Here is a 120,746-nt window from a genome sequence, read left to right as displayed (position 1 = left end):
GTGCTCTAATCTAAAAATCGCAAACCAATAATAATATTTAGGGTGATTTAGAAAGAAAAAAACCAGTTGTACTAATTATTACTATTTTTTTTAGGAAGTACTCGTATTTGTTTATTACTTCTGATTATTAAAGTTTTTTGGTTCTAGCAAATTTTGTCTCATATTTCACAGCGAAGCATTAATATTTTTATAATGATCTTGATTTTTTATTAATATCTTAATTTTAATTTTGTAATTAGGGAAAATACTTTGACCTCTTGAGTTATATTGAAATTAAACTCGCACAACCAAACGCATACTTAATCGTTGTTACTTCTATCTATTTAACAATTTAGATGAATATACTGCCAACTATATAAAAAATCTTCCCTTGACAAGAATGATTATTACCCACAAGGCTGTAGAGTATTTAAGGTATGACGAAATAGTTATTGTATTATGCAACTGTGACCTCACCCCTCCTGCAACAACAGTGACCTCAACAAGCGTCTCCAACCTGACCTATTACATAGATTCACTAACCTCACCTCCCTCAACCTCACTTGTAACGACGGTGACCTCAACAAGCTTCTCCTCCAAACCTCTCGTTTCCCATTAAACTTCAACATCACTCATTCTTTCCCTCCGACACAACACCTTTCCCAGAAATAGGTTGCAAACCTTCCACCGAAAGAAGATTTCAGCCTTAACCTCTCTTATTTGTTCCAACAAGGATAATAGTGACCTGGTCCTCATTGCCTATCCCTTCCCCTATATGCAGCAACTTGATTTGAACGACTGTCGTTACATATTTGAAGAATGTATTTCTCATGTTTTAAGGACATTTTCTAACATTAGACATTTTAACTTAACCAACTGTTCAAGAATGAAGCTGCCTGAAATAAATTTCATAGTTTCTAAATGGAGGTGTTGAATTTGTCAAGTACATTAGTTGGTGATAAAACACTCATTGTGATCTCAAAGAGTTGTTGTGGGCTTTTGTAACTGGTATTGAGCTATTGTTATAATGTCACAACTACAAGTCACAACGAAGGGAGTGAAACATGTTGTAGAAAATTGTACACAACTAAGAGAGATCAACATGAGTTGTCGCTATAAAGTAGCTACTAGTAGCATTATCTCATCAAGACCATCATTGAGAGAGATAACTGGTACATGTCGTTATCATTTTAGTGACAGGGAGAGCTCTTGTCGCGTCACAAATGCCTTGTTCGCTAGTATTTTGAAACTTCTATATTGAAGTTTGAATTTTGAAATCAAGGATGTTTTTTGTTAAGATTTTCTCTGAGATACTACTTTTTTGAATGCCAGTTTACAAATGTGTATTTTCTCATTAGTGCATGTCAGACAATCACCTAAGTATTTGTGCAAGATATTTTATATAATGCATAAAATCCAGCTCGTGGAAAAATCATCCAATTTTTCCTCTCCTAGGTTCTCTGTCTTCCTCTCCATCTACACCATTGTTTTCCAACACTCCATCAACAAGTAATGTAATTGTTCACTTTACCTAGTCCATACCCATGTGAGAGTCTGTTTTTCAATTGTTTGATCTATCAAGCTAATTGCTTTCTGTTTTGGTTTGATTAAAGTCTGTTTTGCTATATAATGTCAGATATAGCAAAAGAAGTAGTTCCACATCAACACAATCCTTTACCATATTTAGATGGTGATATCTTTCAGGGTGTGTACGGCCTTTCACCAACGTGATCTGATCATGAGATTATTGTTCTCTCAGAAGGCTAAGATGAGCATGGAGATTGTGGTGTATGGGGGAGTAGGTAGCTCGTCTTTCCTTACTATATCAATGTTTCTCAGATCGAATGGTCAGGTTTCCCTCCTCAATCTTGGTGAGTTTCCTATGACAATATGCATTAATCAATCCAACTATATATGACCACAGAAAACAAGTCATGTGGTATGCCATTTCCTTTCTAAGGATCTCAACACTGAATAAGGTATTCTCATTTATTATTAATACCACAATCCATGCTTAATCAACTAAGCAAGTCCTTGATTTGTGGCAATATTGCATCATTATAAGAGGTAGATAGCAAGGAAGTATAGGGGTCTGAAGGGTTAGAAGGCACATCAAAACTCACTTAAATCTGCAAGGTGTAAGAAAAACTCACTTGATCAAAACTTCAAGAATGTAGGCTAAATAAGTTCTTGTTAACAAAAATCTAAATTAATTGGTTTGAATAATTCAAAATTCGTCAAATTAGAAAATGAAAGAGATACATAAAAAGATAGATAGATTTGAAATCTATTTCATTTTCCAAACATTAACACCCAAGATGTCAATTTTCTAGTAACAAATGACAAAACCAAGGTGTAGGGTTGGGGGAAACAAATTGAAGCCAGTTACATGGGTTTAATTTTGTACCAAGTAACCAACCAACATCTAATATCTTATTAATCATAATATCTTTGTATATATCCTGCATAGTTTTTTTTTTTTACGTATCATCTTAAAGTATTTGACTTGTGGCAAATTTAAATAAAAGTTGTCCTATTTCAAGAACATTTGTTCAACCACACAAATATGTTCTACATAAGTTTTTCTCAAAAATCAATGGCCAACACTTTCAATATGGATTTAAGAGAAAATCTATCATACGCCTCATAAGATACATTTTATCAAACATGCAAAAATGCAAATGAGCTACACATGTAATGTAATCAACATTCTATCAAATTCTGAAGTTCACAATATGCATTGATATCCAACAAGAATATAAAGCCAAAACAATTTAAAAGACATGATTAGATACAAAATTGCAATATGGATTGGATAATTGTATGACGTAACATACCATTACCAATGCATAGAGACATATATAGCAGAAACTTAATTAGCAAAACCCTGGGTCTCAGACAGCTCCACAGTTATCTTGTATTCAGATTCCTCATATGAGAGAAACTTCAAACCTGTTCCATCAAGGGAATAGTGTTTAATTGATTAATAATTATAGCCAAAACTACAAATAGATGTACTAGTAGGACAATTAAGTGTGCCTCAATGTTAATAAATTTCAAGTCTATTTTCTCTTAACAAATGAAAAGCACTCTATATAAGTTCACACTTTGCACTGATTTCCAACAAGAACATAAAGCCAAAAAAACATATAAGACATGATAAGATATATGATATAACGAACCAAAGCATAGAGACAAAAAGAGAGATACTAGTACGTGAAAACAAATTCTACTTTCTACTAAAACCAATTTTTAATTTTTTTTGGTGGTGGTGGCCGGGGTTTGAACCTCGGACCTTGCATATTATATGCATTGTCCGTACCAATTGAGCTAAGCGCACGAGGACCTACTAAAACCAATTTAGTATAACATTAACATATTCTATTTAAAAAAAAAAAAAGAAACATATTCATAAAAGGAGCATACCTAATAAGCTCTTCCAGAAAAACTCTTCTTTGAATTTTGCTCTCCACCCAACAACTTTTGCTCGCACCCTGCAGCCATGCCGAAAATGCACATGCGCTAGTTAACTTGCGCAAGTGTAAGTTACTGCGCAAGTTAAGTCACGTGGCGCAAGTTAAGTGGCGCAAGGATACTTTTTCAAAATTATTTTGTTTATATTAACTTTATTCAAATTATGTTATTTTCTTAACTTTATTAACTTTATTCAAAATTATTTTATTAACTTTATTTTGAAATTATTTTGTTTACATTAATCTAAATTATTTTCTTAATTTTATTCTAAATTATTGATTCGATATTATTCTTTAAATTAATACAAATATAAATAAAGGTAAATACAATACAAATATAAATAAAGGTAAATACAACAAATATAAAACAAAGGAACAAAATTGAGGCATAAATAATCTCTCATTTTATTAATAATTCATAAATTACATTACAATAATTCATATGATAAGTTTGAACTTATTCACTAAATCTACTTATTTTCTCCTTGGGGTAAAAAGTAATCAATCTTCGTGGGGTAAAATAGTGAGCAGCTTTCTTGGGGAAAATACATCATCAACCCTTGGGCTAAATTTAAATCTGTTTTTTTTTACCACAAGAAGTTCTTTTTACCCACGGTAAAAAGTTTCTGCGGTTAAAAAAAAAGGTTAAAAATTATCCCAAGGGTCGATCATTTCCCCAAGTCGGCTACTCACTACTTTACCCCAACGAAAATTGATCACCTTTTACCCCAAAGAGAATATTGAAAAGAAAAAAAAGAAAGAAGAGAAATAGAGGGAGAGAGTGATGAGGGGGAGAAAGTAGTATGGTGTGAGGAATTAGGGAAGTATGGAGGGGTATTTATAGGTGGGAATGGTAGTATAGGTGGTAAATACCATTAATGTGGTCAAAAAACGTGTAAAATTTGGTAGAAAACATGTGGATTGAATGTTGAAACATTGACCACAGACCAAAAAAACGTTTGTTCTTCAGTTCTGACCACCGGCCAACGTGCGTGAGTTAACTCGCGCATAGGCCAGTGGTGCATGACTTAAGTCACGCATGGCTTACAACTTGCGTGACTTAAGTCGCGCATGGCTTACAACGTGCGTTAGTTAAGTCACGCTACGTGACTTAACTAACGCAAAGGTATATTTGGAAGCAGTGCAGGGCGCGAGTAAAAGTTGCTGGGTGGAGAGCAAATTTCCTCTTCTTTTTGTCTCACTGTTACTTCTGCCTTTAAAAATTCATTCAGGGCACCTCTATATTTATAGGTATGAAAGAGAAAGAGAAAAAAAAGAGAATCAAATAAGATTTATATTTATTTAAAAAATAAACTAAGGTAGATTTGAAAATATTATATACTTTAGTTATAAAATATGTTCTCAAACCAAATCTAGCACACGTTTAATGGTTTTAAATAATTTTACCCAAAAAAAAAGGAAAAAATATTTCGTGAGTGAATATAATTATTATCACCCTTAATATTTTCTTTTTGGTACCGATGTAATTATTTTATATATGTTTACCGCAATGTTGTGTGAAGTCTTTTACTAGTGTTAAAAGAAACACACAAAATACCTAGGAAATAAGGCAACTACAATCATGACTCTGATATCTATGTTGGGTTTTTTAGAGATAGACTTTCTTAAAACTGTTTTAAAAATCATTTTCAAGAATGGAATAAATCCATTGTCATGGAACTCGTAAGCATAAGATTTCACATAAGGGGTTCATGTGTTTACCTCTTGAATCGTCGAGGTGAATGGAAATCATCAACACCATGATCTTCTTTAAAAAAAAAAAAAAAAAAACACCATGATCTAGTAATGTCTATACTCAGTCCATGCAAATTGTTGTCGCTAAAAAGCTTAGTATGTTTATGCATGAAGAACATGAATCATTATGTTACTCAAACAACATGCCAATATTTAGAACCAAGAACAACATGAATTCTTACTGGATCTACTTTAACTTGTTCCATTTATTTATGCTTCATGTTGCCACATACTAACAAATCAGTGGAACAGAAGATTGCAAACATTATACTACTTTCTGAATCATGTGAGCATTCACTTACAGCTATGAATGAAAAATCTACAAAATGCAGTCAAATAATAAGAAAATTCAGACTGAATATTAGCTAAGTAAATCCAATCTTGTGGCAATCAATGACAACCATTTGGATTCGCTTAAACAACTTTACAAGAAGAATTAAGACAATAACATGCCCCGCCCCCACTTATGTCTTCAATTCACAAAGTTAGTTGGTTTTCATCCACTTAGGCTTCTCCTGAAAAGAATACAAAAAATATAATATTCAGTTTCTTTTTTCAGTATTGAAATACATGTGAGTGATAATTCAATTAAGAGTTTGCACAAAATCATCCAGGAAGTGAAAATGTTTGGCAAATAATATATCGGCAAGTGACTAGGTAGGTATAGGAGCTAGTTTATGTTGCAAGGAATGTGGGGAAATGAGGGAATTCAAGTGGCCAAAAGAGCATTTTTCTTTCATTAGCTCCAGAGACTCGGTTGTTAAAATTTTAATTACTGTATAAAATGTTCTTCAGAAATTCCATTAAGATTCCAGTTAAAAAAAAAAAATTAACCACCAACAATTTTCTAATAAAAATAATATAACATATATAGCTAGCAAGAGTCGTATTGACCAATGAGAGTATGGTTTTACTCAGTGTGTTGATAATCAGATGAACATCATAAATCTCATAGATATCACTTTGGAAGTTGACTAGTAATGACTCAAGTCTTTCACAAAACCCAAATTTAAGTGATTTCAGCGAGGAAGGAAGACAGTTTTCTGGAAATGACTCAAGCTGTTGACACTTACGAAAGTGGAGATTTTCGAGAGAGGAGAGGTGTTGAAGCCCATTTCCTTCAAAGGACTTCATTTCATGCAGATAACTGATAGTCAGAGACACAAGGGAGATGGGTAGCAACGGCTCCATTAACAAGGTCTTAACAATATCATCACAGCCTCCAATACTCAAGCTTGAAAGAGCAGTAAGGCCTTGGAAACCCCATTCCATTACAGGCGGCATTGTTCTTTGGAACTGAATCTTAAATGATTGTAATTTGGGAGGTAGGCAAACACCTTTACAAAATGACAGCTTCAGACTTTGAAGTGACAACTCTTCAAGAGCAGTAAGTGTATCCATCCGAAGATTGACTTTAAGTGATTCAATAGAGTCATGGGATGTGATTATAAGTGATCGGAGGCTTGACGGCCAAGGTGAAGGACTTTCCAAAATGAAAATTGAATCCAGACTCCTACAACTACTAATGTTAAGTCTTTGGAGCACAGGGAAACCATCAAGCGGGAACGATTCAAGTGCATTACAGCTACTTCGCAGCCACAAACTCTCAAGCGATGTGTAATTGCTCCCTATTTCAGGAGGCATGAATGCCAACCTCTTACACCTAAGTTGAGGTTTGAATCATGCCTTACAAAATGCCATTGTGGTGCTACTGTGAAGAAGATTGCTCATAAAATAATAAGTTGTTATATGCTACAATCAGAGATTCTTCTGAATTTCGAGGTGCTAATGATGGCTTTCCAGGTTTATGGAATGCAAGGATCAAAACAACAGTAGTGCTATAATGTTACCATATTCGTTCCTGCCCTCAATGGCCGCAAAAAAGCAAAGAGATGCTGCAGAAAAGGTTCACTTCATTCATAACCTCTTTAAGTTCTTAACATTCACATGTTGAGTCAATACAATTTGATATTGGATTTTAAATCTATTTCTTCAAGCATATAATTGTTATAATGTTAATATTTTGGATATCGATAGAGATGATGATGTACATTGCTTCCCTAAGGTGATTGTTGGCCTTAAAAAATATCATAAAGTTCCTGAACATCGACCCTCAAAAGTATTCCGATTCTATCGAAGACTTCAGAGATTTTTTGAGAAGTCCTTATTCACTAAACAGAGTTAATGCAAACAAAATCAGAGATATTGGTAATCAAAGAAGCCTAGGTTGTTGGTTGTGTCAAGACAAAAAAATCAAGATCCTTCATTAATACAAGTCAAATAGCAAAACTGGCTAAGAGTTTGGGTTTCAAAGTAACTGTACCTCACACATGATCATTCTTCAAAATCATCCGCACACACTCTGTTGCTAAAGTGATAGCACTCGCAATCGGATTGAAACCAGCATTCTCGGCCAAAGTGTAAGGAATCACTTCAAGTGCCTCAGCAAATACTCTAATACAGTCACCCTCCATCCCATGCAACCCCTTTGCCCAAGCACCCAGTTGCCTCGACAACTCAATCCCGCGCGCTCCACCACCAGCAATCAAAAACCTCTTACTAACCAAACACCTAACAACACACAAAGCATCATGCAAACTCCTCTCCGCTTCATCAAGCACAAGCAAGTTGGATCCACGAACAAGAACAGTTGTGGTCTTACCCATATCCTTAATACCTGAAATCTTCACAATCTTGCCATCCCCAATAGAAACTTCCTCCACAAGATCAGCATAACCCAACTTCTCTTTACGAAAATGCTCAATATTAGCAATAGGCAAACAATTAAGAGTCTTGGTAATAAACTCAATCTCATCGCATTCAACATCCTTAATCACCAAAATCTTAGCTTTAGCAAGATAATGCAAAGACAAATCTGTAACAGTATCACTCAAAGTCAAAATACTCTTCTGAATCAGCAACACATTACATCCAGTTGCTTTAATCTTCTCAATCATACCCTGAATTAACAATAGATTAGATCCAGATGCTTTAATCTTCTCAAATATAAACATTTGAGAATAATCACTCACCGCATTACTCTGTTGAATATCAGTGTTTTTTGGAGGTGAAATCTGAAACTGAATCACAGCAATCTTAGCATTCTCCATTCTTGTAGGTCCACCAGCAGCATGACTAACCTTCATATCAAAAACCAAACCCTTATTCACAAGCTCAGTATCATCAACAGTTCCACCGAGCTTCTTAACAATCTTCACGTCACGGAGATCCACCATTTCTGGCCTAGAGGGATCGATGACAGAGAGAACTGAATCAACAGCAATAGGAGCGATAAGCGAAGAGTATTGACTAACCATTGAAGTGCTAACGGATTTCATGAGAGAGTCACGGTCGGAGAGTTCAACCGGAACTGCCATGGCGGTGAGGATGTCGAGGGCTTTAACAGAGGCTTTGTGAAGTGAATCGGAGATGACGGTAGGGTGAATACCGTCGGAGAGAAGAAGGAGACATTTCTGGAGAAGAGCGCTGGAGATGACGACGGTGGTGGTAACGTCACCAGCTACAGAGGGTTGAGCTTTGGAGGGTTCGACGAGAATTTTAGCGGTGGCGCCGTCGTTGGAGATCTCGCCGCCGCCGCCGCGCTTTCTTTTCACTTTCTTGGCAACTTCAACCACACTCGAGGACGACGACGGAACTTCATCGGTGGAGGGTTTTGGGAGAAGAAGTCGCTTAGACCTCCTCGGTGCATCGATCGGATATACAATACTTGGTTTTCGGTTTGGCATCGTTTTTGGTTTGTGTTTTTGTTTTTCAGGTTATGAGAACAGTACCGCTTTTCGTTTCCGTGAAGAACAAGAAATGAGAGAGCAAACTTAGAGAATTTAATTTGTCTTAAATTGGCTTTGTAGGAGCGAACTTAGGCTCCGTTTGGCAAGACAAATCTAACTTATAGCGGAAAATAATTAATTTAATAATACTACCTCCTTCTCTAATTATAAGACCATTTTGATAAAAAAATTAATTTGTCCCCTAAGTGGAATATGGAAACCTATACAGGTATCTAAGGGTGGCCCAAAATTATCTCATATTCTTTTTGTTGATGATGTTATGTTGTTTTGTGAAGCTAGTACTGAACAGGTCAAAGTGGTTGTGGATACCTTGGATGAGTTTTGTTCAGCTTCAGGATTAAGGATTAATACCATAAAGTCCAAAGCTATGTGTTCTAGGATGGTTCAAGGGGAAAGAAAGCGTGAGATACAAGATATTTCAACTATTAAATTTGTGGCGGATTTAGGACACTACCTTGGTTTTCCTCTTGTCAAGGGTCGAGTTTCTCGAGATGTATATAATGGCGTAGTTGACAAAGTTTCAAAAAGACTAGCTACTTGGAAAGGAAATATCTTGAATAAAGCAGGACGAGCCTGCCTAGTGAAGTCTGTCACAACAGCAATTCCCGTTTATACCATGCAACTTCACAATCTTCCTACTTATGTTTTCAACAGGTTAGATAAGATGGCAAGAAGTTTTCTTTGGGGGGGTGATGGGAACTCTCGAACTTGGAATCATGTTAATTGGAATATGGTTACAACCCCTAAACGCTTTGGTGGCCTAGGTATTCGTGAAGCTAGACTTACCAATTTAGCTATGCTCGGTAAGTTAGTGTGGAACATGCTTCATAATAAAGATAAATTGTGGGTGAAAGTTCTTTCCCATAAATACATGGGCAACACGTCTTTATGGATGAACAAGAAACATAATAAACCTTCAATCACTTGGCGTGGTATTCAACATGCCATTACAAATTTTGCTGCAGGGTATGGTTTTCGTGTAGGCTCCGGAGACTCATCGATTTGGAATACTGACTGGACACAACTCGGTCCCCTATGTCAATTGGTTCCATTCATTAACATCAGTGATTCATTTATGTGTTTGAAGGATGTGTGGGAGGATGGTAGGTGGAACTTACAAGGTCTTGCTACTATGATACCAACCGATATTGTTCGTTATATTCATCAGCTTCCAGCTCCTAACAACTTGGATGTACGACTTCAAGATGCGTGGACTTGGAGGCATGCAAAGAAAGGTGAATATACTTGCTCAAGTGGATATTATTTGCTGCTTCAACAAAATAGAGATTGGAATGTAAATTGTAACATGAATTGGCTTTGGCGCCTTAAAGTACCAGCAAAACTCCAACACTTTCTATGGCTTTGTTTTCATAATGCTCTCCCTATTAATGCCCGTCGGCATCATTGCAACATGGTAGCTTCTCCAAGCTGCAACCGTTGCTCTTCACCCATAGAGGATATTCTTCACTGTTTACGAGATTATCCGCACTCTAAAGAGCTTTGGCTCTGCTTGAATATGGGGCGTTATAATAATTTTTTCTCTGAATTGGATGTCAAGGCTTGGCTTCATGAGATGACAAAGGGTACTTCCTCTATTCTTTTTGTTACAGGAGTATGGTATGCTTGGTGTTTGAGAAACAATACTATTTTTTAGGATCAACATTGGCGCATTCAAGATGTGGTGCGAAAGACCTTTTTGTTACATGATGAATGCATTTCTTACTATCCCAATCTTGGTTTGGACCCACACTCATCGCGTCTCTTAGCTCATTGGATCCCCCCCCTCCGGAAGGTACACTAAAACTCAATATTGATGGTAGCTTTCTAGAAGATTTTGGTTGTTTAGGCGTTGGTGGTGTTGTTCGCAACCACGATGGAGATTGGATAGCTCGTTTTTCTCACTATGAAGCTGGAGGTGATGCGTTATTAGCTGAGTTACGTGCTATCCAGATAGGTCTTGATTTTTGTAGTAATAAAGGGTATGTCAACATTATTTGTGAGAGTGATTGTTTGGAAGCAATGGACCTGATTATTGTTGATCGTGATCATACCTTGCACACTTATGCTACTGACATCCTTCATATTAGAGATGCTTTACATGGAAATGGGAATACAACATTGGTGCATGTTCTTAGGGAACAAAATATGTGTGCAGACTTTATGGCTAAGGAAGGATCACATGCAAGGTGTTCTGCTCACTGGAACTGCCCTCCGCCTGGCATGGAATCTCTCATCCTGAGAGATAAGCTTGGAACTTAATTTCGACTCTCCCTTTTTTTCTTTTTCTTTTTTCCTCGTTACTTTGTAACACTACCAAAAAAAAAAAGATCCCTTTGTTATTTCCAACTATATTAATTATTTCTTTACATATTTGCCCCTATTTATTATACATATTTTTCTTCAATCAGCAATAAATTTTATATGGAAAATATAAACTAACTCTCTCTCTTAGGGATAAAATTGTAAAAACGATAGTGATTACAAACAACTTTAATACAAATGTCCACTTTCATAATTCTCGTGATTTTAGTAATGTATAAAATATATAAGTATAATAAAGTATTTTAAATATCAACTGTTGTGGATTTTATTATGAACTAAGAATGTTCTTTTATGTCATTTTAGTTGAACCGTTAATTTTACCAATTATCAGCTATCAATCATCAGCCATTAGATATAAGCTATCAGCTAAAAGCTATTATTCATCAGTTATAAGTTATAAACTAGCTTATAACTATCCGTTATTTTTACTAAACAAGCCTTAGAGTCTTTAAAAAAAACGAGAATTTGTCTTAAATGATAAATTTGTCTTTAATAAGATATATACCAAGTCAACTTTTTTTTCCTGAGATGTTTTATTTTGAGAATTTTGCTGTCTGCGATAGTATTTTAGAAAATAAAAGTCGTCTTGCCAAAAGAACTAAGGTGATGGAACTCTAAAAAGTCAAGAACAAATTTGAAAATTTACCAAGTTGAAATGAGGTGGACTTGGATCTATGTTAACCATATTTTTTCTAAAATGAGGTTCGATGCAATCATAGGTTTTCTACAATCAAGTAGTTGGAACATCGGTAACCGTCCAATCTCGATTTGATGGTTATAACAAAGATAGACTTAGTTTTTATTTTAAATTTAAAAATATCGAGATTAAATCTTGACCGTTCAATCTTAATTGAATGACTAAGTGACTACATCAAATATTGATTGTAGTGAATCAAGTTCCTTTTGTTAAACAGCACATTGCCAATTTATCATCAAACCTTTTAGCTTTGTTGAGCCTTTTTTCAAAGTCTAATATCTAGAGATCCCTTGCCATAGCTATCTCTTTTGCTCCTGAAAGTAGCAGCTCGTGTGATTTTTGCAGCTTTGTACTAGTAGTTCTCTGAGTCTTTCTCTTGTTCATAGTATAGGAGCTGCACATGTTGGAACAAATAAAAGTCGTCTTGTACCAAGTAGCCAACCAACATCTAATATCTTATTAATCATAGTATCTTTGTATATATCCTACATAGTTTTTACGTATCATCTTGAAGTATTTGACTTCGGTAAATTTAAACAAGAGTTGTCATATTTCAAGAACATGTGTACATTCACACAAATATGTTCTACACAAGTTTTTCTCAAAAATCAATGGCTAACACTTTCAGTATTGATTTAAGAGAAAATCTATCATACATGCAAAAAATGCAAATGAGCTACACATGTAATGTAATCAACATTCTATCAACTTCTGAAGTTCACAATATGCATTGATTTCCAACAAGAATATAAAGCCAAAACAATATAAAAGACATTATTAGATACAAAATTGCAATATGGATTTGATAATTATATGATTTAAAGAACCAAAAGCATAGAGACAAATTGAAGAATTTCTAAATCAACTTACGAGAGACTTTATCTACAAAATCCAGGCTTCACAACTATCTTGTGATCAGCAACAGATGCGTAAAGCTTAGAGACATCATTTCCATCAAAGTAAGCAAGCAATCCATAAATCGTCAAAATCAATAGAAATTCGAGAACCTCCAAAGAATTTTCAGTATTTTCTTTTATGTTAAATTTCAACTCATGTGCTAGCTTCAAAGCTTCATCTCTTACACAAGGTTTAATGTTTGGTACGATCATCATCAGTTGTTCTAGAAGATAGATGCGGCTTTCATCAATAATCACAGCTTTGTCTCCCTTCTTAGGCAGTGGAAATATGGGGTCGTCTAGTATTATATCCAAGACAATTTTCTATATATCTGATGATTATCGCAAATAAACTAGAGTGTCAGATTTCCCACTTGTTCCATCAATTTCTCGCAATAAATGAAGATGGCAGTAGGAGTTGAAAAATGTATATACTATGAAAGCATTATACTAACAGTTACAAAGTCAATATAAAACTTTTAACTAAATCACTGGAGTTAGTAGTGTTTAATTGATTAATAATTATAGCCAAAACTACAAATAATAATAATATATAGTTGCACTAATAGAACTATTAAGTGCACCACAATGTTTATGAGTATACTACACCTACACTATTGGCAATATACTTGAAAAATTGATCAGTACATTAATATACTAATCTATCATTACCAATACCATATTTTTAGGATTAAACCTTGGTAATGGATAAAAAATGCAAGAGTTTTTAGCATTTAAGAGATTCTTAAAATGTTCAAGAGTTCAATGGTGAAAAATATAATCCAAATTATTACTAGTGTCGATGAATATTTACATCATTTTACACGAGTCACAATAATTTAATCTTATATATTCGTTAGTCCAGAGCAAGAAAATAAATGGGTCCAATACATTTGATACTCTAAAGACCAAATTCATATGTAATTCATCACTTCTCAATATCTAGTGTGTAAATTTCACCATCAAATTCTAGAAATAAAAATGATACTGGAACTGTGATAAAAGTCGGTGGTGGCATGATGGGCGGGCACATGATAGTCTTCTTGATCATCCATGTGCTTCAACAGTCACAATATTTAGTTTTTCTTTTTTTGTCAACACAAGATTGAGAGAAGAAAAATAAACAATCAAGGAGGGTCCGGCAGCATTTATAGGTTTAGAGTTAGACACATATTCAACCTCAATACTATAGTAGTCAAATATTATAATTTAGTAGAACAATGTTTGCATGTCGTTTACGAAATTAGTACAATTATGTATGTCCTTATCAATCCAACATTACCACACCATTAAGATTTGGTTTTCTTGCTCATTTTGTTGTGGGGACACTAAAATCTTTGTCATCCCATTCCAGTCAGTGAGGTTTTGTGCGCTTCCAACATTCCAGCTGCAGCATTGAAAACTCGGTATTAATTTTTTCTTAAGACAGAATTGAAAGCTTAGCGTAATTTTTATGGATGTTTTAAAAAATAAATTATTCTATTGATTAAAATATAGAGAATTATTTGGCATGAACAATCTACCCTCTCGTAGTGTAACTAAGAGTATTAAAAAGAGTCTAAAATATTAATGGTACAAAATTGTACTAGGAACTTATACATAGGTGATAGTTTTTAAAAACAAATCATGAAAATAATTAGAACCAAAATATACTTCAAAAGACCGTAAAAAAAATCTATTATAATACGTTTATTTAAAAACAAAATCCCATCACTTGTTGTCGGAGACTAGGGATGTTGGTGCAATGTCCATTAGTTTAGTTTAGCTAAGCAAACATAGGCATGGGCAAAAAATAGAAATGCTATTTTTATTTTTTTTGCTCAAAGAAATGGCATGCCATAAATAGGCTACTAAATAGAGAAAAACATAAATTATCACATGAAAAACCATTGACCATGGGATGGCAGCATTAGAGTGCATGTACGTATGCACAAGTTTTAGTGAGATGAATTCCAAACGATGGTGATGAAATTAAATGAAAAGAGTGTGTCAATAGCAATACTATAGTACTATTCGTATCAAAGTCTTAGGCTGTACAAGCTCAGCTAGTTAATTTTCTCATAGCAACTGTACGTCAAACTCCTCGGTTTATACTTGAAACCCAATATGGGGTATAATGGAGTTGAGCATCCCTTAATTGTTCAAGATACCCTGTCTCATTATCCTAAAATGATAACTTGGAAGCAAAAAAATCAAAGGAAAAGAAATAAAGGAAACAGTAGAGTAGTATTTGTGATAACTTCTAATAGGATGTTTGGTAGCTCGTTGTGAGTAGGAAAATCATGGTGGTTCGCAAGAAGCAGTCTGTCCTAGCTTCAAATTGCCGCACGGTGATGCTGTGAAAATTGAAGTGCATTTTCCGAACATATGCTAAGAAACGAAAACAAAGACAGGCCTCTGAGGAGTGGTTTTTCTCGGGCGCTTTCTGAAATTCACAACTTCAACCCGCCCACATGGCTCAGCTTCAGAAATAGATGATTCCGGTTCCGAATTAAGGTTATCAGTCATAGTAAAGTCAATAGCTTCGGTTTTCGGAGTGATGATGCATCTACCACTTTGGTTGAAAGAGTCAACTAAACTCCTTTTTGAGTGATGATTTGGACCTTGGCTTTGAGGCTCCCCTATCTAACAACAGCACATGATTTGAGTTACAAGTGATGTAATAGAAAACAGCAAATTTTTACCATTAAATAAGAGCATGTTTGTTACCTTGCATATAATTGAGCACCAGCGACTATGCTCATCTTGTAAGTGTTTCCCACATTCTTCACATGTACTGCCTCCTGACTTAAATCTAGCTGATAAGTTGCTTTCTTTCGATTTTGATTCAGGGCATTGATCACCAACTTTAGACTTATAGATCGGAGGCCGAGGTTTGAGATGCACAATCCTATCTTTATTCGATATGTAAGTCTGCCAAATCATGGAACAATTGTACGATGAAAATTATGCAAAATTGAGTGTGAGAGTTTATGATCAATAACAATTGGTATATACTTTAACAATGTTCAATAACAAACAATGACAGTACAAAGGAAAAATAAACACAATTTATTTCATGGATAACAACATTAGAAAATTTATAATTCAACCCACATGGAAAATTTATTCAATGTAATTTCAATAGGTTCAACCATTAATGGTAATGTCCATCAGATCATTAAAGTCTATCACCAACCAGATTAAAACAAATCAAAACAAGCACAATATACAAACAATGAAACAAATTCATCTCAATAAATCGAATTGATATAAATCATATAGAAAATGAATCAATCACTTGTAATAATGCATTCAAATTAACCTGAATATTTGAGCAGTCAAAGTGCTTCTGCAGCTCAGAATGGCGGAAAACATCCTGATAGGAATATCTGTAAATCTGAAACCTTCTATGAATAGAATGAGCTTCTTTACAGTGCCTACAGAATCTAACAGCACAATCTACACAGAAAGTATTCTTCTCATTAGATCGAAGATCACGATGATCATCACAATAGCCAGAGCTACTATTCATAAGAGCTCTAATCCAATCTATATTCCTTTCCTTTGGTGATTGATCCTTCCCCACCTGCAAAATCCATCATTATTCAGTACCCACAAAATCAATTCAAGAACCCAACCAAAAACTTAATTCAGAATCAGAAATAATCTAAAAGAAAAAACACATTTCAACAGTCAATGATGAAAAAATATAAACTTTAACAACAAAAACCTAAACCTAATCTCAGATATTCAAAATACAAATGAAAAATCAACCAAATCTTCACATGCAAATTTCAAATTTGATAAATATACTCATCTAATCTTAACTGAAAACAACCAACATTTAAAACAAAAATAAAATATGAATCAAATGGTCACAATGAGTTCAAATCAAACTAAACAGAATCATCAAGAATCAAACGAATCTAAAATGCAAAAGCTGTTATGAATGAACATTGAATTGAAAGCAAAATGAACGAAATCAGAATCAGAATAGGTTAAAAATCAAAACTTTATAAGAATCCATGGAAAAAACAGGAAATTGATGAATTGTTCTTACCATGTTTTTGGTTTGAGATTGGGTACACAAGCAAGTAGAAAATGCGGCGAAGTGAAGAAGAAACACAGTAAGAGAGAGAATGTGAAAAGGGATTGAAATAGAAAAAGTGTATTTATGAGTTGTTATTTATTTGACCAAAAGAAAGTTGTTTATTGAATTTAATTCGTACTACTATAAACATTAGTAGTAAAACTTTTTTTTTTTTTGACTGTACGATTATGAGGGGAAAGAAGTCATGTAATCTAGATTTCAATTTAAAAGATAAGCAAAGTCTGTAAAATTTTGATGACATTAGAGATCTTAGACCATCCATAATGGTGATGGTGAGTGATATTTATTTGTTCTTATAGAAAAGGGTGTCTATGTCCTGTGAGCATAACTTAGTTGGTACGACAATGCATTATTATATGCAGGGGTTCGGGGTTCGAACTCCGGACATCTCACTTATTCACCCTATAAGGTGAATTCTAGCCATTAGGCTACCTGACCAAAAAAAAGAAAATGGTGTCTACATAAGAACCTTCTCTCTCTTCATTTTTATGTGAATTTCATTTAATATTTTTTAATGAAATAAATGAGTGTTTTAGAAATGTAATAATATAGAGTTATTAGTGGGGCCTATTAATAAATTTTGTTGCGTTGCTGAGTTGAAGTAATTTAGTGTTTATTAGGTATTGACATTAAAAAATTATAAAATGAATTATGTGTATATATGTGACCCATTTAAACATCCAAATATGGGAGTTCCATTGTGGATGGTCTTTTATTCTTCCAAATAATTTATCTTTGATGAAATTTAATAATCATTAAAACCAATTGTTTGGTTCAGTATAAAAAAAATTTGTATTGAAAAATTACGACAAACTTATAAAGATATTTTATAAACTAACTTATAAAATAATATTATAATGTAATTTTATTGAACATTTCTATATAAAAAAATAGTTTTACAACATGAGTGAACAGAAATTAATTTCATTTTTATTGTTTGGAATAACAATAAAATAACAACATTGAAAACATAGTTTAAGTGCCCGTTTGGTTCAGCTTTGAATATAATTGATTCTGAGAGAATTGATTCTGATAGAATTGATTCTGACAGAATTGATTCTGAGAGAATTGATTTATGTTTGGATACAATTATGTAGAATTGATTAAACAAAATGATTTATGTTTGGATGCAATTATGTAGAATTGCTTTTGAATGTATAATTACTAAAATATACATAGCTAAAGGAGAATTGATAAAGAATGAGAATTGATAAAGGGCAATAAAGTAAAATAACGTGTTGTAATAATAAAATATACAAACCTATACACGTTGTTCAAGGAGAATTGATTCTAGAAAAGCTAGAAGCTAGGATTTATAGCTTCATGGAGAATTGCTTTTGGAGGACAAAAGCAATTCTGAAAAGCTGAACCAAACACGTTGTTTTTGGCTAGAATTGCTTTTGGCACTGTAGAGAATTGATTTTGGGCTAGAATTGCTTCTCAGAAGTGGAACCAAACAGATATTAAGTTAGGATATTAAATCTCAATCATGTCTATCCAAATTCGACAGAAGAACATGCTAAAAAGAGTTTTAAAAAGTATCCGAACTTAACCGTAAAATTTGTGAATATATGTCATGATTTACCTATCAAAGAGATATTTTAATGTAATTTGATTTGATTGAATGTATCTATAAAAAAAGTAATAAAGAAAATAAATAGGATGTGTGTGTGATGTCAATCCTGACCGTTGATGTGTGTTGATGGGTGTGGGGATGTGTGTGTGATGTGTGTGTGTGGTGGAGATGGCACCAATGGCACCAATGGCACACAACTATGAAAATTGATGTTGACACATTCCATATGGCTGGGACACACATGTAAAATACGCTTTTGCCCCCTCAGCAGTTAACTGCCGAGGAATTTAAAACCGGCTGCAGTTAACTGCCGAGGAATTTCTCGGTAGTTAACTGCCGAGGAAATGTATTCATAAGCACTGTTCATCTTCTCTTCCTCTCTCTCACGGTGTTCATGCAGGTAGGGGAAATCACGGTAGGCCTGAAAAGTTAAACTCCAACGAAGGAAGTGAAAGTGAATTACAAGCTCCAAGTCCATCAAATGGAGGAGAGGAAACTACACATGGAGAGGAGGAGAAAAGTAAAATTGACATTGATGGAATGAAAGGTGGGGAAGTAGACAATAGCGATCCAACAAATTCCATTTCAGACCATGCAAGTGAACCAAACATAATTCCAACAACAAAAAATGTTGAAGTCCTTGATTTTCCAATATCTAGTACTGATGTTACTGACATAAATGATTCTTGGGGAATTAGTCACTTTAGTCCCTGAATGGGGAACGATTCGTCAATTTAGTCCCTGAATGCAGATAAATTGCAAAACAGTCCCTGAATGTAGACTTTGTTAGTCAATTTAGTCCCTGAATGCAGACTCCGTTAGTCAATTTAGTCCCTGAATGTAGACTTCGTTAGTCACTTTAGTCCCTGAAATTGACCATGCAGGGACTGTTTTGCATACTATCTGCATTCAGGGACTAAATTGACGAATCGTTCCCCATTCAGGGACTAAAGTGACTAATTCCCCAATGATTCTTTGTATGATTCTCTTTCAACTCCTGAAGATAAGAATAAGGAAAACACGTTTACAAATGGGCTAATTCGTCATGCACCATCAGTTTCCTTAGCTTCTGATTTACTAGTTGAGTTTTCTGAAATTGGTTCACCAACGTTGACAACTGATGAGAGTCATGAAGAGGAAGAGAAGATGAAAAGAAGATGAACAGTGCTTATGAGTAAATTTTCTGATTCCTCGGCAGTTAACTACCGAGGAATTCCTCTGCAGTTAACTGCAGCCGGATTTTAAATTCCTCGGCAGTTAACTGCCGAGGGGGCAAAAACGTATTTTACATGTGTGTCACAGCCTTCTCAAATGTGTGAACAGCAATTTTCCACAACTATGGCACCAAAGTGGAACCCAAGGTTAAGGGAAGGGTTAAAGTACCGTACAATCGGCGGGAAGGTAAATGATCTGATGCGGTTGGATCGGAATATGATCGAACGGTGTTTGTTGGTTGACAGTGATGTCCGGTGGGACCCGGTAAGAGAAAGTATTGAAAATCCCAAAAAATTCGCTAGCTGCCACCCACCAATTTCCCGCCAATTTAACCGAAATTCTCGGAATCTTTAATTCCTCATTTATACGGTGGTATTTATTTTTTTATTTTTCATATACTCATTATAAATAAATGAAATAAAAAAAAAAAATCAATCATGTGGTGGCCCAAAAGATACAAATAACTCAGAAAAATCTTACTCAGAAACCCCAAATTAGAAGTTATACTATCACACTGGTAGCTCAAAGTTATAAAAGCGATCACGGGACGGGTGTTTTTTACATTTAAAGTCAAAATTGAATAAAAGCAAGCCACTTTAATTAATTTGGTTAGATAGTATAGTGTGCCATGGCCTCACTGGATTTAATAATCGAATTTCTTGACTTGGTGTCTGATAAATTTAAAAATAATGTTGAAACAAATTTATATACAGTAACTTTCTTCTGTTGATAACTACTAACTTCTCCTTTTGTAAAAAAAACAAACTAGTACCTTCTCCCTTTAAAAAAAAACTACTAGTACCTTCCCCTCAAAAAACAAGGGAAATGTTAACTTGTACCCTTGAGGCACAAGTTTAGAAACTAAACATAGAAATTTTTTCTTGGAAATTGTGCATTCAATATACTCCCTCCGTTTCAAAATGAGTGTCGCTTTAGCCAATTGCACACAGATTAAGGAATGGAATAAAGTAGTCAAATGTCATAGCAATTTTACCAAATTATCCTAATCAACTATTGGTTTGTTTTTTATTAAAGAAAGAATAATAATTTGGAAGTAGTGTAACATAATATTAATTGAAGGGTACAATTGAAAAGAAAAAGTTATTATTGCATTGTAAACTTAAAGTGACATTCATTTTGAAACAAAATGTTTTGCCTAAAGCGACACTCATTTTGAAACGGAGGGAGTATTAAAAGTTTGAAATTTTGTCTTTTCAATGCAAAAGTTATTTTTTAATTCCATTTTTAGTTTCTTAATTTATGTCCTTAGGGCACAAGTTAACATGACCCACAAAACAACTAGTGCACAATTTTTAAAATAAAATGCCGCACATCATTGCAAATTGATTAACCCAATTAGCACTGCTCCTTTTATTTAAAGATAAAGATGGTGCTTTGTTTGGTTCCAATGCTAACCACGTTCGAAAAAGTGTGATGTGGGTTTGTATTCCCGATATCTTATAATGGAGCTTTGCAACAAAAACTTTCTATGACGAATGAGTGTTGCTCTTGGTACCATGCTCAAGGTTGATACTCTTACGTCGATCCATTCTCGTGGATGTTTTGCTCGAATATCTTGAGTTACAATTAAAGAAGATAATCATTCACGATAATTTATGGAATCTTGATGAGCCCATAAAATATTTTCAACCGATCATTTTACTAGATGTTGCACTTATGATCTTAAACCCCTCATAGATTGTTTATATTGTAACGTGCATTATAAATATGCTTGATATCGGTTGCATTTCGAGCATTTCTATTTTGCAAAGTGGTCGTGATATTTATTGCAATGCCCTTTGAGGTTGTCAACTCACACATAAGCCTATCTCTTACGGTCTCTGGTGTTTATCATATCTATGACCGTAAAAGACTTGAGTCGTTTCTTGATTATATATGTTCTTTGTCCCAAAATCTAAGGTTTCATAAAACAACAATCAACAAATAATCTCTCATTATGTATGGACAATCGCATTTCACTAGTACTATATTTTACACTTTATAAACTTCTTGTACTCGGTATAAGAATCTTCTCTTTCACGTCTCAACATAACAAGCCGTTTTATGTCATTTCCCCCCATTATTTGATTTTGAAATAACAAAAGCGAATTCCAGTTTTTTTGCTTCATCTCAAACTCATGCCAACAACTCGTCTTGTGACGTAAACTTTCTACCGGTACTTAAATTATATTTGATAATCGATAGGAGGATTCTCAGCTTGAGGTGCACCGTCAAATTTGACATTGTCGGAAGGACTCTCAATTGAAAGCGCAACCCCGACTATTGAGAGGATTCTCAACCGAAGGTGTAGCCGCAACTTTGTCATTGTTGGAAAGATTCTCAACCAGAGGTGGAACCTTAACTTTGACATTTTCGAGATCATCTGCAGCTTGAGGTGTAATGTCTAGCTTAACATCAGCACGAGAAGCCATAATTGGAGCTGTAATGTGAGGCGTCACATAAGAGGGAAGATCAATAAGAGTGTCCATATTTGAACAACTTAAACAATTTTTTCAATAAATTAGTTAGGTTTTTTTAAATATAGGGTTCAAATTATATAATACGAACTTGATTTTTCAAACGAATAAGATTTTAAATTCACATTATCTCTGCATTAAGACAAAAATAGTGTGTATGAAGTCTAACGATGCTTGCAATGTAAGATGAAATTGCATTTTCGTCAAACGAGGGTGTTTTTTTGAGGGGTTTAAGGTGGAAGGTGGTGATGTGATGTCTGATTCTGAGAAACGTACATATAAGCATAAATTGGATTACATAATTTGTATGAAAAAAACATGCTTTGAATTATATATATAATCTAAACTCTGTTTTTTTTAAATGGTGAATTGCCAAACAAGGGATCGAAAGAGAGAGATTTATATCTCGAAGTTTATAATAATCTAAAAAAGTCAAATACACTTCCAATTATAAAATAAGTGTATTGAAGAGAAAAGAAATTGTCAAAATGAAAAATGAATTTCTACCAAAAACAAATATGAAGTGAAAGAAGGACCGTTGAGTTAGTTTGGATGCACTAACGCAAATCTGAAGCGCGAACTCTGCGTTATTCTACTCACGAGAAGAATCACATTCCCTTTTTCAAATTACCAGAATACCCTTCCCTGTTTTTGTATTCATTCCTTAACAATACATTTTTCTTCATCCTCTTTCATTCATCAACCAACTATCCCATTCTCTCTCCATTGCTTGTTGCTACTATTTCCTATCTGACAAAACTTCATGTCGGTATGTTTTTTTGTTTTTTCAATTAACGTTCTTACTTGTTCATGTTTGTTTGTTCATTGTTGTGTGTGATTTTTATGTGTTCCTATATATGGATCTAGTTATTATTATTGTATTCTATATATGTCATGATTTTCTTGCTGAGAAATTGTTCTTCAAATACATACATACATGCAATATGTTTTTACATGTCATTCATTTTGTGACATATATATTTCTCATATTTTATCCTCCGTACGTGTAGACCATTCAATCTATGATTTGTAATAAAGTAATATAAATATGGTGATCCCTAATAAGGTTGATGGGAGGGTAATATTCGTGCATGAAAATACATCAATGGTTCCATCAAATCACAAATTGATGAATATCAGGGCCACTGTGTTTGTAATTGTAGTGCATCAGAGTGCACATTACATTACTACCTTGATTAAAATATGAACTTCTATTCATCATCTCTTAAAAAATGACAAAAAAGAAATAACTTATTTTAGCATTTTATTATTATATGCAGGTTCCAGTGGACCATAAAGATCAAGGGGTTGGAGCTGTTCCCCAATCTACAATTACACCAAATTGGACAATTAATGTCTCAGATGTAAGAAATAAATTCTTACATAATAGTATTGATTATTTTTTATTGTAAAATATAATATATGAATTGGGAACCAATATCATGTTTTCACTCTAGATGCCTGGACACTGCAATATAAATATGCATGCCTGCTACAACATAATCAGAAAACTAGTAATTAAACAAGTATACGTTTAATAATATTTTATTATAGATTATAATAAATCCATAAATGCATAGTGGATTCAAATTGGGTCAAAGCTAACTAATTTGAGTTTCATTTGACAAACTGTGTTTGCTGATTTTAACTGCTTTTGGTTAATCCTTCAAAACAAATCTTATATCTGCCTTATTGTCATGTGTTGGTATTTGTCTGATAACAAATTATTCAGAAGTTTATCTAATTTCAGTTATCTCTTGATGAAGAAAACCTAAGTTGATTCATTTTTACCTCTGGCAGATAAAAACGGTTAAGGTAAGCAATGTATCAATGACTGCGACCGAGAAGAATATCAAAGAGTTTTTCTCATTCTCTGGTGACATTCAATACGTTGAGATGCAAAAGTTAGATTCCTCGCAATGCAATCCTTTTTTTCCTTCCATTTTAATGAGTGTCATTGCTTAAAGTATTTGTGAAATTTTCACAATTCACTTACATGGAATTTTTTGCAGGGAAACTGAGAGCACTAAGACTGCATATGTTACCTTTAAGAATACACAGGGAGCAGACACAGCGGTGCTCTTGACGGTATGGTTTTGTATTTAGAATCTTACAAGACATTTTCAAACACCATTGATAAATAGAATATATAAAAGAAAGATAATTTTAGTCAGATTATTATTATTATTTTTGGATAAAATCACATACTCATGCTTCTCTTTATAGTACAGGGTTCCAACATAGCAAATTCTCCTGTCACCATCACGCCATTTGAAAATTATCAGCTTCCCCCTGAAGCTCAACCATTTAGTCCTGTAAGCACCTAAGTTAGTTTTTATCTGTTCATTGTGCCTATAATACCAGTATCGAATTATCTTAGCAGTAAAAGTGTGGTTTTTTGTGTATGACTCATTTATTTCCCAGGTTTTGAAACATTGCTTCACAATTGCCGATAAATTTATAAGATGTATAATAGATTTTTCATGTTAGAAACACACACTTGCAGCTTAATAGTCAATGCATACATCTTGCAGTGTTTCTTTCGTATCAAATATTTATATCAATATTTCTAACCTTTGATGTTGATCTCAGGACCAAAAGCAGACTCCTGCTGCTGTTAAGAAGGCTGAAGATGTTGTGAGCACCATGCTTGCCAAAGGTTTTGTTTTAGGAAAAGGTGCAATTAATAGAGCCAAATCCTTTGACGAACGCCATCACTTGATTTCAAATGCTTCTGCCACAGTTGCTTCCATCGACCGTAAAATCGGTTTGACTGATAAACTAAGTATTGGAACTGCTATAGTAAATGAAAAAGTGAGAGAGATGGATGAAAAATTTCAGGTTTCTGAAAAAACAAAGTCTGTTTATGCTGTTGCTGAGCAAAAGGCAAGTGATGCTGGATCTGCAATCATGAGCAATCCTTATGTATCAACCGGAGCTTCGTGGGTGTCGAGCGCAATTACTGTTGTTGCAAAAGCAGCTGAAGATGTAACCACAATGACCATGGAGAAGGTCGAAATGGCCGAGGTTGATAAGAAAGAGATCATTTACAGTGAAAGGAAAGATGCAGTTGAAGAATTGTCACTTATACACTCTGAGAAACCTTCAGTTGGAAGTACTTCTCCAAAAGATCCTGTTAAATCAGGTGATGATAGTAGATTTGGGATTATATGAGATTTGAGCTCATTCTCAAATCTTAAACCTAGACATGTTATGAGTACAGTTGCATTGATTTAGTTTTGCTTAGTAATATAGTCAGTTTTCATTCAAATCTCAATTTTTTGTGTGAGGACGATTCATGTTTATTGTTATAGTGATGTAAAAGTTGTCTAACAGTTATGAAACATGGATGAACATTTATGAAAATGTATTATTACTTATCTGTTAATATATATACTATATTTTTGTTTGCTCTTAACCTACTTATTTAACCCAAGTGTTTGGACTTTAGTAATGTGAGCAGAGGCAGGCTATTCCAGCAATTTGGGCGTTTCTTTTGGCTTCTTGAAGGTTGAAGCTGTTTTAGACGAGTAATCCCCATTTAAACACATAATGCAGATAATGAATTTTAAACAAAGCCAAATAAGCAATTGAAGCCACAATTTTCATAGATATCTGTATGCATCATAAAGCGTGGTCTGAAACTAAAAGATTGTGATAAAACCAACATTTTGCAACACAAGTGTTAATATTTGAACATGTGACTTTAGACATGTCGTTTTACCACCATACCAAACCTTTGGAGTTGAAAAAGCTTTTTCTAACACTTTTTTTTTTGTCAATTGGTCAATGGAAAAGTGGGGAATACGTGATTGTAATCCCGACCCCCCGGATAACGAGTTGTACTTACGGGACTCTTACACTTCTTTATTCTACGAGTTTGATAATCACGCACTTACATTATAAAATAAATGTGTAAATACAAGTGAAATATTTAAAAGTTAAAATGATAAATATTTCATAAAATAATCATAAAAATGAAAATCATTCTAAAATACAAGCAATAGTATAAGTTATTGAAAAATTCATAAATCATCTGATCAAATAAAAATAATATTATACTATGATAACAGTGTAAAATATAAATATTATTATCAAATAGGAAGGTGATTAAATAAAAAAAAAATCATGATATAAATAATTAGATTCTAAGTAATAATTACATTATTTATGTGTTTTGTCTCCATCATTATAACTTCGTGGTTTGCTTATGAGAAAATTTCATGCGAGATTTTGAATTTGTCCTTGACCACCACATTACCCCCTCCTTGTATGTCTGTTTTTTGGTCTATATAAACTTTGAACAACCCTACTTTTACAAATTTTGATAAACACTGCTTAAACCGACATATAATTGCAAATGTGGGGTTTGAGCTTAAGTGACGAAGTTAAGTCTAACAATATCTACTTTGTCAATTGAGCTAAATCTTTATCAATATACTCCCTCCATTCATTTTCTTTTGACGTTTTAGAACTTCAACTATATTCTAAAAATTTTGATGTTTTAGTGAATTTATTATTGTTTTCTCAAGTTTACCCTTGTTGGAAAACACAATAAACTATTAAAGTAGTTATGACTTTTGGTTTATCACATGTGAATTTAATGATAAATAAGGACATTTAAGTAAAAAACACACAAATATTTATATACTTTAATTACTCCTTAAAACTTGTGTCAAGAGCTAAAACATCAAAAGAAAAGGAATGGAGGGAGTATTAGACTATGTACCTGTGTGGTTCCGCGTTTGACACCCTCAAACGCGCGTTCACTTTTCAAAACGTGGTTTCACCAAAAAGTTTGGTGTTTGGATATCGGCAAAAGCGATACAACCAATCGTGATAATAGTCTCAAACGCAGGTTCAAACGAAGCCACAAATTGAAGCTTCTGCGGATTTGAGAATCAATTTTTCTTTGACTCCTCTGTTTTCCTAATTTACCCATGTTTTCTTTTTTTCATTTTTTTGTAAATGATTACTTCCATTTCAACATGAATACGGTGTGATGATTTTTCTATAATTAATTTTTCCTTCCGCCGCTGCACTGCAACCTTGAATGCTCTTTCTCACCCTTTCTCGTTGGAGAAGATGATAAGAGGTGTTTTTTTTTTTTTTTAGAGGAAGTGGCTAAGAGGTTGGGACTGGGCTCTAGAAACCCAGTAATATTTTGACAGATTCATATAAAAAATAACAACTTTTGATATATTTTGTTAATTAATATGAGTAATTTTTTTTTAACATAATTGTTAGTTTAAAAGTTGTTTGATTGAAAGTGTTAATTTTAAAGTTTTCTTTTATTAATCCATAAATAATTAAATTAATAATGCAACATTAATTTGACTAATTGTATAAAGTAGAAATGATTCTAATTTTGAATAGATTTTTTTTAAACAGATTGACCGGAATAAAAACAAATATAATGGCCTAATGCAAAACTGTTCAACGATGAAAATTATAACCCTTAGAAAAAGAGTTAAAATTTATTTATTAGTTTTTTTAGGGAATTTATTATTTATAATAATAATGACAACCTATTTTAGTAATATTTTAAAATTAATTATAAATCGTTACCTAAAATGATAAAAATATATTAATTATAACTCTTATTAATTAATATTATTTTAAAATGTATCTCTGAAGCACTAAAAATCCATTTATGACAAGTTGAAATAATTATCTAAAATGAAGATGAGATATTTAATTTTAAATATAATTAAAAAGATGTTTTAAAAACATACAATTAAAAGGGTAATTGGTCATTACCCATTTAAAATCAATTTTGATTCAAATTACCCAAACAACATCAACTCCTAAGAATCACTTTTAAATGAGTGTATCCAAACATAATCAATTCACATCAAACTCACTTTTAACCAAAATCAATCCTTTCAAACTCAATTATATCAAAATCAATTCTCACCACCGCCATACCAAACACACACTATGTGTCCACCAATAAAAAAAGGCATGAATACGATTTTTTTTTTTAAATATGTATTTTTTTTCATTTTTTTACAAATACGATTATTTCCGTCAGTTTTTTTTTTTTTTTTTTACAAATACAGTTATTTCCGTCAGCAAATAGTATAATAAAGTGGTTAAACTTAAAATTATACTACAAATACTAAACTGTTATAATAAATTATATAGACATAATTATTATATTTGAAATATAGACATAATTATTATAGTTGAAATATCTATCCAAATTGTCAACTTACAATAGTAAGTGATAATTACCTATTACCTAGGTAAATGTCAAATTAGAATAGTGAAACAAATAATTTCACACATGTAATAGTGGTAAATTTAGTAGTATAAATACCACACTTTGGTTCATGTAAAAATACACCATTTTTGAGAAATCAAAATATATCATCCTACTTCTTTCTCTCTTGATTTACTTAGTTTATAAAGTAGTAACTTATATTATCTTATTAGTTCACTAATATCATAAAATAAGTATTTAAATATCTAAATCTTTAACACGTTATCAGCACGATCGTTTCTACCGGAAGTTTGCACTACTGCTAGGTATGTTATCTATTCTGATCACATTAAAATCATTACTTAATATTGCTATGTATATCATTTATCTTTATCATATTAATATTATTATTATCTGCCCCGGTTATAGAAAACGGGCAATCTGTCAAGTGATTTATAACTAGAGTGACTATTATTATTATTATTATGGAGGTCTAAAAACCCCATCTAATCTAATTTTTACTTTCATGCTTAATGGATGTCTAAAAACCCCATATAATCTAATTTTTACTTTCATGCTTAATGGAGGTCTAAAAACCCCATCTAATCTAATTTTTACTTTCATGCTTAATGGAGGTCTAAAAACCCCATATAATCTAATTTTTACTTTCATGCTTAATGGAGGTCTAAAACCCCATCTAATCTAATTTTTACTTTCATGCTTAATGGAGGTCTAAAAACCCCATCTAATCTAATTTTTACTTTCATGCTTAATGGATATCTAAAAACCCCATCTAATATAATTTTTACTTTCATGCTTAATGGAGGTCTAAAACCCCATCTAACTTTTATATTTAATGGAGGTCTAAAACCCCATTTATAATATTGATTCATGAGACATTATTAAATATAAATAAATAAATTTAATATGATTATCATATATATTCATTTACCATATATGTTGTCTTGTGATTTTCTATACTACTCATGTGTCCTAACTTAGATGATATTTAAACACTTAAAATATTTTTCTCATTATCCAACGTTAATGAATAGTAAAATCAATTGTCATGAACAGTGATTTCAACGGTCATGAACAGTGAAATCAACGGTCATGAACAGTGATTTCAACGGCTATGAACAGTGTATTTAACGGTAACAGTAACAGTCATTTTTACAAAACTCATTCTATAAATACATCACATTCATTCATAATTTTTACATCTCAAAATATTTACCCATACTTACAAAATGGCTAAAATCCTTTTACTATGCATCACTCTACTTGTGGTTATTGTGTTCTTCTTCTTTTTCACCCATATTGAAGAATTAGGAAAAGATTTTGTAGGATTAGCTATAATTAGCGTTTTACCATTATTAGTCTTAGCTTGTGTGATTACTTTTTGTTTTTGTGGAGGCTTAGATTAAAATATTATCATGTTCTTGTAATCGTTGCCATTAAATAAAATGATATTTCTATTTTCGTCATAATATATATATATATTAAATGTTGATTATGTTCTTCTGTATTTTAGATATAATCATGTCAAATGTTAAGCACCAATTCAAAATTTTAAACATAACTGGAGACAACTACATAACTTGGAACAACAACTTAATTGAGTATCTTGCATGTGAGGGACTCGACAAGATTCTTGAGGGAGACGATTTGGGAGATGTCCCAGAGGAATTGGCAAAGAAAAAATCAAAAGTAAATCGTATAATCAAGCACCACATTGATGATGGATTACAAACAGAGTATTCAAATGCAAAAATCCCAAGATTTTATGGGACAAAATTAAGGCAAGATTTGGGCATCAGAAGAAAGTTTTATTGCCCTCATTAATGGATCAATGGAACAAATTAAGGTTCCAAGATTATAAAACTGTTGTTGCATATAACTCTGCTATGCATCAAATTATTGCACAATTAGAATTTTGTGGCAAAACTATAACTGAAAAGGAAAAGTTGGAGAAAACATTCTCAACTTTCCATGCATCTCAAGTGATATTGCAACAACAATATAGAATGAGGGAATTTACTGAATACTCTGATTTGGTTACAGCTCTTCTAGTGGCTGAACAAAATAATGAGCTGCTCATTAAAAACCACCAGTTGCGTCCTACAGGAACAATGGCATATCCTGAAATAAACGCCACAACTTTTAATCAAGGGCGTGGTGGTTATAATCGCCAAAGAGGACGTGGTGGCTATGCTCGTTTTGGTGGTCGTGGTCGAGGCAGAAGTCATGGTCAAAACCATTTTCGTGGTGGAGGCCGTGGAAGAGGTTATATGAATTATAGGCCTCACAAATATGACCAAACCAACAAGAATCATCAAGGTAAAGGTAAAAACATCCAGGAAGGTCCCTCTAGAAATCATGATGATCGTTGTTATAGATGCGGAAAGAAAGGTCATTGGTCTAAAGCATGTAGGACACCAGAGTACCTGTGTAAAAGATACAAAGAATCTGTTGATGGAAAGGAAAAGGAGGTTAATTTTAATGAAATTGAACCCAAGAATGATACTACCTGTCTTGAGGCTGCTGATTTCATAGGAGAAGATATTAATATGGATTAACTAATGAATTAATATATATATATATATATATATATATATATATATATATATATATATATATATATATGTAATGTGTGTTGTGTATATTTTTAAGAATTTGCATGTTGTGTGACTATGTAATATTTTCATGATCTAAATAAAATAATATTGTTGAATATGTTGTATTATCTTACCCTCTCTTTTATTTAATCTTATTTTTATTTTAAGAAGGATAGAAATGGATCATGACAAAGATATTTGCATTCCAGACAGTGGAACTACCCATACGATCCTCAAAAGTAAGAAATATTTCACCAAAATATTTCCTACTAAAGGTGTAATAAACACAATCTCAGGTCCAGCAGATTTAATTGAAGGAACAGGTAATGTTATGTTCATATTACCAAATGGGACGAAGTTTGTCATTAATAATGCTCTATACTCTCCGAAATCAAGGAGAAATTTGTTGAGTTTTAATGACATATATAGTCAAGGATATGATACTGAAACTACAACCGAAGGTAATATGAAATACATTAATATTACTACTAATATTTTGGGAAAGAAGAAAATTTTAGAAAAACTACCAAAATTACCTTATGGATTACATTATACATATATACATGAAATTGAATGTAGTTTAATGGTAAAAGAAGATCCCAAAACTATGACTTTATGACATGACCGCTTAGGTCACCCTGGTTCAACAATGATGCGTAAAATAGTTGAAAGTACTCATGGTCATTCATTGAAAGGTTTAAAGCTTACAAAAGGAGATAGACCATGTGAAGCTTGTTCTCTTGGAAAATTAATAACAAAACATTCACCAGGCAAGATTCAGACAGAATCACCCGCATTTCTTGAAAGAATCCAAGGAGATATATGTGGACCCATCCATCCACCGTCGGGACCATTCAGGTACTTTATGGTATTAATTGATGCATCTAGTAGATGGTCACATGTCTGTTTACTCTCAAGTCGTGATATGGCATTTGCAAAATTTCTTGCACAAATAATTAAATTAAGGGCACAATTTCCTGATTATACTATAAAGAAAATTAGACTTGACAATACCGGTGAATTTTCATCTGAATCATTTAATAATTATTGCATGTCGATTGGAATTACTGTTGAGCATCATGTTCCTCATGTACATACACAAAATGGTTTAGCTGAGTCATTAATCAAACGTCTTCAATATATTGCTAGACCTTTAATAATGAAAACTAAGCTACCAGTTACAGTTTGGGGTCATGCAATTTTACATGCTGCAGCACTCATACGTCTAAGGCCAAGTGCTGATCATAAACATACCCCTTATCAACTTGCAATTGGTAAAGAACCAAATATCTCTCATTTAAGAATTTTTGGTTGTGCAGTATATGTACCAATAGATCCACCACAAAGAACAAAAATGGGACCTCAAAGAAGGTTAGGAATATATGTGGGGTATGAATCACCATCGATTATTAGATATCTTGAACCTTTAACAGCTGATGTTTTTCGGGCAAGATTTGCTGATTGTCATTTTGACGAAACAAATTTTCCAACACTAGGAGGAGAAAATAAACCATTGGAAAATGAAATAACATGGCATGTACCACATTTATTACATCTGGACCCATATAATAAATCATGGGAAGAAAATGTAAAGAAAATAGTACAATTACAAGATTTAGCAAATCAACTACCAGATTCATTTACTGATTTAAAAAGGGTGACAAAGTCACATGTACCAGCTGTAAATGTCCCATCTCGGATTGATATATCAAAACTAAATGATGTAGCAAGTACATCTAAGGCACGCTTAAAGCGTGGTCGACCTGTTGGTTCCAAAGACAAAAATCCCCGAAAAAGAAAAGGAACAGAAAAGGTGAATATGATCGAAAGTGATCTTGAAAAGACACTAGATAGTGATAAATCTGACAATGAAAAGTGTGCTCTCGAAAAAGCACAAGATGATGATAATGAGATCATTGATAATGAGACTGAAAATAAGAATGATCTCGAGATTTCAATTAATTATGTTAATACGGGAAATTTGTGGAGCCGAAAAGACATAAATATTGATGAAATATTTTCATTTTCCATTGCATGTGAAATTACAAATGAAAATGATGATCCCGAACCCAGATCTGTCAATGAATGTCAAAATAGACATGATTGGAAAAACTGGAAAGATGCAATAGATACTGAATTAAAGTCTCTTAAAAATCGAAAAGTATTTGGACCTATTGTGGCTATACCTGAAGGTATGAAACCTGTTGGGTATAAGTGGGTTTTTGTAAGAAAACGAAATGAGAAAAATGAAATTGTAAGATACAAGGCCCGTCTTGTTGCACAAGGTTTTTCCCAACGACCAGGTATTGATTATGAGGTAACATATTCTCCTGTTATGGATACCATTACTTTTCGTTATTTAATTGGTTTATCAGTATTTAATAATCTTGATATGTATCTTATGGATGTTGTTACTGCTTATTTATATGGCTCACTTGATAATGATATATACATGAAAATACCGGAAGGACTTAAGATGCATGATACATCAAAACCAAGAGAAATGTATGCAATTAAGTTTCAAAGATCATTATATGGATTAAAACAATCCGGGCGTATGTGGTACAATAGGCTAAGTGAATATTTGCTTAAAGAAGGATACGAGAATAATCCAATTTGCCCTTGTGTTTTTATAAGAAAAACAATATCCGGTTTTGTAATAATTGCTGTTTATGTTGATGATTTAAATATCATTGGAACTACTAAAGAAATTAAAGAAGCAAGAGAGTACTTAAAGAAAGAATTTGAAATGAAAGATATGGGGAAAACTAGGTTCTGCCTTGGTTTACAAATTGAGTATACTAAAAATGGTATATTGGTACATCAATCAAATTATACAGAAAGAGTGTTAAAAAGGTTTAACATGGACAAGTCGAACCCTTTGAGTACTCCAATGATGGGAAGAACACTTAACATAGAAAAGGATCCTTTTAGACCTAAGGAAGATAATGAAAAGGATCTTGGCTCTGAAGTGCCATATCTAAGTGCCATTGGGGCACTCATGTACCTTGCTAACTGTACAAGACCTGATATAGCTTTTGCAGTAAATTTACTGGCGAGATTCAGTTCATGTCCTACAAATAGACATTGGAAAGGAATAAAACATATATTTCGATATATACGAGGTACATCTGATCTTGGTTTGTTTTATTCTAACAATACAAAACCAGTTTTGCTTGGCTATGCAGATGCATGATATTTGTCAGATCCACATAATGCTAAATCACAAACAGGATATGTGTTCACATATGGTGGCACTGCAATATCATGGAGATCTCAAAAGCAAACGCTTGTAGCAACTTCTTCAAATCATGCTGAAGTAATAGCCCTTCATGAAGCAAGCAAAGAGTGTAGATGGTTACGTTCGGTTTTGCAACATATCCAAGGAGCGTCTGGTTTAACAGTTGATAAAAATCCAACAATCTTGTATGAAGACAATGCTGCATGTGTTACTCAAATGAAAGAAGGTTACATCAAAAGTGATAGAACCAAACATATCCCTCCTAAGTTCTTCTCATTCACACAAGAACTTGAAAGAAACAAAGAAGTGGATATTCAATATATTCGTTCGAGTGATAATGTGGCAGACCTCTTCACAAAAGGCGCTCCCTGCATCAGTTTTCAAGAAGCACATACGAAATATTGGAATGCATCATCTTCGAGTTCTTTAAAAGGGAACAACATGTGTTTAGTTGAGGGGGAACATACTGTTGTACTCTTTTTCCCTTATTAAGGTTTTTATCCCAATGGGTTTTTCCTAATAAGGTTTTTAACGAGGCAACATATGTTTCAATCAAATTATCCTCAACAAGACTTCAATGGAGCACCATGATAGATATTTCAAAGGGGGAGTGTTATAATAAATTATATAGACATAATTATTATAGTTGAAATATAGACATAATTATTATAGTTGAAATATCTATCCAAATTGTCAACTTACAATAGTAAGTGATAATTACCTATTACCTAGGTAAATGTCAAATTAGAACAGTGAAACAAATAATTTCACACATGTAATAGTGGTAAATTTAGTAGTATAAATACCACACTTTGGTTCATGTAAAAATACACCATTTCTGAGAAATGGTGTATAAAGTAGTAACTTATATTATCTTATTAGTTCACTAATATCATAAAATAAGTATTTAAATATCTAAATCTATTAACATAAACGTGGAAATTAGAAAAGGGAGAAAACGATTTATTTTTGTTTGAGGAAAACATGACTGTGAGTTGGGTGAAGAAGGGAAGTTGAAAATATCATCAAATTACAGTGACAAGTGTAGAAGGAAGAAGGGAGGAATTAGGGTTTGTTGAAATCAATTGTAATCGAAAATGGGTTTATCTTCAAATTCAAATTCATCAAACGAATCGATGCAATTATGCATATTCGATTTACGAAGAGGCCAACACGAAGGTCAAGAACTCGACAAGATCTTGTTCTTCTTCCCTTCCGGTTTACCTTTCTCCAAACAACTTTCTGTTATCGGTCTCAGTGAAGGACTCATCACTTTCACTAGGTAACTAACTTGATCACCTTCTTTTCTTTTCTATATACAATTCACTCATTCATTCTTCTTTTCAATTGCAGAATTTTCTCTCCTCAAGCTGCTTGTGACTCCATTGAAGCTGAACGACATTCTCATGTTTTTCATGAACCCGAACCCGATATTTGGATGGTCTTGGTCAGTTACTTAATCATGTTTCATAAATTTATCACATTTTATTTCCTCACACAAATACATTACTACCGAAAATGGGTCATGCACTGTCGGTGTAAACCATTTATTTTACATTAATTTCCACTCAAAATCTATCATTTTGCGGTTATAAAGTGGGCTTACATGGTAATAACATGATTTCTCATAAAATGCCGGTGTAAAATTATTTTATATCGACGGTGCATCTCCATTAAACTCGTCAGTTTATAATCTGGTTGAATTCATATTTTTTTTAGACTTGAATGATTGAGTTTAGATTTTGTCCAGATATTGCTTCACTTTTTAATGGTTCGATTATGAAGTTGTTGACTGCCTTGTAGGTGGTGGAGAAAAGCAATGATTCAGAACCTATATGGAGAGATGATGCGTTGAGAAAAGTTCTCAAGGAAATTCACTCCCTTTTTGTAATGTTTCATGGACCTGTAAGAGCTATGCTTGAGAAAGAACCTGGTGGAGGACTAGTGAGACGCCATTTGTATTCCTTTATCATGGATTATTTAAGGGGTAAGTAACATGCCTTTGAAAATTGATGTATCATAATTATTTTTTACTCGAGTTATGATTCAATATATTTCATTGTAAGTCATAATTGTCAGCGTGTGTAAAGCGGTCTCCGTGGGATGATTGTTGCTGTGGTAATGGTTAAGTTGCTGTATCAAATGGTTTCCTTTGGATATGTGCTACCTGTCTTATGCTGAAGGAGCTGTCTCATACCTTTCTCATGAGTTTTCTCTTTGGGTCAGATTTTCTTGTTGGGAAGAAGTTCCTTCTACCTTCGTTCCGTGACTGCTTAAAGGAACGTGGAACTGTGCAGATGCTGACAATAACTCGTGAGGCTGCAATTGAAGTCCAGGTTAGATATAATTTTAGTTGTGATAAGAAAAACTATAAAAATCATATACATTAGGACAATAGCGCTTAAAATATTTTTGCTGCTATTTAATTTTTAATATTATTTCATGCTCTATTCTTTTGTGTGTGCTGGTGTGGATGGTAACATTATCTGTTGTATCTTTAGGAGTCCTGTTTACATTTCTTTGCTGGAAGAGAGAGAAGATAGTTACTGATTCTTAGGGATTTTTGGTTATCAAATAGGCATAAGAGGTGTGAGGTGGGGTATCTATTGGAGAATCATTAGTTAGTTATTGCCTTATCGGTAGAGCGCAATAGCTCTCTGTAGGAGCCATACTCTGGCAGAAGGAAATACATTCCTATGTAAATCCTCATTTTCATCATAAATAATATATTCAGTAATTTTCTCTTTGGTTATCAATTTACTGTGTGATTGTTCATCTTAAGTCTAGTTCTTCACAGAGATCCAATCATATGATGTATAAATATTGACATTCTTAAACCATTTTTAATTTATCTATTTATACGGGTGTAACTGGTTCGGACAAAACCAACGAAACCGAAAGTCCAAACCGAACCAAACCGAAAAAATATCCGATCTTGTTTGGTTCGGTTTGAAACCGATCCGAACCAATCGAAACCGATCTAGTTTGGTTTGGTTCATGGTTTTTCATTTCGAGATCCGTGAAACCGATGAACCAATCCGATGATAACCACACTCCTTATTTTACTAACATTATCCTACCTCACACAAACTTATGGTTAGGCCCAAAATTAAACATAAAATACTTTTTAATCCATTCACTTTCTCTCATATTCATCTCATCTCATCAGTCAGAGTCTTTCATTTCTACTAAAAAAGAAACCCTAGCCGTCAACCACACCAAACCCATTGTTCATCGCCAGCTGTCACCGCTGAGATCGTTCATCTCTTGGTTAGTTTTATCATGTTTATGCCATTGACTATGTTTTAATTTTAGGATGTTCTTTTCGAAATTTTTGTGTTTGTTGATGAATGATGCGTATGGATCATGAATGATTGAAATATTTGAGTTTGATGAAGTTGTTTTTTAAGAATGATGGATGAATGAATCTTGGATCATATGTATGAAATATTGAGTAAGGTTAGTTATAAAAAGTTGTTTGAAAAATAGAGAACATGAAAAAACAAAATATGAAATACAATTATACAAAGTTCCATGAAATATTTTGAGAATATGAATTTTTTTAATTATATTTTTAAATAAACCGATCAACCGAACCAATCCGAACCGAACCAAACCGATTGGTTTGGTTCGATTTCATTTTTGAAAAACAGTGAAAACCGAACCGATCCAAACCGATGAAGGTTTCATCGGTTCGGACATTTTTTTGACTGAAAACCAATCCAAACCGAACCGTTTCACCCCTATTTATTAGTAAACTATGAATTTCATCAATCCAATGGTTAATTGAAACTTTCAAGTCTACAATTTTTATACAATTTAGAAAACTAGTTGATGTTTCCTTTCACCGCTTTTTTTCTAAAATCTGGTATGCACGATCATCTACCTAATATCCATATAATTCAATGGCTGAAGGATTTGGATTCATATTCAATTTATTAAATGCAGCAAGTGCCTGCCGTGGATATACACTTGAACCTGGTGTATGTGGATCCCCCTCATTATAAAATACCAACTAAAGTAGATAACATTGATGAAGCAAAGCTTCCTCATCCCTTTGTACATCCTTGTAGGAAATATCCTCACAGAGACTAACAACTTGTTTTATTGAGGGTTCTTTTGAGGTGACTGCCCTTCTGTTCCGATAGAACTCCATAGTGTCTTTCACGTTTGAGTAGTTTGTTTGTGCTAGAGATTTTGGTCTTATTCATATAAAAATATTGATGAGGACTACATACAGTAATAGACTCAAACAATCAAACAGGTGAATAATATTGAATTGTATTTATGAAACAGTCACTATATCACTGGATTACAAAAGTAAAATATCTGATAGTGTAGTCTATCAGCCCAAGCCCATTGCTCCCTTCACAAAGAATGGTTTTCTGTTATCCTTTCCTCTCCCCTTAACTGAATTCTCGATACCACCTCACCACTCTCACTATTCCTTATATAACTAACTCATGCACTCATGGTCAACGTCACTGCTCTCCCTCCTTTGTATTGCCAGCTCAGCTCCCTGCTGTCCTTCAAAATGTTGCTTATAAAAGAAATTCTAAATCTTGGGCCTATTTCCAGTATGGGTCACTAATGGGTCCACTATTTTCTCTTGGTCCCTAACTTATTTCAGATATTCATAAATTCACTTTATTGTGCAAATTTATCAATTTAAATTTATCTAGGCGAAGTTGTCCAGTGAGTCACTTCACTACACAAGTTTGGATATTTAGTTGACATGGGTAAAGCTGTAATTACTCATCAATGATTAATTGATTATGATGAAATGTGCTTAATACTTATAGTTTACATTTGTTACACCTATTATTTTAGTGTATATTATTTTATTGTCTGGCGAGTCACTTTTCAATTGTTCCTATCTAAAGATGTATATTATTTCTCATCCCACACTATTTTGGCTTGTTAATGAAATTTCATTTTATCGATTTCTTGTTTTGGCAGTCGCTTGTCAGGGTGCTCGAATCTTCTGCTGTAAACACTCCCTGCTACTCTTTGATTTTATTTCAAGACCTGTTGGTGTCTACAACACTATCTTCAGTATGGTTTAACTTTCAAATACAATTTTGGTTTTTTTCTTCTTTTTTTTTCTTGATAAAGTTGTATGCCCATTCATTAAGTCACATTAACTTTGACTTTTGATTCTTTTGTCAGGATGACACCATAAACTTATTCACATATGCTGTGCTAAGGTTGACTCCGCGTGCTCTATCTTCTGGAACAAGTTCCTGGTCCTACTTACGTAAAGGAAACATTGCTTCTAATGTTGTCACCGAGACTAATGTGGCCCCTCCAAGCTCTATGCCTGAAATTTTTTATGGATCATCTGATATTTCCCCCGGGGAGGATAACAACTATCATGTTGTGAGGCCCTTGCAGAGTGACAAATGGTCCAAGGGAAAAGATGGCTATCTTGTCACTGATTTATGGGGTGCAGAGGTTGGTACGTGGGTGTTTGCTACTCCAACAGTATTGCTTCAACAGACAGGGGAGAGAATGTATCTTTGTGCTTATCAGCACAGGAGCCTTACTTTGATGCTTCTTATCCCCATATCCTCAATACCTAATGGGGAGCAAGGTGTGTCGGCAGTGAAGCAACAAGTTCTTGAAAATGTTAGTTTCTATTATACTGAATATTTTTCTTCCTAATGAATTCTTATTAGTTTGTACACACTTAATATGACAACAACCAAGCCTTTTCCCACTAAGTGGGGTCGGCTTAATGGATCAAATTACGCCATAGTGTTCTATCATGCACCATATTTTGGTCTAACTCATTAATTTCCAAATCTTTTGCCACTAAGTTTGTACACATAGTATGAACCGAGACAGATTGAAACAAAACATCGGGTGTTCTCCATCGAGTTAAATTTTGTTTGGATCCTCTCCTTAGGCTATGCCGTAGTCAACCTCAGAAGGTAGCTCATGAGGTGAGAATTTCTCAAGCCTTCTGAGGACTACTTTAACTATATCTCTAGTCAATATGGGATCTCAGCACATCCCTTATGCTCAGAACTGCACATCTAAAGCATGGCCAAATGTAGGTGGGCCAATTAAAACACTCACACATAGAATTAGACATTTTGAGCATGGACATTACCGGTGTTCCGACAGTTCATCTAAGATAGACTCTAGTACCATCTTAGAATTTATGCCATGCTAAACTTAATCTCGAAAGCTAGCTTAGATGGTGGGGATTGCCCAAGGCTTATACATTATAAGGACTAATTTGGCCATATCCATAGCGGATTTGGGGGATTTGGGATCTCAACTAACTGCTTGCATGATATGAAGAACTGATAGGATCCCTATTTTGTATGCTGTTATGCTTAAACATATTCTTGGGGACTAGTCGTTACCCCTTCTGTTTTGTTCCTTTTCATGGAAAAGAATTCACAAATACAGGAGAGCGAACACCTTTACTTTCTCGTTTCCGTTTCCTTTGTGACATCCATTGAAACGGACCATTGCCTCAAATTTTTCTGTTTGTGTATTGTGGGTTATTATATTGAATTCTGTTTTAGTTTCATAAAGATTTGTTTGAATTCGAATAGTGACAGCAACTCAAGTTTTTTTTTTGCAGTTTTAAAGTGCATATTATTATTTTTTTTTTCTTCCCCGTTTTGCTTGGGTATTGCTTTTTGTGCATGATTATGATATCTGAGTATACAAGGAAACGTGTATTTGGAAACCTTGTTAATAAAATTGATGGAACTTCGTGCCTTTTTGCATTATTGTTCTCTCCTGGAAACAGGATAACTGGTTGTATAACCATTTGTTGATATTAATGTTAACTATACAGGTAATATTGTACTTTAAAAGAGAAATAAACTACATGCTATGATTTGTTTATATTATCATAAATTGAACTCCACATATTTGGTGATCTGCTTGAGTAATGCAAACACATCCACCATCATGTCATGTCTGTTCATTAGGCAGTGTACTAACATGCAGAATACTCCTCAATGTGTACAATTTTTAATTTTAATGTACTTGTTTATCTTTATGTAGCTAAATGTTATTTAGTTACAAGGATGCTAATTTTTTCTGTTTGTTGATCTGGTAATCTTGTTGAATAACTGCACAATGGTTCTCGTGTTGAGAAGGATATGATATTGAAATCTGAGATATTTAACGATTGTATCGTTTTCTCTAAACATCTACTTTTGTTTGCTGAATGAATACATCAGGCATCGCTTAAGATATTGAAAATTGAAGAGAAACTATCCAAAGGATGGGGTGGTGAGAACGCATATCATGTCGGCGGGTACCGCTATTTATTAGTGGATGGTGATAGAAATGTATCCAGAGCTTCTCCAGCAACAAAAGTTACAACTTTAACTAAGGTAGAGTGTTGGCATTGCACTGTATTCTGATTTCCATCTTCCTTTAATTTTTTTAAATTAACACGTGATATGCATGTTATAAATTGAAATAATTGCTATTAAAATTTCAACCTTACTACCAATAGAGATCAAAGCTTCTAATGAAACTGCTCGGTGGTTGGCACTGTAAACCAGGTAGCTTACTTGATAGCTGAAAACAGTTTAAACTTTGATTTTTATACCCGGTGCAGGAATCCTTACTTGCTATGAATAAGCTTAGGCAGGAGGTTGAGTTGGAGAAGAGTCGAGCAAAACTAGACGAGAATAGTTGCGAGAAAGATCTAGAGGTTTGCATAAGAGCAAAGAATAATGCCTGGGTTATTTCTCGAGTTACACGAGGGAAGGAACTTTACATGGTTCTAGAGAAAGCCAATGAAACCCTTCTATATGCCTCAGATGCTGTTGAGAAGTTTAGTAACAGGTATTATATCGGTTTTCGATCATTAATGCATTCGATAATGTAGTTCCTATGCATAAATTGTTGTCCTACTTAAAATGAGACCAACACGATTAAAAGGAAACGCCAGTTTAATTTTTATTTGTTTGAATATTGCAGGTATTGTGATGGAACTTTTTCACTGGAATAAGGAAACCGCAATATGCGCAACAGAGGAATAGGAAGCTTAGGGGTTGTTTACTTTCAACAAAAATGGAAAATAAGTCACAGAATATGTTTGTTTTAAATTTAGAAAATGTTTTCTCTAGAAATATTTCATAAAAAACGGAAATATAATACCTGTTACTAAAAGAACGTGAGTCCCTCCCTCACTTTATTTGTGATTATTTTTTCTCTTTTTTCTTTCTAAAAAAACTCTTCTGCTTCCTCACACCCAAGACCTTCACTTTTTAGGCTAGTAAGAGCACCAAAATCGCTCACCTTTACGGTTTTATCCAAGTAAACTTATGAAAGGAGTTGGCTTGAAAAATGAATAATTTTTAGATTATCTTTTTTGTCCACTGTTCCTGCGTATCATCTTTTTTTCTTATTCTCTTTTGTTTGTAGATTAACGGCGAGTTTGGGTATGTAAAAATTGTTCGGATCTAAAAAATTTGATGGAAAAATAGCATCAACTGACTATTTAATTTATCTGTGTTGTGAAGTAAAGTGAAAAAATGGGAAAAAAAAGAAAAGAAGAGAGAGCAAAGAAAAAAATTTGGAAGACGGAAGAAGAAAATGATGGAAGAAAGAAGAACTTGCACTTAAATGGTCTTTAAGAATGAGAGAGAATCAAATAAATAAGAGAAAGTTAGAAAGAGTAGTAAAATTGTACCAAAAAAAAAAGAGTAGTAAAATTTGCTAAAGAAAAAAAGAAAAGAAATAATGGTACAATTTTAACTTTGAAATAAAGTTCAATAGATGGAAGAAGTGGAGGGAAGATAACAATGAAAATGACCTGTCTATCCTCAAGATTATAGATACAGGAGGTTTGATAAGGACATTTTAGAGAGTTCCGTCATAGTTTCTACTCTTAAATTAAATTAAATTGATAATTGATTTCAAGGAGAAAAATACAAGATAGGATTCTCCAATTATTTCCTCGTGTTTTCTCACCTACCAAATCAAAACCATGGATTGAACATGATCCTCATGTGACATGAGAGAGTGATTTTTCGAAGAAAAAAAATACAAAATATAAGATTGAATTGATGGTATTAGATTTGAGCAGAGTCTATGATGTCACGTCTTTAGATTTCATCGCCGCAATTGTAAAAGAAGACATTTTCTATTATTTTTATTCTATTGGTTCTTATTGTGTTACTTATTGAGTATTTTTTTTAATTAGGAATAATTGTCGCTACTTGTTTTTTTGTTTTAAATGTAATTTTGAAAATATGGTTACAGTTAAATTAGGAATCTGATAGGAGTGAGTATATTATTTGTGGGGGTATGAACGAAAATGGGGCTGAGTTGGATAAAAGTGGTTTTGGGCTGCGAATGGGCTCGTTGTTGACCCGTAAACTAGGGTTTTGATCCATCGTTGTCATACAAAACAAAGAATAACGCGATAGAACTTTGAACATAACTGAACTAGGGTTTAACATCAGTATAAAGAGTAGATCCGAATCGGTTCTCGAATTCCATTCATCTCAGATCTGCTTCTGCTTCTGCTTGGAGGTACGTTGCTTCCATTTTCTTCAACTTCATGCCTTTTAATTTCGAAACTTATTTCATTTTTGTTGAAATTAGGAATTGCTACTTCCACTTGTGTTATCTTTGATTTTCAATTTTCTGAAAAAAAAAAAAGTCTTTGAGGATGATGAAAACAACATAACTTTCGTTCTTCTGAGTAATCCATGCGGAAATTATATGGAGACCTGAACTGAATAGCCTTTGCTTATGTTTTCCATTTTTTGCGTTTTTTATTGTGATTGTTGTTTGGTTTCTTGTTCCAATTTTCTTTTAATTGTATTGGCTGTTTTAGTTGTTTATGTTAAGAATTTTCCCTTATAGGATAAGCTAATTCTTTTGTTTACTCCATAGGTCATGATATTCTGATGTTTTAATTTAGTGTTTTTGCTCCAAGGTTTTTAGCTGGTCTAGGCCTTCAAACCCCATTCAATAAGTTCAATAAGCCTCTGATGATGATTAAACTAATAACTTTCGTTCTTCCGAGTATTCCATGCGGAAAATATATGGAGACCTGAACTGAAGAGGCTTTCTTATGTTTTCCATCCCTGTTCTTGTGTTTTTTTTTTAGAATTGTTCAGGAGTCCCACATTAGTTGAGAGATGGCCTGTATATGTGTTGAATATGTGTTTATATAAGCGGGGGCTATCCTCCATGCCTCACAAGCTATGAAGCACGGACACTCTTTGTATTAGGTGTGTCCCGGTGTCGGACACGTGTCGTGTCTGACACCGACACCAACACTTGTAATTACACTTAATTATGCGATTTTTTAAAATTATTAGCCAGTGTCCGGTGTCCGTGTCCGTATCCGTGCTTCATAGCTCACAAGCCAGTTTTGTGGGGTTGTGTTAGGCCCAACCACAAATTCTAAGAAGAATATTTTTATTTTTTGTGATTTATTGTAGAAATTGAGCACACAGTTGCCTTGATTTTTGTTCCTATTTCCTCTTTTGGTGATTCTTGCCTTGGAGCACCACTTAAATGTAAAGCCTCTGAGGATGATCAAACAAATAACTTTCGTTCTTCTGAGTTGTCCATGCAGAAATTTTATGGAGACCTGAACTGAAGAGGCTTGTTAATGTATTTCTTCTCCTTTCCTTTCTGCCATGGCTTTCACATCCCATGTTTTACTATGATCTTTTTGTTGTTTTGCAATTTTACGGAGACCTGAACTGAATAGGCTTGCTAATGAATCAATTATGTTTTTGTTTAATTTGTTATTCACGATTTTCAGGATTTTTAATTTAGATTGATTTTATGGTATGATAGTTTCTTGTTTGCTCAAAGCTTTAATGCGAGTAGGTCTTGTTTAAGGTTATGTCGTGTTAAGTCTGTGCTATCCTGAAACCACCATTCAAAAATCCTCTGATGATGATCAAACAAATAACTTTCGTTCTTCCGAGTTGTCCATGCGGAAATTATATGGAGACCTGAACTGAAGAGGCTTTCTATTTTTTTCCTTCCCATTACCCTAGTGTCATATCCTCCTTCTCTTGTGTTTTTATTATGATTTTATAGTTGGACTTCATAATATATATCAAATTTTAGCAGTTGCTGTTTGGTTTCTTGTTTCAATTGGCTTTTTTTGGCACTTCTAGATTTACTATCTGTTATATATGTTCTGTCTTTTGAAATCTATCATGCCTTGAAAACCCCGCTTGAGTATAGCCTCTGAGGATGATCAAATTATAACTTTCGTTCTTCTGAGTTTAACATGCGGAAATTTCATGGAGACCTGAACTGAAGAGGCATACTTGTTTATTATTTCCCCTTCCTTTGTGCCATGGCTTCCAAATCTCTGTTTCAGTATGATATTGTTGTCCTTTGTAATTTTTTTTTGAAGAAGTTGTTGTCCTTTGTAATTTAATTTAGATTTTAGCCTTCAGCTCATTGCTTTCTTGTTACCTTTTATCATTTAATAACTGATTGATTTATGTTATTACTTTTTGCAGTTTCAACTTCATTAGAGGAATTTGGTAACTGCTTGCCACAGACTCTTCCAAAATGAGGTATGTATTCTCTTGCTGGTTATTTTGTGAAATTGAGATATATTATTATCATTATTTTTAAATTTTCAGTTGTCTAACATTTTTTGTTTTCTTGATTTTTCTTCTTGAAGCCGGCCAATGGAAGAAGATGTAAGCTACTTATTCTTTAATGATATTTTTTATCACAAGTTTTGCATTATGATCCTGATATGGATTGCATATCTGTTATGTTCTATTTAGTGCACATTTGGATTGACCTTGAGTTTGGCGGAATCTTGGTGTCACCTTGATTTTAACAGAAGCTACACTTGGAGTTTCAACAATATTGCAGTGCCAGCATGATTTAGTCAAACTCACAGTCAAGCTAAACATTTAAGTACTCAATATGCTCTATTTGTTTTGGCCTGATTCAGAATTGTGATTTCATCATATCTATGTTTTATCATTACATAACTTGGTAAAGGATTTTTAGTTTATGATGATTTCAAAATTTAGTTTATGTTGCTAAAAAAAATGTTCTGTTAATTTTGAAAGTCAGCTTTGTGTTGTGGCTATGTTTCTTAAAAATGAAATACTAATTTGTTTCTACATTTAGTAACACTACTTTTCTTTATTGAATTTAAGTTTTGCCATTTTTTTTTTTTTTTAAAAACAGAGGCCTGAAGTCCAGTCTTCTTTTTTCTTTCTTCATGCGTCACAATGGTTCTTACTGCACTTTGACTTTAATGTTAAATGGCTGTTTAAAGTTTAATATGCTTTATAATCTTGTCAAGCTGACATACTCAATTGTTACAGGCTGTCGGGAAGAATGAGGAAGAGGAATTCAACACTGGTCCACTATCTGTACTCATGATGAGTGTGAAAAACAACACACAGGTATTTTTTTTATACGACACACTCATAGTACTGTGTGTTCTTCTTGATCGGTGCTCAGAATGTTTTTGATGCTGATTTTACAAACACTTATGCAGGTTCTGATCAATTGTCGTAACAACAAAAAGCTTCTAGGCCGTGTCAGGGCTTTTGATAGACACTGCAATATGGTTCTTGAAAATGTCCGGGAAATGTGGACTGAGGTATGCGACATTTTGTTTATGCAAATTACTTCTCTACTTGGTACATTTGAATTTACTTTTCTGCTGGTGGCATATGCTAAATGTTCTGCTTGTATGTATCAGGTGCCTAAGACTGGTAAAGGAAAGAAGAAGGCTCAGCCAGTCAACAAGGATCGTTTCATCAGCAAAATGTTCCTTCGTGGAGATTCTGTCATCATTGTTCTTAGGAACCCCAAATAAGCTAGTATCTCCATCCCTCTGTTGAAGTAGTGGGCTCTTATTTTTGGCTTTGTTTTCTTGCATTATTGGTATGAAATATGGTTTAGACTGAAAGCCAAATTTTATTGAAACGTGGAGAAATTGGTGGAGGATCTTGATTTAGGTGTCGATGCTTCAGAACAAGATCAAACAAATTTGCGGATCTATTTTTCAATTATGTACATGTAGTGATGATGTATGAAATGGTTCGACTCTGGAATAGTTTAACTTTTACATGCGACTAATATGTTGTTACTCTCCTTCCTTATTATTTAAGCTCAATCTTCTCCCCGCTCCAAAAGTATAAGTAGTTTAGTATTGTTTGCTGGTTATGATAATGGTGAATATTTGATAAGGGTGTTTAAAAATTTTATTCTCTCTTTCAGAATCAGGTTTCCCTGCTGTGGAAAAAGGCCACAGTTACAGAGTTTCCAATCTCAGCTGTTCATCTCAGATCAAACGGTTGAGATTGAAAGCTGTGTGTTTCTAGTTAAAACAATCATGACCGTTCAATCATGATCGTACTGCTGTAATTGATTACAGCACTCTGCTGTTACAGCAGGGAATCCTGTTCCGAGCATCAAGTGTTTTATGTGATACGGAAATACCACTTAGTTGAAGGGAAAATTTCTTTCAACTAAGACCTGCGATGTTGTACGGAATGGAGTGTTGGACGATTAATAACCAACAAAATAATAAAATATGCACGACATAGATAAGGATGTTGCATTGGAGGTGTGGTAAGACTAGATGAGATAGAAATGACAACATTATAAAGATGATGGAAAATAGGCTTAGGTGGTTTGGAAATCTAGACAAAAGACCTATAGTTTTTGTAGTAACGAGAGTAGATCAGATATATAAGACAAACTATTAGGAAAAATGGTTTACAATAGAACATTATCTAGTAATTTGTTGCTGATCCAACTTAGTGGGGAATAAGACTTTTGTTGTTGTGGTTTCCATTCTGAGCGAAATTATGTGACAGGGAACTTGCCTTACTAGAAGAGAAAAAAAACAAGTTTAATGATTTATAATTGCTAGCCTTGGTCCTATAATTACCACCCGTATGAACTTGATGATGCTGTTAGAACCAAAGACTCTTGGAAATAGTAAACTTGGCGGGTTCAGCGAGAGAGAAATAAGGTGCCAAAACACATTTATCACCAATCTTCTCAAAATCTTGCAAGCAGCACAATGACTCTCTGAGCTGAGTTTGTCAACTCAGCACATGGTTTCATATGCTCAACATTGATCTCACATATTGGTTAATTATGTAAGGCTTAAATAGTTGGCGTGTTTTTGCTTTTAGTTCCTGTATCTATTTTTGTTGCGAAACATCCTTTGTATTTTGTTAACTTTTTGGAATTGGTCCCCTAACGTCAATTTTCGTTAAAAAAAAATTGTGCTGGCTAACAGGGGCACACATGTCACTTGCTGAATTGACAAAACACGCTTATGTCGCATGAGAGATGATAAGTGACTAGATTTGAGGTACCAAAACCAAAAACGCAAAATTGCAGAGGGATGAAATTGAAAAAACGTAAACATCAAAATTTAAAATTTAAAAACTAGACCTTCGTCATCCCTCTATTTTTTCTTCTTCATCTCCAACCCCAATTTATTCATATGCAATTTCAGCCTCACCAAAACAAACCATGTCTTTTTCCTTCAAATTCATATGTTACCATTTATTTATCATCATATTACATGTCTTTGCTGCAACACAAATTTTGTCATTGTCAAAGCATAATTCCTCATTCAACAATTTTCTAGACAATGCCAAGAGTCCTAAGGTTTATGATTGGATGATCAATATCAGAAGGAAGATTCATGAGAATCCAGAATTGGGTTATCCATAATTGAAAAGATGCATGCGTGTGGTGATGATGCTCATGTTACCATGCTACTTGGTGCTGCAAAGATTCTCAAACAACATTAGAAAGATCATACAAGTGAGATCTTTAATTTGTCTTCGCTTCTTTATTTTTGTTTCCTTTATGTTCGATTCTGCTTAATTAAGTAGTTGGGGCTTGAGTGGTTAACGAGAGGCAATTAAAGTCTAAAGATAGCATAAACCCTTATGGACATGTCATAAACTTTCTCATCAAACAATGTATGCATCAATTACTTTCTCATCTGTTAATGAAAAAAGAGAACTAACAATATATAGAATAGTAGCATAAATTCATTGGTGTCTAGCTGGGGACACTGCATAAACCTCGCAACTGAGAAGTAGCTGAAGATTCAGACTTCCCTTCCCCAATGTCCTAATGTTGGCTGACATTATATTGTAAAGATGTCATTTTGTAACAACCAATACGATTATCAAGTAAAATATTCAGGTATGAGTTGGAAGCATCATGCATGAGGAACATTAACAAATAATGGTGAGGTAGCTAAGATCCAAATCAAGATGATATAATTGCGTACAGACAGGTGACATTCGAGGAACATAAATATTCTTCTTGTCTCCCATAATTGGTTACTTCTTTTGCTATATATGAAATGAAAAATCCAAACACTAAGCTTCTTTTCTCTAAGAAAACAATGGCAGTCATAGAAACAAATATAAAGAGCTCTCTGCATATTCGCAGCAACAGCTTACCCCTCCACCTCACCCTCTTATATCACAATTTGAGAACAAATTGCAAAGATTGAAGAGTTCTGTAGGTGACTTTTCAGCTTCATCATCTTTGGTATGCAACAAACTTAATGGCATGCAGGATTTGCTTGACTGCATCGATAAGTTCCTTCAATTTCCAATTGAACAACAAGCCTTAGCACAAAAGTGCAATGAAAAATGTGTTGATGACATACTAGAAAGGTCTCTTAGAATATCGGATATCTGCAGCACAACCAAAGGTTGCCTTTCACTATCAAAGGAAAACATTCAAGAACTACAGTTGGTCATCAGAAGAAAGAGAGGAGTTGAAACTGGATTCACAGTTGAGGGTGGAGAAGACATTGTTTGAAGGAAGTGGGTTTTTACTTTTAGGGCGCAATGTATGAAGGATTGGGCAGGGAAGGTATGAAGAAGAAAGAAAGAACAGAGAGAGGAAGAAGGTGGAAAGATTGGTTTTTAAATTTCAAAATTCGATGATTACGTTTTTTAATTTCATCCCTATGTAAATATTTGTTTTTGGTTTTAGTCCCTCTAATAACCACCACTTATCATCTCTCATGCCACATAAGCATGTTTTGCCAACTCAGCAAGTGACACGTATGCCTTCGTTAGCCAGCACAACATTTTTTAACCGAAGATGACGTTAGGGACCAATTCCAAAAAGTTAACAAGATACAAGGGCTGTTTTGCAACAAAAAAAGATACAGGGACTAAAAGCAAAAACAGGCCAACTTACTAGGACCTTTTACATATTTAAGCCATTATATAACTATTTAATATTTCTAATAATTACCTCAACAATATATTTTGGCCGGATTGATGTTTCATCAGGGATAGAAGAAATTAATATTTTTCAAATGTTGGGACAAGTTACCCTGTCGGGGAAACATCTTTTTAGTACCATGATAAGTTAAGTTTACCTGATTAAACTGATCCCTTGTGAGAGGTATATGTCTAACTCAAAAATTAGCATATTGTATAATCAAGTTTTTTGTTTGGTACAAAATGACCTTCTGCATTATTGGCTATTCATTCTTTCAGTAAAAATTTGTTGCTATGACTAAGTAAAAGATGTTGGTTTAATACAATTGGTTTTGTAGCTTTTGCGATAGAACTGACAGCATTTGTCAATGCCCGAATGTGGCGGGACAAGAATAGTGTTACCCTTAAATGGAAGAGTTACATTGAGAATACCATAATTTTGAAAAATCTAAATCAACATTGCTTGGAACATTTCTGCTAAGGATCTAGAAGTGGAGTTTTTTTTGGAGTAGCTTTTAATTAAGAAAAAAGAAAGTGATGATACTATTCAAAATAAGAAAGCAACAACAGTAACAAAGTAAAAATGAACAAAAGCCATAAACCATATATAACTTGGTTATTTACTAACATAGTATGAGCAATTTAATAAACCAATGCACAGGATCCCTTTCATTCAAATTATGATACAACGAAAAAGAATACACAACTCAGCTTTGTTTTTTCATTGCCAAGTGTTGAAGAAAGTGATAGAAGATTCATTGAAAAAAATCACACATATGAGGAGTGAGAAACAAGAATCACTTGGTAATTACCAAGTAAAACTCTTTATAATGTATTAAACAAGAGCAATTAAAGGAATTGAAAAGAAAAAAATATCAAGTCTTCTAGGAAAGAGAACACTTTTGGCAACTGTCATATTGTCAGGACATAAATAGTAGTAAAAGATTAAACAAAGTCTAGGAATTGAAACAAAATATTAATAATGTATCAACAAGAATAGTACTAGGAATTGAAACAAAATACCAAGATAAGATAATCTTTTTATGAATGCTGCAGCATTTTAACGATCCAGTCCGGAGGTGGCCAGAACAAGTTGGAGTAATCAGGATAATCGGACAAAGGAGAAAGTCTGCGTTGATCCAAGTGAAAAACACACATCCCACAAAGCATATTGTCAAAATAGTTGAAGGCTTCACAAGTGAAGATTACACAATTCCCTTTGGCAACAGACAAATCCGAAGCAGTAGTAGAAAATGAATATTCATTCCCCAAGAACAAAATTCTATTCCCTAAACTCGTCAACTTTACCCATTTCTTATGCTTCTCATTGAGCGTGAACACATCAAGCCTTAGACCATCCTCACCCGGGAACCCAAATCCATGAAAGTCATAGATGTCCACTAGCAACAACTCACCTTCACTCTCTACCAGGAATTTCATGTCCCCTCCATCCACATGTTTAGCCACCTGTTGCACACTAAAGTCCGCTGCTCCATAAGCAAATGTCCGACCAATTTTATTGACTATATAAATCCGCTCTTTAAAAACACATATGTCTACAAAGTGTGTTGACATGCGGGGCATCAGTTCCCAATGTTTCTTGCGGCTATGAAATAGGGTCGGATGTCCATTACTGTTCAATTCACAGAGAGCAAGAGGTTTATTTCCATGGCATGTGACAGCAGCAACCTTTCTTCGCACCTTTTTTCTCAGCTTCTCCCTTATTCTAAACAGCTCCTTTTGTTGATGTAACAACATGAGATGGCGGGTATCAGACCCTTGTGAAATGGTCGGTATGGTCCGTTCTTTGTTGCTACTGTCAATGATAAAGTTGGTTCCTAAATGCACGACGTCAGACAATTTGTTGAAGTCAAGCACGTAAGGGAAGTCATAAGGAGAAGGCGAGAATTGTGGACGGAGTGGGTGGAAGAGTTGTGTTTCTCCGCGTGAGTTTTTGGTAATTCTAATCAACCAAGGATGGAGGGGGATTTTTTGTTCTTCTTGTTGTTGTGCTGGTGGTGGTTTGATGAGGAAGATGACGTGTTTAGAGAGGGATCTCGTGGAAAAACTTGGTAATTTGAAGGGTAAAATCTGATGGTGGTGATTTGAGATGGAAGATCGGCGCCACATGGAACAAACCGATCGAAAGCGAATGAGATCGAGATCTTTATCGAATAGTTGCGATATCAGATTGACAAGATCAGTTGGAAGTTCAGACCAATCTACCTCTGCCATGGAAGCTGCTATTCTTTTCTTTTCCATAGTCAAAATTCAAAAAAACCCTAGCAGAGAAACTGCTCCACTGTTGAAATTCGGTGTCATTCACACCAAATATTTAAACGCTTTTAAGTGGGCCTTTTTTTTCTTTCGCAAATGTTTCGTAGACACCTCTGCAATCCCTCCCCCCTTTTGACACATGCCTATGTAGCAAAATATTATGACTCAGCTTAAGGGTCTGTTTGGTTCGAGAATTAGGAGGGGAGATTTTAAAATTATTTTGCTGTTTTACCCTTAAAATTAATTAAATAAGGATAATAAAGTAACGAAATAAAGGATAATAAAGTAACGAAATAATAACTATGCAATTGATAACAATATGATGTAGACGATGAAATAATGAATTAGTAATAGGGTTGTTACAAGGATTAATAAAAGTTGTTTCAAGGAAAAATTGTTAATAATATGAAATAAAAGTTGTTACAAGAAAAAATTGTTAATAATATGAAATAAAAGTTGTTACAAGATAATATCACCTATAACCTAATAATAGTAATAGTTGTTTCAAGGATAATATAACATAATAATAATAATAAATGTTGTTACAATGATAATTTTGACCGTGCAATAAAATTTGCTCCTCTCCCCTCCCCTTCTAAAAATTGAACCAAAACTTCAAATTAAACATCTCCCCTCCCCTCCAAAACTCTCGAACCAAACGGACCCTAAATAAAAATAAATGAATAAAACAAAACATGAGAACGAAAAAACTGGGAAAGGTTTGTTTCGTGGGCTTAACTCAGTGGTAAGGACAGTGTAGGTCAGGGTTCAAACTCGGCCACCACACAAAAAAAAAAAAAAAACAGGAAAAGGTTTGAGAAAAGGAAAGAGAGATCGTTGTCGCCTAACCCTCACAGAGCACATCATGGTTGCCATAACATTCATCCATCTACAAAAGCTTCATTTTTATTTTCTTTCTGACTCTGCTTCCTTCCCTTGCAGTTTGTTTCAAAAGTGACTTTCAAAATCTTCTTATTTCCATTAGGACTTTAAACTTGTTTTTTTAGCAATCTACATCATATATAGTAATTTCTTATGCTGTTATTCTACTTTGTTATTATTTAAAGTCAATCTTCTCCCCGCTCCAAAAGTATAATTAATATTAGGCACACACATAGTTTAGGATTGCTTGCTCAAACCTACCTAAATTTCAAATATTATAATAACTATTTAATATTATAATCTTCTCCCCGCTCCAAAAGTATAATTAATATTATGTAAATATTGGTTAATTATATAACTATTTAATATTCCTAATAATTACCTCAACAATATATTTTGGCCGGATTGATGTTTCATCAGGGATAGAAGAAATTAATATTTTTCAAATGTTGGGACAAATTACGCTGTCGGGGAAACATCTTTTTACTACCATGATAAGTTATGTTTACCTGATTAAACTGAGCCCTTTTGAGAGGTATGTGTCTAACTCAAAAATTAGCATACTTGTATAATCAAGTTTTTTGTTTGGTACAAAATGATTTTCTGCATTATTGGCTCCTCATTCTTTCAGTAAAATTTTGCTATGACTAAGTAAAAGATGTTGGTTTAACACAATTGGTTTTGTAGCTTTTGCAATATAACCAACAGCTTTTGTCAATACCCTAATGTGGTGGGACAAGAATAGTGCTACCCTTAACTGGAAGAGTTACATTGAGAATACCATAATTTTGAAAAATCTTAATCAACGATGCTTGGAACATTTCTGCTAAGGCATCTAGAGATGGAGTTTTTTCTAGAGTAGCTTTTAACTAAGATAAAAGAAAGCAATGCTACTATTAAAGATAAGAAAGCCATAACAGTAATAAAGTAACAAAGAACAAAAGCCATAAACCATATATACTTAGTTATTTACTAACATAGTATGAGCAATTTAATAAACCAATGCACACGATCCTTTCATTCAAATTATGATACAACGAAAAAGAATAGACAACTCAGCTTTGTATTTTCATTGCCTAGTAGAGAAGAAAGTGTTAGAAGATTCATTGAAAAAAATCACACATAGGAAAAGTGAGAATCAATTATCACCAAGTAAAACTATTTATAATGTAGCAAACAAGAGCAATACAAGTCTTCTGGGAATTGAAAAGAAATAAAAAATACCAAGTCTTCTAGGAAAGAGAACACTTTTGGCAATCACTGTCATATTGTCGGGATATATATAGTAGTAAAAGATTAAACAAGTCTAGGAATTAAAACAAAATATTAATAATGTATAAAACATGAACAGTACTAGGAATTGAAACAAAATACCAAGATAAGATAATCTTTTTAAGAATGCTGCAGCATTTTAATGATCCAGTCCGGAGGTGGCCAGAACAAGTTGGAGTAATCAGGATAATCAGACAAAGGGAAAAGTTTGTGTTGATCCAAGTGAAAAATACACATCCCACAACGCATATCATCAAAATAGTTGAAGGCGTCATCAATGAAGATGACACAATTCCCTTTGGCAACAGACAAATCCGAAGCAGTAGTAGAAAATGAATATTCATTCCCCAAGAACAAAATTCTATCTCCTAAACTCATCAACTTGACCCATTTCTTCTCCTTCTCATCAAGCGTGAACACATCAAGCCTTAGACCATCTTCACCCGGGAACCCAAAACGATGAGTGTCATAGATGTTCACTAGCAACAACTCACCTTCACTCTACCAGGAATTTCATTTCTCCTCCATCCACATATTCAGCCACTAGTTTGACACTACAGTCAGCTCCAAAAGCAACTGTCCGACCAATTTTATTGACGGCATAAAACCGGTCTTTAAACACGCAGATGTCTACAAAGTATTTTGGCATGCAGGGGATTACCTTCCAACACTTTTTGTTTTTGTGGCAATGGCACAGTACCAGATTGCCTTCATAGCTCAACCTGCCGAGAGCAAGAGGTTTATTTCCATGGCATGAGACAGCAACAACCTTTCTTCGCCCCATATTTATTCTCACTCCCTTTTTTCTCAGCTTCTCCCTTTTTCTCAGCAGCTCCCTTTGATAATGTACCATCCTGCGATGGCGGATATCAGACCCTTGTGAAATGGTCAGTTCTTCTTCGTTACTGTCAATGATGAAGTTGGTTCCCAAATGCACGACGTCAGCAAATTTGTTGAAGTCAAGCACGTAAGGGAAGTCATAAGGAGAAGGTGAGAATTGTGGGCGAAGTGGGTGGAAGAGTTGTGTTTCACCGCGTGAGTTTTTGGTAATCCTAATCAACCAAGGACGGAGGGGGATTTCTCGTTCTTGTTGTGGTGGTGGTGGTTTGATGAGGAAGAGGATGTGTTTAGAGAGGGATTTCATGGTAAAACGTGGTAATTTGAAGGGTAAAATCTGATGGTGGTGATTTGAGATGGAAGATCGGCGCCACATGGAACAAACCGATCGAAAGCTAATGAGATCGAGATCTTTATCGAATAGTTGCGATATCAGATTGACAAGATCATTTGGAAGTTCAGACCAATCTACCTCCGCCATGGAAGCTGCTATTCTCTTCTTTTCCATCTTAAAAAAACCCTAGCAGAGAAATTGCTCTACTGTTGAAATTTGGTGTCATTCACACCATAAATTGCTTTTTTGACATACAAAACTTCCTAAAAACACAGAAATGACATTTTTGCCCCCAACGGTAGTTAACTGCCGCTGATACCAACCCTACTTAAAAAAAAGTATAGAAAAAATCAGCGGCGACCGCTACAATATAATAGAAACCAAACAACTGATCTAGCTAACAGAGAACACAGAATCTTTGACCACTTTATACTAAACTCATATTCATTCATTCTCTCTATATATAACTTTTGAAATTTTCCTTCTTCACCATCAACTTTATTTAAAATTAACTGCTATACTAATCTTGAAATTGAATTGCAAAATGGCTTCACTGATACTTTTATTTTCAGAACTTGTTAGGAACCATGAGTGGAATGCTACAGCTTTATTAGCCGCATATTCTCCATCTTCTTTTCCTTCTTCTTTTTCTTCTTCATGTGCTTCTGCTGCTGAGAGAAAATAGTTCAAAGATGAGGAAGCTCTGTCATAATAATCAAAAAACAAATTTGATGCTCCACGGTAGTTAACTACCGCTGAAGTTTTTTTTTTTTTTTTTAAGTTGTGTTGGTATGCAGCGGTAGTTAACTACCGCCGGATTTCGGTACCGTTAGGGGCAAAAGTGTCATTTTCACGTGTTTTTAGGAAGTTTTTGTAAAGGTTAGCAGCAAGTACCACGAGGGTACTATGTTTAAATGAATCATTTGGATTGTGCATCGTGTACTGCAATTATGTATGGTCGTTGTTTTTTTTCCTCTGCACCTTCCAGACCAACAAGAGGCAATTATTCTGAGTGAGTTTGCGCCAAAATGTGTTCTTCAGTTTATTGTTCTTAGAAAATGGAAAGGTGAAAGAAAGATTGGAGGGTGTGGAATGTCAAGTTACAATTGAAGCTTTACCACCGTGACTCCTGAATATTGATTCCAAACTCGTAATTTGTTTTGAAGTACATACAATATCTATCTTTGATTTATTGATTAATTGTTGATATTACTCTCCAAAAAGAATTACTCACTTTAGAAGGGCTGAATTCATATATTCTCACTCCTGAGATCAAGGAGAATGTATTGGGTGATATTTTCATGCCATAACCAATGCTTGTTATTCATTCCACAGGAGCGGATTACAGAAAGTGTGCAAATAATCAAGGCCATGACAAAAATGTGTTCAAGCTAGTGAGTGTATTATCACATCCTTGAAAAATTCCTCTGACTAGCTAAACCTTACAAAACCAAAGAACTACCACTTCCAACTAGGAGATACAAAACTGATTCAAAAGTAACTTGGAGGTACCAACTCAGCGAAACCTTGACATATTAGAACTCATAGCAACAACTCGGCGATCTGGATTGCGTTAAGTGCAGCTCCCTTGCGAATTTGGTCCCCACATATAAAAATGTCCAACCTGCGTGTATACATATTCATGTAAAATGATTATGAATAAGTGTAAAACTAATTGAAAACTGATAATATATTGCCACAGAATAAATTACCCTTGATTCCCATCCTGAGATAGGTCACGGCGAATCCTGCCAACAGCAACATCGTCCTTATTTGACACTTCCAATGGAGTAGGAAAATTATTGGATTCACGGTCATCAATAACCACTACACCCGGAGCATTCTTCAAAATATCTCTTGCAGTGTCCTGAGGATATTAAAACCAAAGAAATTCAGATGTGAGATCTTAACTTTAGCATGATTGTTTCCACTAAAAATGTATTTCCTTGTCCTACATGACCATATGAATGTGGGCATGACATGAAAAAACAGGACCCTGCTTAAAATTGTATAGGCCTATAGGGGCCACCATTCCATATTCAAACATGAAATACACAGAAATGTTACAACTATAAACACACACCAGCAGTATACGCCAAAACTTAAAATTGTATAGGACTATAGGAGCCACCATTCCATACTCAATCAACATAAACACACACCAGCAGTATACGCTAAAACTATAAATATATAAATAAAGAAATATTATATGCACTGCGTTTTTCAAATTTGTTGACATGCCTGAATTTGTTACTTAATCAAAAAAGACTTGTGAGGAGAATTGTTTATACATATATGATAAAGCCTGAATATAATGCAGATAAAGCCTTAGAAATCCTGCATAACTTATGCATGATGACAAGTGAAACATCACTTAGCCCTAAAACTAATTTTAGCAACACACAATATGTCACAACTAATTTGTTGATTTCCCTTATAATCACCCTATATCAAAAGCCCTTTATCTTGAGATTCTGAAACCAACCCTCCTTAGTCAACCATACAAGAAACACGAAGTTAATACAAAGGAACTAAATATAAATGACCACTTAGCCCTAAAACTAATTCTAGCAACACGCAATATGTCACAACTAATTTGTTGATTTCCCTTATAATCACCCTATATCAAAAGCCCTTTATCTTGAGATTCTGAAACCAACCCTCCTTAGTCAACCATACAAGAAACACGAAGTTAATACAAAGGAACTAAATATAACTGACCTCATCAACAAACTTCAATAATGGAATTCAAACAGTTAACCCTCAACTTAACTAAATGAGTATTCAATAAATTTTATGAGCACGTATTGTACCAATTTGAATCCCAATCCAAACCATCAGATACCAAAGAACACACATTTTCTTTGCCTCATTTTTGGAGGGGGAAATATTACCGAGTCCGATATAAATTAAATATTTTTAAAAATGGAATAAATCAGTTGTGAGCCAGATGTACTGGATTTGGAATACAATAGCATCCTTTGTTTTTCAAATGAAAAGGCATGCAATTTTTCAGCTACAACAACATAAAGACAAATTAAATTAGTAATAGTTACCTCATCAAGGGGTCTCTCGAATTGAAGATTCACACTCTCTGCATGAGCCCGCATGACGGGTACTCGTATACATGTAGCAGTTACTTTGACATCCTTGTCATTCTGAAAGGAAAAAAAGTACAGTGAAATAAGTTACAAAGAATGTCATAATGTGATAAAAATAAAAATAAAAACAATAAACAAGACGACTTACCCAAATTTTCCTTGTCTCCTTGACCAGTTTCATTTCTTCTTCATTATATCCGTTCGAAAGAACAGATGCATTGTGTGAGAACAAATTAAAAGCATACTGCAAAACAGAAAATTCATCAGAAAGCAGTTCCTGAACTTCAAAATCATTAGAGATGCACAAAGAGCATAACATACCTGTCGGTTAAATATTTTACATGTTGGTGGTTTTCCTTCCAATACCTTAAAAGTCAAAAAACAAAACCTTCAATTTGAGATCAAAGACTAGCAAACCAGTTTTTCCTCACATAAGTTCCCAATACTAGAATATGAGATAGATCAAACCTCTCGAGTCTGCAGCTCAAGCTCTTCCATTGCAGCAGCACCAGCTCCACTAGCCGCCTGATAGGTACTAACAACCATACGCAACACCTGTAGCATTTATCAAATCAAACAAAGAGAGTAAATAAACCATACAAAGCACACAAACTAATAAATCACACTAAAAAATGGCACCTAAACCCTACCCCCATCAAACACTATACACCATAAGTGTAAGTTTAATTTCACTTATATATGAGGCAAAACTGATTTCAGGTGTGCAAAATTGATTTTGAAATGTTTGGATGTCCCTGAATAGAATATATTTACTCTTTAGAATTGATTCTGAGTTGAAGCTAGAACAGAAAATACCACGTGAATATTCTACCGTAGTAACCAAGTTTTTGCCTCTAGAATTGATTTCTAGCCTCAGATTTACATGCATATCCAAACATAAATAGTAAATCATCAAACTCACTTTCAGCCAGAATCAATTTTACAAAGTGAAATAATTCAAAATCATTTTATGTCAGCTAACCAAACACGCTCTACATAAATTGACAAATTGTAAACATGAAAAATACCATTTTTCAATAAGACAATTGATTGAATTCAAGAATAAGTAACGAAATCAAGCGAAAAAGAACGAACCTTGGCATGTCGATGAAGAGGGGTAGCAGCCATTAAACAAATAATAGTAGAACAATTAGGATTAGCAATGAGAGCACCTTTTCCCATTCCAAACTTAATCTTCTCCATTGCTTCTGGATTCACTTCAGGTATCACCAACGGAACATTCTCATCCATTCGAAAAGCAGAGCTATTATCAACAACTATGGTTCCACGATTCACCGCAATTGGACCAAACTCTTTACTGATTGACCCACCTGCGCTGAAGAGAGCAATGTCGACGCCGTCGAAACTCTCCGCCGTCAGCTCCTCCACCACGTACTCTTTATCTTCGAAGGTCATGCGGCGGCCGGCGGAGCGCTTTGATGCGAGCATTTTGATGGAGCTGTATGGGAAGTCGCGGTCGGAGAGGACGGAGAGAAACTCTTGGCCGACGGCGCCGGTGACTCCAACGACGGCGATGGTGGGTGCGTTTTCTTGGAGGGACATTCGGACCCGACCCGGAGCGGATGCATAATTGGGTTTGGGTCGGGTAGTTGGGAGGGTGGCGGAGAGAAAGGTGTTTTGGCGTAAGAGAGAGAGTGAAGAAGCCATTGATTGATTCGTGTGGGTTTAGAGTGCGACTCTTTCTAGAGAGAGAAAGAAGAGAGGGTTTTTACTTGACTTTATAGTGAGAGAGAGAGAGAGAGAGAGAGATGTTGGGACAGTGAAAAGAACAGAGGATAGAAGACAACTTAAAACAAGTGCCACAAGGGTAAAATGGTCTTTGTATAAAGATTAGAGAAGGCAAATTTGATTTAGATCACCAAAAAGGGTGAATAATGAAATCACTTATGTCACACACACACACAGAAATATACACATATAATTTATGTTTTACTAACATGAAGCATAAAGATGATCATAAAAAAAAAGTTAATCACAAAAAAAAAAGTTAAACTACATAGCTTAAAAATTTAATAAGCATAGTTTTCCCTACCATCTACCGTGGTTCTACTCGACTTAAGAGATTAATTTTTGCAATTGAAAGTAGATGATATTCAATTCACACAAAAAAAAAATCAATCGGTAATATCTTGTTTAACAAAAAGTATAAAATATGTTTGGATAAATTAATTCAAGTAGTTTAAAGCTTATATATTTATTTTTCAACTTGGATTTTGTTATCTCGATTGAAAAACTTAAATATTAAATTGATATATATTTGCTATGTTATTTCATATTTATAAACTAGATTACCACCAAAAAAATATTTATAAACTAGATTAATCGTTAATTTTACTAATACTATACATTCAATCACATCGCTTGTAACTATATGATTAGAAGGTAGTTTTTTCTCTTGATAAGATTAGAAGGTAGTTTATGACCTATCTATATTTTTTGGGTTAAATATGTTTTTGGTCCCTGTAAAATTGGAAACTTCTAAGTTTAGTCTTTACTTAATTTTAATAGTTTTTTTAGTCCTACAAAAAAAATTACTTCTAATTTTAGTCCCAGCTCAACCAAAATTTGTTTAATTATCCTTAAACTCTTAAATTTTTGAACAATTTTTTTGAGACAAGTTTAGAACACTATGAAAGGTTCAATTACTAAAATTTAGAATTTTTTAACATAAAACAAAGCCATAATACAAAGTATTTAAAAGACCTCAATTTTATAGGGACTAAAAACGTTTTTTTTTTTTACCGAACAAGCCATAATACAAAGTATTTATATTTAGATTTCACACTCAATCATTGTTATGTTCATAGAATTATTCAAACCAAATACAAAGTATTATATTACAACTACTACATTTTAGGTAACATTTTTTTTAAGGAGGAGTGATATTTGTACAACTCTTTAGAACAACTTTATTGACAACTTTGTTTTTCTTTCATTTGATTGGTCAAAAACAATAGAGAGAGAAAAAGGAAGAGAGAGAATAAAAACATGATGTGAGTATAAGAGAGAAAGTTATCAAAAAATTGTTAGAAAATGATTGTACAAATATCATTTCTCTTTTTAAGGGAGACATTGTCTATGAAACCAATAAAACTGCTCAATTATTGTTGTCTCCACTACTCTATGCGATTCAGATTGAGATATGTTGCACTAACACCTGGTTTTACAATTTTTTTTTTTTTTTTAGAACACTGCGCTTATTCCACTTGGTGTTTGGATGAACTCACACATATCCTCCCAATATTATTTGGAAAAGTGGCAATTGATCATAAACTCAAGGAAGCAATGAGGAGCAAAAGAAAGAAATTAGTAATTACCTAACCGAAAATATTCTTTAGATTTTGCATAAATAGGACAATGATTGTTAATAATTGATTCGTAAAAATTTGATGAAAAAATTCTCATTCTTTCTTTGATTCATAGTCTCTAAGTACTTGTACTTAAACTCTTTCTCGTTTCCATCTTCTTTTACATAAATTGATCATGTACTAAGTGTATACATTGTACTATTTCATTGTACAACATGTTAGGAACACACGATTAATTGAAGTGTATTAATATTTGTACAATAAATTATAAAATTATAATATTAAGTGATAAATATTTCCTCCATGACTTCTTTTTCTGTTATATTATCACAATTATTCTTCATTTCATTGACCAACTTATCCGTTTTTGAAAAAAATTCACAGATATTTTCATCCTTGCGTTGTTCAATTAGCTCAAACTGTCTTCTAAATTGGATCTGCTCCTTCATATGTTGAGCATAATTTTCCAAGCTTCCTTTGTTGTTATAGCATGGAATTTTTTTCAAGATCCGGTAGTTCCTCATATTGACTTATTATAAATAAAGCTTTTTAATTGAGTAACTTTTCCTCAACTTTTGACGTTTCTTCCTCTGTTGGTTCAGCCAAACCGTTCTCTAGGTTGTTAAAATTGAGTTTTAACTCATAAAATCTTCCGATTTCAAAATATTTAGGTATACATTTTGAGTTTAATCGCTTATAAAATCAAATTTGGATAAAAATGGAGTTGAACCTGATTTTACCGAAGTTAATACATAGTAAACTCTCTGAAATTGTATTAGCAAAAAAAAAAAAACTTTGAAATCGAACAGAAACTGAAGAAATTGACTCGATCTTACCCACTTTTGTAGATATTAATTTTTGCTTTTTTGGATAGGTTTAACTTTTAATAACTTTAGAAACATTAGAAACTCTTGTTTTTTGATTTTTTTTTTGTGGGGATGTTTTTATGATTTTGTGGGGTAATTTAAGTAGTTTGATACAAGTTTATGAGCATGCTACTTTAATATGAGGCAAACTTGTATGAGTTTTACAAGTCAATTCCACCTAGGTAAAATGAGTTGACGTAAAAATTCGGGTTCAACAATCTTGCTCTACAATATTTCCTTAAGCACTGGATTATAAAATGTAGTTCCATCAAACTTCAAAATTGTTGATTGGATTTGCTTCAATCTTAGTTCAACTTGGCTTTGGATAGCATTTATTTGCATTGTTGTCAAAATCCCAACTTAAATCCTAAAATTCAGGATTTTGCGATTTTCTTCACCTTCAACGACTTAAATCCATAGTAAAATCCCAAAATAAGCAAAATCCACCGATTTTGATTGCGATTTTACAATATTTTATAAACTAAGTCATTTATGACTATAAACCATTTATAATATATATTTAGTATTATTTTTTTTGGTAAAATCCATCGATTTTGATTGCTATTTTACAATTTCCTATATCGATTCTACAAAAGTCCTTGAGTAAAATCCTTCGATTTTGATTGCGATTTTACGAGTCCCGATTTTGCTATTCTCTTTCGACCTGAAGTAAAGTCCCGATTTTGACAACTTGTTTATTTGCAATTAAAATTGTCTTATATATGATAAAACAGGGAACTTGATGAAAAACTAAACTCAAACAATACTTAATTTCACACAGAATTTAAACACAGTTTGTTTGCATAAGGAACTTTATTGGAGTCTCCCTTTTGTAATTATCTCGTGAGATTTATCCTACTTCGTTTTCAATCATGCTGCTGAATTGACACCCTGCTATGGTTGAGCTAATGCTTGTACATTGAATCACTGAAAGAGTATGTGATGTTAGTTATTGTTTTCTGAAAACTCTGGACACTTAGAAAAGGCATTGAAGAGAAGAATTAGTTGGAATTGATTCCAAATTGGTGGTTCTGTTCAAATTGTCGTAGACTTGACTGATAATAATTGCTCACACTTAAATTGTAGGACAATGAATCCAATGATGACTTATTCATGAGAAATTTCCTTGAAGCCTCTGTTAAAGCTTAACCACCAATATTGTAGTGATAATTCAAATCATTCATAAAATCAAGGACCAAATTCTACCAAAAAACCACACTTGACAAATAAGTGATCCACATCTTCATTCATTCTGCAACCTCCCGTACACAGTTGAGCAAATTATCCTTGGTAGGAATACGATTAAGACGAAGCCCCCAAATAAAAATGTTAACAACTTTGGGAGGAACTATTTTGTCCATAAATTGTTAGAACTTTCTACTTGAATGTCGTGAGTCGTTTGTAGCCAAGAATTGATAAGTGCTACTAACAGAGTAGTCCGTGGATGGATTTAACCGCCAAACCCTTCTATCTACTACACCAACCTGCAAAACAATATAATTTAACAATTGACTACACTTCGTCACCTGATCCTCCCAAGCCAACAACTTCCTTCTCCAAAACCACGCCGCTTCATATGCCTCCCAGCCTAAAGAATTCATCTCTGTTAGCGTTGCTAATTTATTTTCAAATAAATCATACAACCTTCTCAACCTAACATAACGATTCGCCGTCTAACAAAGGATCACTCGAAAACAGTGCAGAGGACCCATCACCCACTTTCCGCCCTACATCGTCGGCAAGTGTCCTGAAAACAGGGTCATGAAGTGATATTTGTGCCAGAGAGCAGAGTAATAATTATCTTTTCTAAAACAACTTTTAACTTTGCACAATTTGCAATACAAAACTTCTTTCTTTAGTAACTCTAACAAATAATCCATCCGTTCCTTTTTAAGTGTCATTTGATTGCGGATTTAGCTTTCCTATATAATTGTCGATTTGATATTTTAAGAGTATGATTTCTCACTTATACCCTTTCTCAATTTCTCTTATCTTTTTCAATAAAGCTAATTAATGTTTTTTTAGGGAAAAACTAATTAATGTTATCTATTTGAAAAACGAAAGTTTATTTTTTTTAACCAAAGTTTTCCTTATAAAATAAAGTTCTTTTTTTGTTGTCTTCAACATTCAAATTTATGTCACATGTTAGCATTTTCTTAAAAATATACAAATAAAAGCGAAAATATTCGATTTGTCACAATTATTTAGACACACAATTTAGACAAACACACCTATTTGAAAAAAGATATAAAAAGAAAAAAGTTAAGAAATATATATTTTTTAAAATAATTAATTAATATTCTTTTGAGAGGAATTACATAATATTTATATTTTGTGTGTTTAAATAGTGATCAAATATTTTCCTTCAACAAAAAAAAAAAAAATAGTGATCAAATATTTGTGACAAAGTAAAAGAGGATATTTGCTTGCTCGGTGCCATCAATATTTGTACAAAATCAGGGTTTCTATCTCTCAACAAAAAAAATTAGGGTTTCTACTTGACCTAATCCTATTGCAAATAAGACTTCCCCAAGTGATAGAGGTGACGGCTAGACCTAATCTTGTTGGTCGCGTTTCACAACTAAACAAATCAAACCCTCACTCTCTATATATACTAACACTCTGCCTCTTTTGTATTAGCCTCGTTTTTACAAGACTGCACTCTTGCTTCTCATGCAATTTAAACTTCTTCCTTTACTCTTAAGTTATAGCGACTGTAAATTTTTCCCATCAATTACTTTTATCTATTTTGCTCTTAACTTGGAATATCTATTTTGCTTTTAACTTGGTGGTCTGTTTTGTTTGTGTTTCTCACAGGTCTGTTGTGCTTTTTGGTTTTTGTATGTGGCTTTTTATTTGGGGTTGTCTTCGGTGTGTGTTTTTGTTTAAAGTGAGTTAGCTAAGTTGTGTTTTAGTTTTTGTTTTTTCTTAGAAGGGGTTGTTTTAGGTGGTCATGCGGCTGTTTAGCCCTTTTTGTGTATTTTTGTATCCCTCTTCCGGTCTTTCCACACTTCTTGTGCTGAACTCTCTTCTTGTCTCTTCACATTAAGTTTTGTTGTTCTATATACCAAATGATAATAGAGTGATTTTCTCTTTCAATATTGACATATGTTATCCACCAATTATTTTGTCTTTTACAGTGCAAAAGGTGAACAAGTTGAAGATTTCTTCAGAAATTGTCAAGATGATGGTACATGGATTGTCTATGATTTGCTCGCTCGTGACAATTTTGTTATTGTAATTGATAAGTCTTTTCTACTTATTTTATGTCTTTATTACATATTGGAAGTTTTTTTTTTTTTTTTTGAGAAATTGATACTGGAAGTACTTGTGGGTTGTTTATTTTCTACTTAACTTTTATTTCTGTTAATAAGTCATTTCTCACTAGTGACAATTTTGTTGTCATTGCAAGTGTGATTTTTTTATTTACAATTGTCATCCAATCAAAACCGCAGAAGGTACGACAACAACACTAATTCTTTTCTTGGAACCTTCCCCGACATTTCACCTTCGGCCACAATAATAAAATGGTACAGTTTTCTTCTTTCACTTTCTCACCTTCAACCGCACAACTTCCTTTACATTTACCTTTCGTCTTACTACTTTCTCATGCTTACTTTACTACTTGACGTGACAACTATGGCACGCCATACATAAAGACCTAGGATTCAACACCATTTTTTGCAATTGTTCAATTGTAATCTCAATGACGAAGGGAGGAACTTAGATGTGACATGGGTCGAGGTAGAAGAAAGAAAACATTCCACGTGAAAAGAAGCTACCACTACCAAAAATTGAAAATAATGATTTAGATTCTCATTAAATATTAAGATTGAACGAGGCTACAACAAATTCAACAAAAATATTTACGAAAAGAACAAAAGATTCTTCAAAAGTTACGGAGAGAAATGATGATTTCAACGTGCTTTCAAAATAAAAAAATTAATATTGTTACATTAACATTGTTACATTAATTTTTATTTTGAAAAGAAGTTGAAATCATCATTTCTCTCAATTGCTTTTGGAGAATCATTTGTTCTTTTCTGATATTTTGTTGAATTTGTTGCAACCTTGTCCAAACTTGATATTCTATAAAAATCGGATATTATTTTCAATTTTTGGTAGAGGTGCTTCTTTTCATATGGAATGTTTTCTTTCTTCTTCCTCGACCCCCGAATTCATTGTCGCATTTAAGTTCCTCCGTTTGTTATTGAGATCTACATTTGATCGATTGCACAAAATGATGTTGAATTCTAGGTTTTAAGTATGGCGCGCCAAAGTTGATACGTCAGGTAGTAGGTTTGTGGATCCTTAACGGGTAAGTGCTTTGGAAAAGTTGAAAAAGCATCCTGAAGGTAAAAATTTTGGTGTCTTAAAATTAAGTTATGATGAGCTTGTGATGAGGAGAAGGATATATTTCTTGACATAGCTTGCTTCTATAGAGGACATGACATGAATACTGTCAAACAAATTAAACTCTAGATAGCTGTGGTTTCTCTACTACCATTGGAATGAGAGTTCTCATTGATCATGGCGTCATATCTATTCTGAAAGGTGAAATTGTGATGCAAGATCTTATACAGAAAGTGGGACTTTAAGTTGTTTATTAACAATGTTACCTGAAAAACGAAGTCGATTATGGATGTTTACCATGTTTTTAAAAAACAACAAGGTAAAACTTTTATTGGAAGTACTTGTAGGTTGTTTATTTTCTACTTAACTTTTATTTCTCTTAATAAGACATTTTTCGATCGTGACAATTTTGTTTTTAGTGCAAGTGTGAGTTTTTTTATTAATTGCCATCCAATCAAAACCGCAGATGGTACGGCAACACTACTAATTGTTTTCTTGGAACCTTCCGTGACATTTCGCCTTCAGCCACAAAAATAGAATGGTAGAGTTTTCTTCTTTCGCTTTCTCACCTTCACCCACACAACTTTCTTTACCTTTACCTTTCGTCTTACTACTTTCTCATGCTTACTTTACTACTTGATGTCACAACTCTGGCACGCCGTACTTAAAGACCTAGGATTCAACACCATTTTGTGCAATCGTTCAAATGTAATCTCAATGTCGAAAGGAGGAACTTAGATGTGACATGATATCGGAAAATTAATATTGTTACATTAACATTGTTACAATAATTTTTTATTTTGAAAAGACGTTGACATCATCTGCTTTTGGAGAATCTTTTGTTCTTTTCTCGGATATTTTTGTTGAATTTGTTGCAACCTCGTCCAATCTTGATATTCAACTAGAATGAGATCATTATTTTTAATTTTTGGTGGAGGTAGCTATTTTCATGTGCAAGGTTTTCTTTCTTCTGCCTCGACCCAGGAAATCATTGTCACATTTAATTTCCTCCATTTGTCATTGAGATCTACATTTAAACGATTGCACTAAATGGTGTTGAATTCTGGGTCTTTAAGTATGGCGCGGAAAATTTGATACATCAAGTAGTAAAGTATTCCCTCCGATCACATTTATAAGCAAAAACCAACCTTTTTAGATTCATTAGATAACTAACATATCTTGTTTAATTTAGACAAGATACATTAGTTATCTAATGAATCTAAAAATGTTGGTTTTTGCTTATAAATGTGATCGAGGGGAGTATGCTTGAAAAAGGTTTGTGCATCCTTAATGGGAAAGTGCTTTGGAAAAGTTGAAAAAGAATCCTGAAGGTAAAAATTTTGGTGTCTTAAAATTATGATGGGCTTGTGATGAGGAGAAGGATATATTTCTTGACATAGCTTGCTTCTATGGAGGACATGACATTGACATGAATACTGTTAAACAAATTCTAGATAGCTGTGGTTTCTCGGCTACCATTGGAATGAGAGTTCTCATTGATTGTGGCCTCATATCTATTCTGAAAGGTGAAATCGTGATGCACGATCTGATACTGAAAATGGGAGGGTCCTGGAAAACGAAGTCGATTATGGATGTTTACCATGTTTTATAAAAGAACAAGGTAAAGCTTTTATGCTTCATCTTTTGCTTTATTCACTCCGTGACACCTTATCTGCTAAGAATTAAGGCATGCATACAGTTACATGGTTCGCATTAAGTCTCTTTTTTTTTTTTGTGCATATTTATTTTATATTTTTATTACATATTAGAAGTACTTGTGGGTTGTTTATTTTCTACTTAACTTTTATTTCTGTTAATAAGTCGTTTCTTTAACTTTTAGGGGGCGGATGTTGTGCAATCTATATTCCTTGACATGTGCCAAATCAGAGAAGTTCAAGTTCAACTGAATCCCCAAACTTTCAAAATGATGCGTAATCTGAGATTGGTGCAGTTCTATAAATCCAGCGAAAATCAAGGCTCAAATGTTTACATTCCATCATTTCTTGATAGTCTATCAGATGATTTAAGATTTCTTCACTGGGATGCCTTCTCTCAAAGATCGTTGCTGCTGGATTTTTTGTAAGTTGAAATTTCTCAAAAGATTTTACCTCTGTGGTTGCTTAAATTTGGAGATGTTCCCAGAAATTGAGGAGCCTATGGAAAATTTGATGATGCTTATATTAGATGAAACATCGATTAAGGGACTGCCTTTATCCTTGCACCATTTGGTCGGGCTTGAAGAATTGAGCTTGCAAAATTGCTCAAGGCTTTAGATTATTCCATCTTCCATCGGAAGTCACAGCAAACCTTGCAAGTTGGACCTTACCTACTGTAAATCACTTGAAACAATTCCCAGCAGCATTTTCAAATTGAAATTGGCAAAACTTGACTTGCATGGATGTTCAAGGCTTAAGACCTTTCAAGAGATCTTGGAGCGCATACCGAAAACTTCTCTCATTAGCGCAACAAAAACAGCAATTAAAGAACTTCCTTCATAACTAGACTATTTAGTTTGACTTCAAACCTTGAGCTTTAACTTGTGCAAAGATATTGAGCTTCTTCCAAACAGCATTGGTACTGTAACCTTTCTCTCCAAGCTTGATTTTTCAGGCTGTGACAAGTTATCAGAAATTCCAAGTGACATTGGTCGATTGTCTTCACTCCGAGAATTGTCATTTCATGAAAGTGTTATTGTTAACCTTCCTGAGAGTATTGCTCATCTTTCGAGCTTGAAATCACTTGATTTAACTGATTGCAAGAGACTTCAATGTATCCCACAGCTACCACAATTCCTGGAACATTCGTGGGCATTTGATTGTCGATCCGTTAGGAGAGTGTCAAGTTCAAGGACTACAATTTCATCAGATTCCAAAGAGGTCATCAGGGTATCTTCGAATTTCATCTCACCAATAATCAAGAACTTGGTTCAAGTGCTCAAAGTACATTCACGGTGACTTTGATTTAGATTCTCTAAACATGTGTAATGATAATAGGCTCATTGGTTTCGCCCTATGTGTCGTTTTGGGACTTGAAGACATGCATGGTGAAGGAAGAGATAGTGTTTTTAGCTATAGATTTGCGGGCGGTTAAATCCAATAATAGTAAACACATTTTTCCTAGCAATGATCAGCTAAGATACTATTTCAAACGGAAAGGTGTACAGAGATTTATTGTTCATGATTGCACATCCTAATGCTAATGACTTCTGTATATTTATTTGTAATAGCTTTCTAGATTGGCGAACTTTGAAAAAAAGGTTAGGAAATGCTTGTAATGGTATATTCAGATGGACCCTCATATAACATGCGAAAATCCATTTCCATTGACATGATATTTTATATTTCCTCAATTCTCCATGATATTTGATCTTACACAAATAAAATAAGTACTCCGTTTAAAATTACATGCTTGTAAGGAGGGTTAGTTTGAATGATTCAATGTCTTGCATATGTATGGTCAAGAATATATATGGAATAATTTACTCAAAAAAAAAAAGGAATAATAAACCCTTCAAAAAAAATATGGAATAATAATGATTTATGATCCCCCAAACAAGAGTAACAAAAGGGGTATATAATGACAAAGTAGTAAAAATAAGGCAAAAATTACTTGATCCCTTAACTTAATTGGTATGGTAACGTTAGTCCTTTTAATATTTTTTTCTTCGATTTGATTTTTTATGTTTGAAATTCTAATGTTGTTATCCTTTTTTACATAAAAAAAATCCAAAAACTCAAAGATTTATAAAAAAATAAAAAAACCTAAATTCCTAGAACTTCATAAAAAAAACTCAAAAACTCAAACTCATAGATCTAAATTTCAAGTTTTCATCGACTCCAAAATCCAATTCTCCAAAGAAACCTAAATCTTCAAAGTAACTCAAACATCAATCTCGAACAACAACATTAAATTCTCAAATAAACATACTCTTAGATTTTCATGGCAAAAAAAACAAATCTCAATTTTGAGTTGTATAGATCAGGAATCAAATAAAACCTAAAAAGGAGAATAAAAACAAAAGTAAAGGTAAAAAGAAAGAAGAAGATTCGGATGAAGGCATTGCTGATCTGATAGATTATGATGTGCTTCCTGTCGAAGAACATTGTATTGCTAATATTGTTGATAGCACATCAAGTTGGGTGATCGATAGTTGTACTCCACTACATGTCACTTCTAGGAAAGATATTTTCGACTCATATACATCAAGTGAATTTGGTGATGTGAAGTTGACTCATGAAGGTGCACGAAAGTGTGTTGGACTCGGGGAAGTTGATTTGGATATGAAATGACACAAAGTTAACTCTCAATGATGTGAAGCATGTATTAAACATCCCGTTGAATATGCTTTCAACGGCTAAACAATGTGATGAAGATTGTGATATTTTTTTCTCCCGAGACTATTGGATACTTACCGACTGTTCTAACCTTTATGTGGCACATGCAGAAATAAGCAAATAAGTTCACGTAGTTGAACAAGCCTATGGAAAATTTGATGGTACTTATGTTAGACGAAAAACAACAATTAGCAGAACAATTTTTCTTTTGCATTAAAGTTTTGTCGCTCATTAACCATTGAAATATTATTTTTCTTTTTCATCAAACTTTGGTCGCTCTTTTTCTTCTTTGAAAGAAGATTTGTTAGAATGTTTTCAATTTAACATGCTCAAATCACAAATCGATGTGTTGTCAAAAAAATAACAAATATATGTATTTCATCAATTTATCATTTTTATTTTGATATATGTATATTTAGAGCGAATATATTATATCAATAAGTCTAGATACATGCAATTTTTTTGGTAATATTACTATTTTTTTTAGAACTTTGGTAATATTACATGCAATAAGTCTAGATACATGCAGAATTATAAATAGATTTGACGTATTAAAAAATTACATGCATCAACATGTATATATTTTTTTCTTCAAAAAAAAAAAAACATGTATATATTTTTTTTAGAACTTTGGTAATATTACATGCAATAAGTCTAGATACATGCAGAATTATAAATAGATTTGACGTATTAAAAAATTACATGCATCAACATGTATATATTTTTTTCTTCAAAAAAAAAAAAACATGTATATATTTTTTACTCTTGCATATCAACATTAACTATTATTTTTTTACTCAATGGGTATTTAAATTATAAAAAAATATAATTATTTACATAACCATACTAATAATAATCACATAACATAAATTTATTTAAGGATATTTTTGTAAATTGATAATCATGTAATTTCAAAAATACTTCCTCTAATTATTAATTTTTGTATAGATCTATTTTAAGTAACAACACGAGTGTAATCTTCTTTTCCTCCAAATAACCAAAAACACATTAATAATCTGTTTTCCTGTCCCTATCCATTTTTTTATCTTTTGAAAATTGTTATTATATCATATTAATCAATTAAATTAATAATCATCATATAAATATATTATTTGTTTGTTATGATTTTTTATCTTTTGAAGATACTTTTGAAATTAATTTCAAATTTGTAAGAAAAAAATGTCAAATTCAAATTTCAATACTTACTTAAGATATAATTTTGAATTATGATTAGTTCATCATAATTTTTTTTTGTTTTTAGTAATAAATAAAAGTAACTTAACTTTTTTACTATTGGGACCCGCAGCAAGTGATTGGTGTGATATGTGTGCGCATAATGTATCTTTCAAAAAAAAAAAAATGTGTGCGCATAATGTAAATTTGGATGCTCTAGAATTTGTATTCGGTTCTTGTTGCAGTACTATGGTATACCTAGTAATTTTTGGATGGACACAAGAATTTAGAACCTCTATTTGGTCTCGCACACAAGAAAGTAGACATGTTATAATCATTTGAAAATTAATGATTATTAATCATTTGAATTTTTTTTTTGACTAAGACATTTTTTCTCTTGTTAAGTTTCTTCTATGCTATGTATTTATGTGCTTTAATTTGATTCAACTTTTACTTTTGTATTTATGTTTGTATTGAATCGTAGAAACTCAATGAGAACTTTTAGAGAACGATAATATCTTAGTTTTTTTGCATTACCAAAGAGGGTTGCTTATGTTTTTAATTTGATCTATATGTTGATGGGAATATTATGGAATGAAAATGAAATTGTGCGGTTGGATCAAATTTGAAAATAAGTTGTTTTTAACTTTTTTAAGTTGATTTTAATGTCAAAAACAAAAAGAGGAGTGATATTTGTACATCCAATTTTGTACAACTCATGTGACAACTACTTTTTCCTTCTTTTTATTGGATAAAAACAATGGAGAGAGAAAGAAGAAGAGAGAGAATAAAAACACATGTGAGTATGAGAGAGAGAGAGAGAGTTGTTTCAAAAGTTGTCAAAAAGTAGATACAAATATCATTTCTCAAACAAAAAATTGTAGTCTCGTAAAATACCGCAACAACCGAACCAACGAAAACCACGTATTGATTTGATTTGGTTTTTATTTTAAAGCCAACTAAACCGCAAGTTATTTTATCTCGTGGCTCAGATGACTTTTATCTTCAAAACGAAACAAAACCCACTGTGAACACTCAACATGACTGAAAGGATAGGAGAGGATGTCCACCCAACAGTTTTGGATCATCTCATGTGGCAAGATGGTCCAGCGTTGTACCCTCTCCTTTTAAGTGCCCATAAACCAAACTGGATTCACTGCAGTCACTCATGATCAACACAATTAACAAGGAAATAAGGGCAATAATATATGACTTGACGGGGTAACAACCTATGAAGCACAAATACAGACACTGACATGATACAGACACGCCGCCATCGATAATAATTGGAAAAATAATATAATGCAATAGAATCTGTGTGTTGGTGTCGTGTCGGTATTGGACACCAACACGTGCTCGACACCAGGATATTTTGTGCTTCATAGGTAAGCACTTATGGCTTAGCATTTAAGCCAGTAATTACAAATATTGTAGAAAGAATTAACTGTGCATGCACTACAAGTTGCTTCAATGATGTTATATTGACAAAATTCAAGGAGAGAAAAAATAACAAAGTGAAAAGTTAGTTATCTAAAGGCACACATTGATCAACATTTGCTAAAAGTAGTTATATGCTTTTTGGTTTCACTATGGTAGGCACCAAAACCATGACTTTCATAAACAATTAATTCTCATAGAAAATAGTAACTAAAATAATAACTAATTAATAACTAAAATACTACTACTTGTTTGTTGTTTGTCTCAGAAGACCTAACTAGATCATTCATTCGTTCATTCGATATTGACATGAATGGTTTCATCTTCTTTCTTTTCTTCCTCTTCCTTCTTCAGCTTGGGTATAACAACTTTCAGAACGCTTTTTTTCATCACGGCTCTGGTGTTTTGAATGTCATAGTGTTTCCCAGCTAAGTCGAACCATGCAGAAAATACAGCATCAATTTCTTCGATGGTGAAAGTATTGTTATTCACATGTAGCTTAATATCTTCCTTGTCGAGGCCAAACATATAGACACGGAAAACAACGGAATCATCCGATTCTCTCATGCCGCAGACGCGTTCCACAAACCGAAATATATACGGACCCACCATCTTATTAAAGACTTGGTTCCACATGCGAGTAGGATGTAAGAGATCAAACTTACTGAGAGGGCGACCAAAGGTGTTGTCGATTTCATCTTTCTTCTCAGGCGCCTTAGTGAGGTAAGCACCTATGGGGCGGGGAAGGAGACGACGGGGCATGGCAGCCATGAAAGAGCGGAAGGAGGAGAGAAAGCGGGAAGAAGCCATTGATTTCTAGCGATTGAAAAAGTAGGGTTAAGGGAGGGACTGAATTAGTAATGCCACGACCAGTTCTCAAACCAAAATAATCCCTATTTGTTTATAAAATAAAATTCTCTTTTTACCTTGTTCTATACATCCGGTATAAATCTCCTGGATGGCTAGAGAGATAACTCTCGGAATTGATTATGATAGAGAATTGTTTTTAGAAGAAACGAAATGTAAACAAACTAGTAAGCTTTAGCTTCTAATTGACTGCAATAGAGTAAAAATTGATCCTATTTGTTAAAAAAAAAATGAAGTTCTGGCATAAGAGATTGTGTCACATGAGTGAGAGGAATCCTAGCTAATCGGCAACGGCAAAAAAATGGATGTTTGTTACTTCACATGCATGTGTGAAGCCATTTAACTCACATGATTATGAAACAAGCTAAATGCACATGCACAAGAATCTTTTCTCGCGAACACAACCAAATTGTAACCATCCTCATTTCTATCTCAGCGGTGATATATGTCCTGAATTATTCATCGAGAAATATCACGAGCGTGTATTTGTAAGTTTTAATGGAAACTGAATATCACCTATTGTTGACCAAATCCCTAAATTTGTGGAAATTACCCAAGTAGTGGTGATACTGATAAGAATTTTTTGGAAAATGCTACTTCTCAAGAAAAATAGCTTCAAGAATTTTTCAAGAAATAGTTGGCAAATTTTAATTGGATGATTTATTTGTCCACTTCCTATTTTTCAGCCACACCTCCTTGAATTGTGGCAAATAGTGCATTGTGATTGACTATTCTTTATTCTTGAAGAATTCTTGATGTTATTTTTCTAGAGATATAGCATTGCTCTTATTATTTTCACTACATATAGCATTTTCCTTTCTATCTACACTTTAGTGTATTAGGACCTGCTATATATAGCTCATCACTTGTCTTGTCTGCACTCCGTGGACAAGACATAAACATTGATACTTGATTTACGAGTGTCAAACATTCGACCATTATGTTTCTTCCCTCCCTTTTTTATGATCTTTTGATCAATAAATTCGTTGACAATATAAAATGCAATTTTGAAATTCCCGTTTTTATATATTTTTATTTGAGATGAATTGTTATGTGTTGATATCTTTGATACCTAGCTTAACTAGTAAAGGCCGATATTGTAGGTTTTTTTAATGACACATGTTAGCATGTCATTCATTATGTTAGTTTTTTTTTTCTTTGCCAATATTGGGTCTCTATCGATAGGGGTGGACAAAAACTGAATCGAGCTGCTTAACTAAACTGAACAAAAAAAGCCAAATCGTTACGAATAGTTATTGAATTGAACAGAAACAATTCGGTTCAGTTCAATTTAATTTACGATTTATCAATGCAGTTATGTTCAGAATGGTTTAGTTTGGTTTTTAAAAATTTCTACTGTTCAATTCGGTTTGGTTTTTTTTATATTTTTTCAACAACATTAGTAATAACAATTCAGTTAAAAAATATTTGGTTCACAATAGCATTTTTTTTTTAAATTAGCTGCGGTTCGGTTCAAAACCATAAAACCGAACCATTATAATAGTTCAGTTCAATTCAATTCAAAATAAAAACAATTTGGTTCAGTCGGTTCGATTTTTCTTCTAAACCGAACCATGTTCACACCTACCTGATGATATTGTAGGTTGAGAACGAGTCGCATGTGTGAGAGAGTTCTATGCTTGCCGTTTTCTTTTATCGACTAATATTGTAACATTTTTCTTTTTACATGTGAATCAAAATTGTAGATATATTTTAAGGGTGACAACTTCTCTACCCATGGAACAAAGATGGGTTTGTTGTACCCACGTGAGTTGTATGGCATATAAGACCTTAGGTGTAAATTATTGTGACATGTCATCAATCTTTAATTGTTCCCATATAATTTATAAAAATTGTAAACTCACCCTCTTTCTTTCATCTTATTCTTTTTTGTCCAACATTGATAACACAGGCATAACCACGTTCTTCTTTTCTCTACTACGGTTGGTTTTTTTTGCTTTCAATTCTGTGAAACTGTTGTAAACAATTAACAATTCACAAACATTCAATCTTTCTATCCATCCACCTTATGTGTAAAGAGTGAATCAGTATCTCCAACTTTCCATCTAGGAACAACAGCGATCACCACTCATCTTCTCCAGGTTTTCTTTCTTCTATTTTATTCATAATTATAATTATGAATGTTTGAGTTATTGATGTAAATTATGATTCAGAATGTTGAATCCCATATGCTCAATTCAGAAGGTTTACTAAACCTAATTTACGTTCAGAATTATAGTTCTGTAAATTACAGTTCAGTATCAATTGGCTTTTTGTAAATAACATTTCAGAATTGGGCATTCAGAAAAACCTAATTTGCATTCAGATTTAAAGAGAATCAGGAAAACTTTTCTTTGTTTGAATAATTAAGACATTGAAGATTTGAAAATCTGTAATACAAGAATATGGCATCAGTTTTGAGTGGTGAGTACTCACTGATTTATGTAACAAAAAAAAGAAACTCGCTGATTTAATTTTTTTTCTTTCTTTTTGGGATTTGAATCACGAAAAAAATGATGACAAGACAAATCTCAAATACTTGCTGGTTATAGTATGTTGATAACTTATGTTTTGAAATTCTATGATGTTTATTTGACTTTGTTTACATTGATACAAGAATATGGCATCAGTTTTGGAAGGTTTAACTTTTTTTTTTTTTTGATGAAGACCAAAACCAAATGTTCCCTTTTTCAGGGATTAAAACCAACTGATGTCTCACAAAACCAAATATTGGGTTTTGTGCTGGTGACCAAATTCTAAATCAATTGGAAAACCCCCAAACTTTTGGGGCTAAATACAGTATACATGTATGTTGTTTTCTAATGCAAAACTTAATCACAAACACTAATCCGATTGCTAGCTAACTACGGCTTCAGAAAAAGCATTGCCACCTTTTATTTACCTGGTGCTACAGCAACTATAATTTTGAATCAAAATCACAGAAATGTGGTGTAAGATATAAATCCTCAAATTCATTTAAAATCCCTACTTGAAACCTGAGATTGGTAGAGTTTCACCTATGATGCAGGCAAAACCAAGGTTCATTCTAGGATTGAATAAAGCTGTTAAATTGAAGGGAATACTATACGATATGATATAGTTATAGGTATCAATCAGTTCTGCTGGTTGATTAATTTATTCTTTTAAATATTGCAGTCATGTTGTATGCTTAACAGATGGAAATATTTTAGTTTTCCATCAAGTAGTATGCATAAGTGACATCAAAATTATGTTAAGTTTTAACCAAATAATCAGGGAGCATAATCTGTTTTATTGAACTCTTTGAGATTTCAGAATAAAAATGTATGTTCAATTTATGGTTTCTTTGTAGCTGTCAAATTCCATGGCTAGTGCTTCACAATTGTTTGGCTGGTACTGGTTTTGTTTTATCATATAGTATTATAGTTCTTATAGTACAACAGATCATTAACACGAATAATGAAACAACAAAATTGTGTTAACATCTGATTTTGTGTACTTTTCAATATATAAATTCATACCTTACAATAAAGGACTTCACATGTTGAAAGGTATGGACATTATTAGAGTAAATAACTCCGGAAAACCTAATTTACATTCACAATTATGATACTGTAAATTATGGTTCAGAATCAATTGCCATATTATTTGCTAGTAATGCTATTTGGATATTATATGTCTTGTCTAATTCTATTTGGATTATATCTCGCATTGAATTATATTAGTAATGCTATTTTGATATTATTTTTTTGGGACAATGACAGGTTGTGATAAATAATTTAAATGGCCGCAAACGATGGAGACATAAATGGTGAGGATTTGGCCAACGGTAATGGTGTGTTTAATGAAGAAGGAAAAGAGGATATGGATACTTACAAGAAGATTAGGGAATTGACGGATGATGATATAAGAGGATTGGAATTTGATTCAGAGGAAAAAGCGACACAATTTTATGAAATCTATGCGGATTGTCATGGGTTTGTGGTAAGAAAAGATGATGTAAACAAAGATGATGATGGGAATATAATTGCACGTCGATTAGTATGTAATAGAGAGGGTGAGAATAAAAATAAGAAACAAAGTACATATTCGAGGCAGACCATTCGAACTAAGTGTTCTGCAAGGATTCGAGTAGTTTTAAATGTTGATACTAATAAATGGAGAGTTTCTGGATTCGAGCCCTCACACAACCATGAGTTAACTCCAACCCGTTATGCTCATTTCGTTCCTAAGAACCGTCAATTGAGTGAATCTGATAAAGCCCTTGTTGATGGCCTTCACGCACACGGTGTTAGAACCTGTCATATTTTTGGTTTTATGCTGGCTCAGAAAGGAGGTCATGAGAGTCTGGGATTTTGCAGGAAGGACTTATATAACTACTTATACAATGAAGGAAAGGCAAGAATAGAAGGTGGGGATTCTTTTGCTGCGTTGAGTTATTTGCAGGCTAAAGCTGATCATGATCCAATGTTCTTTTCAAAGTTTACCACAACAGAAGAAGGACGTTTAGAAAATTTATTTTGGTCGGATTCAACCAGCCGGATTGACTATGAGTGTTTTGGGGATGTGGTTGCATTTGACGCAACATACAGGAAGAATAGATATGACAAGCCTCTTGTTATTTTTTCTGGGTGTAACCATCATGGAGGAACTACAATTTTTGGTTGTGCTTTAGTTTCTAATGAAACACGTGAGACATACAAGTGGCTTTTAAATACATTTTTAGAAGCAATGTATCATAAACAGCCTAAAGGGGTAGTTACTGATGGAGATCTTTCAATGAGAGAAGCTATCAAAGAGGTATTTCCAAACTCTTTGCATCGTCTTTGTTCATGGCATTTTCATCGAAACGCTGAAGAGAATGTGAAGAATCCAAAATTCTTGGAAGACTTTTCCTCATTGATTTATGCTAATTATACCGTGGACAAATTTGAAATTGAGTGGAAGAGGGTCATTGATGATTACAATTTATCACACAATACATGGGTTAAAAAAGCATATGAGATGAAGACAATGTGGGCGAGTGCATACATGCGAGAAAACTTTTTTTGTGGCATAAGAACTACATCCAGGTGTGAAGGCATAAACTCGTTTATAAATATGTATGTTGAAAGCAAAAACAGTCTGGTTGATTTCATGCATGGTTTTAATAGAGCTGTAAAAGAATACAGGCACAAAGAGTTAATGGCAGATTTTAATACGTTCTATTACAAACCTGTGTTGACAACAAAGTTACACAGGTTTGAGCTTGAAGCTTCAAAAATCTTTACGAGGATAAAATTTTATGAAGTTCAAAATGAAATAGAAGATGCAATCACATTAAATGTTTTTGAGCAGTCTAGTCTCGGAAAGACTGTGAAGTTTAAGATGAATAGATTTGGCAACAAAGATTCTACGTATCTAGTTTATCTTGATAAGGAACAAAGTAAATTTTTATGTGATTGTAGACAGTTTGAACGGATTGGAATTCCATGTTCCCATATTATTTGTGCCATGAGACAGGAGCACATGACTGAGTTTCCTGATAGTCTAATTTGCAAAAGGTGGACCAAATCAGCAAAGGATGATTACATATCGTCTATGTCTTCTAAAGAATGCGATGATGAAAAAATGTTCATGTTTCGTCGAGGAACTATGTCTACTGCATTGAATAATCTATATGACATTTCTTGTAAACACCCAGATGATTATAAAGAGGCTATGGAGGGGATTTACAATTTGTGTGAGAAAATAAAGAGGCGTCGTGAGAGTGGTGAAAAATATAAGACCAATCCATCTGTTATTGGTGATCCTATCAAAGCCAAGGCCAAAGGTGCCCCTCGTAAGAAGAAGAAAACATCCAGGAAAAGGAGACATTGTTCTCTCTGCAAAAATATTGCTCACACGAAGCAAAACTGTCCCGAACTAGCTGGACGTGATGTTCTAAATGAAGTCAATGAAGAGGACTATTCTCGTCGATCTGACCATGACAAAAACGTTGGATGTGAGGTATTTTTACACCATCGTGTTAAATGTGTTTTTGTTTGTAAATGTTTGTGTTATTTATTCAATATAATTATAATTTGTTTGCACAGGGTGTTGATAAGAGTTGTGACAGGAAGCGTAAGAGAAAAGTTGTCAATGTTACTTCAATGCAAGAAGATATCAATAAAAGAATATCAAAACAGGTAATTGAAGATACTTGATACTTTTTGTGGAAATTTATTAAGTGTTTGACAACTTTTATAATGTTGTACTAGATTGAAAATGAAGGGATTGGTCGACCTAATGAAAACATGACAGATAAAAACATGCACACAGGATTTGACAACGTAAGTAGTTTCTCATAGTTAATTGGAGCAGATTTCAGTACTTTGATATTTTATTGCTGATGTTTTGATTTGTTTCAAAACAAAATGTCCAGAGTCAAGATCAAGGTGTTGTACATGATAACCCCCCTGTTAAAATGGAAGACCAAAATGTAACATGGAAAGATGGTTCAATGTATGTTCCTAATTATTTTACCGGCGCCAACGGTGTTCCAATTCAAAGTGTTCCGATCTTTCCTCAATTTCCAAATCAAATTGCATCTACTTTTCCACAATTTTTTCCAAATCAAGGTGCATCAATTTTCCCCCAATTTCCACGAGCAGACAACTTCCCATCACATTCAAGTTCTGTTGGATATGGCAGAGCACATAATGTCCCTCATCATACAACTGTGAGTATACACAACATTCATATTACTAATTATGTGAATTTATGCTGTCAAATATGTTTTCTCTCTCTAATATGTATTCTCTATTTATGTTAGTTTGTGGGTGCCTTGGAGATGGAACGATTAGCAAAAATGGATAAGAATATATGTGGAAATGAAGATTCCAAACTCTCGAATCACAAGCAATGGAACAAGCATCGAAAGTGATGATAATTTTGAGTCGTGCAAAAGGTTTACCATTTGTTCCAATGTCTGTTTTGACATTTTTTTATACTAATTGTTCATTTTTTTTGTTTTAGGTTTAACATATATCTTCCTATTTGTTGCTTTAACTGCTGAAAATCATGAGTGGAATGCTTAGATTGATTTGCTTGTTAGTTAGTTTAAAACTTACTTGATGATTGAAATGATAGTGTAATGCTTAGAGTATTTAAAGTTTGAAGGCCTGAAGTTACTTTCAATCGATTAATGTCAATTAGTTCATTCAATTTAATAGCTAATTAAATCAGTTTAAGCCATTGGAATAGATAATTGCAGTTACAGAATAATTTTAACTTCACTAGTAATTGTGTAGTAATTTTATTGAATAACAGGTTTGTTAACCATATGGTTTTCATTTGCAATCCTTTTTGCGTGCAATTATCACGGATTTCTATAGTAAAACCATGATACTTAATTTAGTTGTGAAAATATGTTCTCAGGGTACCAGTAGGCCAACTCGTTATCATGTCCTTTTGGATGAGATTGGCTTTTCTGGTAGCAGTCATGATATCAATGCCTCACCCATCCCACAGTTGCCCAAATTGCAGGACAGTGTCTGCAACTCTATGTTCTTTGTTTGAGTTATGGAGTAATGATCCAAACTTGTTATTTACTTTGCACAATCAAACTTATGTAGTTTTAGTGGTCAAACTTTGTTGATGTCTGGTGGATGACCTTTGCTGCAAGGTTGGGTCTTTGAACACCTCTTGTTGCTGACACATGCCTTCAGACATGCATGTGTCATATTTTTTTATCAGCTATTTTGGATGAATGTTAATATTTGTGGTTTACTGAAAGATCCATAGCTTGAGAATACTTGTTGTCACGTGCCTTCAGTTTGGTGCAAAATGTCTGGGGTGTAACGAGGTGTCGGAAAACAGCTCCTGCCACAATATGTTAACAAGCACCTTTTTATGCAATGCAATGTAGCAAAAGCATTCTGGTTTACATCCCCTCTTTGAATACATATCCCTTGCAATGCAGTAAATAGTTGGCTGCTGCAGTGTCTCTTACCGACAGAGGGCGTTACCCTGTCGAAACTTTGGCAAAAAATACTTTTGTCTTTGAGAACACAATCTTTGAACCGGTGAAAGTAGCATCTTCAGCTGCCTTATTTGTGGATGAATATATCAGACCAAATTTGAGACAATTGCATGCTAAGAACTCAGTTGTTCCTCAGGCCAAGTGTCTGCCCCCAACGCACGGAACTCTAAAAATCAATGTGGATGCAAGTTGTTTGGCGAATGAGAAAATCAGTTGGGGACTGATAACTAGAGATCATAGCGGATCAGTTCTATATGCTGCAACAAGAAGAGAGGACATTCAAGTCTCCCCTTGTGGCTGAAGCGATGGGACTGCGTTGGTGTTTACAATGGGCTAAAGAACAATACTACCATGGAAAATGCAATCTTACACTGTCTGCAGATTTTAGCCACCTACTAGGGTACTGTATGTTAGTAGAATTTGTAACAATGTTGCTCATGAAATCTTTCTTGCTGTCATTGCAATAGGACATGTCAGATGAATTTGTTTAATTTTTGTGAAGATGCCTGGCAGTAACAATAATGTTATAGTCATTAAAACTATGATGTGAAAGCCGGTTTTTGGACTTGAATTCTATGTAAGCTTTAGTAGTTTCTTAGGATGGTTATTGGTGTAATATAATGCAGATTACCTATAAGCTAAAATTTCGACAAGAAGATTTGATTTAAAAGAACAATGACATGGGAGACATTGACTTGAAAAAAAAAATCAAAATAAAAATTTGTCAATTTGGATATTTTCTTTAATAGGCCATTGTTAGTATTCGTGTCGGATTTTAATGCTCAATGAAATTGAGGCCGAGCGATTGAAGCTTAAATTGAACCTGTTATGGCACTTGGATTATAATAAATATATGTTTGGATATGAATTGCTTACTATGTATATGTAAGTATTCAGGAGTCATTGCAATATATGCTCTATGGTTTTGCACTACACCGTCTTATACATGTATGTATAGGCACAAATCTAACTATTAAATAGTTACTCATCTTATTTAAACACAGAGAAACTAGAGTTACAAATAGGTGTTTTAGCATATATGATAAGGTCCCCTTGGAGGAGCTTATTTGAGTTTATCTACAATAAGACACCCTTGTAAGTTGTAATTTTGACCATGTTTCAATGAACTTATTACAACAAATTATGAAACCTACATTAATACTTTGGGATTAAGACTCACTGTGTGCTAAATTTAATGATCAAATAAAAACTAAAAGAAAGGGAGCGAACACGAGAATTATGACATAACATTTGAGATAAATTGAATAATCTAAAACTTATCTTTTCAAAATAAAAAATAATAAAATAATCTAAAACTGAATATGTAATTGTATTCTAAATTATGTAAAGAACTTAATCTGTTATAATGCATGTATGCAGTGAGACCGTAATTCTAAAGGTTCCAACTACACCTAAACTAACCTAAAAAAAACACAAGCAAAATGCATAAACCTGCACTGAAAATTGGGCATACCTGCCTCAAAACTAAAGGAAAAGCAATAGCAGCCACAAACACCTCAAAAATCATAAAAGTATGTGCTCTATATTGCAGATCCAACAACAAAAACAAGGCAGAACCTACACTTTGCTCTTTATATCATCAATGATTGGAGAAGCAATGATTTTCTTCTTCCTGTTTCAAATAATTTTCAATCTTACCCACCTCTAGACTTTAAGATATTACTTACTTTCATATGAAATGTACTAGCCAATGACATGGTGATTAAAGCGACGTCACTCACATTACAAAAAAAAATTGATTGAAAATACTCACGCAAAATCAGAACCAACGAATTACTTAATAATAAAAAAAAGGAGTTTTGACATTAATAAGCTGTCAAAAATAAGACGAAAGCAAAGTCGAAATAGAAAACAAATAAAATCCTTGTACCACACTAAAAAAACAAATAAAGTTGAATTCAACAACTTCGAGTGACTCAGTTGATTTGTTCGACCCTCCTTGACTGTTTTGCACCTGCCAAAGTTGTCTCATTCAATAAGTTTGAAGGATCCAATATCAAATCCAATGCTATCCTGAGTCTTGTACCTTCATCAACCTATAACATACATATCATATTTATCAGTAAAATTTACGTAAAAGCTAAAATACAAAAGTAATTGAAAAGGAAGTATGTCATACATCAATCTGATACTCATTTGCGCCTTTTTCCATCATCCACTTTATGACCCATATTCCACAATCATTCCTAACATTGAATTTCATGATTAGATAACATATAAGCAAAAAAAAATGAAAATAAATATGAATTACGTACGAGTTTGCTGCCTGCATTCCCAAATCATTCGGAGTGACTAGGCTAAATTCGGATATGTTCGGTTTATTTCTTGTCCAAGTCATATAAAAAGAGGAGTCCATGAGGAACTCTTCCATATACAAAGCCTAAAGCCAAACAATGTTTGTTAGTGATATGATATAAAATTTGTATTGAAGGTATAAGGAAATCTATAAACATACATAATTATAAGGATATAATTTTACCAATTTCTTAATGCTTCGCATCCTGTCAGCACGGGCTGAATGACTTGGAAGTGAGTCGAGATAAATTAACTCTTTTTTGTCAAAGTCGATCACAAGCAGGAACCAATGTGAGCATTCAGAATCATGCACTGGTAAAAATATCTGTATACATTCACAGATAATATTTAGGCGAATATATTATACCTATGTGTCGTGTAATGATATTGTTTTGTGAATTACCTTTGAAATCTTATCAAAGGTCCCCATAAACTTGTTATGGTATTTTTTCATCATGACCTGTGTTTGTGCCTTCCATGCCAGCACATATTGCTATGATAGACAATATTTTTAGTGACAATTAGATATATGTGAAGTAGTATATTAAAACAAATCTAATTAAATTAATAGGCGATAGAAAATTATGTGAGTTTGTACCGAGAAAATGGTCGGCAAAAACCAAATTCCTCTTTTTGTCACTTCATTCTTTGCTTGATAAGTCAACATACACACAGCTAGATTTATTATCTGCAACAATGTGAAGATATTATGTTAAAATGTATATCATATATGACAAGCATTTTCACATTTAGATGGTGCATAACAGTCAAACAACAAACATCATGTTTGAAATAAAAATTGCTCCAATGAAGAATATTCATCCTTTTAACAAAACTGTATTTGGACCTTTTCACATATGCCTCACTCTTATAGAAGATACACAACACAATTACTAATTTTGGTTTTAAGAATACAAAATAATTAGATCGTGCATTACCTTTCATTTAAAATCCTTATTAGTTTTCAAAGCAACATATATGCATTAAACTAAAATATTCACGTAATCTCATACACTTTCTAGTCATTATCAGCAATAAATTTTCAATCATGTATATCAGGTTCTCATCTATCTACCATAATATGCATATTCAAAATATGATTTTCCAATCATAAAACTTATCATATGATGATAATCATGAATTAATGCAACACCTAACTAAATCATGACGACAGTACAAAAATGAAAATGCTGATAAAACTATAGTAAAGAATTGCTTACTTTCAGTTCAATGTGCAGTCTGTACAAAACATTATATTGAAGTTTATTCAAAACAAATAAGTTCTTATATTAATACTCCATTTAAATGCCAACGAGTTTCATGATTCAGACTAGTAATATAATGTTTCAAAAAAAACAAAAGACCTTAATATATAAGACCTTGTTTCATCTGTAATTGTCATATTTCAATACCATAAAATATATATATATATATATATATATATATATATATTTGATAGATAGAAACTGAGACCATATACAGGAAGAAAAATAACAGAATTTGAAATTTCAGAAAGAAAAAAATAGCAAATGGAAATAATGTTAAACAAAAATAAGATTACTACGTCTTGGTCAAGCATTTCTCTAGGCTTCAGACACTGTAGAACCTCTCTTGTTCCTTCACAGTAAGGTATGTCTGAGACAATCAAGACCTGTTTGCTGCAAATAAAAAAATGAACAGTTTTTGTCACTTCTAATGTTTATATTTTTCTAAGAAACGATAATATTAAATGAAATGTTAAATGTATGACTAACTCATCAGTTGAACGGCCAAACAAATAAGATGCCATATCACATTCGTCAGAGTTCAAAGTCATTGCCTTCACTGGTTTAAATACCGAAGACAACCACTGCATGAACATATGGCATAAAAAAAATTAATGATGAAAACTATAATAACAATTATACCAAATGAGTAACATAAAGGTAAATTACTTACATTAGGAATAAAAGGTCCACATAATTTACTGTGAGTGTCTTGGCTTTTTTGGGATCTAATGTAGAACCCAGTTGGAGTGCTGGCTACGACAAGAGGTGTGCTGCTGTTTTTGTTTTTACCTGATGGTAAAAACACTTTCCGAAACATTTCCTTGTCAACGGGTTCACAGTCCTTATTGCCATCTTCCTTATCAGCATTGACACTAGACATTGGAACTGGTTGGTGCGTGAGGTTCTTCAATATCCCTTTGATCTCTTCCAAGGATAGCTCCATCTTAGCCATCCTTTGTTTTAGCTCCTGTTCACATGTTAGCAAATTTTTCATAACTACATGTCAAATATATGTAAGTAGATAAACCGTGTGAATTGATACTACAAATGAATTACCTCATGTTCACATGTTGGATTCCAATCTTCAAATATTTCTTTTCCCTTGTTGGAATCCATATTTGTGTCTTCTTCACTGCAAGTTCAATCAGTAAGATAAATGACTTACTTGCTTTGAAATACATATTTATAATCACGTGTTGCTCAACATTACAAAAAAATCACGTGGTCAACAACTAAATGGAAGTTGAGAAAAAAGAGCTAAAAAATAGGTGCACAAGCTTTTTGAGAAAAATACTAAGTCAAAATTAACCAAACAAAGGTACATGTGGCTATTTTTTTTGGAAAGGAAGGTACATGTGGGTTAAATTATCAAGAGATATTTACCAAAATAAAAACCAATCAAAGAAATAATAATAATAATAATAATAATAATAATAATAATAATAATAATAATAATAATAATAACTTTTACCCATGCTACATAGATAAATCAATTCAACATAAACAATATTTTAAGATTTTGAAATATATATGAACTGATGAAGAATGTATATAACGTTTAAGAGTCATCAAATATATATAAAGTTCCTGTTCGTGTTATTTTGATGAAAGTTACAACAACTTATTGATTTAGATTATAGAATTAGATCAAACTACAAAACGTCCATCATTCTTGGCTGATACATTGTAACATATTGCTAAAATGATTTAAAAATTCTACAGGGTTATAGTATCATGAACATAAACAGTAATTTAAGTTGCGGCAACGCCGCAATTTAAAATATAAAATGACTGCAAACATCAAAATGCTGATATATTTTTAACGATATAATCCTTTTCAGACGCATTGTATGATCAAGCTCAACGACATAGGTTCTGTACATCAAGCTCAACGTCCATTTGCGTATACTTTTTTACACTCAATTAATAACTATTTTATGCACCACAGAATGATCCTAATGTTTTTGATTGATCAGCACGGATTTCACACCAAATACGACATGCACATGCAAAAGGCTGGTTTGTACAGTGTCTGACCCTCTATGATAACCCATTGTAAAACCATGTCTAACAGACAGATATGTCACACACGTATAAAGTTTTAGGAAAATTGATCAAAGTTACGGTGAGACCGCAGTTTATAATATATAAGCAGTTCATACATAAAGCGCCAACCATTACAAAGTTCTTGTAATATAAGCTGGGAAATTGATCAAAGTATCGGTGAGACCGAAATCTTGCGAAAAAGCTATCTAATGGACATATTATACTGAACACAACCATTGCAAAGTTCTTGTAATATAAGTTGGGAAATTCAACAAAAAACGAGCACTTGTGCAAGTTTAAATTTAACGGAAATAAGATAAATCAGTATATTTGGTCCAGCAATATGATAATGCACTTTTACTGTCACAAATAAAAACTCTTTTAATAATAATAAGAATAATATTATTATTATTAATAATAATAATAATAATAATAATAATAATAATAATAATAATAATAATAATAATAATAATAACAATAATAATAATAATAATAATAATAGACAAACAAATCACAATTATAAGGAAAAATATGAGTACCTATCTGGAACCAAATTCACAAAAGGTCTTCCCTGAAAAAACTGCTCCTTTTTTTTGTCTGAAGAGGGTGACATAGTTGATCCATTGCAAACCTCCGTTCGTCGGCGTTTTATTTCAACCATGGCTGAATGAAAAATATACACATGTTTTTGTTGTGTCAACTAGCGCGAAAAGTATACAAGTATATAAAAGAAAACAAGAATCTGAAATAAATTCTAGTAGTCATCTCATATCTTCTTCACAATTGACTCAGACACACATATAAATTGCTCTCTATCTTAGCAAGATGTCTTTTTTATATAACAACTTTAAAATGTTTTATCATTATAATTATCCAAGTAAATAATGAAATGAAAATGAATTCTTCAAAAAAAAAATAAAGAGTAATGGAATGAAGATCAATTAAAATGGTTTTACCTCTTCAGAAACAAAGAATGAAGTTGTGAGGAAAGGAAGGTGAAGGTAAGAAGTGAGGGAAGTTAATGAATAGTGGATGAGGAAGAGTCTCACAAACAATGAGGCAACGTGTGTGTAAAGTAGAGGGAAAAAAATTGATGCCCGCCCAATGTATAATTTTTGTTTTTTGTTTTTAATGTAAAATGCTTTTACCATGAATTCAAGCCATGTTGCACACGTATGAGTAGTGGAGCTAAATTTTAGCTCACGATCTAATTAACTTGGTTTTAAATTTTCTCCTTTATTATCACTTTTTAAATTTAATTTTTTTTTGTTGCTACATTTTGAATTAATGAAATATACATGTATAAGTAGTGGAGCTAAATTTGAGCTCACGATCTAATTAACTTGGTTTTAAATTTTCTCCTTTATTATCACTTTTTAAATTTTTTTTTTGCTACATTTTGAATTAACGAAATATACATATATAAGAAAAATGAATAATAGTTCAATGAAGGATAAAAAAAATATGGTTTAGTCTCAGACTGGAATTTTTTTTACTTTAAAATATAAACTGATATATGAAAATATCCCCAAAATTGAATACACGGAAGCAAATATATAAGGATGAGAAAGAAGTCCTAACATGTGATATCTATCAATTATCTTAAAAGTGAGGATTCCCTCTGCTCAAATAAGCAGTGCAACTTAGATGATACCAACTTTGTTGGCAACATCCAATGCATCATAATCTGGAGTCAACCGAACATATGCTTTATTCGAACCATCAGGCCTGATCAAAGTGTTAACTTTCTTGGCCTGATTATTGACTCTATACTCAACAAATCAGAAAATGTTTTGATACAAATTGCAGCCATTGCAAACAACATTTGGTTTGCTAAGAATCTAATCATTTTTGAAGATAGATATTTACCCGAGGAAGAAATAATCCAGAAAGCAATCCACAACATCAGTGAGTTCCAGAGTGCTACCTTCAAGCACCTATCTCAGATCCGCTTCAACCCCTTCCAGCTCGTTGTTCGGTTCGCGTTCTCCATTCCAAATGGACCAAACTAGAACAAGACTTCGTGAAAGCCAACAGTGACGCCAACCTTCTTTTATTTTTTTTTATTTCTTTTGGTATAATATATTATAATTGTTTCCTTCTTAGGTACAATCTACCATAGCTAATATTCTCACAGCAATGGCAGAGAGTATCTTCATGAAAATCTACAACAAAGATTCTATGGTATCACCGCTAACTCTGATTACAATCAACATAATTAATGGTATGTGCTACTGTTATCATAGGCAAGGCCAATGAAATAAAACAGAAAGCATATTAAATGGGGATAAACAAATTAGCAAAATTTGTAAGACACTAAAGTAAATATACAATTTTAAAAAAAGATAAAAATAATTGATGAATTGCATTCATGAGTGCCGGATTCCATTCAACATACTTCGGAATTTGTTTGTGGATGATTTTTTGACAAGTTTTTAAGCATCACAAGAAACTTCAGCCTCTGCTAGTTTGTCTATGTTTTTGGCATAACCAGAACTAACAATCTTTTTCCTTGCACTATTGCAACTTGTCAATGACATTAAGATAGAGATTAAGAACTTTTTGTTACCTGAATTTCCCTCTTCTGGATCAAGCAATTGCAGAAGCAGGGCTATGTTATGATCATCTTGAACAAACCTCTTTCTATTTCTAGGTACCATGACCATACCAGAGAGTGCCTCGGCTGCCACTGTTGGCTTTCACGAAGTCTGGATCTGGTGAGGCTTTTGCACGATTGATTGCGATTCAAGGGGAGTTTGAAAGTGACAACGAAAAAGTGATAGGTATGGTGAAGATTCAGGAGGATGAAGATCGAACCTATCTGGGGTCAAAGAAATTCAACATCTGAAGCTTTCCTTTGACTCCTGTCTTTTTAGATTCAGTCCAAGAATGGTCAATAATGTTTCTCATAATCTGTCCCAAAAAAAAAAAATTCTGCCCCAATTACATAGAAATATAAGTGAGGTGTATTTTTATGACCTGATGAATTAATAAAATTTCCTTTGTGATTAAAAAAAACGATAATAAAAATTAAAAGTTCAATCTTAAAAAATGTGTATACCATTAATATTATTAAGATTTAATATTTTTTTTATAGTGATTGTTAAGATTTAATTAATAAAACTAGAAATATTGTTAAGGTTAAGATTTAATTAATATTGTTAATATTTTTTGGTAGCAAATGGAGTTTGCTCAATTTTTTTTTTAAATAAGTGATTTTTTAATTAAAAAAGCTATAATAAACGGGCTCTAAATTAAATTTTGCAAAACGACCATTATGCACATGAAATGATTGAATTTACTCTTATATTTCATTGACACAAACAATATACTCTTTATGTTCCTAAATACAAGTCGTTGTCAACCACTTCACACATGTCAATCATCAACTTTGACTATTAACATATTTAATTTTTTTTAACCAAAAAGTAGCCTCAACTATGTGTCAAGGTCTCAAAATGTATTAACCAAACCAAGAGGAAAAGAAACAAAAAGGAACTCAAATTGAAACAGACCAATCCAACTTAGAATATCAAATAAAGTTAACTGGACCATTGGATATGACCAAATTGTATTAAGAATGAAACAAGATCTAGAATTTCATCGATGAGAATCTTTCGTATAAATCAATTCGATAAACTACCCCTTCCAAAACTTACTCAACATGAAAGGACACTTCTTCTTAATTTGAAACAAACCCAACATGCTCACGATATCAAATAAAATCAATAGGATCTTTGGTTATGATCTAATTAGACTGTAAATGAAATAGAAACTTGAATTCCGACTATTGAGATCTTTTGTATAAGTCAATCCGAGAAACTACCCTTTTAGAAAACTAGTCAACACGAAAGGACACTTATCGTTTGATTGAAATGGACCCAACCGACTCACAATATCAAATAAAATCGATCGGACCGTTGGATATGACCTAATAAAACTGAAAATGTAATTGAAAACTGAAAATGTAATTGGAACGTGAATCTCGTCTATCAGAATCATCCGTATAAGGTAATACGATAAACTACCCTTTTGGAAACCTTGTCAACATCTAAGAGCACTTCTCATTTGATTGAAACAGATTTAACCGACTTATGACTGTTGAGGAAAATCTCTAATTAATTTTAAAGATAATAAACCTTGATGATTAAGGAATTAATGGACTTTGATTAATTTCTTGGTATTTAACTTGTGCTATTGAGTGTTTTATTAAGACCGGAACAAGGTTTAAATTATATCAAGATTCAAGAAATCAAAGGACATTTGGTTTTATGAACTAAGTATGAGGTTAGAAAGTTAGTTCAGAATGTTGCTTAGTGAGTTGATCAGAATGTTCAAGCAAAGGTCAGAAGGTTGTTCTTATACAAGCCAATAATATCAAGAACATGCAAGTCACTTATGACATGAACAAATGTCCAAAAAAGTACGTTTGCATGGATCAATCAAACAATAAAGGCATTTACAAAGCTAAATGTCAAAAAGGAAAGTACTAGGAATATTCCAATGTGAATATCATCCTAGATGTTGCAATTAGTGCACTTCAGTTATGTTCAGTATTAGGATTGATTACATCAAGTAGAAGTCTTACAAATCATCCTAAGTGAAAACAAATGGAACATTCTGATGATCAAAATGTTCAACTCTGCATATGTTTCATACTATGAACAGTACAATAGGTGAAAACTTAAAAATCAAAGCAAAATGGAGATCTGGTCCTGTTCAATCAAAGAAGGACACGTATGAGATATGATACAATACAATATCCTTGCATATCACATAGAAGCATAGGCCTGAAGATTGCAGATCCACTACTCTCTCTCCTGCACACAATCCAATGTAGATCTGGAGCAACTTTATCTAACTTTATCCAACATTCTGATGTTCATTCATATATGAAACGCATATGACAAACCCAGAAACTCACTCATGTGTTCATTCAATGATGGATATTACCCTGAAAATCATATGAAACACATATGACAAACCCAGAAACTCATGTGTTCATTCATATATGATGAACCTAGACGAATATCTGATGAACATCAACATTCTGATGAAGAACACAACAACATTCTTATGTTCAGAACGTTTACCCAGAATTTCAAGTAAAAGTTTGTGGGGTCCAGGACACGTGGCATAACACCATTGGACACCCTACAACGGCTATATGAGCTCAAAAAAATCTATAAATAGATATCAAAGGCTCAACATTACTTGCACCATTGCAAAGCATACAAGAAAACATTTGAAACGTGTTTGAAGCTCTTGCAATTTGAATTGATCATCACTGAGATTCTTTATATCTTCCTGTAGTGTAAATCAATTCTTTCTGTTATCTCTTTAAAAATAACTTTTCCTTCCATTCTATTGTTGTGTGTTTCTACAAACACTTAAACCTCATACAAATTGTAATCAAAGTCTCATCTAGCTTTAGGGGTACTAAAGTGTTAGTTTGAGCAAAGATTGTAAAAGTCTAAGTGGGTAACTTAGCAAGAAGGTGCAAGCCTGTTGAGGCTTAGAGAATACAAGTTTGTAATTGTTCAGGTGAACAAAGGTTGTAAGGTGTAGGATTTGAGAGGTTATCTCAAGCATTATAGTGGAAACTCTCACAAGATTGTGAGGAGTGGATTAGCCCACATTGGGTGAACCACTATAAATCTTTGTGTGTTATTTCTCTCTTCCTTATACTCTTTAATTTCAATATACACTACACACACAAACACATTTACTTTATTAAACTATTTTTACATAAGAACTTCAGAACGTTCTGAAGTCACTTCACTAACTTAAACATTCCAAGTAAAACAACTTGAGAATTAATTTTAAGTTGCATGATAATTTTTTAAAGGGTCACAATTCAAACCCCCCTTCCTTCTGACTATATTATCTACTTCAATGACATCAAACAAAATTGATCGTACCGTTGGATATGACCTAATTAGACTGCAAATGAAACATGCAAATATGATTGCTTACTCATTAACTAGAGCGACCATTTCTTATGTTAGTCAACAAGTTTATGTTTATGTTACTCTTCATATTCTTCCTTCTTCTTTTTTTATCAATGATATCAAAAGAAAGAGGAAACTATGTTATGCGTTGAATAATTTGAACATTGTGAATGATATTGTCACAATATTAATTGTTATTTGAAATTTACATGAGACTTGTTGTTGGGTTGTTTTGTAGCAACAGACGACCGAATGCAGGCATCACTTTGGTTTAAACAACTTTAAGAACTTAATTTACACGAGGGATAATAAAGTTTAAGATGAATAATTATGCTTTTTTATTTATTTATTTCTCACATGTCTCTTTCTATTACAGCTAAACTTGTTCGATGAATTCCTACACAACAAATTTAAGTACCTCTCTTGATAGAAATGTGAATTGTTGTTCATTACATTATAAGAAACTAGTCCCCTTTCATCTAATCTCTAGATAATTTTATTTTGTTGATAGAAATGAGTGCCTAAGCCCGGTAATCTCCATGTTACGGGTAATTTAAGTTACACATATTACAAATTTTAGTCTCCAAATATTATACACTTTGTCCCTTGATTAAAATGACATAAATTACCAAAGTGTCTAACGTATACAAATAAGAGAAACAAAATGTATACAATTTGTAATTTAAAAGACATAGAACGAAAAAATTTAAGGGACCAAAATATATTGTTTTAGTAAAAAAAATTGAAAAAGCAAAAACTAATTTATTAAATATATAGTTTTCATATAAAATATTCATCTATTTATATTACTTTTTAATCTTACCATGTTGCATTCATTACATAATTTAAAAATTACTAACATGCTATTGTGTGAAACGTTACTCCAATGATAAGATTTTGCAACATTTACTCCAATGTTGCAGTTAATTAGTCAAAATCTTAAATCTTAGCATGTTCTCCCATAAATCCTAGTCAAAACCAACAATACCACTACACATGGAAATGGAACGAAGCAGTTGTTATGACCTCTATATTTTGATAACCAATTTGTATAGCTATCACAAAAGGAATAATACGATCCATCAACAAAAACAAAAAAATGATTAATTTATTTGAGCCTATCAGGTACATTTGAAACTATGTGCACTTATATGGATGGATTTCTCACATGCATCTGACATACGAAAATTGATTATCTCAATTGAAATCCTCTTCTTTTTTTTCAATTGTTGCATCTCAACCATCAAATTCAATCTCTCAATCGATTCTTTTTCAATGTAGTTCGGTTTTTGTTTTTTGTTCTTTCAAACAATCATAATATTAGATTTGGTTTCCTTCAAGACTATAAAGAATCTCCTCAAATTTTTTAGAATAAATTGTTATGGAAAATTTCATCAAATCACCACGTTTCCTTCGTGTAATTTATCCACAACTAACTGCAATGTAACAAACTAGCAATTAGAAATCTAGAAATAAACTAGAACCAAGGTTATGAACAACCAATTGTGACAAGAATTTAATGATTTTAGCCTACAACCTAGGTATATAATTTTCGCAATGAATGAGTGCGAATAAGATCCTCAAATTTATTTTTCAATTAGAGGCCAAACAGCAGAGGACTCTCTATTTCAAGCAATATCAATATTGCTTTTATGATAATTACATTAGAAATCTTCTTTTCAATGAAGAAAAATATCATAATGCCTACAATCAATTGATAGTTTTGCTAAAATTGAAACTAATATTGGCACTAGCAGTACATGATTATAATGTTGTCACTCCATTCTTAAGTTCACAGAAATAACTGCGGGATTGAAGACCACGGAAGCATTTTTGAATCCCAAGTGTTGCCTGCAAAAACTGTTTTCTCTTATCCTCCAGTGCACCGGTCTACAAAACAAACCAGAGCACATGAATAACAAGGTAAACAAAAACACAATATGCAAGACTATAAAAAATCAAATTTTTGTTTTCTTTCAACAGTCCTAATATTTGATTTAGTTCAATTTTTAGCTCCTTTTTTCAACTATCCTAATTATTCATTAATAATAGCAAATTGTTACAGTTGGGGTCACAAGGAAGCTATGGCAGCACAGCAACAAAAAAAATCATGAGGCTGGATAATGAGTAAAAAAACGGATAGCCATGAAAATCAAGACTACTTCCTACTAACCATTTACGCATACCACTGCCTCACAATCAACACCAAGGTACGAACAGTCGGAGGTTCCTGGCAAAACTCCATCCGTTGCTGTCCTAAAATAACAGCAGCTGCTGCCATAGTTGACCGTAGCAGCACATACCAGCAGCACAAAAGTGAAGAAAAAAAAACCCCACACCCGAGACAAAAAATCCCACCAACTACCACAGCCACAACATCTATTGTTAAGGATCGGAACAAGATGGAGCCACCCTCAACAGAGCTTAACTCTCACGCAAAATGTTGCCTCAACAGGCACTCATTCGGATTCCAACTCCATTCATGATACAAGCAAGTCGGAATTTCTAGTCTAGTCAAACACCACCTCCATGACACCTTAATATCCTCCACAATAGATTCCACATCAATCGGCTCATTCTTTGAAGGCATCAAATTACATTCAAAGATATTTAACTTGGTTCAAGCTTACCACAACTCTAAACTCCATTAGTAGCTCCTTCATTGATGGTTGAAAATGCTTCGGACCAGTCATTCTAATGCACTAAGTAACAACACATAACTACTTCCTAAAATATTAGGAGTTTATTTGAACCATGACTATAAATGGTATATGACAATCCTTACAAAAAAAAACTGAACATAAAAACTGTTAACAACCAAAGCAAAATCTATCAGCAGTTAGCACAGTTACCAAGTAACTTTCTGATAATTTCTAAAGCAATAACCAAAGCTTCAGTGGCGGAGCCAAAAAAAAAGCTCGGGTGGGCCACTAAAATTAATTATAACATATAAACACAAATTAAAGTTGTAATAAGCATTAAGTACGAAGTTGAAATGACGGAGTTTGACTAAGAAGTTAGGATGGATACTTAAATAATTAAGTATTTAACAACTACTATAAATTATGAAACCTTTTTGTACATTACGACAGTTAACTGAGGGAATTTTCAGTTGACATGACAATATGCCAAGTATAAGCATCACAAAAATCACGTATGCCACTTTTGAAACCGCGGAAAACTATAAACGTTGAAAAAATTGTTTAAAGACTCGCAAAATAGACCTATAATTGACTAATTTAAATTTTTTGGGTGGGCCACTACACCAGTTTGCTGGAATTTAGATCAACAAAAACCTAAAACAGACACAAAATTGTATAAAATCTCGCAAAGTAGACCTATGATCGCTAATTTTTTAATTTTTTCGGGTGGGCCGTGGCCTACCCTAACCCATGAAGGGCTCCGCCACTGCAAAGCTTCAAATGAATAAATTTTAGAGGAAAACAAAACCTTTACCTTGACAAAGTGAAGTAGGAGAGCTGAAGAAGTGTGAACGGCGAAAACCACAACAATCACAACTACACCACCAAAGGAAAACCAAAACTACATCAACCAAAAGTTCCATGAGGCCGTGAACTAAAACGCAAATACAACGGGGTTCATTGGACAACTACAAACTCCACTACAATGCTATAAAGTCTAAAGAAAAAACCTGCAACAAATATCCTCTCTGTACTAGAGGATAGACACACCACTAATACATAAAAGCCAAAACACAAGAACTCCAATGCTAAGTAAGTTCCAATATACAAAAATCAGAGAAACTAAATAGTTCTTTATGGATTTTTCTAATAGTTCCTTTGCTTTTAACTCTAGTACTATCCTCAATTGTATCCACCCTAATAACTAGTGGCTGCTCATGTCTTCTCTTTGTATGACATAACCAAACAAGGCAACATTCAATGAAGTCTAGCCCCTCTTGTGAAAAGACAAAATACATAGAACAGACACACAGATTGATTCTTTCCTTTTGAATAAACTAGCTAGACATCCAGTAAAATCTATTAAGTAATCAACACCATTCCTGTCAATTTGTCTTAAAATTAGCAGTTAAAAATTAGAAGTTCATCATCAAACAATTATGCAGCGAGGTGTGGTGATATCAAGATTGATGTGGCTAGAGATACAATTCAAAAGCAAATAATTTTCAAATTTCCACAATCCATATAGAGATAAAACTATCAAGTGTGGTGCAATGCATTAGAGTACCTCTATTATCACTTATCAGCAAAATTGGAGTGATAGTGCAATCTTGTAGCCTCAAACATCTTTGAAACCTCACGACCAATCAAAGTACCAACGCAGAAAAGGTGGTGGAGCTTCATCTTCTTCATCCTCTAATCCCACACCCCCGCCAACACCAACGTTTCTATTACTTCTTCTTTTCCTCAAAGAATCTTCATTCTTTAAATTTTCATCATCCTCCTCCTCAAGAATGGGCTTGGGCATGGGCCTAGGATCGGGCTTATTGATCTTGATTCAGACATGGAAGCATCATGTTGAAGAGGTGAAGGGGAGAAATCGGGAGGTGACGGTGGAGGAACAGGGATGTCGACGGGTTTTTGAGGTGGTACTGGTATGTAGGAATTATCACCGGCGGTGGTGCCGATGCCGATGCCCGTGGTGGTTGATTGAGGATTATGACACGATGAGTGGGAGAAGATAAACAGTAAATAAAAATAATGAATTTGGGGTAAATTTGCAAATGTTTAAAATTCACAACTATTAAGACATTTTAAAGTTTAAATCCAAATGGATGGTTAGATGTGTGACAAGTTAGATGGGTAAGGAAACCCACCATAGTGCGATGGGTAACAAAGAATTTCCCTATTTTAAGAAAGAGAAATGATATTTGTACAACCATTTTGTGACAACTTTTAAACAACTTTCTCTCTCTCATACTCACGTTATATTCTTACTCTCTTTCTTCTTTTTTCTCTCTTCATTGTTTTTGACAAATAATTAAGAAGAGAGAAAAAGGAAGTTGTCATAAAAGTTGTTAGCAAATGGTTGTTCAAATATCATTGCTCTTTAAGAAAGGCAATTGACGTGACAACGGATCATGAAATGTATGTGTAAAATAAATACATTAAAAAGGGTCAAAACTCAGAATGAAATAATTTGATTTAATGTGTATATAAAATAGTTGTATTTTTTTTTTTGAAATAGTGTAAAATAGTTGCATAGTACATTGACAATGGCAATATATGCAAATATATAAGATTTTTTTTTAGAGATCAAATATATGGTTGGATTTTTTTTTTGACGGTAAAAAAATTTCATTCATTCAACAGCTAAAATAGCAAAATTACAATCAAAATGATCATGAATTGGGACAATCCTCATCCATGGTTGAGAGCAGTACAAGTTATCAAGATAGCTAAAATCCCTCTAAGAATACATATAGTACTTTCAGAAAACATTGAGGCAGTAATAAACTAAAATACAAATCGTAACAACCAGGCAAGGATCTTCCACATATGACTAAAGGTCACTAATAATTTGAGATCCATAGTCTTTGATTTCATCCGATGGTTGGATTTTTTTTTGAAAGGAAAATATATGGTTGGATTTGATTTGTAAATATGTATGTATAGTATGTTATGTTATTTTAAAAAAAAAAAGAGTATGTAGTATATACACCCTCCAGTCTTATTTATAAGAAAACTTTGACTTTTTTGATTCATTGCAACTTTTGACTTTTGGAAAGTTAGGGAGTATATTAAAAAAAGTGTCAATTTTTTTATTTTTAATTTTTCAAAAGAAAGACGTCTCTTATATTATTACTCCCTCCGTTCCTTTTTAAGTGTCACTTTTAGAGATTTTTTTTGTTCCTATTTAAGCGTCACTTTACATAGTTCAATGCAACATTAAATGTTATTTTACCAATATTATCCTTCTTTATTAGGCTAAACTGTACTTTTTGCCCTTTAAGTTTCAAAATGTTGCAATTTTGGCCCCCTATTAAAAAAAATGGCAAAAGTGACCCCCCATGTTTAGGGAAATATGCTCTTTTGACCTTCTAACATAAGAGAAATATGCTTTTTGACCCCTTATCTTTAGAAAAAGTTGCAAGTATGGCCCTTTTTTTGGGACATGTGGCCTCTTCTCAGCAATTTTTGGATGAAGGGGGCCAAAAATGCTATTTTTTTTAATAGGGGGCCAAAATTGCAACATTTTGAAACTTAGGGGGCAAAAAGTGCGTTTTAGCCTATTTATTATTGTGAAGAGAGAAATATATGTAATGAGATATTAAATAAATAAGGTTATTATAGTAAAAATAGAAATTATTAGCAACATTTATTGATTGTTTTGGTTTATCTAAAATGTCAAAATGTGACGATTAAAAAAGAACAAAGGTAGTATTATATAATAATTAGGGATTTGAGATAAAAAGAAGCGATGAATCTAATCTTTTGTTCCCTTTGGTTTTGAAGAGGGACATCACCATCATCATTCGCTGAAGACAGAAATAATCACATCTTTTAAGAATGAATTAAAACTCGGCACCACTCAACTCAACCGAAGTTGCTCCGCCGCCGCCGTCATAAACTCCGTTCATCCAGGTTCTTTTTTTAATTTTCTGATAATTGATAGTTAAATCAGAATTATTAAGATAATAGTCAATTTTCCTTTATTAATTTTAGGTTTTGTTATATGCTAGTGCTGATGGCGAATAAATCTAAAGAAGAACCGAAAACTGCTCCTGAGTCTGATAGATGGTACAATCTAACCTTAGGATCTTCTTTCAAAGATGATTCCTCTAACAAATACTGCACTCTTCGATATGAATTTAAGCCTGCTTCAGTCGATAAGACTAAGCCTGGATTACTACGCAAGACCAAAGAGAATAGAGTCTCTGTTGAATTTCACAACAATCAGATTGGAAAACCTAAAGTCACATTTGAGGGTAATAGCGAGGAATACAAAGAAAATGATGCTGTTTTGTTCTTTGATGGTCAGACACTTCGATTGGAGCGTCTTGATAGGGCTGTAAAGCAACTGCGCCATCTTCGTAAGCCTGGTGAGTCTTCAGCTGCTGCGGCTGGATCTGTTACTGCCCCATCTGGACCGGCTTTGGATCTTCGGTCATCTCCTATTGGGAAGCCTGTAAAACCAGCCTCTTTTGGTAGTGGCAGGAGTTCAAATCAAGCTATACCAGTAAGTGCCTACTGCCAATTATATTTAGCATAGTTGTTGTAGTCTAGTTCATTACATCATAAAAATGTATGCTGTTGGAGACCATCCTTTATATGCTTATGTTATCATATATATTAAGATTTTCAGTGTTTTTATGGAAGTTGATACTTTACTGAACCTGGTATGCACGTAGTTTGTCCGTTAATATCATATACTTATCCTTGTCGTACCGCTAGAACATCAATCTATATTTGTAAATAAGTATTTAATTTTTTATTGGGAGGGGTAGTGTAAACTTGATTGTTTACATACGCACATACATAGATACATATGTTTCACTCGGCTACTCTCTTTTTTTTTTTTTTTTTTTTACGTTAAAAGAAAGTGGATTATAGAATGATTTGAAGTTGGTGATTTATATTTTTGAGGTTGGTGTATGTTGGGCTTTTAGATGAAGAACAAATACACTTACAAATCTCTTTTAGAAGGTTTTGATTTTGTGTGTTTTGGCTGAGCTGTTACTTCTATGGTGATGGAAGTGAAGTAAATGATTCATTTCTTGTTTTTCTTTTCTCTTTTCTTACATTTACATTGATTCTGCATAGGTTGAAGTGGAGCGTATTGATATTGGTGAACCTGAAAATACTGGTATGTCTGATCTGGTTAGAAGGTTTTTTGTAGTAGAATATCTGAACTTTGTGTAGATTTCCTTGCTTAATTGATTTTCTCGTGACATGTTGTGAGACATCCCTAGCAACACGTCTTTTTTGTATGACTTTCTGTTTTTCGGACTATATCAGTTGCATGTGCAACCTTTTCCTTCAATCAGGTACATGGAGGATATACGAAGACCCGATCTACTTTGTGAAAACATTTTATATTTTTATTTTCTAAAATATGTGTTCATTTTAACTTTCAAATAAGAAGATGTGAGACTCTTAAAGTGAACCATTTTGATGAAGAGAAGATGATAATGCTTTTCTAGAAATAATGAAAACAATTCTTTTGCCATTTTCTTTTTTCCAAAATATGCATACAATTGTTTGATTACTCCAAGAGCCTCTCATCTCCCTTTTTAGTAAATAAAATTAACACAAAGTAAACGGGGCCTAAGCTTTTCATTTTCATCTTCATCATATCATTGTAACTTGATGATGACAGATATAGACTGTTATTTGACATCTGTGAGAAATTATTTTTATTATTATATCAATTGTTGCTTAAATGTATTTAATGCATGCTTTCCAACATGACAGTTTTCGTGCTCCTTTGCTGCTTTTTCCAAAATGTCTATGTAATTTTCTATGCAGACACGTATGAATTTTTTCTGGATGTGTGCTTCATTGTTTTCAGAAGTGATGCGCACACAACTGATGAAATAGTTTGCAGTGACTTTGCTATTAATCTAATGAATTTAAATTATTTTAACGTTGTTGATGTATGACAGGCATCAAATTTGATTCTAAGAGGTCATCTGATCATCTAACTGAACTACCCACTGTTACTGCTACCTCACCAGCTGCCATAAATGGAGTTGAGGAACATCGAGAAATAGATATTAATGATCTTTTTGGCAGTGGAACACCTGAGGATGACAATGATATGGAAGAAAGGGATAATGTTGAAGAAAAGGATAATGTTGGATTTGACATGAATGTTCCACTCACTGATGATGAGATTGCTGATGTGGATGATAGTGGTGATGAGGTGGACAAAGGACCCAATGCTGCTGAGGCTCTGAGAGCCCAGGTGAATGCAGAGGGGAGAGAGGGGAGAGATGAGCAAACATCTACTTCTAGCAGTAGTAGTGGCAGTGGAAGCAGTAGTGCTAGTGGTAGTGGGAGCAGCAGCAGCAGTGACAGTGAAGGCAGCGACGAAGACTCAGTTAACTCAATATAAAATTGCACAACTGTGGGTTTTTTCTTACTTTTCCTTTTACCATATATCGTTTTTGCTGCAAATAATCCAATATATAGAATGTGTTTAGTAAGCCTAGGTTAGAAGAATGTAGATTCTAAAAGGTTGGGAATTTTGTTAACGCTGATATGTGTGACAATTAGAGTGCAAGAAGTTATTAATGATATGGTATATTTGCTGTTTTAAACTGTCTTTGATTTTGCTTGTCATCATTAAAACATGTACAGCAAATTTTAAGCCATACAAGAAACCCCCAACTTTTCGGGAGTGACAAACTGGGCCGTTGGAGGCTAATCTTTCAGCAATGTCAAAAGTTGACTCTCATATAGGTAAAAGGGATTTGAATCCTGAACTTAATAATAGGTTTTGTTCAGAGTGTCTTTGGTTAATCCCTGTACCATGATATTAGTAAGTGATATACATACACAGACACACATCTCTTCTGTGCTTCACTGTGCATGACCATTTCGATACTGCAAATTTGGCAGATATTCAAGAAAAGTTAAACAAATATTATTTTTATTCACAAGGCTACAGAGCAGTGTCTTCCATAGGGTGCATAAATTTCACAAAATGTCATGTAAACTATCATATCTAATTTGTTAAAAAAATATTATATATCTGAGGCTTTAGTAGTTTACATGTTTAAAAACTAGTTTACTGTCTTATTTGCTTTTGAGTGTCCAATGGGTTCTCAACGCATCTGTGGATATCTAACTTTGAGAAGGGACAAATCTGAAAGCTCACGAATTGCAGAAATGAGAGGTTGGCTCTTCCTGTTTTGTTCTCCAAACAACTAAAGCTCCACACATCTGTAACTGATTGATTCTTTGCTTCTAATAACGTTAACAGTTCAGACATTTACATGACATCAATCATTCAAAAGGGTGTGAGATTTGAGTTTCATATCTGACATGATCTACATATAAATAAGGTTATCTGATCCAGGTTGTTGTGGCATATGTCCAATGTTATTACCTATTAGGTGGTTATTTGGCACAGGTAATGTTTTTCAAAAATATATGTTCATCGTGATTGGAAACTCGGTTAACTTCCAGATTTTCCAAACTCCCTCCCTAAAGCTGTATTTCTTCTTCTTGTATACATCTTCCAATACGGATCAGCCTTATTAGGTCTTGTAATTAAATGTAGTTGGAAATAACAAAATGGTCTTATAAAAAGAGACAAAAAAAAAATTCTCAAAAAGGTCTTGTAATTAAAAATAGAGGTAATACTAATTTTACCATTGAAATCAACTAAACCAATTTTTTTTTAAGAACACGTACAACTCTAAAATGACTACTACTAAAATGAGTTGGATGAGTACTAAATTGACTTTTGCTTCATCATACTCATAAAAAATATTCCTTTTTTTGTCTTAACAACTTAGCATGACCCATTTTTTAATGATACTTTAAATATGAGTATTTGTCTAAAGAAATCATTAATGTTATTGAAATTTTGGAACTGGTGCTTGAGAGATTATTTATTTCATCTTCCATTACAAGTCTCAACAAACAAAACTCCGTAAATTAGAACGTACTGTCTGTTGTGAATCTCTCCCATGAAAGTGAAAGTATTCGGTATTCCTTCCCAGCAAGCAACATTTTCAAATTGAAGTTGCCTTGTCAGTCAAAACTAGGCTTTGAATTGCATGGTTGGTTTCTCAAATCTCAATGTATGCTCCGAAGAATGTTTTGCTACAGAAATAACAAGCAAATAATTAGGTTTGCACATGGATGGATGGAGTTATAAAAACCAGATAACATTTTGCTTGCTCAACCTGGAATAGCAGCTAATAATAACAAGTTGAGTAGTATTTTTTATTGATCTTGTCGAGCTGCTTTTACGTTGTGTTCGAGTGACTTTCTGTATTATCATCATCACTGATCAATATAGGATATTGTTTAGGGCAAACAGATAATAGGTAATTATCTCTAGTATTACCATTCATTCACATTTGATTAACCATAACAGATAGAAGTAGTTTAAGCCGGTCCAACCATTTTTTTAATTCAACACAAAATTGTACTTAGCATAGAAGAGTGATCAAGAGTTGACTATTGACATAATGACCCTCCCAATGCAAGATCTGAAAAGTATTCCCTAAAAGAAATATTATGTGTTAAAACCTAGTCTAACAACCAGTGTTGGTCCCCACAAGTACATCTAAGTAAAGGGATCCAGTTTAAAGAGAACTGAAGATTTTCTGAATTTGGACCCTACACCAAAGTCAATTATTAGCCGGATGGGGGAATAAGTTAAACTTGGTTGAATAACGCTAAGAAGACTTTATAATCTGCATAATCAAGTTACTCTACTGGTACTGGGGTCTAAATAGCATGGAATTACAGTTTTAAAGGGATGCCATGTGCTTTTTGCGGCCTTCACAAGTTGAGAAGGTATATAGAAAGGGTTTGAATCAACACGCGCACTATAACCTTGAAATTCTTTATGATATAGCTTTACTTGCTGCATAATGTAGCTGTATTAGTCTATCCGAGTGAGTATTGAATGAAGTTGAATAGTGTAGTTAAGATTATCCATCAACCGGAAAGAGTGCACACCTCCTATAGTGGAGATGCTCTAGTTAAGAGGCTACGTACGAACACCAAGGGACTAAGACCCCTTCTCCAAGAGTCAACCATAGATTAGTGTCATAGACGTCCCAAAAGATCGAAGCTTGTGCAGATAACTTAAGGTGCCATAGCCGGCCCACTATATATTAGCCCTTAAAAGACACTATGTCCTGTCAAGTATGTTTAACTCAATACATAAGCTTGATGATAAGCAGAAAACTTCTGCATAATTTTAGTAACCTACCAAATTGATTTTGAGTTCTTTCGAACATTTGATGAAATAATTCACTATCCTTGGTATATTTAAAAGCTTGCTGAAGCTGAATTGAGAACATTCACTTCACGTTTCTGGTGATAAATCAACATCATTGGTTAGTATACTGTGCTAATTGACCCATTGTATACAATGCATCTTAAACAGAACCTGAAGGTTCCTTTCCATTCACTAACACATGGATAGTTTATTTTCCATTCCAAAACTAGTACACTAGTGAAAAAGTTCTGCTAGGATTCTTGGTTTCGTGTGTGCTTATTAACTATGATCACAATATTGTTGAAATATCTATCTACACTATTAATTTCTGAAGCACCTGCGATTGGACTTATCATAAATTCTTTGCTTACGTGGTCATCTTTAATCCACTTACCAGTTATGCTTGCGTAGCAAGATGGTGCCTCCTCCGATTCCTAAACACCTTCTGCCTTCTTTGATTCCTTGATGGCTCTCTAACACTGTTTTAATAATCTGAATGTGAAGAAAACCAGCCTTTGCACTCCCTGTTTTCCTCCAATTCCTCTGCTATCTATTTTTTTCGTCATCACTGCACTCATCAAATTCAACATGGTCACTGATTTTTCTGGTTTATATCTTCCACACTTCACTTTCACCTTTCATAAAAACTGGATGCAGTTCTGCTATCAGAGCATTTGTGGTCCATATTTTAAGATCGTGTTTTTTGATTTAATACAAAGAATAAAATCTGCTTGAAATTTGGACCATCCCATATTAACCGGACATCCATTAATGCTCCGACTGCAGGACTGCATGCAATCCAGATCCCATTACTTCAGATGCTTTTGATGAAAAGAGGTGGACTAGTCAATTATGTTGGTCCTCTTGGTTGAGATTCTGAGAAACTTGTATAGTGCTTTAACGTTTGTGGTAAACCTTTCCTTTCAATACCTGGTAATGTATAAACATAAATTCAGTAGATGTTTGTGATCTTGCTGATTATGTATAACCTTTTTCAGAATATTATTACAGGAATTTCTAGGATTGAAGGTGGGCTTAATCCAACTATTCCCCAAAATGAACTTTAGTTTGTCAAAAGCTAAGAGTGTATAGTAAGTGCATGTTTGGACTGATGGTGAGTTTGGATCGATGGTGAGTTTGACATAATCACGGTGTCATCGTAATTTTTAACATAAACTACACTTCGGAGCTTTAACAAAATTGTGTCAACGTGATTTTGCCAAACTCATTGTGATTAACATGCATTAACTAACAGAACCCTATTCAATGCCATTTGATTGAACAAGTTTTCAGAGTGTTATTTTTATGAGATATGTCATATGTCTTGAAATATATGATGAGTTATTAGACATCACAATTTGAAGTATCAAATCTTTCTTCCCATGTGCTAACTTTTCCAAGTTAAGCATTACCTACTGTGAATCGCTTGAAACTTTTCCAAGCAGTATTTTCAAATAGAAGCTGACAAAACTTGATTTGCATGGTTGCTTAATGTTGAAGACCTTTCCAGAGATCTCAGAGCCTGCAGAAACTTTTGTTCACATTAACTTAACAAAAACAGCAATTAAGGAACTGCCTTCATCTTTGGGGAATTTAGTCGGGCTTCAGACCTTTGTGCCTGAAATTATGCACTGAGCTGGTGTCACTTCCAAACAGCATTGTAAATCTAAACTATCTATCTGAACTTGATTGTTCTGGCTGTTGCAGTTTAACAGAAATCCCAAATAATATCGGTAGTTTGTCATCACTGAGGGAGCTTTCACTTCAAGAAAGCAATATTGGGAACCTTCCCGTGAGCATAGCCCATCTCTCAAGTTTAGAATCACTTGATTTAAGTGATTGCAAAAGGCTTGAAAGTATCCCACAACTTCCATTGTCTCTAAATCAGTTGTTGGCGTATGATTGCCCGTCCGTTGGAATAATGATGTCAAATTCAAGGTTGGAATTTCCATCAATTTACAACAAGGATGCCTTTCAATTTCATTTCACCAATAGTCGAGAACTGGATGAAACTACTTGCAGTAATATTGGCGCTGAAGCATGGCTTAGGATCACGGAGGAAGCATATGGGTCTGTGTTTTTCTGTTTTCCTGGGAGTGAAGTTCCTCGTTGGTTCCCTTATCATTGTACGGGACGTCTCGTAACCATGAGAAAAGATTCTCAAGATTGTCCTAGCAATAAAAGGTTTGTTGGTTTTTCTCTTTGTGTTGTTTTGGGACGTGAGGATATGGATGATGCAATAAAAAGTAGTAGTAGCTTTACATACAGATTAACATTTCAATCTGATGGTCACATACATGTTCTTCCTAACTATGACAAGATAAAATGCTACTTCTATTGGAAGGGTCGAAGTAGGTTAGTTGTCCAAGATCACACATTCATATGGAAACATAACTTTTGGACTTTACTGGTATTGACCACAAGTTCTTTGATGCCCACAACTTCACTTTTAAGGTCAGCAAACATGATTATCGCCCACATTCTAAATCAAAGGTCACAGTGAAAAAGTGTGGAATATGTCCTCTTTATACCAAAGAAATTGATGATAGTGGTGGTACTAGTTGGGTGGCTGCAGGTATGTATTTAAACAGGCTAACCACCAATATATTTCTTTTTCAAGTTTCAAATATTCAAATTCTTATTTTATTTTTTTCATTTTGGAGTTCAAGTACTTTGAACACCTTTTATGGCATTCCTTGAGTTCCTTTGCGATGAGATTACCAAGTTACAAGGAGATAAAGTATGAAGTTTTCAGGGCATATGTTGATTTTCTCAGCTTTTCCATGCATGACTGCAATTTCCTTAATTTGTTTGTTACATTTTGACTGCGTCAATTTTAAGCATCATTTGAATAGGTAAAAAAATCATTACATCATGTAAAGCCTGCATCATTTGAATAGGTAAAATCATTTACATTATGTAAAGCCCAATATTCCCATTTTAATGACAAGGTTTTGACTTTTGAATGATTGTTATTAGTAGTATAAATGAATATCATTGAATTAGTCTTGTGCATAGTGTTGTAAAACCAGAATACTTTTGGTCGGTCAACGTTGGAACAATTGATGTTGTCAATGCAATTAACTATGTTTTTTTCCTTGTGCTTACCTACTTTCAATATTCAATACTTAGTCTTTGTAAAAAAACTAGCTTGGAAACCCGTGCCAAGCACGGGCTAGAATTACAACTATTATTATTATTTTTATATAAAATCTAATTAAACGGTAAATTCATTATACACAATATATTAATAAAACGCATCGTTATTGTATTTTCGATTGCACGTGTATATATTTATTTGGATTTTCGTATCATTACACAAGAATGATTTAACAGATGTAACGTCGAAAGATTAATATTTGATGCCGGAATATTTTACACGGATGACTAAAATTAATCACGGAGACGTGAGTCTTTTTTTTTTTTTATGTCTTGCATATAACTGGGGGTGTTGGAGTCTCGAGGTCTACCACTGCATATACAATTAATTGTCCATACCCAACGAATCGTCTATACCAGATGCCCTTATATATAGTTTCTTTCAAATTCCATGATTTCTAAGCAAATATTCTTACATATACAAAGTTAATATCGTGCATACACTTGATTCATCTTAACATCCAACACTAATTTGTAATTATTCAATCGTGTAGCAAATAAGTATAACAAACAACGACAAAGACACCAACTATCTATCACATTTTTTAACTAAGCATATTATAAAATAACCCATCAACAAAAACACAACAAAAAAGGCTTGAAAAAGGGACTACAAAATTGTCTTGTGCATGCACATAGACATAGGTGCTCCAAAGAACAAAGAAAAAAAAGACGGATATATAGCTGATTGTATTAAAAAAATGAAAGCAGAACATATATAGTTGATAATATGGTCACTGAAAGAGTACGGCTTACATTAGGAAAAATGAGAAAGATCAGAAGGATACTGACATTATAAATAAAATTAAATTGAGTATGAGAATGTTGGAGTTGCTCTATCATATAATAGAAAAACCGAAGTTTGGGTAGATAAACACATTAATGTATCAGATAGTGTTATTTCAGAGCCGAAAAGAAGGCATTCCACCTATTGCAATTAGTCAATGATATTTCAATGCCATAGAAATTCCATTAACATCAGCCTGTGTACATCTGAATGATATCATGTCACCTGAAGCACAAAACCAGCACCTGAAGGTGCATGAGACCAAAAATATTGTAAAAAAGGGATAAAAAATATTACTCCATCTAACATATTAGTCCCTATAACAAATTTATCACTTAGCCTGTTCTTTGCTCAACAATAAATGTCATTGGATTTTATACAATGAAATAAGAAGTGTGATCTTAATTGTTAGTTGCAGAATTGTAGTTTATCTACATGACCAATCCATTACTCTTTCTTTACACAACTATTAGAATGGTTGCAAGTAGAAACAACCAATTCATATCCAAATAAAATATATATTACAACGAAGTTTAAAAGAGAAAAAAACTCATACTCATCTGCGTCATCAAGAACGACTGGTTAAACATTCTGAAAAACATCACGGTACACAACATTAGTGGTCTCAGTACACACTCGATTTTCTTCATCCAGTATAAGCATTTCCAAACCCTTTTTGGAAGTGACTCTCGACACAGCGACATACAACTGTCCATGAGTAAAAACCGGTTCGGAAAGATAGATTCCAACATGAGACAACGACTGACAGTGACTTTTATTTATTGTCATTGCAAAACACAAAGCCAACAGGAACTATATAGTAGTAAATTTGAAAGGCAGTTTAGGATCACTCAGAACTAAGTTCATTCCTGGAATAATTACTTTTTCACCAGTATTTTTTTGGGTAATCACAGTTGCACCGATAAAGCTCTTCCAAAGATTGTCTACAATCAACCTAGTCCCATTTCACAATCCAGTTGCTTGGTTAATGTTCCTAATCAACATAACTGGACATCCAACTTTAAATCTAAACTTGTGGTTTAGAATATCAGAAAACTTGATATTGTTTAAGAATTCGGTGGTAAACCATTCGTTTTGTACCTCACTATTCTCGTCTGATTTGCAAAACAAATCAAAACTTTTCGTCTCCTGGAACCAATGATAGGAAGAATTTGTTTATGTGCTTAATTGCGTCCAGTGTGGGAGCAAGTATCCCCCGCTCTTGGAAAAAATCCGATTTCATGTTTTGCAAAAAATCCGGATATACAAAATCAACCAAAGAACGCAACGGATTAGAGGAATTCTTTATCAGCAACTCATCATGAATGAGTACGTTAATTTCTCCACTCACGTTGGCGGATCCTATTCCATCTCCAATTGAAAGTATCCAATCAACAAACTTTCTTATCTCATCTTGCTCGGCACGTACGATTGAAGCACGTAAACACATATTTGTTGTAAGGGTGAGAACCTTACGGTGACTCCACAACTTTGATGAGTTGATGGATGAAGCAAATATGTCTTGTTTGTATCCTTTTCTTATCACTGGAAAAATTTGTCTGAAATCACCGCCCAAAACCACAGAAACACCCCCTAAGGTTTGTGTGTATTATCAACACCATCATAAGACATTATATCGCGCATGGTTCAGTTAAATGCATCAAAACAATAATGATGCATTATCGATGCCTCATCCCATATTATTAATTTTGAACATAGTAGTTTTGTCGTTCTCTTTATCAAATCTACAACTTGACGCTTTGTACCTCATTATTCTCGTCTAATTTGCAAACCGAATCAGAACTGATATATTCCTTTTCGTCTCCTGGAACCAATGATAGAAGGAATTCGTTTACATGCTCAACTGTGTCCAATGTGGGAGAAAGTATCCCCCGCTCTTAAAAAAAATCCAAGATATGAAATGTTTTGCATAAAATCCGGATATACAAAAAAAAAAATCAAGGGACTGGAAAAAATCTTAATATTATGGGAAACATTTACTTAATTAACCATTTTTTACAGTAATACTTTGTTTTTGGATGTCATTCACTTTCATTCTATTTTCTTATTCAAACTCTATTTTTTCAAACTCCTTCACATATGATCTATGATGGGATGTGACAATGGAAAATGTACATGTGTCATGATGAATTTACAAAATACATGTTTATTTAGACATTTTAAAATGATACAACGTTTTTATAATTAAGTCTATTTTCTTTTGTAATAATTACCCAAAAATCTTCAACTCCTTCAACAAAACCACATAATTACCGATAATTCAATCTATTTTTTATACTCTCGCGGACAAAACACACACTACATATTTTTCACCTTAATGTTTCTCCCATGTTCAATTTTTTTCATCTTCATATTTATTTTATTTTTCTATCTAGTTTCCTTTATCTATTCTCATGGATGGAAGGAATATAAACCTCCCTTCATGAAATCACCACCAATCAACCTTTTTGAACATGTTGTACCTAATTTTGACTTATTTGACTACATTACATAATTATTGACACAGACAATCACATTATTGATTAGGATATGTTAATGTGTCAAATGTGAGTTAACATTATACATTGGATGGAAAAATAGATTTTGAACAACATATAAGTGAGATGACCAAAATACATAATGTCTTAAGGTTTTATGTAAAGATGTGGTGTCAATCTCACTTGTATGGTTGATAGTGACGTAATACAATCATCCAACCCGGTGAAGATCACCCGAAAATCCCAACATTATGATAATTTATTTTGTTAGTTTTCAGTTGTCAATTGTTTATTTTTTATTTTTTTTATCTTAAACTTTAGTTATTGGATGTCATTCTCTTTCATACTTTTTTTATTTGTTATTCAACCGCAACTACTTCAAACTCCTTCACTTTTATTCTTTGGTGAAATTTGACAATACTTATAAGAAATTTTAGAACAACATGGCGTTTTTTTAATTAGTCTAATATTTTGGTTAAATATTTACTAAAAAATGTCCAACTCCTGCATCAAACCAGTAAAATTATCACTATATTCCTTATATGCTCCCATAAAAGCACATGCTCCTTTTTTTTTTCCTTATCATTTCTCTCATGTTCAATTTTTTTTTTATTTTCCTTCCTTTTCTAATTTATTTCGTAACTTCTCATGAAAGAAAGAAACATAAACCTCCCTCCATGAGATCATCACCAACTTAACTTTTTTACCATGATATGTCTTCATCTGATTTTATTTGGCTTTGTTACCAAATCACATATGTCTGTCTCACACTTAATGGGAGAGATGTCAACATGTCTTATATGAGTTAAAGTTTCAGATTGGATGCAAGAGAATACAATGACAAACATATAAGTGAGATGACCCCTAAATCCAATGTCTTTAGGATTTGGATGAAGATGTGATGTTAATCTCAATTGAGTAATTGGTCTTAGTATAATGTGATTATCCAACCCAGTTTACGCTCCCGCGAAAGTCCTAGCATTATGATCAACTGTTTTCTTCTATTTTGGATTTCATTTGCTTAATTCTTTATTTATCATGAAAGAAAGGGATAAAAACTCTTTGTATAAAGCCACCATCAACCCACCTTTTTTAGCATGTTGCGCATCCGTCTAACTTTATTTTATTATGTCTCTATATCCCAGTCACAAAGAGTCTCAAACTTAACAAAGAGACGAATGTGTCAAGTGTGAGTTAAAGTTCTATAATATTGGATGCTAAAGTAGATGTTACATATAAGTTAGATGACCAATATACATGATGACTTAAGGTTTTGGTTCATTTTGTGGTGGCATTTTTTCAAAATTTTTAAAAAATCCACACAAAAAAAATTTGAAAAAAAAAATTCATTTTCTTGTTCAATGCAATTTTCCAACTTAAGGGTTTAATCTAGTAGTAGAAGGACAAACTTTGAATTTCGAGATTTTGAGTTTCGAACTCAGCTAGTATCCTTGGAGATAATTAAACATAAAAATATTTGTGAGTGCTCTTTTATCTCTAAGGCTATCCACAATGGTGAGTGCTTCACCTATTCAGCACCACAATAAATAAGCACCCCCATTGTGGAGCAAATAAATAAGGTGCTTGTAGAGAAGGGTGGCTATAGAAGCACCCTATCTCTCTTCAATTTTGTGAGGGACCCCTAAATAAATTGTATAAAAAAATTGTTGAAAATTCGTAAAATTGAAATTAACAAAATCACTGAGTTATTGCTAACATTTCATTTTGGATATCATTCAAATTTCCTTTTAAATTGTGTTTGTTATTATTATTTCTTTGAAAAAAAGTTCCTTTAGAATATGTCAAAGAGACTTTAGGCCTTAGGGTATGTTTATTTCAAGGTTTGTAATATGATTCTTAGGAACGTGAGATTAGAAATATGCAACATTCTCATGTTTGTTTCAAGTTTTGAAAATTTGTTCCCATGAATATTATATTAAGAGGAATGTTATTTAGTTTTATTCTATTGTTATTCTCATGCTTAAAGGATGAGAATCTAAAATTTCCATGGTAATAAATCTGAACTTGCCATAAATTCTCACTACCATTAACATTTATTTCCATTTTTAGTTTTTTAATTAATTAATTTCTAAAATATTCCAGAAAATCTAAATTGTTACCAAACAATTAGGTAAAAATGTCGTTTCAAGAAATGTAATTTCTTGCCTTGAAACAAACACACCCTTAATTTTTCATAAAATAAATTGAAGCTTTTCAAAGACTACTATCATAATCTACAATTGACAATTTTACAAAAATTTGTTTTTTTTATTATAAAAAATTTAGGCGAGTTAGACTCTGGAGGACACATCAAGATCAAGATATGTCTCATGACTCAATGAACACATACCAAGTTACTCCCTAATAAAGAGATCATCACGCTAATAATGGGGATTGAATCCACACCCTTGAGGTTGAGTCAACTCACTATTAGCCGAGGCAACCTTGATTAGGAATGCAATTATTAGTATTGATAGAAAAAATAGTGATTTAAAACATGATACTCCTTCCGGTCCTATTTATAAGAAAAAGTTGGGTCAATGAAAGTTGATGGATTTGGACTAAATTTTTAACCATATACATTAACTTTTGTTGACCAAACTTTCTCATATAAATAGGACCGGAGGGAGTATCATGTAATGGTATCATTTAAATAACATTTTTTTTCATCTGACCCAATAAATGATACATTTAATAGAATCATTTTAATTTAAATTGTCACATTAATGACTCTTAATTTAATTTATCATGATTAAACTTAATAACATGAAAAAATCACAAAAAAAAAGAAAAAAAAATTAAATTATTTAAATTATAGTATTCAAAATTTATATGATATACTTTTTATTTGTTGGAATTATATGATTTACTGGGAATACAAATTTAGAAAACAATGGTCCAAACAATAATAAAAAAAAACTAAAACACGGTGTGTATTGAAAAATAAAATAAAATATCAACAATCTATAAAAGTGAACATTCAAGCCTTGGAAAGCGTAGATTAACGTATGAGCATATGCGCATAGTGGCATGATTTTTTTTCATTTTTTTTGAAAGAACAGCGACATGATTTTTTTTTAGGGAAATAGGGACATAATTTTTTTTCTTCTTGAAGTAGGGAATAGTGACATGAATATTGTTATCAATATATAAAAATGAGTTAGAATTAAATGACATTAAAATGTCAAAGTTTATTTGATCTCAAATTTTAGTCATTGATTTATTTTAATCCAATGTGATGATATTGATTCAGTTAAGGTGATCACGTGATCACCATGCTACCGTTAAGTCTAGGTTTTGGTCTCCTATAGTGATCTTTCCTCATTTTCTCATTTGCGGCTCAAAGGCATCCTGTCTCCCATCCTCATGAATTAGTGTGTTTTCGATTTGGCCTCCCATTTCCACCGTTACCTTTTTTTTTAGGGAATCTCCACCGTTACCTAAAAAAAAATGAAAGATATAGATTTATTACTTGCTTAGCTTTTTAGGTATTATGTTCCAGCATACATATATATATTGATAGAGGGATCATGGATTCCTCAAGTTCAAGGCATGGTGTTTGAAAAAAGGCAAAAATTTCATGTTATATATGACCTTGATCATAGCTCTGTAACAATAAAATATCAATAATAAATAAAATTGATTAACATCATTTCACAAAAACAAATACTACATAAAAATAAAATTAATTTTCTTAAAAAAAGTTAAAAGACGAATAAAGAAGAAAACAACCCAAGTAATGATTAGAATGATGACATGTATGCTCAAATTTGATTGATTGGTAACTTCAATCATGAATCATGCTCAATTTTTATTGGCTGATAATACAAAACGTATTCATGATGGGCTATTAAAACGTTTATAATTTTCATTTTGGTTTTTAATAAATGAACTGATCATATATCAAATTCGTGTGAGTGATACAAATGACATAAATGGCAATCTGAGTAAATTTGTGGTGATTTGAATATTTGATCAAGTAATAAATGAGATGAAGCAAGAAGGAGTGCCAAGTGTACTCTTCAAAAAAAAAAAAAATTAAGGCAAATATTTATAATAGAGATTTAATGTGTTTAATGAGAAATAAATACGATAAAATATGTCTAAAAAGAGTACCGTGTACAAATTACGCTAATATGAATAAGAATTAAAATACATTAAATTCTTTTGGTTGTAACTGACATTTGGTGATTCATCACTTTTAGCACACCTTGTGCGGGGTGAATCACTGTGCCTTTGAGCAATTTATTCCATTTTGATTTGTTCAAAAAAAATAATTCTTTATTCCATTACCCTATCTATGATTATGAATGCATTTAAATAGAAATGAGTTTTGAATGTCAGATAGAATTGAGTGTGGTATAAGAAAAAAAAAAGCGTATTTTTGAAAATAAAAATATAGAAAATTAGTAATGGCAAAGAAATTTTTTATTTTTACGTTGATTATATTTATTTGTTATGTTATTTGTATAGTTAGTACCGTTGAGAAAAGAAAAAAATGCTTTCATTTTTCTACTGTAGAAAAAATTTTGTTTTCACTAAAAATTGTAATTTTTTAAATAACCATATTTTGATTTTTTTTCATTACTTGTTAAAATTCATTTTTTCTGTACATTTTCGAGATTCATTCAGTTAACCAAATTTACATATTAAATGTACCATTAAAATTTCCATCAAGGATGCTTATCATCATGAAAAAAAATGGGGGTTATCATGATGAGAAACCATATTTTTATTGCTTATAATTTTGAAAATATACAATTAAAAAACATTTAAATATTTATATATTTGAGTACGTATTTTTTTTTTACAGTGACCGGGGTTTGAACCCCGGACCTTGCATATTTTATGCATTATCCCAAGCAACTGAAAATATACAAAAAATCGCATAGTCATAGTTTATATTACAAAATAGCCATAAAATTCCAGTGGAAGTTAAAAAATGACACAATCCCTAAAAAAATGACAAATACACCTATACCAAATACATTTGTTTTCGAAAACGTGAATTAAAAAAATGATTTTGTTTAAAATAATAGAATAAATATGATTAACGTTACATAAAATACTTAAGGTGTTGAAAAATCAGAAATTAAACTTGTTATACATCAAAATTCTATTATCAAAGAATAAGAAAGTTTGTCTTGTTCATGTCTCTCACAAATCATAGGCGAACGCTCTCACAAATCATAGGTGAACGAATTGAACTATATATTCCAATTTTCTTTAAAAGTGGATATATATGAGAACATAATCGTATTTGGTGTCATTTGATTGTACAAAGCAACAAACAACAAACAACAACGAAAAACAAAGAAAAAAATAAGGGACAAAAAAGTGGGAAAGAAATGTGTGACGTGCAATGGTGTTGATCTAGATGTCTAATTTATAGACTTATTTTGTGTGGTAGTTTAGTCATTATGATTTTTATTTTATTTATGGACAAACATTAAAATGAATTTTTTCTATTTGAATGTATTGATGTGTTGACTTATATTTTTTTTTTGAAGACACAAAATAAAACGCATTTAAATTACATTTTAATGTGCAGATTCTCAAATAAGATCAAATTATTGCAATATGATTGGTTCAAGAAAATGACATCGACACATGTTAATGTAATATTGGAAGAATTCTTACAACTGACGTAAATTAAACATATTATTGAATTCCAATTATTTTTTTATTTTTTCTGTAAACGCATCCCTTATTTTCTGTTACGGGAATACCACTATAGGCTTAGAATTTTCTTAGTAGTTAAGGCAAATAAATATTCCTTAAAAAAGATGGTTATTGTGATCATCAGATATCTTCGTGTCAAATTATAACGGTTAATTTACAATGCATTTAAGATAATAAAATACATATTTTCAATAATAGTATGGCTATGATTTGTTGACCATTTAAAATTAAAGAAAAATCGTTTCAACACTTTTTAGTAAAAGATCAAATTGATGCAATATGATTGGTTCAACAAAATAATATCGACATATGTTAATATATTATGGAAGGAATTTGTTCAAATGACGTGAATCACATATTATTTAGATTACAAAGACGTTGTATTCTAATCTTTTTCTTAGATTTTTAGTAAGACCAAAATTTGAAGTTCCAATTAAAAATAAAAAATAAGACGTAACAATACAAAAATGATGTAATAACAAAACAATAATTTCATATGTAAACTTTTGATTGAAATCATGGTGCATTAAATACTCCTATCAAATAGAGATAACATTTTATGTTAATTCACCAAATTATGATTGTTGTTTCTATTATAAACTTTTTCATATTCATTGTGTACATAAAATAAAACATTGGTGCATTAAATACTCCTCTCAAATTCTGACTTTTTGCACACAACATTTTCGGTTAACTCATCTAATTCCAATTCCGTTTTTTTTTTCTATTATAAACTCTTTCATATCTCGTGTGTACATGAGAAATAATATTAAATGAGCCTTTTTCTTCAAAAAAAAAAACATTAAATGAGTCTTTCACTAATAGGTTGCCACGTGTACTTTTTTAAAAAAAATAGTGCAAATATATATAATAGAGATACTCCCTTTTGCTTTCTCAAATTCATTAAATAATAAGTGATTATGGACTATATTATATTTCAAATACATCAATTATTTAATGAATCTAAAAAAGCAAAAATTGTTTATAAATGTGATCGTAGGGAGTATATTCAACTCATTTCAAAAAAATAAATATATTCAATACACTTATCTTTTCCTAACATATGATGCTACATTCACTAAATAATTCTCTTTGCTTTAATTTTGTCCTATGAATACAAACTAAGATGGTAGTTGGAGAAACATTTGATTTGTTCGAAGTTCGAACATATATTTGAACCCGTAAATTTACACATTTAATGTGTGGAATTTTCGCAACTAAACTATTTGACCCAAAAATATCCAGTTTGAATCTAAGATCAACACAAGCTATTTTGACTATTGCAAAAAAAAAAAAAAATTAAAAGAAGTTACACCAGTCACAAAAAAAAAAAAGGTTTAGATGTTATTGCCACAAAAAATATTTCTAAAATATTTTGAACAAGTCATTTGAATTATTGGTAAGATGCCGGTGATTAGCATTCCACTTCTGTTTTTTATTTTCTTTTCACCACAGCTCCACCTCAGCACCGTATTTTAGAAATCAAATCTTGAATACCTCTCTGACTCTGTTCTGTTGTTTTCTGTAT

At 33.1% G+C, this 120,746-nt stretch overlaps 12 protein-coding genes, 1 long non-coding RNA gene, 5 other non-coding genes and 3 pseudogenes across 25 annotated transcripts; 13 read left to right on the top strand and 8 right to left on the bottom strand.

Moving 5' to 3' along the window:
* Positions 1-5,382: 5,382 nt before the first annotated feature.
* Positions 5,383-9,132, bottom strand: LOC146934725 (T-complex protein 1 subunit delta-like). 2 transcript variants are annotated; one of them, XM_085706650.1, is made up of 3 exons: positions 8,240-9,132; positions 7,531-8,167; positions 5,383-5,722 (listed from the first exon to the last, which is right to left on the bottom strand). In XM_085706650.1, the coding sequence occupies exons 1-2, from the start codon at positions 8,951-8,953 to the stop codon at positions 7,532-7,534; spliced, it is 1,350 nt and encodes a 449-aa protein (XP_085562776.1). In that variant the 5' UTR covers positions 8,954-9,132; the 3' UTR covers positions 5,383-5,722; position 7,531. The 2 variants fall into 2 exon arrangements, with proteins under 2 accessions (XP_085562776.1, XP_085562775.1); XM_085706649.1 differs by having other exon boundaries at positions 7,531-9,086.
* Positions 9,133-14,902: 5,770 nt separating this feature from the next.
* On the bottom strand, positions 14,903-17,236 carry LOC146934724 (uncharacterized). The gene is made up of 4 exons (XM_085706648.1): positions 16,974-17,236; positions 16,236-16,499; positions 15,641-15,844; positions 14,903-15,556 (listed from the first exon to the last, which is right to left on the bottom strand). The coding sequence occupies exons 1-4, from the start codon at positions 16,974-16,976 to the stop codon at positions 15,302-15,304; spliced, it is 726 nt and encodes a 241-aa protein (XP_085562774.1). The 5' UTR covers positions 16,977-17,236; the 3' UTR covers positions 14,903-15,301.
* Positions 17,237-22,929: 5,693 nt separating this feature from the next.
* On the top strand, positions 22,930-25,710 carry LOC146934723 (binding partner of ACD11 1-like). Of its 2 annotated transcripts, XM_085706646.1 has the most exons (6): positions 22,930-23,061; positions 23,573-23,656; positions 24,093-24,196; positions 24,305-24,380; positions 24,524-24,607; positions 24,885-25,710. In XM_085706646.1, the coding sequence occupies exons 1-6, from the start codon at positions 23,056-23,058 to the stop codon at positions 25,464-25,466; spliced, it is 936 nt and encodes a 311-aa protein (XP_085562772.1). In that variant the 5' UTR covers positions 22,930-23,055; the 3' UTR covers positions 25,467-25,710. The 2 variants fall into 2 exon arrangements, with proteins under 2 accessions (XP_085562772.1, XP_085562773.1); XM_085706647.1 differs by lacking the exon at positions 22,930-23,061 and having other exon boundaries at positions 23,567-23,656.
* A 2,715-nt stretch (positions 25,711-28,425) lies between these two features.
* On the top strand, positions 28,426-31,227 carry LOC146934722 (uncharacterized). The gene has a single exon (XM_085706645.1). The coding sequence runs from the start codon at positions 30,342-30,344 to the stop codon at positions 31,074-31,076; it is 735 nt and encodes a 244-aa protein (XP_085562771.1). The 5' UTR covers positions 28,426-30,341; the 3' UTR covers positions 31,077-31,227.
* A 4,084-nt stretch (positions 31,228-35,311) lies between these two features.
* Positions 35,312-42,542, top strand: LOC146934721 (vacuolar fusion protein CCZ1 homolog B-like). Of its 2 annotated transcripts, XM_085706640.1 has the most exons (10): positions 35,312-35,638; positions 35,710-35,803; positions 36,160-36,343; positions 36,436-36,474; positions 36,583-36,692; positions 39,316-39,411; positions 39,526-39,984; positions 41,565-41,720; positions 41,951-42,180; positions 42,316-42,542. In XM_085706640.1, exons 1-10 carry the CDS (start codon positions 35,454-35,456, stop codon positions 42,344-42,346), a joined length of 1,584 nt encoding a protein of 527 aa, XP_085562766.1. In that variant the 5' UTR covers positions 35,312-35,453; the 3' UTR covers positions 42,347-42,542. The 2 variants fall into 2 exon arrangements, with proteins under 2 accessions (XP_085562766.1, XP_085562767.1); XM_085706641.1 differs by lacking the exon at positions 36,436-36,474.
* A 1,237-nt stretch (positions 42,543-43,779) lies between these two features.
* On the top strand, positions 43,780-47,492 carry LOC146934715 (uncharacterized). Of its 2 annotated transcripts, none has more exons than XM_085706642.1 (6): positions 43,780-43,875; positions 45,843-45,899; positions 46,010-46,028; positions 46,674-46,754; positions 46,850-46,954; positions 47,057-47,492. In XM_085706642.1, the coding sequence occupies exons 2-6, from the start codon at positions 45,895-45,897 to the stop codon at positions 47,171-47,173; spliced, it is 327 nt and encodes a 108-aa protein (XP_085562768.1). In that variant the 5' UTR covers positions 43,780-43,875; positions 45,843-45,894; the 3' UTR covers positions 47,174-47,492. The 2 variants fall into 2 exon arrangements, with proteins under 2 accessions (XP_085562768.1, XP_085562769.1); XM_085706643.1 differs by having other exon boundaries at positions 43,780-44,970.
* LOC146934720 (small nucleolar RNA Z159/U59) lies at positions 44,005-44,090 on the top strand. The gene has a single exon (XR_015009267.1). It is a non-coding gene; the product is annotated as a small nucleolar RNA Z159/U59 (small nucleolar RNA).
* On the top strand, positions 44,333-44,416 carry LOC146934719 (small nucleolar RNA Z159/U59). The gene has a single exon (XR_015009262.1). It is a non-coding gene; the product is annotated as a small nucleolar RNA Z159/U59 (small nucleolar RNA).
* Positions 44,879-44,962, top strand: LOC146934718 (small nucleolar RNA Z159/U59). The gene has a single exon (XR_015009266.1). It is a non-coding gene; the product is annotated as a small nucleolar RNA Z159/U59 (small nucleolar RNA).
* On the top strand, positions 45,252-45,335 carry LOC146934717 (small nucleolar RNA Z159/U59). Its single transcript, XR_015009264.1, has one exon. It is a non-coding gene; the product is annotated as a small nucleolar RNA Z159/U59 (small nucleolar RNA).
* On the top strand, positions 45,558-45,640 carry LOC146934716 (small nucleolar RNA Z159/U59). The gene has a single exon (XR_015009265.1). It is a non-coding gene; the product is annotated as a small nucleolar RNA Z159/U59 (small nucleolar RNA).
* A 3,841-nt stretch (positions 47,493-51,333) lies between the features above and the next one.
* Positions 51,334-53,000, bottom strand: LOC146934714 (F-box protein SKIP23-like). Its single transcript, XM_085708444.1, has one exon. The coding sequence runs from the start codon at positions 52,839-52,841 to the stop codon at positions 51,621-51,623; it is 1,221 nt and encodes a 406-aa protein (XP_085564570.1). The 5' UTR covers positions 52,842-53,000; the 3' UTR covers positions 51,334-51,620.
* Positions 53,001-54,968: 1,968 nt separating this feature from the next.
* LOC146934713 (F-box protein SKIP23-like) lies at positions 54,969-56,486 on the bottom strand (annotated as a pseudogene).
* A 991-nt stretch (positions 56,487-57,477) lies between these two features.
* On the bottom strand, positions 57,478-61,064 carry LOC146934712 (semialdehyde dehydrogenase family protein). Its single transcript, XM_085706656.1, has 7 exons — positions 60,378-61,064; positions 59,751-59,837; positions 59,604-59,648; positions 59,431-59,526; positions 59,238-59,339; positions 57,894-58,048; positions 57,478-57,805 (listed from the first exon to the last, which is right to left on the bottom strand). The coding sequence occupies exons 1-7, from the start codon at positions 60,948-60,950 to the stop codon at positions 57,724-57,726; spliced, it is 1,140 nt and encodes a 379-aa protein (XP_085562782.1). The 5' UTR covers positions 60,951-61,064; the 3' UTR covers positions 57,478-57,723.
* Positions 61,065-67,470: 6,406 nt separating this feature from the next.
* LOC146934711 (disease resistance-like protein DSC1) lies at positions 67,471-71,465 on the top strand (annotated as a pseudogene). The gene is made up of 4 exons (XR_015007858.1): positions 67,471-68,149; positions 68,297-68,371; positions 69,285-69,451; positions 69,671-71,465. The product of XR_015007858.1 is annotated as a disease resistance-like protein DSC1 (transcript).
* Positions 71,466-75,068: 3,603 nt separating this feature from the next.
* On the bottom strand, positions 75,069-75,584 carry LOC146934710 (heat shock 22 kDa protein, mitochondrial-like). Its single transcript, XM_085707935.1, has one exon. It carries the CDS (start codon positions 75,582-75,584, stop codon positions 75,069-75,071), a length of 516 nt encoding a protein of 171 aa, XP_085564061.1.
* A 1,788-nt stretch (positions 75,585-77,372) lies between these two features.
* LOC146934709 (protein FAR1-RELATED SEQUENCE 5-like) lies at positions 77,373-84,194 on the top strand. Its single transcript, XM_085706652.1, has 6 exons — positions 77,373-77,743; positions 79,385-81,608; positions 81,695-81,787; positions 81,860-81,931; positions 82,024-82,320; positions 82,414-84,194. Exons 2-6 carry the CDS (start codon positions 79,404-79,406, stop codon positions 82,522-82,524), a joined length of 2,778 nt encoding a protein of 925 aa, XP_085562778.1. The 5' UTR covers positions 77,373-77,743; positions 79,385-79,403; the 3' UTR covers positions 82,525-84,194.
* A 1,208-nt stretch (positions 84,195-85,402) lies between these two features.
* Positions 85,403-92,136, bottom strand: LOC146934708 (uncharacterized). Its single transcript, XM_085706653.1, has 13 exons — positions 91,822-92,136; positions 91,122-91,417; positions 89,792-89,915; positions 88,263-88,338; positions 87,877-88,173; positions 87,693-87,787; positions 87,503-87,596; positions 86,537-86,626; positions 86,342-86,431; positions 86,123-86,263; positions 85,899-86,023; positions 85,763-85,829; positions 85,403-85,679 (listed from the first exon to the last, which is right to left on the bottom strand). Exons 2-13 carry the CDS (start codon positions 91,156-91,158, stop codon positions 85,560-85,562), a joined length of 1,356 nt encoding a protein of 451 aa, XP_085562779.1. The 5' UTR covers positions 91,159-91,417; positions 91,822-92,136; the 3' UTR covers positions 85,403-85,559.
* A 4,629-nt stretch (positions 92,137-96,765) lies between these two features.
* LOC146934707 (uncharacterized) lies at positions 96,766-100,014 on the bottom strand. Of its 2 annotated transcripts, none has more exons than XR_015007860.1 (3): positions 99,413-100,014; positions 97,377-98,746; positions 96,766-97,093 (listed from the first exon to the last, which is right to left on the bottom strand). It is a non-coding gene; the product is annotated as an uncharacterized LOC146934707 (long non-coding RNA). The 2 variants fall into 2 exon arrangements; XR_015007859.1 differs by having other exon boundaries at positions 97,377-98,721; positions 99,413-100,013.
* A 1,607-nt stretch (positions 100,015-101,621) lies between these two features.
* Positions 101,622-104,447, top strand: LOC146934706 (RNA polymerase II transcription elongation factor). 2 transcript variants are annotated; one of them, XM_085706655.1, is made up of 4 exons: positions 101,622-101,769; positions 101,868-102,364; positions 102,949-102,991; positions 103,791-104,447. In XM_085706655.1, exons 2-4 carry the CDS (start codon positions 101,873-101,875, stop codon positions 104,240-104,242), a joined length of 987 nt encoding a protein of 328 aa, XP_085562781.1. In that variant the 5' UTR covers positions 101,622-101,769; positions 101,868-101,872; the 3' UTR covers positions 104,243-104,447. The 2 variants fall into 2 exon arrangements, with proteins under 2 accessions (XP_085562781.1, XP_085562780.1); XM_085706654.1 differs by having other exon boundaries at positions 101,851-102,364.
* Positions 104,448-107,944: 3,497 nt separating this feature from the next.
* On the top strand, positions 107,945-110,189 carry LOC146934705 (disease resistance-like protein CSA1; annotated as a pseudogene).
* Positions 110,190-120,746: the final 10,557 nt, after the last annotated feature.

The sequence above is a fragment of the Medicago sativa genome, chromosome 4, assembly GCF_051527215.1.
Source record: "Medicago sativa cultivar Bolivia chromosome 4, Bolivia_mono, whole genome shotgun sequence".
In the NCBI taxonomy this organism is placed as follows: Eukaryota; Viridiplantae; Streptophyta; class Magnoliopsida; order Fabales; family Fabaceae; genus Medicago; species Medicago sativa.
This window is presented reverse-complemented; position numbering and strand designations above follow the sequence as displayed.

Coding starts and splice junctions, on each gene's coding strand:
- LOC146934725 (XM_085706649.1), bottom strand. CDS start 8,953: ATGCCAAACCGAAAACCAAGTATTGTATATCCGATCGATGCACCGAGG.
- LOC146934724 (XM_085706648.1), bottom strand. Junction 15,845..16,235: donor TTGACTGCTCAAATATTCAG/GTTAATTTGAAT, acceptor ATGATTTGGCAG/ACTTACATATCGAATAAAGA. Junction 15,557..15,640: donor GGTGCTCAATTATATGCAAG/GTAACAAACATG, acceptor TGCTGTTGTTAG/ATAGGGGAGCCTCAAAGCCA.
- LOC146934723 (XM_085706646.1), top strand. Junction 23,657..24,092: donor GGACAATTAATGTCTCAGAT/GTAAGAAATAAA, acceptor TACCTCTGGCAG/ATAAAAACGGTTAAGGTAAG. Junction 24,608..24,884: donor AAGCTCAACCATTTAGTCCT/GTAAGCACCTAA, acceptor TGTTGATCTCAG/GACCAAAAGCAGACTCCTGC.
- LOC146934722 (XM_085706645.1), top strand. CDS start 30,342: ATGGATCAATGGAACAAATTAAGGTTCCAAGATTATAAAACTGTTGTT.
- LOC146934721 (XM_085706640.1), top strand. CDS start 35,454: ATGGGTTTATCTTCAAATTCAAATTCATCAAACGAATCGATGCAATTA. Junction 39,985..41,564: donor AGCAACAAGTTCTTGAAAAT/GTTAGTTTCTAT, acceptor TGAATACATCAG/GCATCGCTTAAGATATTGAA. Junction 42,181..42,315: donor GTTGAGAAGTTTAGTAACAG/GTATTATATCGG, acceptor TGAATATTGCAG/GTATTGTGATGGAACTTTTT.
- LOC146934715 (XM_085706642.1), top strand. Junction 46,755..46,849: donor GTGTGAAAAACAACACACAG/GTATTTTTTTTA, acceptor ACACTTATGCAG/GTTCTGATCAATTGTCGTAA. Junction 46,955..47,056: donor TCCGGGAAATGTGGACTGAG/GTATGCGACATT, acceptor TGTATGTATCAG/GTGCCTAAGACTGGTAAAGG.
- LOC146934714 (XM_085708444.1), bottom strand. CDS start 52,841: ATGGAAAAGAAAAGAATAGCAGCTTCCATGGCAGAGGTAGATTGGTCT.
- LOC146934712 (XM_085706656.1), bottom strand. CDS start 60,950: ATGGCTTCTTCACTCTCTCTCTTACGCCAAAACACCTTTCTCTCCGCC. Junction 59,838..60,377: donor CTCTTCATCGACATGCCAAG/GTTCGTTCTTTT, acceptor TAAATGCTACAG/GTGTTGCGTATGGTTGTTAG. Junction 59,527..59,603: donor GTAAAATATTTAACCGACAG/GTATGTTATGCT, acceptor TCTGTTTTGCAG/TATGCTTTTAATTTGTTCTC.
- LOC146934710 (XM_085707935.1), bottom strand. CDS start 75,584: ATGGCTTCTTCCCGCTTTCTCTCCTCCTTCCGCTCTTTCATGGCTGCC.
- LOC146934709 (XM_085706652.1), top strand. CDS start 79,404: ATGGCCGCAAACGATGGAGACATAAATGGTGAGGATTTGGCCAACGGT. Junction 81,609..81,694: donor ACAAAAACGTTGGATGTGAG/GTATTTTTACAC, acceptor TTGTTTGCACAG/GGTGTTGATAAGAGTTGTGA. Junction 81,788..81,859: donor ATAAAAGAATATCAAAACAG/GTAATTGAAGAT, acceptor ATGTTGTACTAG/ATTGAAAATGAAGGGATTGG.
- LOC146934708 (XM_085706653.1), bottom strand. CDS start 91,158: ATGTTGTGGATTGCTTTCTGGATTATTTCTTCCTCGG. Junction 86,024..86,122: donor TGCGAAGCATTAAGAAATTG/GTAAAATTATAT, acceptor GTTTGGCTTTAG/GCTTTGTATATGGAAGAGTT. Junction 85,830..85,898: donor GGAATGCAGGCAGCAAACTC/GTACGTAATTCA, acceptor ATTCAATGTTAG/GAATGATTGTGGAATATGGG.
- LOC146934706 (XM_085706654.1), top strand. CDS start 101,861: ATGCTAGTGCTGATGGCGAATAAATCTAAAGAAGAACCGAAAACTGCT. Junction 102,365..102,948: donor GTTCAAATCAAGCTATACCA/GTAAGTGCCTAC, acceptor GATTCTGCATAG/GTTGAAGTGGAGCGTATTGA. Junction 102,992..103,790: donor TGGTGAACCTGAAAATACTG/GTATGTCTGATC, acceptor GATGTATGACAG/GCATCAAATTTGATTCTAAG.